The following is a 121,896-nucleotide window of genomic DNA, read 5'->3' as shown; positions in this document are numbered from 1 at the left end:
CCAGAGAAAGCAGGGTAGACATATTGGTTTGTTTTCTGGGGAACCAAATTGAGGCAGACTATGCACAGATGTGCCTGTGGCAACACTTTCTGCTCGCCCAAGTGAGCCGCGGAACCGTCGCCCTGAGCCGCCGGCCCCTTTAAGAAGAATCGGTCTTCAGGGTCTTCCGTCTCTCCACGGGCTCCAGCGGCGCCCGCAGCAAACAGCAAACTTGTCTGGCTCCTGGGAGGGTTGAGGGGGTTTGATTGGAGAAGGCTGCCTTGGGTGGGCGCTGAGCGAGCGCCAGAGCGCGCTGCGGGCTTCCTTCCCCTTCCCCTTTCCTTAACCCTTCCTGGGGCGGAGGGACAAGGTGGTGCTGCAGCGCCCAGCCGCCGGGGCGCTGACTGTTCTGGGCTCACGAAACTTTGCGCGGAGCGTGGGCTTGACTAGGCAGAGCCAAGCCAGCCGGCTGGCCTCGGAAGAGGCGAACAAAGGGTGCAGGAAAGACGGACCCTTGCAGGACCCCGGGTCTCTAGCCCCGGCGCTCCCAAGGCTGGGGTGCAGCCGCAGAAGGGAGCTGTCCCTTTAGCACCACTGTAGCAGGGGCAACAGGCGGGGAGCTGTCCGTTCAGCACCACGGAGGCCGGGCAACAGGCAGGGAGCTGTCCGTTCAGCACCACGGACCTCTGCCCTCTGAGGAAGGCGCTCGGCCCCCCGCCCCGGGACAGTCTTTTCTCCAGTTTGAGCGGGGGTGTCAGGAGCAGGCGGAGAGCTTTCCTGGGAGGCTGGGGAAGCAGTGAGCACTCTTCTCAGCGACTCGCCTCCCAGCAGTGCTATTTTTTGCCATCCGCCCTCACCCCCAGCACACGCGCTCTCACATACACGCACGCACGCACACACACACGCGCACAGACCTCTCTGGATGTCTTTGCCTTGAGTCTCCTGGGGCTGTGAGGAGCCAGGCGTATCTCAAACCAAGCTGACAGCCCCAGGCTCTGGAGCCATGCCCTGCACGGACCCTCGTCCTTACCAAGCTCCTGAGGAATGAAAGGAACCCGGGGACCCTCAGAAGGCAGCAGTGATGTGGACCAACCCCCTGGAGCCCGCACGCTTCAGAGGGCCATAGGCGACCCAGGGAACTGGAGAGAGCTCCAGACAGGAAATCCCAGCTTTCCCCAAAGTCCCTGTGGATACCAACAAAAGGAGACACGAATTTTTGGAAGAGCCTGCTCTAGGTGAACCAGCGGCAGAGTGATTTTCCCCTCTGGCACTGAGTCTCCCCTTCAACCCCCAGCCGTCCAGAGTACCATGAAGAATTATGAGGATGTGTGACAGAGGTATCCAGATGTTGATCACCACTGTGGGAGCCTTCGCAGCTTTTAGTTTAATGACCATTGCAGTGGGCACGGACTACTGGTTATATTCCAGAGGTGTGTGCAGGACTAAATCTACAAGTGATAATGAAACCAGCAGGAAGAATGAAGAAGTAATGACCCATTCGGGGCTGTGGAGGACCTGCTGCCTAGAAGGTATTTACAAATTCCTCAATGGCTCTGAATAATCTGGTTTCTGGTATTCTGCTGGGGGTTTTGGGAGATGGAGGCAGTGATGGGAGAAGAGGAATAGTTCAAATTCTTGCTGAGAATGTGCAGATATCCAGCCTCTATTCCCAGAAAGACTGGGGCTGTGTGGGATGAAGGGTTTGAGTCGTGTTGATTGTTTTTGGTATTAAGCTTCATGAGATGAGATCCGGTGACATTCTTGTTGGCTTCTGCAGTTGAGAAAAGTCTTCAGATTCAAAATCCCTAGGTGTGTTATGAACTGCTTGGATATCTGGCTTGAGGTGGGGCCTTTAGCTCTGTTTAAATGGCATTTCAGTGGTTGGGGGAGGGATAGTGGAGAACAGCAGGAGGGAGGAGGGGGCTCTGACCTGACCTGGCACATTCTAAGCTATTTCCTTATTTCTCAAATAGTCATATCAGTTTCTTTGGAGTTTGATCTAACTAGATATTGTCATGAACTTCTTTTGCCAACCAGTACCAGGGTAACATATGTCAACTCCCACCACTACCCCACAATATTTTAATAAAACTTCCATATTGATACATATTTCACTATTTTGGATTTTTGAAACATTAAATCTTGATGTTTTGTATCCTTCTGTCTTTATTCCTAAATTATCCCAGAATTGAACAAATATATTACTGTGACATTTACATAAGATCAGAATTATCTGATCAAGAATTATAGCTTGTCACTTGAATTATAAAAATCAGAGGATTTGTCGTAAATTATAATGAAGAGGGCAGATCAGTTTTGGCATGTAAAGCCCTTGTATAGCCTATGTCTATTAAACTTGTCTTCACCATACAAAGAGTTGCTCTCAGGCAATGTGTGGATGTCATTGGAAGTAAACAGGAAGATGAAGGGGGAAAAATCAAAGCTCCTTAGAGCCTATATGCTTGAGGGAAGTCATTGGAGTAGAGGGGCAGGAGGGAGTTTTCTGAGGCTCCTGGGGTGAAGCTTGTCACAACCATAAGCAAGGAGGTCTGGGTTTCCTATATGCTCCTCTCCCCTGCTTGCCATTGGTTCTCCACACCTGCATTCCCACTGGCTGGCATGTGTTAGAGATTCTTGAGAACTTGCATTTATGTAAATCACTTAGAAAATCATGCCATGACATCACTTGCTAGTGTAATACTGCATCATTCCTTGGCCTTCTTCCCATGTCCTGACACTCTGAACAACTGCTTGCCTGACTATAGCGCTACTACAATTGATTCTGTATCCAACACAAATTTGCAACTGGTGGTAAATCCAGATAGGAAAGGACTACTTTAAATGCAACAAGGCTTATGTGAAGTCTGAAGACATGGATAATGATGCAAACTCTCTGTGTGACCTTGGCTAAGACATTTACCCTCAGTCCTCAGTCCATCAACCTGGAAATGACTAGTTTGGAATAGCACTCTCCAGAGCTCAGACTGTATTCTGTGCGCTGACAGAGATTCTAGAATAATTCTTTCTTAAATGCTGACAAAAATCTAATATTTGTGATCATCTGTCATTGGGTATGGTGCATTTACCTTAAGGAAATTCTACAATTTTCTTTCATTTCTTGAAAACAAGGAATCAAATTATCTTTTGTAGAATCATGATATGGTAAATATTTTGATGTTCTAGAGGTGCCATAAAAAATCTGAGCCTTTTCTCAAGTCAAAAATGGCACATATGTATACCATGGCACATATGTATGCCATGTCATAGTCATTTCTAGTTCTTCCAAACCTAAGGCTTGCAATTTACAAATAAACATCAGTTTTAGTTACCTCATTATGGTCTATGAAAAAATAAATGTATCAGAGTAGAAGTAAAGATCTAATGTTCCAAATCCTTGCTTAGAATTTCTCAACTGATGGTTTCTCTATTTTCCAAAATCACCATGCCTGATACCTACAGTTTGTATAAGTAATGGGAACTCTACCCAGATATGTTATGGAATTAGTGATAGAGGTGAGAAATTAAGTCAGGAAGGAATTGGCTGAATAGAAGATATATGCTAGGGCAAGTGAATTCTCTCTAGAATATTTGTTGCAGTATTCATGCAATTTGACTTGATTTTTTAAAAATATTTTTTGAAATATTAAACACATGTAGATGCCCAAACATTAACAAATCACAGTAAATTTTTAGTCATGGTATACACCCAGACAACTAACACCTAGACAAGCCTGGCTAAAATTTGAAGCCAAGATTTTTTTTAATGTACTGAATACATCAAGTGTTCAAGAAATTTGCAGGAGTCTGCATGGGAAGACACATGCAGCAGCCAGCATCTATCTTAGGCATTTTCATCCTCTGCTCAAATGAAGATGCACAACCATCTCCCATTTGGCATCTCCTGTGCACCCCAGAGTCTCAACACTCTCATTTTCTGATCTTTTAGATGTCAAATGATAACTGGAGAGTCTTATAGTTCAACTTTCTTATAGATAAAATTAGAAGAGCCAATTCTTCCATAATTTTTAAGAGCCATGAGACAATGTTCTATTTTGTCTGAAAGAAGAGAATGCTCAGGAGGGACATGACAGCTGTCTACAAATATCTGATGGGCTGTCATATGGAAGGGAGATTTAAAATGTTGCATGTGGCCTCAAGGGAGTAGAAGTAGAAGTAGAACTTGAGGAAAAAGAGTTTTACCTCAGTATCACTATCCAATAAATGTGGAATGGGAACATTTAAGAGGCGATGAGTCTTCCAATATCATAGATATTTAAGTATAAGAATATTACACCAAATGTTCCCAAACTTCACTAGTCATCAACATCACACAAAGCATTTAAGAAAATAGATTATCAGCTCTTACAATCAGAGTTCCTGATTCCATGAGTCTATGATGGATCATTGAAACTGGCGTATTCTACAGGTCCTCCAAGCAGTTATGTTGGTAACACCAATGCATATTGAGTATGTACGATGGGCCCACGGAAAGCTAAGTGTGTAAAAGATGATCATATCACTCAGTAAGAGAAACATGTTTCCAGTTTTCATTTCAGTCACTCAACAGAATGCCATTTATGTTCAGCACTTACTGTGTGCCAACACTGTCCCAAGAATTTTGAAAAATTAACCCTTTCATCTTCAGAGGAGTTCAGTGTTGTAGGTGCCACTTTTACCCTCATTTTACAAGTGAGGAAACTGTGGCCTGGAGAAGTTGCATAACTTGCCCAAGGTCGTACACTTCAATTCAGGAGGCAGTGCTTAACCTGAGCCAAGCTACTTCTAAAAGCATTTGCTAGGGATGTTAATTCACGATCCTACGAATAGTTTGCAGCTGGTACAAACATTAGCTCATGAGAATGCCCAAACATAGGGATTTTTATTTCCATACAGGAGTCTCAGATCTCAGAACACCCAGCAAGTCTATGTAACAATCGCAGGGATGCAGGAGCCACCAGACAACTGCAAACTCAGAGGCAGCAAAGGACAGGCTTTGAATGAGGAGACAATCAACCTATGTAGAGACACCCACACTGAGAAACCGAACGAGTGCCTGACTCATTATCTGGAAAGCATGCTAAGCATTCAATGTCTTCAATGGCAGCATGTGACTCTGAATGAGAACATGTTCAATATGTGATTTTTCTCATTAAGAAAATCTTGAAGGTCTAGTGACAATCAAAATGTTGTATTTAGAGTGGAAGACCACTAGCCTAGTAGTAAAGAACACTAATCCCATTTCTGTCACTGAAAGTTATATGAACCGTACATACTATTTTCTCTTTTGGATCTCTTTTGGACCAGTGTATCAAATTCTAAGAATCAGAACTTCAAGGGAATAGGCATTTGGCATAGTGGTTAAGCTGCCACTCGAGGTCTTGTATCCCATATCCAAGTACCTGGGTCCAGGTCCTGGCTCCGGCTTCCTACTAATGCACACCCTGGGAGGCATGACTCAAGCGTGTGTGCCCCTACTACTTATGTGGGAGACCTGAATGGAGTTCCAGGCTTCTGGCTTCTGTCTGGCCTAGCCCTGGCTGTTGCAGAGATCTGTGGACTGATCCAGTAAAGGGAAGATATCTCTCTCTCTCTCTCTCTCTCTCTCTCTCTCCCTCTGTTTTTAAAGAAAAAATGTAAAAAATAAAATGAGAACTTCAGAAAAGATGAGGGAATAGCAAACCCAAATGTCCCAGTGGACGAGGCAAGTTACTTATCAAATGTGAAGCAAGCATTTTCACTGTCCTCTTAACCCGAGGCTATGGTGGGAAAAAACAATGGTACATTTGAAAAGACATGCTGCAGCTGAAATTCAGTTTCAGTTAGAGGGTAACAGAAAGTGGTGGGGACTATGGCAAACTGTGGTACACAAGGCCCACGTAGAAGACAGTAACAACTGCTATTCCTCCTTGGCTTGAATTCTACTTGGAGAAATGTGCACCAAATGTTGCACAATGTTCCAAGAAAATAAAAGCCAGATGTAAAAATCTCTTTATTTTTAAAATATTAGTAACTCATATAGTTTTTTTAAAACATAGAACCAGTCAAACCAAATTCACATTATAGCTGAATGTGGCCCACACACTGCCGGTGTTGAGCTCTGGAAATCACTCGAATGACTCTTTCAGTCCAAAATTTTTTTTTTACATATATGATTCTTGATTTTCTCTTTTTCCAATTGATTAAGAATTTTTCTACTAAGAAAAGAAATCTCACTTAGGATTTTTAAGGCGAGGGACATTCAATTACAGAAAAGAATTTCAAAACACTGCTACTTCTGCTACAGATGGGCCTAGATGACACCAAACATCTGGCTGAAAAATAGAAAAAAAATTAGCCAGTCATTAAAAGTTCCCCCATATTTCCAAATCTCCAGATGGTTGACTTTTTCCAGCCAGATGCAGTTCCAGCATTATTTATGTGTTCAAGAGCCTTCGGGGAAGCTGCAAAAATGGTTGAGGACGGGGGTGTGTGTTTCCTATTGCTCAGCCCTGTGCTCGGGGCTTCCATGTATATAACTCTTACTCTTCATATCTCCTACCTCACCCCTCCCAGTAGACTATAAACTCTATAGGGACATGGATTCTTACTTGTCTGGGGGCACTGCTATATACCTGGAGCTTAGTGACAGCACCAATCACCATTTCTGCTCCTCCAGGCCTCGATTACATAGATAGACATGGGTGCAGGATGTGCTAGAGCTCTGTGCCCTACACCTGACATTTCCCCAGTCTCTTTGCCTGTACTCATCACCCTCAGACTTAAAGCCCAAGATGTGTATGGAAAAACAAAATGAACTGGCATGTTAAGTGCTTGTGGGTCGTGTCAGAATTGAGCACGTGGTAGGAGCTGGAGTGTGAGCATAACTAAAATGCAGAAAGGATGTATCCATAAGGCCATATTGCTTATCAAATGTTGAAATCCTTCCCTCCATGTTGGTAAACATCAACTAGCTCAAGTCCCCTCCAACTTCCCACCACCACTGTGCCTGCCCTCGCCCTTCCTGGGACCCTCAGACCTCGGTAATATCTAGCAGGCAAAGGGTCAAGACCTGGCCCAGCATGCACCATCGTGACCCCACCCCAGCTCTAGGAAATCATTCATGCTGATTTGCTGCTCTCGTATCCTACTGATTGTTAAACATTTGGAACCTTACTCTTAGCTGTACCATCTTTGATAGGAAAAACCTACTCCTCTTCTTTCCACCTCAAACCTAACCCTCTACCTTCCGACTCAAAGGTTCCATGACTCTACCTTAAGGAGTGGAGGCTTTGAAAATGCTTTTGCTTATTTCATCACTCAGAAGTTTATCTCCTTCATTAGGTTAAAAGCCAGTGACCTGCATTCCAGGTGGCGTGACCATTGTGCATTATTTTGTATGGATAACTAGTATGTGCTAAGAAAGAAAAACAAACTCAGGAGAAAGACAACTGTGTTCTGGTGATGTTCTCATAGAGTACTTAGCAACAAGCTTACCTAAGGGGTCATCTGAATCTCTGCGGTAACTTTGTTCAACTCAGCTTTTATTACATATTCAGGTCTAGTAGCTGTACTGTTAGATGTTTACCGTAGAAAACTGGGGAAATGCACATAAATTTTTCTTCAGTAGAAGTGCACATGATTTCTGCTCACTACAGGAGATAATCCCAAATATTGTGGATTGATTGCCTGCCCGCTAGGATATTAATCAGTTTTATATCTAACTTAGCAATCTTATTGCAGAAGTTTTTTTCACTGAAAGAAAACTGTAGCATCCTCCTTTGAACCAGTTTAGTCATTCTGCTTGTTTCCTCGCTGTTGACTATAATACAATTTGACATGAGCTCATTATGTATTTTAGGAGAATTATACTTTTAACAATTTGAACATTACACTTTGACACATGGAAGTACCCCCAATGAAAACAATGTCTCTGAGGTTAAAGAGAAGCCTAAAAAATCCCAAGGTTTTTTTCTTGCCCCCATCCCATGACCCTGCCAGAACACACTTTTTCACTGTAGGTAGAAATAATTTATGAGAGGGGCTGGTGCTGTGGCGTAGTGGTTAAAGCCACTGCCTGCTGTGCCAGCATCCCATATGGGTGCTGGTTCGAGTCCCAGCAGCTCCACTTCCCTTCCAGCTCTCTGTTATGGCTGGGAAAGCAGTAGAAGGTGGCTCAAGTCCTTGGGCCCCTGACAGAGGAAGCTCCTGGCTCCTGGCTTCAGATTGGTGCAGCTCTGGCCATTGCAGCCATCTGGGGACTGAACCAACAGATGGAAGACATTTCTCTCTCTCTCTCTCTCTCTGTAACTCTACCTTTCAAATAAATAAATAAATCATTTGAAAATAATTCATGAGAGATCGCAGAGAATATTAGATGATATGGGACTTCAGGGCCAATGGACCTGGGGTCTTATCTGGATCCTGTCATTTATTAATTATGAGATCTTGGAAATGGCTTAACCTCTGAGCAAGAGGTTCTTTCTCCAACAAATGAGAAAACAGACTGACATTTGACCTACTGCTTCAGAGCCTAGTTGGGAGGCCTTCATCCCATATTGGAGTAGTGAGGCTTAATTTCTGCCTCTAGCTCCTGGCTCCAGCTTCCTGCTGATCCTGGGATGCAGCAGTGATGATAGGTTCCTGACACACACACAGCAGACCTAGATTGGGTCCCTGGCTCTCCGTTTCAGCCCAACTCAATCCTGACCAGTGCAGGTATTTAGGAGAATGAACCAGTGCATGGGACCCTCTCTCCATCTGTCTGTCTTCTGCTATCTGTCTTTCTCTGTGTGTCTCTTTGCCTCTCAAATAAATAAAAATATTGTAAATGAGTATTTTTAATGAGCAATTGCTTTCACCTCTTTTTAGTTTAGTTCCTGTGGTCCCTTCATGCCTCTAAGCAATACGTTGATTATTAAATCTTAATTTATTCATTTGAAATAATATCTATTTTCTAAGGCAAGTGTTAAGGTGGCTTCCCTACACCAGTACTCTCTTCCTCCCAACACTTTTAGATCCTCAATGATTTACTGAGACTCCAAGAAGAATCACTCACTGTGGGTGAGGGCACCTGGGAAAAAGAGAGATGACGTCTCATTCCCTGCTTGGACACTTGTTTAGGCAACACAACTGTGCATCTGCTCATGCGCCAACCTCAGCAAGGGAGTTGGAGGGACATTACTGAAAGAGGGCATGGCAAAGGGCAGCCTATTTGAAGGACTGAGGTTCTGTGAGTTTACTGGATCTCGTGGCAGATAGCTGAGCTTAAACCATTGGGTCAGTATCTCACCCAAGACAGCAGAACATAAGCCAAGACAGCTCTAGCCAAGACTACGTGATATCTGTGAAAATGTCACCCAGCTACAAGGCTATCCAGCCTAGTAGTCCAGTTGGGGCTGAAAGCCAGCCTCTGATCCTTTCACCAAACCTTATATCTTAGTCCAGAACTCAGTCTGTCCAAAAGGAGGAAGGGCTAAAGAAAATGTTCACAAGGCACTGCTTGGGCCAACAGCAGTCCCAGTAGCATGCACCTGAAATTGTTGATGGTTGGAGCCAAGGTAGGGTGGAAAAGATTGAACCAGAGTCAAGTATTCCACATCAGGAAAAAAAGTGGTCATGGGAAGGCAGCATAGGTCCCTCCAGTAACCAATGGGAGTGCCTCTACCAGAGGGTTAACATGTAGCTCCCCACTGAGCAGAGAGCCCTGCAGCCATTTATGTCAGCTGGAGAAGCAGCAGCAACAAGCAAAAGTTTGCTAGCTCACCCAGCTAAGTGAAGTGACACGTTGGCCTACTCCTTCTTCCTGCTCTGGGCTTGGACCTCTGAAGGAGATGGGCTTGCTGTCTTTGGGAGGCATAGAATACTACTGTTTCCCAAGAAGAGAACCAGTGAAAAATTAAGAAAAAGCAGAGGCCGGCGCCACCGCTCAATAGGCTAATCCTCTGCCTGTGGCGCCAGCACCCTGAGTTCTAGTCCTGGTCGGGGTGCCAGATTCTGTCCTGGTTGCTCCTCTTCCAGTCCAGTTCTCTGCTGTGGCCCGGGAGTGCAGTGGAGGATGGCCCAGGTCCTTGGGCCATGTACCTGCATGGGAGACCAGGAGAAGCACCTGGCTCCTGGCTTCAGATCAGCGCAGTGCACCGGCCACAGTGGCCATTGGGGGGTGAACCAATGGAAAAGGAAGACCTTTCTCTCTGTCTCTCTCTCTCACTGTCCACTTTGCCTGTCAAAAAAAAAAAAAAAGAAAAAAAGAAAAAAAGAAAAAAAAGAAAAGAAAAAGCAGAGATGAAGGAGAAGTAGAATTCAGGATTTGACTAGCATTTTGAGGGTCTTCTGAAACTTACTCCAAAATGGTGCAGATAAACAGTAAGGTGTAGTATTAGAAGCTATCCAGGCAAAGAGAGTTTTCTGCAAGGCAGAAGACCGAGTGCAGCCTATTTCCCGGGTTTGCACGAGCTGACTCACTTCCAGGGTAAGCCTGCCCTTCTTCTGGAATTGATAAGCAGGTGAGATGCTGCTGTGATCTTGGAGGACCATAGGGTGGGCCATGAGAGCCCCAGAAAGAGGTGCCAAGCAACTAGTAAAAATAACAAATAGCTAACTCTTAATGAATCTCTCTTACGTGACAGGCTATGATTATTGTGGCAGATTAAGCATTCATTTCTGGGCCAGCCCCTGAATCTTCATTCGTTTAACAGACACACAGTGTATGCTAGGTGCTGTCCTAAATAAGCACTTTACAAATATTATTTAATTTTCATGACTTTAAGTGATAGATGCCATCACTATCTCTATTCTTCAATGAGAGGTACAGAGCTGAGATTCAAAGCCTACCCTCTGCTGTCTTGCATTCACTATATGCTAGGCACTTGGATAAACACATAGCATAAAAAAGGTTCAATCAGTACTCAGAATAGCCCTTTCGACTATTCATTGTCCTTTTCCATGAACATGGAGACTGAGGTTCAGAGAGCTAGAGCAGTTTATACAGTATCACACTGTTTCATCATAGCAGGGCTGGGATGTGACCCATAACCTCATCCAAACCACCAGACCTGATGGGGTGGATCTCCCATATATTTCTTCCTGTGCCATGGACAGCAAAGCATCAGTCACTGTCCCTGAACCATTGAACACCTGGAAATATTTTTTTTAAATTTATTTGACAGATAGAGTTAGACAGTGAGAGAGAGACAGAGAGAAAAGTCTTCCTTCTGTTGATTCACCCCCCTAATGGCCACTACTGCCGGCGCTGCGCTGATCTGAAGCCAGGAGCCGGGTGCTTCCTCCTGGTCTCCCATGTGGGTGCTGGTGCCCAAGCACTTGGGCCATATTCCACTGCCTTCCCAGGCCACAGCAGTTAGCTGGACTGGAAGAGGAGCAACTGGGACTAGAACCTGGCACCCATATGGGATGCCGGTGCCACAGGCAGAGGATTAACCAAGTGAGTCACGGTGCCAGCCCGAACATCTGGAAATATTATTAAAAAAAAAAAAACAAACATTAGCCTTAGCCAATTTTTATTCCAAATCCAGAAAGCAAGGTCAAGGAGCAGAAATGGTAAAGCCAATAAGATTTAGACATTGTAGCATAAGTAAGAAGCAGCACCATCTCTGGAGGGCACATGGAAAGATTTCTTTTAACAAGTATTGCCAATCATTTGGAAATAAGAAAAACAAGGAGTGTGTCTGAATACAGGTCAGCATACTCTCCCACACTGGAACTGGGTGTTTGCAGATTTGGAGATACCATTAGGTTCCTGGCTATTCCACTTCCTGGGGAAGTAACCTTGGGCACATTATTTCCTTGACTTTTTGAGCTTTAAACCCTGAGTCAGGCAGGAGTCAAAGATTCTGCCCTACCCGCACCTCCTCATTTCTGGCTTGCATCATTCCATTACAAAGATTTGCTGATGGGTTGTCAAGCAGCACACGGAGGGCCAAAACCATCCTACAAGAACATACATAGAGACACAATAGACCACTGCACCAACAAACCTGGTTCTTACAGACCTTGGGCCAGAAATAGGCAGCTGGGATGAGATGGGGGCAGGCAAGACTTAACATCATCTATCCCACCTTCTAGCCTGCATGTTGTAAGAAAAATTTTAAATATCTGTTGCCATCCACAAACTCTATGCAGAACATTTTCCTGAACTACCAGCCTAGAACCAGGGGCCCGGGTATAGTAGACACTCAATAATTATACATTGAATTTCTTGCTGGAGGGAGAAAAATTCAATTATCTTGAGCTTCTCCTGGGAAACCCCTGTTAATCCCTACCATTTGCTGTTCTGCTCTTAAGTGCTTACAAACCACTCTTTTGATAATATGTCCTACAATCCCAGGCACGACGATTTGTAACTCAGCAGCCCATAGTTTGAGGGCATCTGGCTTTCCAGTCTTTGAAAAATCTTAGTGTTATTTGTACATCTGTTATTTTCCATTCTGTCCTTGAAGATTATCCAGAGTAGCTCAACAGTCTCATTTTAAAATTCCCTCAATACCCTGGGTGCAAACTTGGGGAAAGAAAAAAGCAAATACATGTTGTGTGGACATATTGTGCATAGATCTGGCAGACGCTGTTTCTATTCCTTGTGCCTGAGAGTCTATACATATTTGGTTACCTGCACGGTGAGGAGATGGCATTCCCCCACTCTGTATTCTGCAGCATATGCTGTTCACATCGTGCATAGCTGCCCTGGAATGCAATAATACTCACCTGTTAAATTAAAGTGATTCAAAAAAAAAATCACTGACAACTATTGGGGCATCTTCCATCATTGCATCCATTACAAAATTCTACTGTCACCTGTGGAAATTGGTTTGGGCATAGAGCAGTTAATATAGATGCATATTTACAACAAATCATTTTGACCCTTTGGAAATTACAGGACTGCAGAACCAATTAGCTGTTTATCAGCTTATAATGCCTTAAAATATGTATTACCAAGTAAATCCTGATTTTTTTTTCAAAATGAGACTTTTCACCAATGACACATCAGGCATGTGATCCAAAAGCTCTGGGTGTTTAGAGAAAAATAAAAAGAACACATCTAGAGGCAATGATGTTAATCTGAGCCAAAGGTCTACTGTACAGTGTAGTAATTACTCCTTTCTGCTTTTTCGCTCTGCAGTGAGTGATGGCTTTGCTCCCGAGCTGTGGGAAGATGACAGGAGTTGGGCTCCCAGAGATAATGAGGACTGAACCAAGGAAATCAGATCTGGGCTACCTTAAAAGATGATTTTCCACTCAAAGTCCCTGGGGGCCAACTGTAGGGATGCCTTTTTAACTTAAGAAATAGAGAATGCAGGGCCAGTGTTTGGTATTGTGGTTACAATGTTTCTTGGTTTGCCTCCATTCAGTAGGGGAGTGCCTGGGTTCAAGTCATGGCTCTGTTTATGATTCCAGCTTCCTACTAATGTGTACCCTGAGCGGCAGCAGGCTATGGCTTAAGTAGTTTGGTCCTTGTCACTCGTATTGGAGACCCGAGTGGAGTTCTAGGCTCCTGGCTGTTGCAGGCATTTGGGTTGTGAACTAGCAGGTCAGAGTGCTCACTCATTTTCTTAAATCAAATAATTAAATAAATAAGGAAATAAACAGGGACTCCTAGCCCAGCACTATAGATATCTTTCAAACTACTCTAAAGTTGGCAAGGTGTAAGAGGGTGGGATTGGGGGATGGAACTGCAAATAGTGCGGTTAAGGTAAGCTGCACTGAGGAGGTCATGCTCAATTTAAAATGTAAAGAAGGTGAAAGAAAGCCCAAGTCAAGCGGCTACCTGGAGAAAGGGGATCTGGGCAGAAGGAACAGCAGGTACAAATGCCTGCAGGTGGGGATTTGTCCCTGGTCTCAAAGGATGCCAGGGTGGCAGAGAGGGGAGAGCCAGGAGGAGCGAGGCAGATGTGTTGCAGGCCCTGGAGGCCAGGACCAGATCGTGCTGAGGGTCCTGGAAGCTGGATTGTGCAGGGCCTGGAAGGGAGCTGTGAGGACTTCATCTTTGACTTGGAGTGAAATGCAAGCCACGGAAGGGGTCTGAGCGCAGACGTGTTCCCGAGTTTGCCCAGTCTTCTCTACTGCACTTTCGGCTGCTTTACCGGGAAGGCACTCTGTCCTGTCACCTCTCCTGCCTCCTTTGGGCGAGAATGTTAGCTCTCATCTTTAAAACGTTTGCCTCGCCTTGCCCTACCCCTTTCTGCATTGAGCACAGTGGCACAGCATCTAGTCAGCATTGCCTGCCTTCTTCCCTTGCCAACAAGCCTGGGGTTATTTCTCATGGCGGGGACGTGGGAGTTTTTAAATGACACCAATGTAGAAGCTCCTAGTTCTTACAGAACCTTGCAAAGCTTTCAGAATCATCATTCCTAACTCACCAATTCTCACCCTTCTCCAGGCCAGGCAGGTCTTTCTTCTCCATCTGGGGATTCAATAACAGACGCAAAGTGAGTGTTTTGCATGTACTACAAGTAGTTATCGGGCAGGCCCTGGGTGCCAAATGTGCTGAGTCCTGGGGATTAGATAGACAACAAGGTAGACGCGGTTCTTGTCTTTTACAGGGAAGGTATGGACAAAGGGCTCACCACGGGTGGAAGTTTGGCCTAGCAGTTAAGATGCCCACGTCCCCCATACCACTGTACAGGGGTTTGATCCTTGGCTCAGGCTCCTGACTCCAGCTTCCTGCTAATGTGAACCCTGAGAGGTGGTGGAGATGGTTCAAGTCGTTGGGTTCCTGCCACCCACATGGAAGACCCAGGTTGAGTTACCTTCTGCCTCCGCATCCTCCCACCATCCCCCCTCACTCCTCCACCCTAGATATCACAGGCATTTGGGGAGTGAAGCCGTGAATGGGAGTTGTCTCTGTCTGCCTTTCTGTTTCACTCTCTCTGTGTCTCTCAAATAATTTTTTAATTAAAAAAAAAAAAAAAAAGCAAAAGGACCCAGGTGAGCAATGCACGGAGCTCCTGCAGCACAGAGCAGGGAACAGGTCCTGGATTAGTCAGGATGGCCGTTGTCATAGAAAGGTTCTCTTAGGACCTGTGAGTCCCCAAGGTGTCTGACCTACAGTAGGTGCCCAAAACACATTTGCAAGGGCTGGTGTTGTGGCACAGAAGGCTAAGCCACTACTCGCAATGCATTGCATGTCGGAGTGTCGGTTCCAATCCTGGCTCCTCTGTGTCCTGTCCGGTTCCCTGCTAATGCACCTGGCAAATCAGCAGATGATGGCCCAAGGACCATGGGAGACCTGCATGGAGTTCCAGGTTTCTGGCCTCGGCCTGGCCCAGTCCTGGCTGTTGCAGGCATTTGGGGAATGAACCAGTGGATGGAAGATTCTCTCTCTCTCCTTTCTCTCTCTCTCTGCTTTTCAAATACTTTCCTCCTCTCTCTGTCACTCTGCCTTTCTAATAAATAAATAAATCTTTAAAACCATAGTTGCTAAATGCACTAGGCGGCTTATGCAGGGCACACAGAGGAGATCTGGCCCCTCCTAATGCCAAAGACTCGAGAAGAAATGAATTCAGACATCCCAGCTTCTTACCATTAAGCAGAGGGAAAAGAAAACAGAAAATATTCCACACGTTCATAGAAATCCATGAAGACACAGTGAGTTAGACACATTTTTCTTTCATTTTTGAATTTTCTTTTTATTATAAAAAGAAATCCTAGATATTTGGTTGTTATCATGTTCTTTTGAAAATATTTCCTGGTGCATTTTCTTAATTAAAACACTTTCAAAATTATAAACTTAATGCAAAAACATTCTCAATACAAATTTTATTTTATTTGTAAAGATTTATTTATTTGAAAGTCAAAGTTACACAGAGAGAGGAGAGGCAGAGAGAGAGAGAGAGAGAGGTCTTCCATCCATTGGTTCACTCCCTAATTGGCCGCAACGGCTAGAGCTGCACCTGCCAAAGCCAGGAGCCAGGAGCTTCTTCCAGGTCTCCCATGTGAGTGCAGGGGCCCAAGCACTTGGGCCATCTTCTACTGCTTCCCCAGGCCATAGCAGAGAGCTGGATCAGAAGTAGAACAGCCAGGTCTTGAACTGGCACCCATATGGGATGCCGGCACTTCAGGCCAGGGCTTTAATCCACTGTGCCACAGCGCCAGCCCCCCTCAATAAAAATTTTAAAACAATCTACATGGGGCCAGCATTGTGGTGCAGTGGGTTAAGCCATCATTCATGATGCCAGCATCCCATATCTGAGCACCAGTTGGAGTCCTTGCTATTCAGCTCCTAATACAGCCTCCAGCTAATGTGCCTGGGAAAGCGGTGGAAGATGGCCCAAGTGCATGGGTCCCTGCACCCACATGGGAGACCTGGATGGGGTTCCATGTTTCTACCTTCAGCCTGGCTCAGCCCCAGCCATTGTGGTCATGTGGCCATTTGGGTAGTGAACCAGTAGATGGAAGATCTCTCTCTCTCTCTCTCTCTCTCTCTTCTCTCTCTGTCCTCTCTCTCTCCCTCTTTTTCTGTCACTCTGCCTTTCACATAAATAAAATAGATCTCTAAAAATAGAAGAAAATGGACAAACCAAAGTTCCCCCTGCACTCTCACTAAAATCTCATCCCATTTCCCAACCATGACTACTGATAAATATGATTTCCTTATTTTACTGCTCTTCCAAGTCCAGGAGATTAATGGGGGTATATTTTTCTCTTCAAATTAAAATTCTTCATAATTCACTCGACAGCTTCTTAAAAATTATCTTACAACTTAATTAATCGCTTAATTAATCATTCATGCTATCTTAAAAATTACATCATCCAGGAGGGCTTTTCAAGATAAATATCTTCCCCAGGGCTCCTCAGCCCTCAGCAGGCTATAGTCCTACTCCCAGAGCAAGGTTTCTGTAGCCACCTCTTCTGTGAGTCTTTTGGTGGTTGCATCCCTCCTTCTAATTCTTGATTTATAATCTATTGGCTTCCTGCTAGAAGAGGATTTAGCTAACTCACTCCTCCCTCTGTATTGATTGGCTTTCTAATTTTTAAAAATCACCTAAGTCTCCAGTGCTTTTCCCATGTGCCTTGAGGAGAACATCTCAGCTTCCCACTTTATCAAACGAGGAGCCCCACATTCCCCGCGTCCACCTACCCCTCTCTCTCAGGTGTATTTTTACTTTGTCACTAGTGAGAGCCATTGCATTTGCGTTCCCTCAGGAGCTAGACTGACGTCTTCCGATCCAGGGCCAGAGATCGATTCTGAAGTTTGAAACCCAATAAACATCATTATGTAGATAATGTTCAATGGAAAGCTGAATTGTTATCTGAGATTACATTTTTCTCCTTCTGGTTTCAATGACACAGTCTCTGAGTCAACAAAGGAAAATGTCCAAATGGAGCCTTTTAACACTTAACCGGTTGCTCAAAATCATGTTGTGTGTATTTGCTTGCATCACATTTGGGATTTTGGGTATGGCTTTTGTTTTTTCTAGGGTTTCTGATTGAATCAGAGTTGTGGGTTTATATATATATATATATATATATATATATATATATATATTATAAAGTCACTGCAGATAAAAGTATGGTTTTTAAGCACAAGCCCTGTGTTGAGGAAAGTATTTTTCTGGAAAAATCACCCTCTCTCATTTCTTCATCTGGGCATCACAGTAATTAGAACTCAGCTTCTGTTGTCAGACGGTTTGGACTCAAATCCTAGGTCAACCACATGTGGCTCTGTGACTTTAGGCATGTTACTTCACCTCTCTGTGTCTCTCTTCCCTGTCTATAACGTGGAGGTTATCATTGTACCTACTCTAGGGTTGCTAGGGCATCGAATATTGATGCAGCACTTAGAACAGTGCCTGGCGCACATGAGTACTAATTTGCTACTGATTATTACCATTTTCCTGGGATAAGTAGATGGGACTGGATCTACTAATCTGCATTGTTTTGGTAACAGCAGGGACTCATTGGTGCCACAGCTATCACTGCTCTGTTGGCTCCAAGGCGTGTTCACAAACCTCCTGGAAGACTGAGGAAGCCTGAGGCCAATACAGTGATGCAGATGGTGGAGACCTTAGCAGGAACAAGACTCGTGGTCTTTGGTGACAAGTTTTGAGCCTGATTCTTTGCACACTGGTTGAGGATGGTGGTCAGACCCTTGAGGAAATCCATGTTCTAGTTTTCCCCCTTTCCAGACAAGTGACACTGGGGAACTCTTTGTGCTTCATCAACAAGGACAACCCAAGCATATTGAGTCCTTGCGTCATGTTACTTCAAGAGCCGTCTGGAATATTAGACCCACTTTACTAATGAGCAACTAGACCTCAGAGAAGTATCTTTTTTTTTTTATTTTTGACAGGCAGAGTGGACAGTGAGAGAGAGAGAGAGACAGAGAGAAAGGTCTTCCTTTTTGCCGTTGGTTCACCCTCCAATGGCCGCTGCGGCCAGTGGGCTGCGGCCGGGGCACCGCGCTGATCCGAAGCCAGGAGCCAGGTACTTCTCCTGGTCTCCCATGGGGTGCAGGGCCCAAGCACTTGGGCCATCCTCCACTGCACTCCCTGGCCACAGCAGAGAGCTGGCCTGGAAGAGGGGCAACCGGGACAGAATCCGGCACCCCGACCGGGACTAGAACCTGGTGTGCTGGCGCTGCAAGGCAGAGGATTAGCCTATTGAGCCATGGCGCCGGCCAAGCCCTCAGAGAAGTAACTGTCCCAGATTCTCATGGCCAATAATTGGCAGCCATAGGATTCGAATTCAGGTCTTTTAAAACTTGACGTTCTTAGTCCAGTGTTCTCCAAGTGGGGAGAGGTCGCCCCATGGGGTAATGGGGGCTTTCCAAGATCCTTCCAAGGGGTCGGCAAGATCAAAGCTGTTTCAGAGTAATAATAAAATAGGGTTTGCCTTATGCCTGTGTTGGCTTGTGCACTGGTGATGCGAACAGCATGGATGGGAAAGCTGCAGTGGCTGAGTTCCACTGTTCTCATCACCATCATTCACTCAAAGCGAAAGGAGTCAGTTTCACATTTAAATGACCCTGACAAAGCAGTCAGCTGAGACTAATTTCATCAAATTCAGACCTCAAGTATCAGGTTTGACTGTTCTATGGAACAACACGGGCAGGATACAGAAATCATGCCAGCTACAAATCCAGGGGCCGCGGTGGTCCCCAGTGAGGACCCTGATGCCACTGAGTTGCGAGCTGAACTAGCTGCTTTTTGTTTCCCCTTCAAACACCGTATTTACTGGAAAGAGTGACTGACAGGCAAATTATGGTTATTCGGGCTTGGGTATTTGGCAGATATTTTCTCAAAAATGAGCTAAGTGAGCCTGTCACTTCAAAGAAAGCAACTGACAGTACTTGTTGCCAAAAAGAAAACTCCAGGTTTCAAGTGAAAATTGCAATTTTGGAAAACTTAGTCCTACCCCCATTAGCCAATGGGATTCTTTTTATATTGTGTAATAAAAGGTGCCAAATTTAGGAGATCTGTATAACTCACTGAACCAATGTTTTGCCAATGGCCAGTGCATAATGTTATGCAGTTATAGCTGAGTACAAGATCCATTCAGGGTGCCGAAATAGAATCAGGGGTTTTAATGCACTAGAGCATATGCAGGTAACATCATTGTTTCAGATGCCACATTGCCACCAACATTTAAAGAACTGACCATTTGTTGAGTTTTGGGATAGTATCAGAGAAGAATGCTCAGAGTCGTCTTCGAAACCTGTCCAAATGCTCCTCTCTTTGTCAACTATGTATTTGTATGAGATCTGATTTTCTTCATATACTTCAGCCCCAACAAAATTTGGCAGCAAATCAAATGCAGAAATAGACATGAGGTGGTTGGCGCTGTGGCATAGCAGGTAAAGCCACCACCTGCAGTGCCAGCATCTCTTATGGGTGTCAGTTCAAGTCCCAGCTGCTCCACTTCCAACCCGGCTCCCTGCTAATGGCCTAGGAAAAGTAGTGGAAGGTGGCCCAAGTGTTTGGGCCTTTGCCACACATATGGGAGATCCAGGTGAAGCTCCTGTCTCCTGGCTTCGGCCTGGCCCAGCCATTGTGGCCATCTGGGGAGTGAATCAATGGATGGAAGGAAAATTTCTGTTTCTCTCTCTCTCTCTAACTCTTTCAAATAAATAAATAAATCTTTTTAATTGCTAATTAATTCTTTTTTAGAATATTTATTTATTTGAAAGTCAGAGTTACACAGAGAGAGAAGGTGAAGCAGAGAGAGAGAGAGAGAGACAGAGACAGAGACAGAGACAGAGACAGAGAGAGAGGTCTTCCATCCGCTGGTTCACTCCCCAATTGGTCACGATGGCCAGAGCTGCACTGATCCTAAGCCAGGAGCCAGGAGCTTCTTCCGGGTCTCCCATGTGGGTGCAGGGGCCCAAGGACTTGGGCCATCTTCTACTGCTTTCCCAGGCCATATCAGAGAGTTGGATCAGAAGTGGAGCAGCCAGGACTTGAATCGGTGCCCAAATGGGATGCCCGCACTGCAGGTGGTGGCTTTACCCACTACACCACAGCACCGGCACCAAAACGAATCCTTTTTAAAAAAAAAAAAAAGTAGAAATGAGAATCTACCTATTGTCTATTAAGCCAGTCATAAGGATATTTGCAAAAATGTAAAAAGAATATGCCATTCTCTTCACTCTTTCCGTTTTTCTGGAAACTATAGTTATTTTTCATATAAATGTTGTTTATGTTGACATGCCACTTAGTTCCTCATTCTTTTTTTTTTAATTTGACAGATAGAGTTTGACAGTGAAAAGGCAGAGAGAAAGGTCTTCCATCTGCTGGTTCATTCCCCAAATGGCCGCCACGGCCGGTGCTGCTCCGATCCGAAGCCAGGAGCCAGGTGCCTTTCCTGGTCTCCCATGCAGTTGCAGGTGCCCAAGGACTTAGGCCAGCCTCCACTGCCTTCCCAGGCCACAGCAGAGAGATGGACTGGAAGAGGAGCAACTGGGACTAGAACCCGTTGCCCTAGTTCCTCATTCTTTTCAAGTGAATTAAGTAATAAATATTCTAACTTTTTGAACTTAAATTGTGATCTAGGAAATATCTATTTGTCTATTAGACAAAACCCACAGAAAGCAAAGCTCAAGAATTTGTACAAGTGCAAAGGAATCCTGCACCCAAAATTTGGAGACCCTCTGCTACAGCCGTATCTTAATTCTGCGGACAAACTTCAAATGGTTGAGGGGAGGAGAGATTTTGTCAGGTCTTCTGCTGGTTCTGCCTTTTCTTCTCCAAGAAGAGAGGAAACAAGTTCCCTTGGTGCATCCCAGCACCTCTGTGTAGAATTCCTTTTGGTTGCAGCTAAGCTAAGCGCTGCTCTACCATCACTGGGATGTGAGAGGCACCAGGAGATTTCAGCAGGCTGGGGAAGAGCTGTCTTTGATTAAAATGCAACCCTGCCGGTATAAAGTTTTACAGGGCCTGCAGGATGCATAGCACCTTGTACCTTTGTTCACGAACACCAACAAAGCTCAGCCGTGACATCACAAAGAGCCAGGGTACTGTTCCTTGCGTTTGAGCTGAAGCAAAGCACAGGAAAACTGAACTGTGATTCCGCAGGTGCTCGGTGGATTGTCCGCTTTCTAACTCACTATGCAAGGGGCTGTGCTTGGGGATTGAGAGTTGAGGGGGTCACTGTCGGACGGTCACTGAATAAACACTTCCCTTGGCTCATCCCAGTGCTTGGCTATGGCTATGAGAAGTGAGAGGGAGGCCAGGGCTGGTTGCCACAAATGGTTGCCGTTTGGGTAGTTCCATGTCAAGTCCCCGTTCTTCTGCTAACAGTGTTCTGATTTTCTTTCTGAGTTACCGTGCCACCCACTACTCTGTTCGTGTGGCTTTGGCGGAAGTGACTCCAGGTTGGCTCTCAAGATGCACGTATGATCTAGGAGTGGCCTTGAAGATTGTCATCACGTCTCTAGAGTCTCTACTAAGGCAGTAGTTCTCAACAGAGACATTCGGAAACATCAGGAGATCATTTTGGTTGTCACACTTGGTTTGGGGTGGGCAGGTGGCTCTAACAGGTGAATCCAATGTGCTGCTACACACTCTGCAATGCTCTGGACACACACACACACAACCCAGAATCTTCCATCCCCAAATGTCAAGCTGAACTTGACAACCCTGATGGAAAGTAATAGAAAGCCACAGAGGTTTTAAGCAGAAGAGCAATGTGATTGATTATTTTATTTTATTTTGAAAGAGAGGAAGAGAGGCAGAGGGAGATCTTCTATTCTGTGGTTCACTCCCAAATGCCCACAACATCCCGGGCTGGGCCAGACAGAAGCTAAGAGCCTAGAACTCCATCTGGGTCTCCCACATGGGTAGCAGGGACACAACTACTTGTGTGCTGTGTCCTACAGTGCACATGAACAGGAAGTTGAAATCAGAAGCTGAGCTGATGTTCAAACACCAAGTCTCCAATGTGGGATGCAGACATTTAGCAGCATTTTAATGGCTGCTCTAACACTCACCTCTGAACTGATGGTTTTAAAGTGGAGTTAGCAGCCGTGAAGAGAGAGATTTTAAAGATGTAAGAGTGGAATAGAGAGATAAGGCAGTTATTAACAATAGTCATAATAAGAAATCTAGATGGGTATGACCTGGAAATATTCATTTATAATCATCAATGGTAAAAGGTAAAGCTATAAGGCTTGGTAAGAACCTAGGATAAGGTTTGTAAATAATAAAAGAATAGAACAAGGGCTGACTCTGTGGTGTAGTAGGTTAAGCCTCTGTCTGCAGCACTGATATGGGAGCCAGTTTGAGTCCTGGCTGCTCCACTTCCTATCCAGTTCCCTGCTGATGGTCTGGGAAAGCAGTGGAGGATGGCCCAGGAACTTGAGTCCCTGTACCCATGTGGGAGATCCTGAAGAAACTCCTGGCTCCTGGCTTTAGATTGGTCCAGCTCTGGCTGGACCATTTGGGGAATGGCCATTTGGGGAATGAACCAGTGGACAAAAGACTCTCTCTCTCTCTCCCCCACCTCCCCGTTACTCTGTCTCAAATAAATAAATCTGAGAGAGAAAGAGAGAGAGAGAGGAGAGAGAAAGAGAGAGAGAGAGGAGAGAGAGAGAGAACAAAGCCAGAGCCTTTGGGAGTGTATCCATGTATATCAAGTAAAATTACAATAATATAGCTAACATTGTTTGAGAGCTTATGAGCCTGCTATTATGCTAGGTAATTTATACGACCATGTTTGAACTTTTTAACAACACTTACTGTCACCATTTTCCAGAAAAGAACATTTAAACTCAGAGAGGTTAAGTAACTGGTTCAAGGCCACACATGTAGCTATTATCTGAGACAGAATTTGAACTCTAATGGTATGACTCTATGACCTTTCCCCTTAACCACCAAGCTGCCTCGTGGGACTGAGGAGAATCTTCCAAACAGAAAATCACAACTCTCAACAAGAGCTGAAGAATGCATGGGAGTTAAAGAGATAAATGGATGGAACATTGTTCTGGGAAGAAGGAACGTTGTTCTGGGAAGAGAGAACATTGTTCTGGGAAGAGGGAAGGAAGAGGGAACAGTACATGCAAAGACTGGAGTTCAGCAGGAGGGTAGCATGAGAGAGAAATCAAGACACTGAGTGACGGGCTGTTCCTACACATGAGTTCATGGGTGGGAGGCATGAGGAGAATGGCAGGACTGGAGAAGCAGATGGTATTGGGCCATGCAGATCCCTGGAAGATACATTAAGTTAGATTTTATCCTGGAGGTTGCAGGAATCCTCTGGGAAGATTAAAATGGGAGTTTGAAAATTCTGTCATGATCACATTTTCATTTTTTGATGCTCATTCTGGCTAGGGAGTGGAGGGGGGAAAAGAACTTGGGAATGGAAGAGGAATAATTGAGGATGAGTTAAGAGGCCTTACTGCAAATAATCCAGTAACAACGCTGGATTCCCATACTGGGGAGGTGACAGATGACACCTTGGTCATCACTTTGGATGATGGATGTGATCAACAACATTTTCTGTAGAATGTAAAGGCTGGGTGGGGTAACAGGGCTCCTGAGTTTCTTCCTCTGATCTTTTTTTTATTGATTTATTTTTTAATTAATTTATTTATTTTTGACAGGCAGATTTAGACAGTGAGAGAGAGAGAGAGACAGAGAAAGGTCTTCCTTTTCCATTGGTTCACCCCCCAAGTGGCTGCTGCGGCCAGCACGCTGAGCTGATCCGAAGCCAGGAGCCAGGTGCTTCCTCCTAGTCTCCCGTGCAGGTGCAGGGCCCAAGCACTTAGGCCATCCTCCACTGCACTCCCAGGCCACAGCAGAGAGCTGGACTGGAAGAGGAGCACCCAGGACAGAACCGGCGCCCCAACTGGGACTAGAATGCAGAGTGCTGGCACTGCAGGTGGAGGATTAGCCAAGTGAGCCGCCGCGCCAGCCTCTTCTTCTGATCTTTGAGAATATAGCAGTACCTTCTGATGTTGGAAAGTTGGGTGGATGATGACATGCTGAGTTTCATTTTGAACATGTTGAGTTTGAAGTGTCTTGTCTAACATTCATGTGGGGGTATTGTTTGAGCTGCCAGATTCATGGCTGTGGAACTTATACGGAATGTCTCTTGTCTTTGATTTCCGCGTACACATAGCTAACTCTTTGCATCAGGAAACAGTCAAACATGCACATTTCAACCTCTGCTAATTCTAAGAGGTGACTGAAAGAGAGGCTGTTAGATGAGGTTCTGTGTGACAGATGAACTGATGTTAAAAGTCTGAACGCAACGTCGTAGGGTAATTGGGCACACCTAGTTTGCTGGGTCGAGGAAGGCGAGTTGTAAGCCACAATCATTTCAGCCCCTTCGACTTCTATTTCTGACTTATCATCTAGTTTGGAGTGAACATTAAAGAATCCTTTCATAAATGGTGACCTTTTGAAATTTGAAATGATGGTTTCTGGCTAATTTCCGTTCCAGCCCTGGGGCTGCTGCTTGAAGGTCATGGGCTTGAAGCTCTTGACTTGTCTCTCACCCCATGCTCTCAACCATAATTTGGAAAAGGGCAGGGTTGTTTTCATCCTTAAAATGCCCATCATTCGCATGAAGGGTCATCATTCATAATTGTGTGACCACATACTGTTTGAGAATGAAAAACGTACTAGGTGCTAGCTCAGCTTATGTTAATAACCAGACTGGACTCAATCTGTTCTGGAGAATTCAGGAACATTTTGTCCGAGGTCATAATAGTACAGTAATACAATTGTATTGCCTAGACTTCATTCAATTGCAAGTGACAGAAAATCAAATTCTAATTGACGTAAGGGTGGAGGGGGGAGAGAAAAAGAGACCTATTGGCTCATGCACCCAAGTAATGGAGTCATGGCTTGATGAGAGCCACCAGTTCACAAGTGCACTGTCTTTCTCACCACTGTCTCCTCTGCTTTCTCTTTGAACTCCATTTCAGAGTAATGGGTGACAGACTTGGAGACACCAGGTGGCCAACAGCTCCTCTCAGGGCTATATCCCTCTGTGCTTTTTAGAAAACATCTGCTTTTAAAAATTAATTTTAATTAACTTGAAAGGCAGAAGGGCATAGAGAGGAGGAAAGACAGAGAGAAAGAGATCTTTCATCTGCTGGTTCACTCCCCAAATAGCCACAACAGCCAGGGCTCCACCAGAATGAAACCAGGAGCCAGGACTTCCATCTGGGCCTCCCACTTGGATGGCAGTGGCCCAAATACTTGGGCCACATTCTTCTGCCTTCCCAGGCACATTATCAGGGAGCTGAATCAAACCCAGAACAGCCAGGACTCAAAACCACACACCAGTAAGGGATGTGGCTGTCACAAGCAGTGGTTTATCACGCTGCATCACAATACCAGCCCCCTTCCCCTTCTTTGCTTGAATCCAGCCTAAGCGTATAAGCATCTTTCCCAGCAGGCAAATATCCCATTCCATTTTATTGACTTTGATTGGGTCACAAGGCCAATCACTGTTGATGAAGGATCCCAACATGCTGAGTCATGTGCTCTAACCTTGGAGAAGGAGGACCACAGCTCCCAGAGATAATTACAGTACTAAGCAAGAACCGCGATGGATCGATTGCTGTATGGCAGGCACTGCCCTAAGCAGTGTACATTCTTCTTATATTTGCCCCTTGCAACAATCTTTTGAGGCAGGTACCATGGTTATTATCTTTTCAATGATGAGGTAAACCACAATATGGTCAGATTAAGTAATCTACCCAAGGATCTACAGCCGATAAATGACAAAACCAAAGAACTAGGAGATGTGAATTAATCTTGCTAAAGGACCCATGGATGGTAAATAAAGAGCCACAGTGAAGATTCAGGGAGCCTCTCACGAGAACCTGGGCTCTTAACCACCTCCCTGTGATGCCACCTGCCGTGGAGTGGGCATGGGTTGTCCCCAAAGGGCTCATGAAACAGGGGCTTGGTCCTCAGTGTGGTAGTGCAGAGGCAACAGCACTTTAAGCAGAGGGGTGGCCTCAGGAGAGGTGGTTGGATCATTGGGGACACTGCCTTTGGAAAAGATTAAGGTAGTTCTCATGGGATGCCAGTTAGGGCCTGCAAGAGTGGGTTTACAAAAGAGCGAGTCAGAGCCCTGTCTGCTCTCTGGCTTCCTGTCTTGCCACATGATCTCTCTTGCACACCCTTTCTCCATGATGCCATCTGCCAGGCTGTGATGCAGCCAGAAGAGCCTCATCAGAGTCTACACCCTGTTGTTTGGGCTTTAGGCCCCCAAACTGTTAACTACATAAACCTCTTTCTTTTACTATACCCAGCCTTCGGTATATCATCATAGCGATGCAAACCTGACTGGGATAGCAGGCTGTTAGGGTAAGGTTACCAGAGTCCACAGCAACCCAACACTTTACACCTATGATGGCTTTCCATGAGTTCTCCATTCTTCCTCAACACAACTTTATGAAATGAGGCAGGACCCAGGGGCATTATCCCTGTTTTCCAATGAGAAAATTGAGGTTCAGATGAATTGAATGATTTGCTCTTGGTCAAGCACCAAGTTAATAGTGGAACAAGGACTAAAATCCCAAGACCACTCTTTCCAAGCCTGCAGTATTGTAGCTTAAGAACTTTGTGTTTAAAAGCCACACAGTCTTAGAGACTCATATTGGGTTTCTTTCTTTTTTTAAGATTTATTTATTTATTTGAAAGTCAGAGTTACACATACATGAGAGAGAGAGAGAGGTCTTCCATCTGCTGGTCTACTCCCCAGTTGGCTGCGATGGCCAGAGCTGCACCAATCCGAAGCCAAGAGCCAAGAGCTTCTTCCCAGTCTCCCATGCAGGTGCAGGGGCCCAAGGACTTGGCTTTCCCAGGCCATATCAGAGAGCTGGATAGGAAGTGGAGCCAGGACTCGAACCCGGTGCCCATATGGGATGCCGGCACTACAGGCAGCGGCTTTACCCACTACACCAGAGTCGGGCCCTCTTTTTTTTATTTATAAGATTTAGTTATTTAATTTGAAAGGCAGCATTACAGAGAAACAGAGACACAGAGAGAGGGGGTCTTCCATCTGCTGGTTCACTCCCCAAATGGCCACAATGGCTGGAGCTGTGCCAATCTGAAGCCAGGGGCCAGGAGCTTCTTCCCGGTCTCTCATGTGCCGGTCTCTCAAGGACTTGGGTCATCTTCTGTTGCTTTCCCAGGCCATAGCAGAGAGCTGGATTGGGAATGGAGCAGCTGAGACTCGAACTGGCACCCATATGGGATACCGGCACTGCAGGTGGCAGCTTTACCCGCTAGGCCACAGCGCCGGCCCCCATACTGGGTTTCTTGAAGACTGAATCTGAGTGTTGAACTCTTTGTTTTCTCTCCCTATTATCTTTTTCTGTTCCCTATTATCTTTCTACTTCTTCAGATAGGAGAATCCCAAGATCTGGGACACAAAGCTGCCCTCAAAGATTTAAACTGCAAATTAAGCCATTTGTGAAATAATATATTCACACTGAATTTACCTTTTATTAATCTGTGTACATACATATATATTTTTTATTTATGTATGTAAAACAGATCTATTTCTGAATTTTCTATTTTCTTTTCATCTATATTTATATTTTCTTTAAAGATTATTTATTTATTTAAAAGTCAGAGTTACACAGAGAGGGAAGGAGAGGTGGGTGGGTGGGGTGTTTCCATCCGCTGGTTCACTCTGAAATTGCCTGCAACAGCCAGAGCTGTGCGGATCCGAAGCCAGGAGCCAGGAGCTTCTTCTGGGTCTCCTATGCGGGTGCAGGAGCCCAAGCACTTGGGCCATCTTCTACTGCTTTCCCAGGCCACACCGGAGAGTTGGATCAGAAGTAGAGGAGCTGGGACTCGAACCAGCGCCCCATGGGATATCAGCACTGCAGGTGGCAGCTTTACCCGCTACACCACAGCGCCAGCCCCTGTATTTACATTTCTGATATTCTACCATACTGTCGTTTGAATGAGTATAGCTTCACAGGACTCCTAACACCGGAAGGCTCATTCTTCTTTACTGCGCTACTCTGTCAGCATCTTAGTGTTGGGGGCTGGTATCAGGGCACAGCAGGTTAAGCTGCCGCCTGAGATGCGGGTATCCCATAGGAGCACTGGTCCAAGTCCCCATGCTAAGGCCACCTGGGAAAACAGCAGAAGACTGACAGAGTATCTAGGCCCCTGCAACTCATGTGGGAGTCCAGGATGGATTGCCAGGCTCCTGGCTTTGGCCCAGACTGGCCATTTGGGGAGTTAATCTGCAAAGAAAAGATTTTCTCTGTCTCTCTCTGTCTCTCTCTCTCTCTCTCTCTCCCCCCGAAACTCTGCCATTCAAATAAATAAAATTAATCTTTCATTTTTCCAATTTCATTTTCCTGGCAAAAATTCTGATCCTTCTGCCAAGTTACCAGAAAAACTGGGATATTCATAAAAATTCAATTAATGGACTAATTTGGTCATAATCAACATCTTTGATGAGAATATTGAGACTTCACATCTAAACATGTCATACATCTTTCTCTTTCATGTCCTCTAGAGAAATATTGACATCGTTGACATTTTCCTTATCCAAGTCTGTGCATTTATGGGGAGCGTTATTTCTAGGTGGTTTCGCATATTTTTGGTTACTCGTGTTCACGGGTGGTGTTTTCCAGGATATTTTCTAAGTGGATAGTGTTCCTGGTATAGGAGCAAGCTATTATTGATCTGTCATTATCTGTATGTGAGCTGCCTGAACTTTCTTATTGCCGCTGATTAGAAAGGTGATAACAACAGTACCTACCTCCAAAGGTTGCTACAAGGAGCAAATAAAGGAGACTGTTTACTGTTGAGAACAGCGCCTGGCATAGAGTGACTGATCAGTCACAGTTGCTGCTGATTATCATAATTATCTCATTTGGCTTTCCAGGTAAATAATCAACTCATCTGGAAGCAACAGGAGCTAGGACTCTTTCCCCACTCCGCTCTGTCTCTCGAATAGAGACTTAGAGAATAGTGTGAAATAGTGGCGGTGGTCCAGGGCCAGCTCTCCCTGCTATCAGCAGCAATGGATGCTTTATCTGGATATGCTCTGAGGACACTTCCCAGGATTTACACGAGCCTGGTGATCCACATTTTAGCAAACTCCTAGGATGATTACAGCACCAGAGTTTCTCCAACGCACATGCTATTTGCTATTGGTTTAGATAGGTTTTCTTTTGTGTGCTGTCAAGGCTAAGAATTTTAATCAGGTCTGAAAGTCTACATTTTGGGGATGAGATTACAAAGGGCTTTCTGCACCTTTGGCTTATTGATAGGACCAGTTGTGTTAATGCCTTTCATATTGGCAAACTAATTTTCATTCTTATAATATATTCTTTTGGGGCATGTTTTATTTTTGACTGTTGAATGCTAAAATAGATTTGCTAGCAAATATGGTAAGATTTTTTTCTATGTATTTGCCAATCAAATTTGCCAGTGGTTTGTCTTGTGTGTGTTATCTTTGTTTTATTTTGAGATCAGTCATAGTAACTTGATGAAATGATTTCTCTGTGCTCTGATAGAAAATAAATCATATGGAAATGTTCATAGGAAACTCTCTGGGCCCAGGACCTTTTAAAAAGTAGTCCTTTTGCAACTGCCTTTGGGTCTTATTTGCTTGTATCAGCCCTTTTTCTGGAGTCATCTTTGTTTCCTAGAAAATCATTCACTTCATGGAAATGTATAAATGTTTTCATATAGAGTTGAACAGAACGATTGCTTATCATTTATTTACTTCCAAGCTTGTCTTTTTCCTTCTCTATTTTCTCATGTTGTCTCCAACCACATTTATAATTGGTGTCATCTCTTCCAAGATTGTGCCATTAAGTTGTCTTTCAGGCTTCAATTTTTAGGCTTTGAGTTTTCATCTCTTTCTGGGGTTTTTCATGTATTTTTTAAGAAGCTGGGAAGAGCTGTTTGAAGGCAGCCAGCCAAATGCCATTTTGAGCAGTAAATTTTTGCTCTTTGGATTTTTTAACCCAGACTTAGAAATCCATCTTGTTGAGGTTGGCATGGTTGCATGTGAAGAGTTTGGGATCCCAACTGCCAGCCAGCACAGTCACAGGACCTCTCAGAGACACGTCACCTGCCACCGGGATTGACTAGCCTCACCAAAGCACCAACAAAAATCACCGGACAGGAAGAGGTCAAGGACACAGCTGGGTAGTAAAGAACAGGCTGAGCTCACCACCGTCACGGAAGACACACTTGCTAAGTTCGCTGCACTTGCTGGAAAGTCACATCTCACATTGGCTGAGTCTACATTGTCTTCTCCAGGTTTCATACTAACCAAGACCTTTGTGTGAGGCACTGGCACTGGTCTTAGAATGCAAAGCTCAAAAGAGATGGCTTCTACTTTCAGGGACTTAAAGTAGGAAGAAAAATCTTTCTGATGGTTCTCATATCACAAAGTTAAATCACATTATTTGTTAGTTTTTAAAAATTTATTTATTTTTATTTTATTCATATTTATTTTATTTTTGTTGAAAGGCAGAGAGGGAAAAGAGAGAGAGAGAGAAGCAGAGAGAGAGAGATCTCCCAACCACTGATTCACTCTCCAAAAGGCCAAAAGTCTGAGCCAGGCTTAAGTCAGGAGCCAGGAACTCCATCTGGGTCTCCTATGTGGGGACAGGGGCCCAAGCACAGGGCCCATCTTCTGCTGCCTTCCCATGTGCATTAACAGAGAGCTGAATCTGAAGTGGAGCGACCAGGACTCGAACAGGCTCAGATACAGGATGCCAATGTCCCAAGTGCTGTGCCATACAACACCAGCCCTACACCATGTATTTCTTTCATTTGCAAACACAAATCATTTAGATTTCCCCTTTAATAAAAATTTAATAAAATTTCCCCTTTAATAAAAAGTAGCTAATTTACTATCCAAAAATTGAAAAAGAAATAATAATATACTTTGCTCTATTCCTGCCCTGCCCCACTCTCACCCACTCCAAAGTAACCACTGGTAGCAGCTACGTATGTTTCCTCCAAACTCCTCTCCACCACCAAGACACACACTTATGAGAGCTACTGTTCGTTTTTAAAACCGAATCACACTGCAAATATAGGGGTACTTCCAAAAGCTCATGGAAGGGACTAACATTGAGCCTAGCAGTGAAAACATCTACACCCCATATCACAGTACCTGGGTTCGATGTCTGGCTTCAACTATTGACTACAGCTTCCTGCTAATGTGCACCCTGGAAGGTAGCAGGTAATGGCTTGAGTTCCTGTAGGAGGCTTGAACTGAGCTGCTGGCTCCTGGCTGTATTGCTGGTCTAGCCTTGGCTGTTGCAGATATTAAAGAAGTGGGAGATCAGATGGGGAAGCTTCCTTATACTCTGTCTCTCTGCCCCTCAAATAAACTAAATAATAAAAGTTTAACTTAAGAAGTTAATGGAAAATGAAGTAAAAGAGAAGTTTATTTTGGTATTTATAGCACTTTTAAACCCACGTGTGCAAGGGTTCTTCGGTAAGTTCATGGAACATGTGTGGATCTCAAAAGTTTTTTGCACCAAAATACTCCTCTTTGAATTCTATTTTTATTAATCAGCTTTTCATTACTTCAGAAACCCAAGAGAAGCTGCTTGGAAGGGAGAGGCTTGTTTTGGTTCACAGCCTTGGAGGTGCACAGTGCCATAATGGGCGGTCCCATTGGTCTGGTGTCTGATGAGGGCAGAGGAGAGGAGAAGGCAGGTAGAGGGAGGGTCACATGGCGAGTCTGGAAGCAGAACATCATGGACAATTCTGATGAGGGCTTAGACAAGCAGAACGCTGGTGAGTTTTCAGATAGAAATGCAGATCCGAGTGGGGTCTGGACCAAAGACCATACTCACCCTAGCTATACTGTGGCTCTATCCTGAGACTGGAGGAGGCTGAACTTGAGGATGATGGAAAGTTTGTTTGAGGGAGGAGATTTCTAGCTAGCAAAGTGTTCAGGCTATAACAAGGGCATTATTGACTGCTGTCAGTCAGTCTGACAGCGAGAATTGGGAGCAGATTGAAAAATTTTCACTGCTTGATCTTAGAAAAGAAAGAAGAAAAAGCTTCTTTGGGTCAGGAAAGTGAGATGGAGAAATCTCAGCCTAAAAAATTTAGCACAAGTGAAAGGGAATTGGACCCTTCCTGGCCCTCCATGCAATCTTCCCTCTGCATTCCACCATCCATTGCCCCATCTGACACCAGGCTAACGGGGCAGTCCAATCCTGGACTGTGAACTTCCAAAACTGTGACCCGAAATAAGCTTCCTTCCTTCCTAGCTTTCTCAGATACTTGAAAGTCATGAAAAGCTGACTAATGCACCCTTTTTACCATAAACTTTTAAATACCCTCATATTAATCTGACATTTGCTTTTCTCCCTTAAGACCTCATGGGTATCTTTCCAGGACAATAGATACAACAGATCTAACTTGATCATGGTAATAGCTACATAATGTCCCATAGAATGGAATCACTTGCTTGACTCATCCCTTCTTGATGATGGGCACTCATCACTCATCTTGTGTCCTGTTGTTGTCATGCTCATGTGTGTGTCCCTGCCTAGTGGTGCTTCTTTTTTTATTATTTTTTGACTAAAGCATCAAAAGTGAGACTGCTGATTCTATAAGGATGTAGAGCTATAATTGTAATAGATATTCACAGATTATTGTCCTAAAAGACTATAGCAAGGGGAAAGGGTGACTACCAGGCAATATCTCAATGATTACAATAAAGGACCCTTGTATTGGTCAGTTTTTCATTATTATAATGAAATGCCTGAAGCAGACGACTTTAGAAGGAAAAGTAATTTGTTTGAGGTCATAGATCTGTTTGAGTCAAGGTCCAAACATCACAATACAGGGTTTGACCGGGGTCCTCCTTGGCTGAACCACTCTATGGCGGGAGCACTGGTGTCTGTCCATGTGTGGGTTCCCTCTCTCTTAAGCAGTCACTCAATCATGGGAGCTCCACCCTAATGACCTAGTCCAATCTAATCCGTTCCCAAAGGCCCTGCTTCTAAACATCATAATTGGGTTACATTTATATCTTCCTAGTACCATTGCTATAAGGCTCTGGGGATTGAACTCCTACATAAGCTCAGAAGACAAATATCCCATCCACAGCAACCCCACAAGTGCAAGGTTAAATACTTTTACTTTGAAAGGAGAGCCCCCCAGATGGATTGAAAGTGCAAATATGAGCCCTGGAGGCCAGCGCCGCGGCTCACTAGGCTAATCCTCTGCCTAGCGGCACCGGCACACCGGGTTCTAGTCCCGGTTGGGGCGCCGGATTCTGTCCCGGTTGCCCCTCTTCCAGGCCAGCTCTCTGCTGTGGCCAGGGAGTGCAGTGGAGGATGGCCCAGGTGCTTGGGCCCTGCACCCCATGGGAGACCAGGAAAAGCACCTGGCTCCTGGCTCCTGCCATCGGATCAGCGCGGTGCGCCGGCTGCAGCGCGCCGGCCGCGGCGGCCATTGGAGGGTGAACCAACGGCAAAGGAAGACCTTTCTCTCTGTCTCTCTCTCTCTCACCATCCACTCTGCCTGTCAAAAAAAAAAAAAAAAATGAGCCCTGGGTTTCAGTTGCCCTTAGGGTCCTGCATTACTACCACCATGCTAGCCTCCAAGAGTGTAGTACTGAGGACATTCTGAGCAACAGCAAAGCCATTGTGCCTTAGCTCGGGTCTTCATGTTTTGCTCTCACTGCTGCAGAAGAGATTGTGGGTCTATTTGCTGTTGCTATTACTGTATACCTGAGACTGGGTCACTTATAAAGGAAAGAGCTCTACGTGGGCTCACAGTTTTTGTAAGCCGTGAAGTTCAAGGTTGGGTGGCGCATCTGGTGAAGGTCTCGTGCTGTTCCACAGATGGCAGAAAAATGGAGGGGAAGCAGGCGTTAGTGGAAGAAACCACATGGCAGGTAAAAGGAGGCCATGGAGAGCCACGGAGAGCCACCAAAGCAAGAGGAAGCTGGGGAAGCCAAATTTGCTTCCCAGCAGTCAGCTCCTGTGGTACTCAACCCAGTCCCACCAGAGTGAGTGCTCACTCAACTCGACAGCCCTAAGCCATTCACCAGGGCTCTGTGTTCATGACCCACACACATCTTCAAGGTTCCTCCACCTGTCAACATCATTACATTGGGAAGCAAGCATCAACAGGAGTTTGGGAGGGGACAACAAACAACCACAACAAACCACAGCAGAGACAGGTACCATCACAGAAGTGGGGAGCAAGACCCTGAGAGATTCAGTCATTTGTCCAAGGTCTCACAATAATAGGTGCTGTAGCTGGGGTTTGAATCCGGTTCTGCCTGGATAAATATCTATGCTTTTAACTGCTGTTTTCTTAGCATCTCAAGGTGACATGAGTTCTAATGCCACACCTTGCCACCTGCTCAGGAGGAAGGAAGAATTCTGCTATCAAAGGGCTTTGCAAGCCCCACCTGCGGTGGTGTTTGGCTATTCAGAGAGAAATTAGTGCTTGCCCCAGCACACAACTCAAAAGACAGTCTTCTCTCTCTCTCTCTCTCTCTCTCTCTCTCTCTCTCCCCCCCCCTCTCCCTTTGTTCCTCCCAAACACACACACACACACACACACACACACACACATGCACATTCATATATTTTTCTATTTCTTAAAATTAGGAGCAACCAGGCACCCTTGGTTTGATCTCTCCTCATTCTCTCATGGTAGGGAATAGACCGTTGTATGAGAAAGAACAGACTCTGGGGCAGGCGTTTGCCCTCATGGTTAAGAAAACCACATCCCACATCGAAGTGTGAAGATCAGTGCCCAGCTCCAGCTCCTGATCCCACCCTCCTGCTGATGCAGACCCTGGGAGTCAGTGGTGATGGCTGAAGTCATTGGATTTCTGCCACCTACATGGGAGACCTGGAGTGAGTTCTCAGCACCCAGCTTCAGCCTGATTCAGTCCAAGCCATTGCAGGCATTTGGGAGCTGTGTCTATGTCTATGTCTATGTCTATGTCTATGTCTATGTCTATGTCTCTGTCTCTGTCTCTATCTCTACCTCTATCTCTATCTCTATCCTTATCTATCTCTATCTCTATCTCCATCTACATCTCTATCTCCATCATCTCTATCTCCATACCCCTCAAAAAGAAAAACTACAGACTCTGCAGTCAGAATGGCCTGGTTGGAAACCCAATTTATTAACCTCAAGCAATCTTCCCAAGACTTTCTAAGCCTCATAACCATCTTGCTCAGTGTCTTATCCTACCTATAGGAGCATCACGTCCTTGGGGATGGTCCACCGTCTATGCCTATCGACCACAGGTCCTGAAGTTGCCTGCATAGTAGCCCTGGGCAAACTACTGATTTTCAGTAATTAAAGACCACAAGGTTTTCAAATAAGGTTGAGGACTGATAATGGGAGAAGGAAAAATGAATTCACATTTAATGAGAAGCTACTATATGTTTGGCACTATCCGAGAATTTAAGAATTATTCACAACTCTGTGAAGTAAGCATCATTGTTCCCATTGAATAAAGGAGAAGAACTAATCTTAGCAGAGTTAGGGTAACTTTGCTAGGATTGCAGAGTGAGAAATGGCAATCATGGTGATGATGATGAAGATGATGATGATGATGATATCTATTATTTTTGAACACTTGTGATAAATAAGCACTATGTTAGATCTTTCTTTGCACTACCTATTTAATCCTCACAACCACTCAACAAGTAGTTCCTATTGTCCCCTTTCAGAGATAAAGAAACTGAGCTCCCAAAATGACTTGCTAAGGGCACTCAATTAGGAAGTGCTGGAGCTGGGATTCGAACCAGGGCTTTTCTGATTCCTAGAAGCCTCTCTTCCCCTTGCTCTGAAAGTGAAGGCCTTGGTAGCCGTGATTCAGATGCGAACCTTCAGCTTCCTGAACCACTTCCAAATGTAGCTTCACACAGTTGAACAGAAGGCCAGGTCTAAGGGAAAAAAGAAACCAGCTTCCATCCCAACTCTCCTCGTCCTCTCATTTTCTGGGCTTCGTGGGCAACACTTTCACAGCAAAATTCTGCATCCTGTCTCATGGCCACACATACTGTCTGTGCTTGGCACAGCCTGCTGTCTCCATGGAACATCTGTGGCTCACTACTACTGTGAGTGATTCTATTTTCCACACATCCCCAGCTCGTTAGAAAGCAAGGCCCCTATTTGTTGGTGGATGTTTGCAATCTGAAGCTGAAACGCTGCAAAATGATGATTGAACTGATTCACACTGGAGGAGAGCCTGTGACACACACACACACGCACACACACACCAGACACTTAATGAGTGGGCGTTGATCCCTGGCACCTGATCCAATGGGAGCAGTGACTGTCCACCATGGGGCCATCTGGCTTCTGTGACAGTTGCCCAGCCAAGAGCTGTTCATGTGCAATGGTGGCCTTCCCTGGCCAGGAATGCAGCCCAAGTGTTCTCTGGGTCACCCAACTGGCTGATGTTCCTGTGTCCTAAGGAGACATTCTGCCAACACAAAGGCGGCAAGAAGCTGAAATAAACAGCATCCCCTCCAGCAGAGCCAGAGCTGTGCAGAAAGCAGCGTGTTCCCTCCTCTGTGAATGCACCTTAGAACTTCCTCATCGCTCTTCTCAGATTTTCCGCTTCTGATCTTTGGCCAAATGCAATCTTTAAAAATATACATTTGGCAAGAATCTGCAAAAAAAAAAAAAATTCCCTTCAGATTGTTATGTGATGGTGGAGAAAAGACACATTTTTTTAAACTCTAAAAAAAGCACCTTAGCATTTTATAGGCTTTTATAACTCTGAAGCAGCTGAAATGCTAAAACTTTCAAGTTGGCAGAATGGAACTGAAATCTGCAAAGCCGGTTCAATTTGACAGGAGTAGGAGCCTTGCATATCCGAGGGTTTTGATGAGCCTGTGGGCCTGAGCCTTCAACACAATGGGTGGCCACCCACTGGCAGGAAGCCCCTTAGGCCTGGGTTGCAGTCTCCCTTCTAGCTCCCTGCAGAACTCTCTCTGGGAGACACTCTGGGGTTCATCTGCCAAGGCTACTTCCACTGTCCTCCTGCCTGCTGGTGGCATAGCGCAGCGGCAAGGGCCTCCGGCTGGGGCAGCCAGACCACCTGTTTCCACCACCTACACACTGTAGGATCTAATTCAGCTACTTAATTCCTCGGTGCCTCAGTTTCCTTACTTGGAAATGAGGGTAATCCCTAGGTGATGGAATTTCTGTGGAGATTCCATAATGTGACTGCTATGTATTGGCAGAGAACTCAACTTTGAAGAGATCTGGGGTAGATGACTAAGGATGCTGGGGCAGAGGGCTGGTCCAATCCAGAGAGATAAGAGAGGCTTGGAACAGTGGCACGGCTGAGGTGAGGTTAGGACAAAGGCTGCCATAGACCTGCTGAAGATCTGCTATGCCAAAGCAGCTCTACTGAGATTCAAAATTAACATTTGACATATTTGTGGATTTAATGTACTTGTTCCAGAAAGTTTCGGAGGAGGTTTCTAGTTATACAAAATAAAACAAGATAGGTTGATTTTTAAATTGGACTCAGAAAGAACTGAGGACAGAACAGAGCCAAGTGTGAGTTCATATCATGATGAGCTACATGGCCACTGAAGGAGGGTCCTACGGTTGGCTGGAAACCAAGCTTCCCAAGCCGCTAGCCTAAGGGACACCTGGTCAACTGCACTTCTGCAGTGCTCAGAGCACAGGAGACGTTGGTGGCTTAGAGGCCATCCTGGAGCTGAGCTGAACCAGTAAGCAGGTTCCACAGCTTCTCCCTGGGTAAATTCCTTCCTCTCTTGGAGTTCTGTGTTTCCCCCACCTCTGATGGGGCTAATAAAAGTGGATATGGAGTTATTCTGAGGGTAACAGGAAATCATATTGTGAAGTGTTAGCAAGTGTTCAATGAGTAGCAGTGTTATGGCTTGGGCATGGTTTGACTGTGACCCCCGAAGACTCATGTGTTGGAAGCTTGGTCCCCCCAGTGTGGAGATGTTGAGAGGTGGTGGGACCTTTAAGAGGTGCAATTCAGTGCCAGGAACTTAGGTCAGTGAGGGTTGATACCCTGGGAAGAGATTAATGTAGTTCTCACAGGAGCTCGGTTAGTGCTCCCGGGAGTGGGTTGTTGTCTGGCATCCTAGTTTGCCATGCAGTCTCTCCTGCCATATTGTGATACAGCCAAGGGGCTGAATACACGGGGCTACCTGAGCTCAGACTCTCTGCCCCTTGGGTTAAATAAACCTCTTTTCTGTGTAAAGTACTCAGCTCCAGTATTTTGTTATTGAAAAAGAATACAGCTTTGTACAAACACCTAAAATAAACACAATTTAGAGAAAGAGAGATAGAGAGACAAAACGTTCTTTGATGCCAGGATCAGGTAGAAATGTCCCCTTTCTGAAGAGGACCATGGGTCCTACGATCAAATGTGGTGTTCTTGTGAGGGGGCGGATGGCGGGACCCCCGGAGCAAAGGTGCACTGTGTTGACGCGGAGTACCGAAGGCCGGACACTGGGCGTGGGTCCTGGCTCTGCCACTTACTCACTGCGTGATCTCGGATACATCCTGCCACCCACCCGAGACTCAAGGTTCATCTGTATGTGGACCGGATAACAGAACTTCTCCCTTTAGGGTCGTTATAGAAATCAGGTGAGGTTATGATCGATGAAATATTTCGCTTCGCCTTGGCATGCGGTTAGCACTCCAGGCTGTAGTTGTTGGTTGTAGGTGAGACACCGTTGCTGGTCTGTCTTGAGCCAGAGGGACACTCAGAATGCCTTGGAGAAGGTGGGGGGTAGGGGGATCGGCCAGCTCTGCAGCTCTCGTTCCTCCCAGCCACTGTTCTGGCTAGGACCTTGTGACACCACCCGTGAGGAGTGCACACCCCACACATGTTCAAGTGCAGCTGTTCCATCTTGTCACTTCAGTACCAACCACACAGTACAGGTGTCCCTTGCTGTCCTCCAGACACTGGTCTGGGACACTTGTCCCTCACCGAAGCTCAAATCCCTCATAGGAAATGGTGCAGTATGGGGCTGGCATTGTGGTGCAGCAGGATGGACTGCCTACAATGCCAGCGTCCCGTATCAGTGTGTTGGTTTGAGTCCTGGCTGCTCTACTTCTGATCCAGCTTCCTGTTAATGTGCCTGGGAAAACAGCAGAAAATGGACTAAGTGCTCGGGTCCTTGCTGCCCTTGTGGGAGACTCAGATGGAGTTCCAGGTTCCTGGCTTTGGCCTGGCCCAGCTTCAGCCATTGCAGCCATTTGGAGAGTGACCTGGTGGATGGAAGATCTCTCTCCCTTTCCCCCATAACTGCCTTTTAAATAAATGAACAAATCTTTTTTAAAAAATAAAATGGCATAACATTGATATCTCCTGTCTGCTTTAACTCATCTCTAGGTTACATCTAGTACCTGATACATTAGGGAATCATGACCAAAACAGAGAAGTCCGTGCATATTCAAAGCAGCTGCAATTTTGTTTCTGAGTAATTTTGATCCACGGTTGGTTGAATCCATGGTTGCGGAATCCATGGGCACAGCGGGGCGCCCATAGGTTCACAGTGAGGAGTGGAACCAGCGGAGTCATAGGGGAGGAGGACAAGGGACCTTTCAAAGAACTGAGCCTGGATAAAAGGCCATTTCAGGACCCTCCTTGGAAAAACTGAGCCTAAGGGAGAGGCGGATGCATGGGGTTGAGTTATCGTGGCTTAACGGTTAGGAGTGAGATGCTGGGAGTCAGGCTGTTCTGTTTCCTAACCTCTCTGTTTTCCATTTCCTCATCTGCTTAAAAAAAAGGGGAGGGAGGAGACCGCAACAGCATGACCTCACATGGTGTTGATGAGAATTAAGGGGAGGGGTGCAGGTGAGATGGGGCTGAGTGGAGCCCACCTCCGTGTGAGGGTCGGTCAGGGGGTGAACGGGAGGTAAGGTCACCAGCTAGGTTGAGTCCCAGGAGGGGTTAAGGAAGAGATCCTTAGGAAGACAGGCACAATGGAGTTAGGATGTGGGGAGAGAGTGCCTGAGGCCAATGAGGGGCGGTTACAGACAAAGTGAGGGGACAAGGAGTGACAGCTGTGGCCTTGGGCACAGGTGGAGTGGGTAACGGATAAGGGGGTACGTGGAGGAGCCAGGCATTCGGATGAGCAGGGTGGCAGCTAAGTTTAGAGCAGGGAGGGAGGGATTTGAATATGCATTCCTGTCCCACTGCGCCAAGCAGCTCTGGTTTTCAATCACTGGGATACGGAGGCAGCAGGTGTCGCTGTGCCCAGGGCAGTGTGGGCCTGCTCCCTCTAGACTTCCCCAGCTCTTCTTGGGGGGTGGGGGGGGGGTGAGAGGGGGAGCCCTCCCCTGCCCTCTGCCAAGTGAGGCTGTGTGTTTGGGGATCCTGGGTCAGTAGAGAGCTGAGCAATTATTCCTTTTTTGACATAAAGACAGCCTGGTCTTTGGCCACAGGCTGCAGATAGTCCAGAAATGGGTAGGAGCTTTGCTTAGCTTCCTGGCAGCACCCCTGGGAGCTGCGACTCCACACAGCCCTGCCCCCTCCCTCCTTTCTCCTGCTCTCTCTCCCATCCCCTCGCCCCTTCTTCCTTTCTACTCCTCTTCTCCGCTTCTCTCTTTATCTCTCTCCCACAAATCTATATTCAGTCTCTGTCTTCCAAAAAGAAGAAGTGAGTAGGAGGACAAATTGTTTAAAAGCAACGCAGCTATTTTAACAAAATGCTTTTTCCTTTGAGCCAGTCCTAAGGAATTTTGGGGAAATCTAAGCCAGAATGAACCAGAAGCAATAATAATAATAATAATAATAATTCTGATACACGACATGGATTACAACAAAGAGCCCCAGCTGCCCCAGATGGAATGGGCCACAGGGAAGGGCAGAGGGGATGTGTTGAAAGGAGGTGAAACCAAGGTTCCTGATGAGCCTGCGAGACAGGGAGACAGTGAGACATTCGTTCATCTGGGCATCGCTCCCATGCTGTGCCGAACACCCAGCCCCTGGGAACATCTGGATGACTGCCTGTGTAGACACAGCCATTAAGATCTTGGCCACTGAGGATGTAGGTCTCCTCCCCTGGCCCCTTGGATTGAAGGGTCTCGGTGCTATAAGAAAGGATTTGAAGTTTTCATTGGAAGAGTGAGAACTTGGGCTGGGGTCTCTGCTCGGCTGCCCTGACCTACTCACCCTGCTATGATCCTGCCTTGGGCGAGAGTGGGGGTGTGGGGAGAGCTCCCTTCTCTCTTTACAGAAAGCAAGGGCTGGACTTCTCGGCCTCAGGGGTCTTCCAGCTCCAACACTCGGCTCCTGCTTCTCTTCGGCTTTGTCTCCCTACCTGACAGCTGGGGGACTTCAGAGCCACACTGCTTGCCTTTGGATCTTGCCTCCACACCCAGTGGCTGTAAATCTTAGGACAGGTTGCTTTGAACTTCGAATGTCCTCAGTTGCTTCATCTGTCAAATGGGTAACGGTAGAGCTGTTCATTCTACTCTTTGCCTTCCCATAGAAGAAAGTGCATCAGAATGCAAATGAATAAGAATAGAACTTCGCTGACTGGCCGGCGCCGTGGCTCACTAGGCTAATCCTCCACCCGCAGCACCGGTACCCCGGGTTCTAGTCCCGGTCGGGGCGCCAGATTCTGCCCCGGTTGCTCCTCTTCCATTCCAGCTCTCTGCTGTGGTCTGGGAAGGCAGTGGAGGATGGCCCAGGTCCTTGGGCCCTGCACCTGCATGGGAGACCAGGAGGAAGCACCTGAATCCTGGCTTGGGACCCCCTTGTGCACCTGCTAATGAAAAATTCTGCCAGTGGGATTTGGTTGTTGCCCTGACCTGGCTCCAATTCAGTCCCAGCTTGGGAAACACAGATCAGAGACGCCAAGCCATTTTGCCCAGCATCCGTCAGCTCATGTGTGGAAAGCGCCAGGGAGATCTAGAAAGAGGGAGTCCGTCCACACTCCAAGATCCCACATCTGGTTCTGCAGTCTGTGCTGGAGAGGTTATGGATGGGGCAGAAAAAGAAACCCGTTGAATCTTCCAGGTGGATTTAAGAGCCAGTTCCGTTCCCATTTCCTGGCTTCTTGTCCCCATTCACCCTCTCCCTCCAGCCTCTTGCTCGGCTGTGAGAAAGTGTTATCATCGAAAACTGCTCTTGCCTTATCTCCCTTCGGAGAAAATTCGCTGCTTCTGAAAAATTTGTATGCTTCCCGCAAACCCGGTGTTGTGCACCTGATGGTCGGTAGGGGAGCAGGAAGAAAAATCTATGAAGTAGTAAAACGACTTCCTTTTGCTTATCTGCAAATTTTTATCTTAGAGAGGGCGTTGGAAGAAGGCACCAGCAGGCCTCCCCTCCAGGCAGTTGAGCCTGTGTATGATTTTGAAAACCCCTGTGTTGGCCAGCACGAAGGGACACAACACCATCCCTGCAGGTGGCAAAGCTGCCTGGGCCAAGCCTGGGGCTCCCAGCTGCTGTTCATTAATGCTGCCCACGGGCCGCAGGAGACGTCTGTCTCCTCCAACGGGCAGGAGGCCCGGGTTCCAGGGCACTGGAGGAGATAATTGTCTTTAGAGCCAGGGGGGATGCTTGGCGAGGGGGTCAAATGACTTCTGTTCTCCCAAAGGTCTAGGCGATGATGGTGGTGAAACCATATTGTTCTCAAGTCCTGACCAAACAAATCAACACGCGAGGTTTTAAAGGCAGTGTGCTGCTGCAGAAAGGACAATGAGGATCGGAGGGGAATGAGGCCTGGAATCTCGCCAGTTATGAGAGCCCTGTGGCAGGTGCATCTGCCCTGTTTCACAGCGCTAGGGTGAGGGTGAGCTACGAGGTATCAGAGGACTGCCTTTCATTCTAATGATAGAGGATGAATATTCATGAGGTGCCAGGCACTGGGGATAACGTGGTGCAAGGCAGGCGTGGTACCTGTTCTCACATGCAGGTGTGGGAGGACAGGTGAGCCACTGCAGGAGTCATGGCTTCTCAGGAGCGCCCCCTAGAGGCCACGTCCTAAATCTTCACCAGCCAGTAGACCCGGAAGTGCAACTTCTTTCTTCCGGTCTTTTCCTAAGTCTGTTAGTCTCTTCCTGGAGGCCAAGTGGTCAATCCAATCCAGCTTTCTCCAGACTTGCAGGATGAGCTGGAGCCTAGCCATGCCCCGTGGCGGCTGTTATTCACTGTCCCAATCAACAACAAGTTGCTAGCTTTGGAATTGGCCTCCACGTGCAATCTGGCTTCCTCTGGGACAAAGGAAACCCCAAATAAAGTCTCAACTTGCTACTTCTGGTGGTGAAGGTGGCTAGACCTCAGTTCCCAGAGTTAGCACAATTTCTACCTAGGCTGCTGCAATTCTGAGGTGGAAATAACAAAAACAGCTGCTGGTTTCTGAGTGATTTCATAATGCGTGGTCTTCTTCTGAGCGTGTTTAACTCTTTTAATCCTTAAAACAACTCTAAGAGGTGAGCATGAGGAATGTGTCCATTTTACAGATGAAGAAACTGAGGCTTGGTGAGGTCCAGGATGCCCCCAAGGTCCTAGTTAATAACAACAGAGTCAGAATTCGAACAAGAACCATCACCTGTAACCATCACACTGTCCTGTCTCTTCAATTCAGGATCATGTTACATCAGGTGCATCCAGCCACAAGAAGACATATAGATTTTTTTTAAAGAATCATTTTATTTATTTGAAAGACAGAGTTACAGAGAGAGGTAAAGACAGAGAGAGAGGTCTTCCATCCACTGGTTCACTCCCCAGAGGGCCGCAATGGCCAGAGCTGTGCCGATCTGAAGCCAGGAGCCAGGAGCTTCTTCCAGGTCTCCCACGTGGGTGCAGGGGCCCAAGGACTTGGGCCATCTTCTACTGCTATCCCAGGCCACAGCAGAGAGCTGGATCGGAAGAGGAGCAGCCGAGACTAGAACCCATATGGGATGCTGGCACTTCAGACCAGGGCGTTAACCCGCTGTGCCACAGTGCTGGCCCCGACATACAGATCTTTAGATTCAAGTTCAAGTCTGCCCCAGGGTGACAAGGTCAGGCCGCCCCTGGTATCCACCAGTCCACAATTGTTCTCTCTCAATGACCAGACTCTGGATCCTGATTCTCTCTCCTCCATCTAGAAGTTTCCATTGCTTCCCCCCACCCCACCCCCATTAGAGCCCGTCTGTCCCCGTGGGGCTTCCCCAACTTTACACCTTGGATTCTTTCTGTAAATGTGTGCTCTGCACTTGCAGCTCTTCCAGACCTGCATATCAACGGTCTCTCTTGCAGAAAACAAAATTAAACCTCTTCCTCACCAGACACCCAGCTGTGCACAAAAAATTAATCAATTACAGTTGAGATAAGAGCTGCAAGGCAGCAGCTCAGGGGACTGTGACGAGGCTGCTGTTATCTCGGAAGCCACTCCTGAACTGTTCTCCAGAAAGGAAGGGCTGGGCTTGCTGTGCTGTGTGCTCCTCCGATGGATATTTCAAGATCTGCAGGCTCCCCCACCATGCCTTCTCTCCTCTCCTCTTCAGTGAAGATGGGAAAGAATTAACCCTTGCCTTCCTAGGCCTGCATGACAACTGTGTCTGGATAGTGACATCCACTTTCTACCATAAAACTGGGAGTCTCAAAACGCCATCAAGGGGAGGTGGAAGGGGTTGCCTGATGGGAGCCATGGAAGTCCCCAGGGGCTGACGTCTTGGGCCACAGAGGGAGCCCTGGTCTGTTCAGGGGCTGCAGGTCTTTGTGGGTCTGCAGATGGTGGTCACTTCTGATTGCATCACTCAGGGCTGGGAGCTGAGATTCCAGCAAGGGGCAATGGGCTTCAGCCCTGGTCACCTGGGAAGCAGTTTCATTTTTTTCCCTCTAGTTTTTGTACTCATTTGCACTTATTTCTTTGAGAAGCAGCAAGACAGACAGACGACAGACAGAGATTCCATTTGCTGGTTCCCTCCTCCAGTGCCTGAAATGGCTGGGGCTGGGCCAGGCCAGAAGCGGGAAGCCAGGAATTCAACCCAGGTCTCCCACATGGGTGGCAGCAACTCAAGTCCTTGGAACATCGTCTGCTGATTCCGGGGGGGGGGGGGGGGGGCATAGGTAGTTAGCTGGAATGGGAGCAGAGCAGGAACTCAAGCCTAGGCATTCTGGTGTGGGATACGGCGTTGCCCCAGGCAACCGCTTCACAGTGCTGCCCTCCCCTCCAGACACTGCGAACCCAGACTTCCGGGCAACAGCCTGAGTGGAAGCTGCTCAGGGGGTGCAGACAGGCAACTGGGGTGAGAACTCTTGTGCTATCGGGAGCAGAGCCTCCAAAATCTGAAACCAAAACCCTCTTGACTTGGAACTGCAAGTGAGAGATGGCCTAGGGTGAGCTGAGCAGAGGGTGAGTCCACCCAGCCACCCACTCACGTGGTCACTCCGCCCCTTGGCAAGGGTTGTTTGAGAAGCTACGCCAAGCAGGCTCAGCAATCTGAGCAAACAGAAATCTCCATGGGGCTGGGCTTCAGGCAGCTTAGCTCTGACAGCTGCAGCGTCTGAGGGTCAGCCAAGAAAGGAAGCATAGAAAGAGGGCCATAGTGCTGGCGCCCTGGCTCACTAGGATAATCCTCCGCCTAGCGGCGCCGGCACACCAGGTTCTAGTCCCGGTCGGGGCGCCGGATTCTGTCCCGGTTGCCCCTCTTCCAGACCAGCTCTCTGCTGTGGCCCGGGAGTGCAGTGGAGGATGGCCCAAGTGCTTGGGCCCTGCACCCCGTGGGAGACCAGGAGAAGCACCTGGCTCCTGCCATTGGGTCAGCGCGGTGTGCCGGCCACAGCGCGCCGGCCGCGGCAGCCATTGGAGGGTGAACCAACGGCAAAAGGAAGACCTTTCTCTCTTTGTCTCTCTCTCTCACTGTCCACTCTGCCTGTAAAAAAAAAAAAAAAAAAAAAAAAAAAAAAAAAAAGAGGGCCATAGGCAGACCTCTGGAAGGTTCTAGAATCTCTCCACCCCAGGTGAGCCACTTTGTTTCCCAAAGTGATCAGCAGGATTCCTCGCTCTACCTGCACTTTTCTAGCGGTCTTGAGTGTGGGAAAAAGCCAGATCCTATCACAAAGCCTGGGCCTGCAGATTTGTGTTTCCTTCGCTTCTTCGTTAAAAAAATTATGTATAGTTCCTTCTCTTTTTCCATACAAAAACAATGTATTCTTCACTATAGAAACTTGGGCAATAAAAGTTATTTTGAAAGTAATACTTTAGGTTCTCTTAGCCCCCAAAATAATCCCAATCAGGTATATATATTTTCACTTTCTACTACATGTAGGTGTTCTTATTTTTCACCAAAATGGGATTGTGTTGTATACTTTTTTGTCATGTATTGTTTCATTTACTAATTTACTAACACAGTGTGATCATTTCTACATCAATAAATATTCTCCTGTACCCATTAATGAGTGGATTGTAGTTCACCAAACATTGCGCCACAAATGTACTTCGTTAACCAGTTACTGGGTTTTTAGCTCGCTTCTGAGAAAGCACCAGGTACACACATATACATACCCATCATGTAGCTAAACTCTTGAATACACTCAGGATAACTTTTTTTTTTTTTTGACAGGCAGAGTGGACAGTGAGAGAGAGAGACAGAGAGAAAGGTCTTCCTTTTTGCCGTTGATTCACCCTCCAATGGCCGCAGCGGCCGGTGCGCTGCGGCCAGCGCACCGCGCCTATCCGAAGCAAGGAACCAGGTGCTTCTCCTGGTCTCCCATGCGGGTGCAGGGCCCAAGGACTTGGGCCATCCTCCACTGCATTCCCGGGCCATAGCAGAGAGCTGGCCTAAGAGGGGCGACCGGGACTAGAACCCGGTGTGCCGGCGCCGCTAGATGGAGAATTAGCCTACTGAGCCACGGCGCCGGCCAGGATAACTTCTTCAAATGCAATGTCCAGGACTCAAATTACTGAGTCAAAAGATTTATCAATAAAATTTATATTCGAGAATAGTGTTAGATTTACAGAAAACCTGCAAAGACAGAATAGGGGGTTTCTGAGCACGTGATCCGCTGTTGTGAATATTTTATGTGAATATGATGCATCGCTCAAACTACTGAGGCGGTGTTGATAATAATTTAGTGATCAGCATCTGAGTTCCATGCTTTACCCTGGCGCCCCTAGTTTTTGCTGAACACCCTTTTCCAGGATGACACGATGTGTTTAGCATCATGTCTCCCAAGGCTCCTCCAGGCTGTGACAGTTTCTCCGCCTATCCTGGCTTTGGATGACCTTGACGAGTTGGGGAAGGAATCGCCAGGTATCCTATAGAATGTCACTTAATTTTTCTTCTTTTTTTTAAATGATTTATCTGTTTGAAAGGTAGAGTTACAAAGAGAGTGGGACAGACAGACAGACAGAGATATTCCATCGCTGGTTCACTCCCCAAAGGGCCGTAACAGCCAAGCCTGGGCCAGGCCAAAGCCAAGAGCCTGGAACTCCATCTGGGTCTCCCTTGTGGGTGGGATGTGTATTGCCATACTGCCTTTGATAAAGTTTTGGGGTGAGAGGCAAGTGGGGAGTAGGAAAAGTGTGCCCCGAACCTCTTCGCCTGCACACACACGCACACACACAAGGAGAGCATGGCGTATCCTCAGATAGCATTTTTCCTGCTATAAGAGGAACACGCAGTCCTTCCTGCTTGAAGAGATGAAACCCTAAAGTACTGTGTGTACAACTCACCCACTTTGAGAACCAGAGACCACGGACATCAAAGCAGAACTCCAGATGGAGAGCTGTGGTTATTTTTGTGTTTATTTCTCACTTTGTAGCGCCTTCTTGGGAGCTATGACTAAGGCCGTTTGATCTGAACGGCTTCCAAGCAGTCTTTCCATCCCAGATCAAGAGTGGGTCTTCTGTGTGGGGGCCGTGGACCTCAGCAGGCAAATAATGAACTCTTGAATCCGTGCACAGGGTCGTAATCTCTGATGCCTACGGAGGCCGGGCGGGTTACGCCAGAGAGAAGGGGCTGGCTGAGGGCTGTGGGAAGCTGGAGATCACCTGGCCGGAAAGTGGGCCCACTGTTGCCAAGTCTTCTGATTTCAGGGGAGAAACCAGGCTCTCGATCTTTGTGTGAACTCTTACGGTTTTTAAATGTTGGCTGTGATTGCCGATCTTTCCAAAACTTTAGAAGAGCCAACCAAAATATATCCTCTGGCAGGACGGTCTTGTAGGATGTTGGTATCGCTTCTTGGCCTTTTGGCTAAGATCAAGTGTAGGATCTTGGTATCTGCTCTCTTGTTAGTAGAAAAACACTTAAATTGTGTGGGAATCTACAGATATATCTCTTAATCTTTTTTAAAGATTTATTTATTTATTTGAAAGTCAGAGTTACACAGAGAGAGGAGAGGCAGAAAGAGAGAGAGAGAGAGAGAGAGAGAGAGAGAGTGTGTCTTCCATCTGCTGGTTCACTCCCCAGATGAACGCAACAGCCAGAGCTGTGCTAATCTGAAGCCAGGAGCCAGGAGCTTCTTCCAGGTCTCCCACGTGGGTGCAGGGGCCCAAGGACTTGGACCATCTTCTACTGCTTTCCCAGGCCATAGCAGAGAGCTGGATCAGAAGTGGAGCAGCCAGGTCTTGAATCAGCACCCATATGGGATGCCGACACTGCAGGTGGCAGCTTTACCCACTATGCCACAGCACTGGCCCCTCTCTTAATTTTAAGAAGGAATTCCACATACTAGGGAATTGGGTAATGTTGGGTTATGTTGTCTTGCAAAAACACTTTCCTTTCTTTCCTGGGTTGCTGCGTTTACAGATCAGCTGGAATCTAGATTCTCTGGAGACTGAAGAATCAACACCGGAACTTAGCAAACCTTCATAGGCAGAGCAACCCACATTAGCCAACTCTGTCTGCAGTGCTGGGAGAAGCAGGCATCTCATAGCCCAGACTACCTGTGGGGAGTGTGCAGAGAAGGGAAGACCCCCATGCCCTGAGACCTTCATTCTTTCCTTTGCTTTCGGATTCAATGATTCTTCCTCTCAGGGCTTTGAGGATTCATTTGATGGAATCCCCCAAGGCAGGAAGTGGGGCTGGGGGTATTATTTCCACCTGGATGCTTCGGGTCTCCTAGTGAAAACCGCACTCCCCCCGTTCCATGGGGGTCGGCCTACGGTCTGACTTCTCCCACCCAGGAGAGCGCCGGTGTTTGGCAACAAGAGTTGAGACATTCATGGCGCTCATTTTTTCATTTTAAACCAGCCCGTGTTCCTCTGGTTGTCTGTACTTGCCCCACGCCTGTGCCTCCTTCCTGCTCTCTGAGATCTCTGCCATGGGGCTTGATCTGGGTTTGGCAGTCATTACCCGGATGAGCTAGTTCTGAGCGCCTCAGGGGACGACACAGGTAAGGGATCAAGACCTGGGACACTGCAAATGTCTCACTTCTCTCCTGCTGGCCCAAGGCTCAGAACCCCCAGGCTCTCGAGCCCCTGGGAAAGCAGGGGTTACTCAGCCTACATTCCTCCTCCTTCATCTCCTGGCTCCTCCTCTTTTCTCCCTCCAATCCATTTTCCACGTCGAAGGCTGAGTCATCTTTTGAAAAGCTCCCTAAAGCTGTGCTTTCTTTCTGCTTAATATTGTCCAGTGGCTCCCGAGGCTTCTGTACAGAGAAGTCTCCTTATCACAGGCAAAACCCTCGCTACTCAGAGTGTGGTCCTCAGACGGGAGCATCAGCAGCCCCCGTGAGGCCAGCCTGCGTACCGCGCCAGCATCTGCACGGTCACCGAATCCTCCAGGGATGCGGCTGCACGCGCAGGCTGAAGAAGCGCTAGGCGCCCAGGCTCCACACCAGTATTCTCCTGGGTGGCAGCACATTGAATCCCCTGGGTGGCTTCAAAACACAACTATGCCTGGGCCCCATGCCCCGTGGTGGCTTCCGGTCACTGCTATTTTTTTAAAGAGCTCCCGCAAGTCATCACGTGCCACTTTGCCCAATCTGTCTCTTGTTGATCTCTCTAGTGTCATTCCTACCTCTTCCCTTTGCGGCTCTGCTCCAGTAACACCCATCCTTTCCCTGTACCCTGAGATGGCTAACCCTTGCATTTCTGCTCACTGGAAGGTTCTCCTGTTGGTGTTTTCTCATTGCTTGAAACTCTACTCAGATCTCAGCTTCTTGGGGCAGGTGCAGGGCTAGGGAATCTTTTTTCTGCCAAGGGCCATTTGGTTATTTATAACATCATTCGTGGGTTGTGCAAAACTATCAGCTTAAAAACGAGCCTGTTAGAGAATGTATTGTAGTTTGAGTTCCACCTGCGGTTGCCTTGGCTGGGTCAGACCAAATGATTTTTTTGGCTTAAAACAGCCTGTTGGCTGCAGGGTCCCCACCCCTGGTGGCTGTTGGGATGCCTGCATCCCACAGAGGTGGCTCTGGGTTCTAATCCTGGCTCCGTTTCCAATTCCAGCTCCTGCACGCTCTGGGAGATACTAGTGTGTCTGCCGCCTACGTGGGAGACCCAGAATGAGTTCCTGCTTCCTGGCTTGGGCATGAACCAGCCCCAGGGTGTTGTAGGCATTTAGGGAGTGAACCAGCGGATGGCCGATCTCTCTCCCTCTCCCCCCCACCCCCCCGCCCATTGTCTGCCTTTCAAATAGACTAAAAAGTGAAATAGCAATAATACAACTTCTCAGGGAACTGTCCCCTCCTGCTCCCACCCCCACCCCCACCAGCCCTCGCGGCCCCTGCCCTGGGCGGCCTCCTTCGTGGCACTCCTGCTGTCTGCACCTCACTTGGTTCTGCCCGTGTTTCCTTACAGAATGGCTAGTTTCCTTCATTAGAATCTCGCTTCCAAGAAGACAAGGACTTGTGGGTTTTATCTATTGGCAAGTCTGGATTAATAGCCAATTAACATGTGGCAGAGCAGGTCGGAAGGGAAAGGCTTTTTAAAAATGAGATTTGGCAGCCGGCGCCACGGCTCAATAGGCTAATCTTCCACCTTGCGGCACTGGCACACCAGGTTCTAGTCCCGGTCGGGGTGCCGGATTCTGTCCTGGTTGCCCCTCTTCCAGGCCAGCTCTCTGCTATGGCCTGGGAGTGCAGTGGAGGATGGCCCAAGTCCTTGGGCCCTGCACCCCTTGGGAGACCAGGAGGAAGCTCCTGGCTCCTGGCTTCGGATCAGCGCGATGCGCCGGCCGCGGCAGCCATTGGAAGGTGAACCAACGGCAAAAGGAAGACCTTTCTCTCTGTCTTTCTGTCTCTCTCACTGTCCACTCTGCCTGTCAAAAAAAATGAGATTTGATATGTCAAAAATGTATCATCCTGGAAAAAAATTCAAATTTGCTGGACTTCCTTATGTATACTTTAGGGACAGTGGGTCTTTTTAATCAGCAGTGGGAAGAGGTGTCATCAGTTTGCTGTTTAGAGTTTCCATTTGTTTTCAACTTTTAAAAAGTGGTAGCCACCCCACCCAGAGAACACACTCAGTCCTAACAGTACAGACTGGGTTTTTTTTTTTTTTTTAAGATTTATTTACTTATTCATTTATTTATTTGAAAGGCAGAGTAATAGAGAGAGAGGGAGAGACACAGAGAGAGAGAGATCTTCCGTCTGCTGGTTCACTCCCAAGATGGCTGTTGCAGCCGGGGTGCATCCAAGCATAAGCCAGAAGCCTGGAACTCCATGCAGGTCTCCCATGTGGGTGCAGGTGGCCAAGGACTTGGACCATCTTCCACTGCTTTCCCAGGCGCATTAGCAGGGAGCTAGATCAGAAGTTGGAGCAGCCGATACTTGAACCAGTGCCCATAGGGGATGCCGGTGCTGCAGATGGCGGGTTAACCTACTGAGCCACAGTGCCAGCCCCCTTTTTCTCCAACATGGTCACCTCTGTAGTGGAGTGACTCGGACAGTGCCTGGCAAATGCAAGACATTCAATCAGTGTTTGTTGGTTAATGAATGACTGTCTTGCCTCCAGTAGCCTCCATGCACATCTTTCTGGAGGAATCTAGGGAGTGTCTCCCACAGGCTCACCTGCCGAGTCTGAACTGCAGGAGGTCTAGTGCAAACCCAGGCCCCTGGGTGTCTGACACGCTGGTGTGGGGCCATCGGCCATGACCGTGACCAAGTCCCATGCTGGCGAGGCTGCTGTTCATGCGGGAGCCTGGGCATGTGTGAGGATGCGGCAGGGACGTGGGAAATCTTTGCACTTACGCTCAATTTCACTGTGAACCTAAAACTGCTCTGGAAAGTAAAATAAAGTCTCTTTAAAAAGAGGGGGGAAAGCAAAGATCCCAGAGCAGATCACACCCTGCTTTCACTGCCCAGTAATTGGCTGGCACATTTACCAGATTGTCTTGGCTTTATTATTATTATTGTTATTTAAGATTTGTTTATTTATTTGAAAGACAGAGTTAGAGAGAGAGAGAGAGAGAGAGAGAGGGAGGGAGTTATTCTATCTGCTGCTTCATTTCCCAAATGGCTCCAACAGCTGGGGCTGGGCCAGGCTGCAGCCAGGAGCCAGGAGCTTCTTCCAGGTTTCCCACGTGGGTGCAGGGGCTCAAGCACTTGGGCCATTTTCCACTGCTTCCCCAAGACATTAGCAGGGAGCTGGATTGGAAGTGGAACAGCTGGAACTTGGACCGGCGACCATATGGGATAAGCAGGTGGCAGCTTAACCTGCTGTGCGACAACATGAGCCCCTTGGCTTGGGTTTTGTTCCCAGGGCACAGCTCTGCATGTCACATGAGCCACGCTTCCCTCAATGCCACTCATCTGCCACTCCTCAGCGATTTGGGTGTTAGTGGGTCCCATCCCTGCAGGGGGCTTTTCTGGGAGCCACTGTGGTCACTGCTCCCCCTCCTTTGTGTTTGGCTGGGGCTTATGCTTAGCCCCATGGAGCTCAGGGATCCCAAGCAAGGCCTATAGGCTGGACGGTAGACCTAGAAACAGAAAGCCTCTAAGCTACAGGTTCCTGTGCAGAGGGAGCGTGGGGTGAAGGGAGGACTGTGTTCCAGCACTGACCCCCCCAAAACACGGGACCACCTGGGAGTCTCAGACTCTTTCCAGCCACTGGATTCATGGTAACTAGTCCTGGTATCCACCGTGCACCTGCCTGCTCCATGCCTCTGCCTCTGTGGCCAGGTAATACAGTGTCATCAAAGTTCAGCTGTCTATGAGAAAGCTTCCTGCACACTGCCATCTGCCCCCCTGACACACACACACGCACACGCACACGCATGCACACACATGCATGCACACACACATCCCACAGTTCACACAGCGTGGGACTCTGTGCCATCCCGGGCGCAGTGAGAGTTGTCGCTCCCCCTCTTCGTGGAGGAGCGACACTAAACCCTGCCTAGGCTTCATATCCGAGTCACGGCACCATTATGTCGCTCCCCCTCTTCGTGGAGGAACGACACAGGACCCTGCGTTGTTCTTTCGTCTGCTCGGCCCTCCCCGGGTTTGCTGCTGGTTCTTCCCGGGTTGGCTACCGTCCCTTCCACCTCCGTGGAAGGGCGGTTCCCCCTGCCACTTTCCCCACTTCCGCGGGGGAGCGGCACACCGCCAGCCGGCTCTCTCGGGGGCTGCTCAGGTGTTCCTCTTAGATGCTCCCGGTGCATGTTGTCTCTCTCCTCCTTTATAGTCCTCTTCCACCAGTCCCAACTCTGCTACCCACACGCCGAGTACGCTGCTCTCCTCCAATCAGGAGCAGGTCCTGCTGTTTATTGGTTGAACTGGAGGCAGCTGTGTAGAAGCTGTTTCCTCCTCTCCCAGCGCCATATTGTGGGAAAGCAGATGCATAGAATAAGTCTTAATTCCAGTAACAGTCTAGTCCGAGTTGCTCCCCACAAGCGTGACAAGTGTCCAGCCACACCTTCCCTGGCAATCCCTCATTCAGCACTAAGCTCACGCCCAGGAAGCCCCTCTTGACGATGGCCATTTGGTGCAGCGGGAAGCTATTGCTCAGGATACCTGGATCCCACATCAGAGTGCCTGGGTGAAGTCCAAGCTCCTCCAACTTCCAGCAGATGCACACCTGCTGGGAGGCAGCAGGTGATGACAAAAGCGCCTGGACCCTGGCCACCTACATGGGAGACCTGGACTGAATCCCTGGCTTTTGGTCTCAGCTTGGCTCAGCCCTGGCTGTTGCGGGCATCTGGGCTGTGAACCAGCTGGTAGGTCTCTCTCTCTGTTTCTGTCTATTCCTCCATCTCTATGCCTTTCAAATAAAATGGGAAAAAATGTTAATGTTACCTTTTTTAAAAAGATGTATTTATTTATTTGAGAGACAGAGTTACCAACAGAGAGGCAGAGGCAGAGAGAGAAAGAGAGACAGACAGACAGACAGACAGAAAAGAGGGGTCTTCCATCCTTTGGTTCACTCCCCAAGTGGACACAATGGCCGGAGCTGGGCTGATCCAAAGTCAGGAGCCAGGAGCTTCTTCCAGGTCTCCTATGCAAATGCAGAGGCCCAAGCACTTGGACCATCTTCTACTGCTTTCCCAGGCCGTAACAGAGAGCTGGATCGGAAGTGGAGCAGCCGGGATTTGAACAGTGGTCCATATGGGATGCCGGCACCCCCAGCAGAGGTTTAGCCTACCACACCACAGTGCTGGCCCCTTAAATATTACTTTTACAAAAAAAAAAAAAAAAAAAAAAAAAGTCCCTCTTGACCTTGTCCCCATTTCACAGCTGGGGTAAATGAGGCTCTGAGTGGCTGATTTACCCAAGGTCTCCCAGCTAATAGGAGGCAGAGGCAAACTGGTCCTGCCTGTGTCTGACACTGGTGCTGGGGTCATCACTGTTCTCTCCCTCCCAGGTGCTGTCAGCATGCTGCCAGTGCAGCAGAGTTCACGTCTAAGCCCCTCTCTGGGAGCTGCCTTTGGCTCAAGAGAAGTTCAAGGTCACATCCCCTTCCCAGAGGCATCCTACACACAGTGCCCGGGCGAAGCCAGGGCACAAAGGCACAAAGGCTTGGGACCCCTGTCTTCCGTCAGCGCATCTCAGTGTACGTGCCCTTGGGACTGGCAGAATTCACTACCACAGTGCACTGCAGACCTCTCCTCTGGCCTGTTCCTGGACGCGTCCCAGGAAACCTGGGCATGCCACTCTGTCTCAGAGCGCGGGTCCTGGAAGCACCACCCAAGACAGCCAGCGCCCAACCACACACCAAACCCCCACGCTCCACCCCAACCTGTACCCCCAGAGGTGCTCAGCCAGCAGGTGCCTGGCAGAGCAACCCCACCCCTCCACTGCTCTGAGCACAGGGAGAAGTCCTGTCCTGCGGGCGACCTCACTGCCTCTTCGCATTTCTGACCAGGGTTGGTGGCATCTCCCAAGATGGGACGGACGGAAGACGCTCCCTATCTTGGTCTAACAGCGCGAGGCCTGTGTTCAGCCACCTGCTTTTGAGAGAATGAGGGGCTTGCTGATAGATCTGACAGTGTGTTGGTCCACTGTCCGCTGCCCTAACAAAACAGACGTGGCTGCATACTTATAAATAAGCAAGATTTCTTTAGCTCGTAGTGCTGGCGGCTGAAAGCCCAAACAGGCAGTGGCTGCGGTGGATGGCACCGTGTGGGAGTGCCTGTGACAGGGAGACACCCCAGGGCGGGCGTGGGAAGCCACACGGATACTGTGGAGGGACCTTTCGTGAGACCCAGCCAGAGTCCCATGGGAACTGCATTAATTCCTTCTCGGGCTGCACCCCCAAAGTCCTCCCACCAAGCCCCACCTCTTAAAGGCTCCACCACCTCTTACCATCACCCCACTGGGGACCAAGCTTCCAATGCATGAACCGTTGGGGGACAAGCCACAGTGGCGTCACAGCCCTCCCCCATTCCACTCTGAATTCTAGGCATGCGGGAGTCACCACTCACCTGCCTATAGCGCCCCCCTCTGGGCGGGGATGGAGCCTGTGCCTTCGTGGACGCTAGAAAGACATGGCTCGGCTGAAGAGATGAGGCTGGAATCCGGGAAGACGGCCAGTGAAGGAGGGGTGTGGGCCACCCCAGCTCACTCCCAGACCATCGCTGGCAGCAGCGCCCACCCAGGGGGAAGGAACCCCTCTGCTGCTCACCGCTTCCCAGCCCAGGCGAGGTTCGTCTGGTGCCCACAGCAATCTGGGGGCGGGGCAGGCACCCCCATGTCTCTCCCTGTCCCTGTGAATCTGGGGAGCCTCTGAGACTTCGCTGGCTATGGGCCCTGAATTTTCAGTTCTATCCATCATCTCTACAAGCTGTCCTTGGCACTGGGCTGTGTCTTACTTGTCTCTGCACCCCAACCCCATCTCATCCAGGCCTGCATCCATTGTAGGGACTTCACTGCTTCATAGTGTCAGTGGCAAGAATGAACAGCTTTTAAGCATTTATTATGTGCCATTGGCCTAAAACAGGGTCCCCTGAGTCAGCTCATTGAACCCTGTAGAGGGCTATTCTTGGTGTGAAGATGTGGAAGTAAAGGCACAAACGTGTCAAGCAACCCGCCTGAGGTCACACAGCTAACAGAGCAGTGGAGGCGGGCTCCACATGCAAGCACTCGGCTGTCGCTCTGCATCCTCCCATGTGCACAAGTCGGGGCTCAAAGCAAAGCGAAGAGCACTCCTGAGTGGGTAGGGTAGAAAAAGCAGGCAGCAAACCAATGCGTGCAGGGGTTCTCCCATGCCTTGTGTCTTTTACTCCCAACAGCTGTGCTGTGAGCTGGGGGAAACTCGGGAAGGGGGCGTAACTCGCCCGAGGTCCTCATAGCCAGCGGCGGAGGCAGGGTTCCAACCCAGCACCTGTGAGAGCAACCTCCCTCTTTATGAAAAACCACCGAGACTACCAGATCAGCTTCCAGCCCCACTGTGACCCCCTGGGGGGCGCCCACATTACTCATTCGTCTTGCTTTGCACACGGCTCCTAGCACAATGCCTGTTGAGTGAGCAGATGAATTACAATTCGCGTCCGGTCACACGGGGGTGCCTGGTGTGTGGTGGGATGCAGCAGAAACAATGCAGGAGCAAGCTGTGTACGGAACGATTTCTCTACAAAGCACGGAGAATGATTTTCCTAAAGAACAAATCAGATCACATCCTGCCGAGAGGAGGTAATACTGGAGCTGACATCTATGTGAAAACTCATGGCACGGCCAGCCATGTGAAAATATGACAGAGACATGGTCCAGGCAGAGGGAATGGCACGTGCTAAGGCCCCGGGGCAGCAAAGAGCTCAGTGTGTTTGCTGTCAGTCTGGCGGGAGCAGAGTGAGCGAGGGTGTGGATGGTAGGAGGTGAGGCTTGGAAAGTAGACAGGGTCCACCTTGGGGGGGGTCCTCATGGTACCTGGTAGGGACTTCAGATGTTAACCAGCCATGAAAGCAGCTGTTATTTAAACTGTGTTTACCATGTGCCTGGCACCGTTCTAGCATTTAAGCCATTAATCCTCTGAAAGCCATATGAGATGGATGTGGTTGTCAGCCCCATTTTACAGATGGGGAAAGCTGAGGGGCAGAGAGGTTGAGTGACACAGCTAGAAGGTGGCGGTGCTGAGACTTGAACCTGGACAGTCTGGCTGTGAAGTCTGTGCACCAGAATTTCATGCCACACTCTCTTCCTCAAAGAGGGGTGTTGACAAAGCCAAGGACTTTCCATGACCCGCTCCCCACCCCAGCTGCCCCCACCACCTCCACCTGCCCTGACAGTGTCCTGGTCCCACACCCTGCCCTGAGGTTGCCAGCACGTTCATGGATCGGCTCAGTAGAGCTACTCTCCTGAGGTTGTTAGAGGTCAAACGGAGGCTGACACCCACCAGGGACACACTCACCACACTGTCCCAGGAGGCAGCGAATACCAGGAACTCCACAGGGTCCAGCTCCCTGACCAGAAAGTCCTCGGGCAATCTCCAAGTGGGAGCAGAAAGCAGCCCTGGGGCACTGGGCTGGGCTCTTTCAGCCACAGGAGGGGGCCAAGGCTAAGAGCACAAGCTCTATAGATAGACCCAAAGCCCGTGGCTTGACCTCTCTGCTTCTCAACGATGCCATCTGTGAGCTGGGAACAGTCCTGTGGGGTTCTTAGGAGTTCGTAGTGCCATCTAAAAGTGCCCAGCACATTCTGAGTGCTTTTACACTCGTAATAACAGGATAAACTGTTAGCATGTGGGTATGGGGGCCCAGTAGGTTAGGTTGCCACTTGGGGCACCCACATCCCACATCGTTCGTCACGTGCAGGCTGCTCCGCTTTGAACCCAGCTTCCTGCGGTTGCACCCAGGAGGCAGCGGACGATGGCTCTGGTACCTGGGCCCCTGCCACCCACATGGGAGACCCGGATGGAGCTCTTGGCTTCTGGCTTTAGCATGGCCCAGTCCTGGTTGTTGTTGGCATTTGGGGAGTGAATCAGTGGATAGAAGTTCTCTCTCTCTCTCTCTCTCTCTCTCTTTTCTCTCTCTCTCCCTTTCAAGTAGATGAAAATAAACAAATAGACATTTTAAAAGATTTTGAGAGACAGAGAGAAAGAAAGAAATCAGTGCTGGGTGGCACAGGGGCTAGGTGCTGCTTCTCCAAGCCGTGACTCCACTCCCCACCTGTGCTGCACCTGACCTATGTGGAGCCTGCGTGGGTAACACATGATAAAATCTTACCTCCACTAATTTGAAAGAAGGAGTGGCAGACCTAAACATGTGTGGCTGGGGCTGGGCTAGGCCACGCAGCGGAGAAACCAGCTTCTTATTGGGCACCATGTTCCCTCGGTAGGGAGGCTGCAGGTCTTCCATGTGAACCCAGCGTGCCAGTGTCTCCACTCGGATAATCCCCAGCCTTGCCCAAAGAAAAAGAAAACTTTAGGGCTGAGGCAATCAAGTTCAAAGCCAGACTACCTAGGTTCTAAGCTGAGCTGGCTGTGTGTCCTTGCACAAGTTACTTACCCTCTCTGTGCCTATTTCCTCATCTGTTTAAAAAAAAAATTGGGCGATAACAAGAAGCCCTTTAGGGGGCTGTGTGAAGATTGATCAAAGTCTGCTTCTGCGGTCCGACAAGCACCAATCAGGCAGTGATCACAGTGGACACCACGATTTACCTTTTTAAAAATAACAGTAGCTGGGGCCGGCGCTGTGATACAGCAGGTCAATCCTCTGCCTGCGGCACAGGCATCCCATATGGGCGCCGGTTCAGGTCTCAGCTGCCCCTCTTCCAATCCAGCTCTCTGCTATGTCCTGAGAAAGCAGTAAAAGGTGGCCTAAGTGCTTAGGCCCCTGCACCCACGTAGGAGACCCCAAAGAAGCACCTGGCTCCTGGCTTCGGACTGGCGCAGCTCTGGCCATTGTGGCCATTTGGGGAGTGAACCAGCGGATAGAAGACCTTTCTCTCTGTCTGTCCCTCTCACTGTAACGCTGCCTCTCAAATAAATAAATAAAAGCTTAAAAAAAAAAAAAGCAGTAGCTGAAACAGAGTCAGGGGAATGCTTGCTGTCCCGTAGGAACTCTGGTTTCTCACAACCACTTCTGAGACCAATCCCAACATAGTCTGCCATTTGCAGAAGAAGAGAACGAAACTCAGAAAGGTGAGGCGGCTTGCCCAAGGACACACAGCTTGAAGTGGACACGCGGGGTTTGAAGCCAGGACCAGGCTCCAGAGTGGAGGCTCAGAGCATCTTGTGGCATTTTTGCATCTTGAAAACCCTTCATTTTTCTACACCTGTCAAGATCAAGAAGAGATCCAGCCGTGGGACTGCTACATCCGCTGGCTGCTCAGGTCCCATGACCATGAACCTGGCCCTGAGGCCTCCAGGGACCACCCTGCGGCCTCGCCCGCCCGCAGCTCCAGGCCTTCCTTGGCCCTGAAGGGCTGTCACTGGCCTTGACCTTTAACCCCAGGGCACCAGGATGTGGAAAAGCTCAGGAAGCCTCGCGGATGAATCAAGAACGCAGGCTCTCGCTCGGCCTCCGGCACGTCTGAGCCGAAGCCGCTTTTCCTCCCTGGGACTTATTAGCCGGCAGAACGCGCTGCGTGTGTGGGCCGCCCCAGCCCTCGCGGTATAGATATATATATGTCCTGTGCTCCCACGGACTCCCCAGCAGACATGTGGCAGCGTCACTCTGGAACCCAGCACGCTCGCCAAACTCTCGCCTCCTCCACCCCCTCCTCCTCCGCCCCTCTCCCCCCCTCCCTCTTTGCCGTGTCTTCCAAGAGCCCGCACTGTCGGGACACCTGGGTAGGCGAGGAGATGCTGCCAGACCAAGGGTGGGCTCCAAGTCCCCCGGGATGCAAAGCTCTGAGCCCCTCGGGCTGCTCCTTGCGCCAGGCAGCCGCGGGTGCTGGCGGGACTTTTCTAGTCTCCACCTGGTATCCTGGGGGAGCTCCTGGAGCATGGGGGTGGCCTTGCCCACCTGACTCCCCCGCTTCCCCAGCCCCTCCTCAATGTCTCTCTGAACTATTCTGGGAAATCTATTCACTGGGCAAGCACTCATTGAGCGATCCCCGGGGCTGGGTCACGCGCTGTCACACAGCTGACTCCCTCTGTGTCTTCCACTGGGCTTCTCCCATCTGTGTCTCTGGAGAGCAAGACCTCCACCAACCTCAACGAGGGGACGTTGGGACCTCCTGGGGGACCTCTCGGGTGCACCTGCTCTGCTGTGGGAACGCCTCTTCCTGTTCTGCTCCCCACCCTCCCCATGGTCTTCACTGATGCCCGTAACACTTAGAGCCCACACCTCCTATCTATATCCTCCCCTTGACTACCTGGGTGTCCTGACTGTGGGAGACTCCTGTAGGCACTAAAATGAGGGCGAGGGAGAAGTGGGGGGGAGGCAGCGAATGGAGCAAGAGTCCTTGGTGGATTTGCCGGGCTTTCTGCCACATTCTGCTGGGGCGTCCGTGGGCACACAGGGACATATATATCTATACCACGAGGACCGGGCCAGCCCACACATGTGCTCCACACACTGGCCTCATTTAATCCTGGGAGATGCGCTGTTAGTATCCTGATTTTTCAGCGGGAGAAACAGGTTCAGAGGTCACACAGTCTGGGAGCCAGGCTACAGTCTCCCCCCTCACCCCAGGAGGGGACCTTAGGAATACTGGGACTTTATCGAGGGTGTATAGAGCAGACACAACCTTTCTTTCTCACCTTCCGCGGTGGCCTGTGCTCTGGAGCCCTCGAGACCTGCTCCGCTCAGCCTGCCCTTCAAGGCGCAGCTCCAACGCCCAGCATGCTGGGAGTGCTCATTGCCTGTTCTGAAACAGATCCCCCTCTCCGTGAGCCTGTGCTATGGCTCCCCAAGGAGACAAAGCTCCCGCGGGAAGGTCATGGCCCGCCACGGAACCAGTGTGGCGTGGGCGCCATGTTGCTCACTGGGGCATCTGCTGATTGATCATCTGTGGCTTCGCTGTGGTCTGGATGCTTTCCCAGACCTCCTCCCAGCAGCCCCAGCTGAGATGGCCCCGACTCCTCCCTCCCCAAAGTCCCCAAGCCATGCTCCCCTCCCCACCCGTCCAGATCCAGGCTGTGCCTGCCTCATCAGTCCGGTCTGCTGGGGTGAGGAGCGTCGCTCTGCCCAGTTTTGCCTGGCATCCCCCGAGGCCACGCGGAGTAGAAACAAACAGCCCTGCTAATGAGTCACCTGAGGCCGGGCACTTTATAAAGAAAGGCTTATGTGGCTCGCGGTTTTGGGGGCTGCCCCACCCGTTTGCCCGAACCACAACCTGGTGGAGAAGCAGGAATGGAAGCTGCCTGTGCAGAAGGGGTCAAGTGCATGCCGTGGCCCCGATTACAGCAGCCCACTCCGTCAAGGGCTATCCCCTCCTCAACACCAGCTTTAATCTCTTCCGAGGGCCACGCCCCCAACAGCCTAATCACCTGCCACCAGGCCCCGCCTCTCAAGGGCACCACCATCCCTCATAAGGCCACACCAGGGACCAAGCTTCCAGCACATGGGTCCCCTGGGAGGACAAACCACATCCAAACCACAGCAAGAAGGTGGGAGCCTCCCCACCTCCCGACTCCTGGGGCAGCTGACCTTGAGGTGGGGTGCAGTGTCGAATACAAAAGGAGAAGCCCCTGGGCCATCAGCACCTGCATTTCCCAGGGGGCCTGTTAGAAATGCAAACCCTTGGGCTCCCTCCCAGGTCTGCTGAGCCAGACCCCTGGAGGTGTTTCCCAGCCAGCCCTGCAGGGGAGGCTGCGTGCCCTAAAGATTGAGGAGCACTTTCCCTGCAGGAGGACGGATTCCAGCCTTTGCACCTGTTGGTCATCCTGTCCGATGCTCTTTGCCTGGTGCTCCCAGCATGGCTGCTCCAGCTCAGCCTCTGGCCTCAGCTCAGCCATCCCTATTCTGTGCCTGGAGATCTTAACAGGTTCTTTGTTTCCTTGTTAGCACCTCTTCCACCCAGGACTGCTCTTGTCCTTTCTGTCCACCAAGGCAGGCACTTTGCGCTTCTGTCTCCCAAGAGCCAGGTGTGCTGTGTAGTCACTCAGTAGCCCTTTCTAGAACGAATTAATGAATGAACAGCGTCTGCAGCCCTGCCTCCTGCCAGGACCCCCATGGGCTCACTGCCCCCCCCCATGGTGCCCTGAGGCTGAATCTCCCAGCAACACATGCGCCCATGTCACCCACACATCCCAGGGAAAAGTCTCCTCTAGGACGAGGACAGGACGTCTGGATGTCCCAGGTGCCCCTCTTCAGCGATCAGAACACAGCTGCTCCTTCATTTCTTCCTGTCCGTATCCCCACCACCTTCCTCCTCATCGTCGCCATCGTCCTTTGAATTGATGACGTTTCTTGTACACATACTGTGTGCCAGGCAGCATGCTGTGAACCTCACAGGCATCCTCTCATCCAAGCCTGGGTGGGGGTGGGGTGGGGGCGGGGCTATTATCATCCCTGAGGATCTTAGAACTCAGGACAAAAGTTCCTGTTACATGGTGGTGGTGGTGGGGATGATTTGGGGCGTATCCCGGCCACTCTATCATTCCAAGGGCAGCAGCTCTAGGCTGTCCCTAAGGTATGGAGAACTTGTGTGCTCCCAGCCCAGAATGAAAGGGTAAGGGGGTAACTAGCCCCTTCCTTCTCCCAGGCAGGCTTCCCCCCAGTCCCATTACAAAAGGGCTCTGTGTCTTCTGGATATGGCATTAAGTAACATCCCACCACATGGCGAGAAAGCGATTTCCTTTTCAATTCACGGCATCTAGCTGGAATCTAATAACATCATTTTGTTTTCATTGTGTTTATTCTTACAGTGGCCTTCTATTTATAGCCAGAGGTACTGGCTTTCCATTTACAGTTGGGTTATGAAGTTGTCTTTTAAAATAAATTTAAGTTAAAAAGGAAAGTGAGTTGATTTAAGGAGAACTACAAGGCAAACGTGGAAGCAGGTGCCGCCAGCAGGTGGAGAAAGACATGAAGACCGGGGGGGTGTGCGATGACCGCAGGTTAGCAGGGCCCAGGTCCGCAGTGCTATGCGCAGGGGCACTCCGGAATCCGAGTGGGCATTTGGTGCAGGGGTTAAGGTGCGTCTAGAATGCCCACCTCTCACGTCCGAGTGCCTGTGTTCCAGTCCTGCCTCTACTTCTGACTCCAGCTCCCCGCTAATGTGCCCCCTGGGGGGCAGCAGGGGATGGCTCAAGTGCTTGAGTCCCTGCCACCCACGTGGGAGACCCGGATGGAGCCCAGATGGAGTTCAGGCCCCTGGCTTCGGTCCAGTCCAGCCCTGGCTGTCGTGGGCATCTGCAGAGTGAACCAGAGGATGGGGGATCTCTGTCTGATGTCTCTGTTTCTCTCTCTCTCTCTCTCTGGCTTTCAAATAAATAACAAAAAATAAGTAAATTTAAAAAACCCTTTAAGGGTATATAGGACTTCTATATAGGGACTGAGGCTGTATTGCCAGCAATGACTCCACACCTGCAGGGTCGCACGCTGCCATCAAATGCGTCACCAGCTCTGTGGCCAAGCTGAGACGTGGTCAGACCAAGTGAGACAACCACCAGCCCCAGGACGACGTCAGAGCATCGCTAGCTCCACACCGTTTTATCTTTTCAGAAATTTTGGATAAGGGATTGTGGGCCTTAGAAATACTATTAGTACTAACACACTAGTGCCAACCCTGGCTGAGAGTTTACGAGTATTTCACAATGCTACCTGCTTTACCTGTTCAATTCAATACATTTCTCAGGACAACCCTAACAGCGCAAGGCGGGGATTATACCCATTTTCCAGATGAGGAAACTGAGGCCTCGTGTGGTTAAGTCACTGGCTGACATTCACACAGCTGGTGCCATGGTGGAGCCTGAACTGGAAGCCCGGAGACTTCAGCATAGCCCAAAGCCCTGTCCTCTGGGACATGACTCCACAGTTAGATGGGAAAGATCACAGCCCGGCCAGCACCTGGAAAGGGTGCTGGGGTGTCCCTGGCACCTTGGAGGAGCCCCACGCACCCGTAGGCACACAGCGCTGACTGCCAAGACAGACTGGGAACACAGCCATGGTTACTCTTGGTTCCTCACCTTGTCCCGTCCCCCAATACACTCCTGGTCACCCCCTATTTTCCCTCTGTCTCCATTTTTATTGAACACACAAACCTCATGCCAGTCAATTCCCAACTAAGCATATTCTCATGCATTACCTCCGCTTTTAGAAGATTTTTATTTTCATTTGAAAGCTGTAGGAAAACGGAGCTAAAAAAAAAAAGCTCAAAGATGTTGCTTGGGACACTGCATCCTGCGTCCCAGTGCCAGGTTCCCGTCCCAGTCCCACTCCCAATCCCAGCCTCCTGCCAGGGTGCCCTCTGGGAGGTGGCAGATGGTGGCTCAAAGAACTTGGGTCCCTGCCACCCACATGGGAGACCCACACTGAGTTCCAGGCTCTCAGGCATTCAACAAGTAAATCAATAGGTTCTCTCTCTCTCTCTCTCTCTCTCTCTCTCTCTCTCTCTCTCTTTCTTCCTCTCAAATAAAAGGAAAGACAGTAAATTAAATAGAGAGTAAGGAGCAACATTGTCTTCTCATTCCACCACTCAAACCTGTCACATCCCCAACCCACAGAGGAGCTACACCTGAAAGCGACTACCTCAATCTTTTCCTACCATAGTGAGATGGATCTATGCCCAGATCCACGTCCATAGCTAGTATGCCTGTATCTAAATCAATTTCTACCCACCTACCTTCCAGTCCACAAGGTGACCCTACCTGAGGGCACTTCAGAGAACTTCTGGAGAAATGGAGTCGAAAGATAAGCTTATTTGGAGATACAAAAAATTTTTTGAAGTCTATTATTGGCAGAGCTGGTCCTGTGGCACAGCAGATAAAGCCACCGTCTGCAGCACTGGCACCCAACATGGGCGCCGGTTCAAGTCCCAGCTGCTCCACTTCCAATCCAGCTCCCTGCCAATATACCTGGGAAAGCAGTGGAAGATGGGCCCCTGCACCTGCGTGGGAGACCCAGAAGAAGCTCCCGGCTCCTGGTTTCCAACTGCCCCCACCTGATAGCTACAAGGCCCTGTCTGCCTCTACCTCCCCGTTTGCTTCTTTTCCCTCCTTCGCGTCTCCCCAGACCACTCTCCACCCAGAATGTCTGAAGTCTGAAGGGACACTTAAAAATAGGGTTTTTTTAACTTGACTTAAAAAATATATTTTTTTAAACTTGGCTTGAAAGGCGAGAGAGAGAGAGAGAGAAAGAGAGAGAGAGAGAGAGCTATCTCCCATTCGCTGGTTCACTCCCCAAATGCTTGCAACAGCCAGGCTTGGGCCAAGCTGAAGCCAGGAGCCCAGAATTCAATACAGGTCTCCCAGGTAGGTGTCAGGGATTGAGCCTGGGAATCTGCAGCTTCCCAGCTTGCACACTGGCAGGAAGTTGGACAGGAAGCAGACGAGCTGAGATCTGAACCAGGAACTATGATTTGGGATGTGGGTGTCTCAAGCAACATTTTAACCACTGCACCAACTGCCTGCCTCCCATTAAAAAAAAAAGAACATTGGCTCATGGCTCATGTCACTCTCCCACTTAACCTCTGAACCACCCCCCAAGGCTCCATCATCCCCGGAATAAAACTGACCTCCCCTCGGGGCCCATCCCCCAAGTTCTCCCTCTGGGGCCTTAGCCTTGGTGTCGTCACTGCTTCTCCCTCCGCTCCCTGGTTTTCTGTGTGGAGCTTTCTGTCCATGATGCACCAGCTCATTCCCGCCACGGGGGCCAGCTCTTCCGGCTCCCTGACCGTGAGCACTTGTCCCTGATGGAATGGGTTGATTTTCCCTCCATTCAGCTCCTAGACCATGCATCCCCCTAGAAGGCCCCTCCCTCTAGAAGGCCGCCATGGCGACCAACAGCTACTGCTGGAAAGACAGGCTTGCAGGGAGTTCCTGTATGAGCAAGAACGTAATCTGAGTCAAGTCCTTCTCCAGAGAGGTAACTGAATTCTGAGAGGCAGGAGAGGTGGGGACTGGTCTGGGTCATCTCTGTCCACGCCAGCATGTACTCCAATACTCTAGTTCCCTGCAACAGGAAGAAGGTCGTGAGGTGTATAGGAATAAGGGTGGAAGGCCCAGCAGTTAGTACGTCTCCCACCACAGTTTTAGCTCACTTTATCCTCCCACACACCTGAGACCCAGCTCGCTCAGCGGCCTGGGCTCTCCCATCCCGAGCCCCAGGAACCAGCAGCCAGAAATGGGGCGGAGGCAGGCTGGGAGCGCGCGCCGCTGAAGGCAAGCCTGGCCGGCACCGCGAGCCCTGCAGCTCGTGTTCTGCGCCACGCACGGGCCAGTGCTCCCGCCTAGGAGCTGCCTCCCGCCCGCCCGCCCGTGGCCTGGCTGCATACCCACACAAGCCCAGGCCATGGCAAAGCTGCAACTGCTCGGCTCGCCTCAGCAGCTTGGAAACCGAGACCAGGCATGGCCATGTGAGTTGCCTGGGGCTGCGGAGCTGGGGACAGAGCAGGACTGGGAGACGGTTGTTTGGCGGGGGCTCAGTAGGTCCTAGGTGCTGCTGTTCCAAGAAGGTGGTTCTGTGTGGGTGAGGACTTTCCGATGCAAATAACAGGATTTCAAACAAGCAGAAGCGGCCACGAGCAGCTTGTGGATTGAGCAGCCCTTGGCGCCCCAAGCTCACGCGGATGTTTACGCCTTGAAGTCCTAGGTTATAGTTTGATGGATGAAGGGTGACGACTGGGTCTGAGAAGTAGGTCTGGTGGGCGGGCCTTAGGCCCCTGGGGGCGTGGCCTCAGGAAAGAGGTGGTTCGCCCCCCCCCCCACACCTCTCTCTCTCTTTCCTGGCTCTGCGTGTGACTGTTCCTGCACACCTGTTCTGCTGGTGCCTGCCTTCCCACAGACTCCAGGTTGCGGGGCCACCTGAGCCTGAACCGTGACCTCCAAACTGTGAGCCCAAATAAACCGTTCCTTCCCAAGAAGCTCCGCGCAGGTATCTGAGCTGAAATCCCGAAAGCTGACTGATATGTGACTGAAATACTTAAGGTTCAGAGGCCAGCACTGGGGTGCACCAGGTTAAGCTACCTCCGGCAGTGCCGGCGTCTCATATTGGAGTGCCAGTTAGAGTCCCGGCTGCTCGGCTTGCAATCCAGCTCCCTGCTAACGCCCCTAGGAAAGCAGCAGAGGATGGTCCAAGTGTGTGAGCCCAGACCTGGCTGTTACAGCCACTTGGGAAATAAACCAGTAGATGGAAGGTCTCTCTTTTTCTCTCCCCTCCCCCACCTCCTCCCATCACTTTGGGTTTCAAATAAATAAATAAATCTAAAAGTTTATTTTTCTAAACTTTTTTAAAGATTTATTTATTTATTTTAAAGTCAGAGTTACAGAGAGAGAGGGAGAGAGATCTTCCATCAGTTGATTCACTCCTCAAATGGCCACAATGGCCAGGGCTGGGCCAGGCTGAGACCAGGAGCCAGGAGCTTCATTTGGGTTTCCCATATGGGTGTAGGAGCCCAAATACTTGGATCATCTCCCGCTGCTTTCCCAGGCCATTAGCAAGGAGCTGGATTGGAAGTGGAGTAGCCAAGGCACTAACTGGCATCCATGTGGGATGCTGGCATTGTAGGCAGCAGCTTCACCCACTATAATGCAATGCTAGTCCTTAAAAAATTCTTAAGATTTACCTGATTGGAGCTGGCCTTGTGGTGTAGCGGGTAAAGCCACTGCCTACAATGCTGGCATCCCATATGGGCGCTGGCCCATGTCCTGCCTGCTCCAATTCTCATCCAGCTTCCTGCTAATGTGCCTGGGAAAGCAGCAGAAGATGGCTCAAGTGCTTGGGCCCCTGCTGCCAACATGGGAGACCTAGAAGAAGCTCCTGGCTCCTGGCTTTGGCCTGGCCCAGTCCCAGGTGTAGCAGCCATCCCAAGAGTGAACCAGTAGATGGAAGCATTCTCTCTCTCTCTCTCTCTCTCTCTCACTTTCAAACAAATAAATAAATCTTTACAAAAGAGACTTACCTGATCCAGGCCCGGCCAGCTCAGGGACTTGAATGCCGTCAGAATCTAGATCACCACCTCTCAGCGTGTTCTCTGCCTTGGTTTCACCCTCAAGCTTGCCCTAGGCAGCTGCAGCCCCAGCCGACTGGCTTAGTATCACAGTGGAAAAAGGACATTTTACTTCCTTAACCATCCAAGCCCAAGTCCCAGAACTGTGCTCTCAGGGCCACCTCGGTCATTCCCCCCACCCTGAATCTCTCACTCTGGTCAGGCAGTGGGATGTGCTGACTGGCCAGATCCAGGTCACGGAGCTGCCCACAGGAGCGGGTGAACTGGGGACTCTGATTGGCCGTGACCGAATCCCATGTGCACTCTGGAAGCTGACATTGGGGTCACTTCCCCACACATACACACAAAGACACACACATGTACATACAAAACACAGACACACATACACATACATTCATACACATACATACATGCAATATACATACACATACACACAAAGACACACATACACATACATAAATACAATACACATACACATCTATATACACACATTCATACACACATATGCATACACATGCACAGGGACACACATACACACAAAGACACATATACATACATGCATGCAATACACAGACACACCCATACACATACATTCATACACATACACATATATACATACAATGCACACACACATACAAAGACACACACATACACATGCATTCATACAATGCACAGACACACCCATACACATACATTCATACACAAACACACATACACATATATACATACAATACACATACACACATGCGGTGACTGTTCCTCGCCACCACCGGAGAATTAGGCAGGCTGCCCGCAGCTTGCGCCACCTGCCACTCAGCCTTCCCCAAACCCGGAGGACAATCAGGCGCGGTGTGGAGCCCAGTCGAAGCAGGGTCTCACTTTATTGTAAAAGGGAGGTGTATATATAGCTGAGGTACAGAGGTGGAGGTACAGAGCAGATGAGCCCATGCGGGCAAGAGGTGGGGTGTTGTGATGCAAAAGGGTCCTAGCCACTCCTATTATACCACCTTAATGATCCTTAGGCAGAAGCACCCTGGGGCTGGGGGGTTTGCTACCAGGGATCTGAAACTTAAAGACAGGTTTTCAAATTCGAGGCAGGCTCAGGAAGTTCCTCTAGGCCTCTCCGGATTCAGTGTCCCCCCCCCACACACACATACAAAGACACACATACATTCATACAATACACAGACATACCCATACACATGCATCCATACACATACACACATACACATATATACATACAATACACATACACACTTATACACATACACACATACAATACACATACATAGCCATATACACACATACACATACATTCATACACATACATACGATACACACATACAATACACACCCATATATACACAAACACATACATTCATATAGATACACACATATACATTCATACACATACACACAATACACATATATGCATACCATACACATGCACACACATGAACATACATACATGCAATGCACATACACACCTACACATACATACAATATACATGCACATGCATATACATGCGCGTACATACATGCACATACACACATGCGCATGCGTGCACATGCACGTATGCACATACAAAGACACACATACACATGTACAATACACATCCACACCCATACACACATATATATTCATACACATACACACATGCATTCATACAATACATACACATATACACACAATAGATACGCACACATGTACACATATACATACACACATGCACATTCATACACATTCACAGGCACACACATACATATATACATATACACATTCATACACACATATGCATGCACACATGCACACACATACACATGCACACACAGACATACACACATACATAGACATACACACACATGCACACACACACACAAATGCATCCACATCCACAGAGCAGCCATCCCCCACAGTGGAACCGGGTAGTGTGACCAGCAGAAAGGACAAAGGACGCTCTTCAAGTAGCAGGGACAGAAGCCCCCCTGGGACCTCAGTCCAGAGAAGCACCTTGATCTCTCTCCACTGCCACCTGATGCTGGGCCAACCCAGCTATTGACACCCGACCAGAGGTGCCAGGCTGGAGGCTTAGGGCAGACACGGAGGCCGGCCACCCGCAGGGCACTCGCAGCAGCCGGTGACTGCCTGCACACTGAAGGAGGTGGCAGGGAAGGCGGTGCAAGCCTGAGCATCCCTTCACTGGAGAGGTGCAGTCCGTACCGCTCTAAGGAGTGGACTGGGTTTGGGACCCCCAAACACAAGAGCTACAGCCCTGAGAGAGGGAAGAGGGACAAAAGGCAGTGGGGAGCCGGCGCCGTGGCTCAATAGGCTAATCCTCCACCTTGCGGCGCCGGCACACCGGGTTCTAGTCCCGGTTGGGGCGCCGGATTCTGTCCCGGTTGCCCCTCTTCCAGGCCAGCTCTCTGCTATGGCCAGGGAGTGCAGTGGAGGATGGCCCAGGTGCTTGGGCCCTGCACCCCATGGGAGACCAGGAAAAGCACCTGGCTCCTGGCTCCTGCCATTGGATCAGCGCGGTGCGCCGGCTGCAGCGGCGGCCATTGGAGGGTGAACCAGCGGCAAAGGAAGACCTTTCTCTCTCTGTCTCTCTCTCTCACTGTCCACTCTGCCTGTCAAAAAAAAAAAAAAAAAAAAAAAAAAAAAAAAAAGGCAGTGGGGGCCTGGGCTCAGAAGGCCCTGAAATAAAAGGAAAATCTCAGGCCGTTAGTGATGCCTACCATGGAAGCGTAAGGAAGAATCCCAAAGCTGGACAAAGTAAACGCTCAACTCATCTACCCAACAGCCTTCTAAGTGCCAGGTGTTTGGAAGAAAACCAAGAATTAATTAGATCTACTGTGTTCTTGAATGAAAGGCACAGGGTGTTGGGACAGCAAATAAGTGGATGGCATCAGCCTGGGGACAATTTATGGTAAGACCTTAAGCACAAGGAGGGATGGGAGATGGACAGGGAGGGATGTTTGAGGAAGAGGGTGCACGTGCAAAGGCCCTGAGGCAGGAAAGCAAAACCTGTGCAGGGGAAGCTTATTGAGAAAGATCTGGAGGTGGGCATAGGCCAGATCACACGGGACCTCAGGGCAGATTAAGGGTTTTTGTCTGTGTCCAACAGAAAGTCACCTTGTCTAAGATTCCCTCAGGTACACACACACACACACACACACACACACACACCACTGCTCTCTACCAAGTGTTGTGTAAGAGCTGGAGATCCAGTGGTACTTACAGTGTGGTGAAGGGGTTAGGAAATAAAAGCAATGGATATAAGCAAGATGATTAGTGTGCTCACATATACTCACAGGCTCTGGGATGGGCATTTGGTGCTGTCGCTGAAACACCAGTTGGGTCACGCACATTAGAGGACCTGGGTTCCATACCCAGCTCTGCTCCTGACTCCAGCTTCCTGCTAATGTGCACCCTGGGTAGCGGCAGCTGATGGCTTAAGTATTTGTGTCCCTGGCACCCACATGTGTCTTGATTGAGTTCCAGGTTCCCAGGTATTTGCGGATCTCTCTCTCTCTCTCTCTCTCTCTCTCTCTGTCTCTCTCTCTTTCATCTTAAATAAAATAACTTTATCCCACATTCCCATAAGGGAAGTAATGCAGTGTCCAAGGGAACAAGGGCCCTGATGCTCCCCCAAGGGTCTGGAGAAGGTTCCAGGCAGGAAGGACAGCACACACGGAGGCCTCGCAGCCATGAGCGCAGCCACACAGGGTCACTTCCACACCAGGGCACTGTGCTCATTGACATGCTGCACTCTTCCCAAACACGTTTGCATCCATCTTGGATAATCCCCGCCTGGAACACGCCCCCTTCAGAGACAGCCCTGCCACACCCCCATCAGAGAGCCACTTGCAAACACTCAGAGGGGGCCGACCAGGCTGGGGTGGGGGAGGCGACAGAATCTGGAGGAGGAGACTTTGCCTTCTTCTCCTGCCAGTCCTGCCGTGAGGCCCGTGGGGGGAGACACCAGGACATCCACGCAGGTGAGACAGAGGCAGCCGGGCTCTTTACCCTGCAGGACTAAAGCCCAGTGTGGCGTTTGCTCAGAGCGCCAGGACTATTCCTGGATGTCAGGTGCAGTTAATGGTTGCCGTGGCAACCGCCCATGCTTAATGAATAGAAGAGAGTGAAAGATTCCGGATAAATGTCAGGGCCCCGGGACGGATTTGCTTGGGAGCAAATCTGTTAGCGCTGGGCAGAGCTCCCTGGCGAGGGTTGAAATGAACAGTTAAGGGTAGCTGGAAACAGATCTAGGAGCCTGTGTCCCTGGTCTGAGTGTAGCAGTCAGAACAGCACCAAACGTCTCCAAGCGTGGTTCTTTATACAAACCACGGGCTCCACTGGTTCTGCACGGATTTCCCGAGTGTGCAGGAGGCAGAAATCCAAGTCCAGGTCTCTCAGGAGTTAAGAGACTCCACCTTTAAAAAGAAATTCTAATGAATTACTTTCTTACATGTAGAATATACCAAATTGCACTTAAAATAATCTTCACAAAGTGCAAAGCGCCACACATTGTGTTGTGTCATCTGCACGTTCCCTACTGGAGCTGGAGAGCAAGTGTTAGTGTGGTCGCGAGGCCTGGGCTGACCTTCCCAAGGCGGTCAGTCGGTCAGTGGGTCTCTGGGACCATGAGGAGCTGCGCTCCGGAGTGATGGCCTCGTCACCTGGCACCTGGACACCCATGACAGCCAAGGCCAGGTCCCGGGGAGAGACTTGTTCTGTACCCACTCCGGGGGGGTCAAGGTCTCAGCGCGAGCCCCTGTGATACTTGCTTGTCGCTGGAGGACCTCAAACAGGTGGCCTGAGTCTGGTTCTGGTGCGGCTTTCACAGAACACCTGACACTGGGTCACTCACAAAGAACAGAGATGGAGGACCAAGCTGGAGGGACCAGCACCAGCCAGGGCTCTCTCACTGTGTCATCCTACGGTGATGATGAGAAAAGGGTGGGTGGGGGTGGTAGCAAATCCATGCTTTTTATCAGAAACTCACTCCCACAAGGAAAACATCGTTCCATTGTCAAGGGTGGAGCCCTCATGGCCTACTCTCCTTTCTTCTGCACTGGGGATTGAGTGTCCAACACAGAGGCCGGCACTGTGGTGTAGAAGGTTAAGCCTCTACCTGCAGTGTCGACATTCCGTGGGGGCGCAGGTTTGTGTTCCAGCTGCTCCACTTGCAATCCAACTCCCTGCTGATGCACCTAGGAAAACAGCATAAGACGGCCCAAGTGCTTGGGCCCTTGCACCCACATGGGAGAACTGGAAGAAGCTCTTGGCTTTGGCCTGGCCCAGCTCTGGTCATTGTGGCCATCTGGGGAGTGAACCAGCAGATGGAAGACTTCTCTGTCTCTCCACTCCCCCTGTACTTCTGCCTTTCAAATAAATAAACACATATATTTTTTTAAAAAATCCAGTAACTCTTCCTTTTTCCAACACATGAACTCTAAGGGAGAACATTCAACCCATTTCATAACCCCAAATCTCATAGGAGAGAAGAACACCCCACGAATTGCAAGCGCGCCTTGCCTGGTCTCCAGCCAAGGGCTCAAATACTCCCGGAGGCCAAGCCCTCGTGGGTGCGGTGTTGCCGCTGTGTGTCCATCCACTGGGTCCGGAGCCCCTTCCTGTGGTCACAGCACAGCTTTCAGACTCTCGCATGTCAGGATCCCGGAGGTCCCTGTGGCCAGGACTCCCATGCTTGTACAGGGGAGGGGCTCAGGAACGTACTTGTGGTGTAGGTTTGGTTTGGTTTGTTTTTTATGAAGAGTTCAGGCTATCTTGCACAGGTGAATGCAACTTTTCCAGGCGCCTCTGGAGGAGGGGTACCCCCATATACAGCAGCCAAGATGAAGGGGCCACAGCCATTGGTCCTTGCTCTCTTCCAGGTCTTCTCCCCAGAGCCCCTGCGGTGGCCTTGGCAGCCTCTGTGACCTGTGATGGCATGAGTTCGTGCTTTTGTAAAAATTTCCTCTAAATTTTATTGCAAAGGCAGAGAAAGAGAGAGAGACAGAGAAAGAGATCTTGCAATTGCTGGTTCACTCCCCAGACAGCTGCAATAGCCAGGTTCGTCTGAGTCAGCCTGAAGGCAGGCACCCGGAGCGCCGTCTGGATCTCCCATTTGGGTTCCAAGTACTTGGGCCATTTTCTGTTGCTTTCCCAGGCACATGGACAGGTAGCTAGGTTGGAAGCAGAGCACCTGGGACTTCAACTAGCGTTCATATGGGATGCCAGCATTGCAGGTGACCCCTTAACCCACGGCGCCCCAATGCTGGCCCCGAGTTCTCTTTAATCCCTACCTGGGCAGAATTAAACAGACTTTGGCATTCCACAAAATAAATAGGGGAAAGAATTATAAATTAATTTGATTAAATAAATAAAGTGCCCACTCCACCCTCTGGATAAATCAACATTAAAATAATAATACTGAGCCATTTAATCAGAAAGATCAACACACTTTTGACTTTTTCTATGGTATGTAAATGCTTTTATGTAAAGGTCAAATATCAAATAATTTGCAGTTCCCATTCTCTGCCTACACCCTTGCTTTACTTCACCCAACCCAAGTCCATTATTCCGCCTCCTTGGTTAATCGTAACTCGGAACCTGTGAAGTTTCAGATGCTGGTGCCGGGCTGCAACGGTGAACTTGAACATGCTCTGCCATCTTGTCTAGAACGGGCTGGACACCCAGTGCCCTGGGACTCACTGCACTGGCTGTGGGCTAGACTGATGTATCAGTTTGGATCCTCAATTAGCCAAATAATTAAGGACTGGGGAAAACATGTTACATCATAGCTGCCCAGATCTAGGTGGTCCGCACCTGCTCCTTGCTGAGCCTGGCCCTCCTCCGCCTGCCCCTGCGCTCACTCCGCTCCACGGGCAGCATGCTTGCCGGGTGCTGTCCTTTCTCAAGCCTCAGAGTCTCTGTGCTGGAAGGCTCTTCTCTCAAATCTTCCTCTTGACTCCTGGGTTAGCTTCTGGGGAAGAATCCCACAGTGGCCCTCCCTGGCCCTACCCACACCGCAAGCCACCGCAATCTTGGTTATGTTCACGGCACTCCTGTCTGAGGTTACCTGTTCCTTCTTACTGATACATCGGCTTCCTTTATTGATCTGTTCACTCTGGGTCTCTCCCCTACTGGAATCTAATAGCTTTGAGACTCAGAGCCTAGTTGGTTTTGTTCCCTGACAAACTCCAAGTGCTTCACGCAACGTAGGCTACACAGCTGTGGAACAAAGGAATGGAGCGGGGTGTGCGCCAGCAGCCGTCCCGTGGCATCAGATGTTTATTTCTCATTAACTCATTCTCCGTTATGAGCCTCTTGTTGCCGAACCCCGCATCTCGTCTTGCTCAGAGGCCACGCTTAGTTCAGCAGGCTCATTATCCGCGAATTCATTATCCATCTCCCTGCGCAGGAGAGGCTCGGTGGACAGGCAGGGCAGCTCTGTCCTAACAGGAGCATGCATCCACCACCGGACTTCTTTCTCTCTCTCTCTCTCTCTCTCTCTACTCCATCACACACACACACACACACACACCGCACTGAGCACTCTGTCACCCCGCGCTTTGCCTGCTTCTGTGTGCTTGTCAGTTCTTGTCAGCGTGTGACCATACAATGCAAATAAGAGGCACAACGTGATGATGGGCCAACACGCACTAAAGAAACGAGAGCCTGCCGGAGGGACACCAGCTAACAATGGAAGAAGCGAAGATTGACAGGACCGATGGGATGATTGACACGCCCCATGATTTGGATATCAAAGGATTAGCAGAAGCCCTGGGGAGAACTGATGATGTATTCACTTTTTTTTTTTTTTTTTTCAAAAATGACCCACTTTGTCATTCTGCTGTGAAAGTCAAATCCTGTGATCCTGTTGGGAAAGTGAAGGATTCCAGGTTGACTGGGACAGGATCCTTTTTTTTTTTTTTTTAGAGAAGAGGGGAACTATGCTGTATTTTTTTTTTTAATTTATTTATTTGAAAGTCAGAGTTACACAGAGAAAGGAGAGGCAGAGAGAGAGAGAGAGAGAGAGGTCTTCCCTCCGCTGGTTCACTCCCCAATTGGCCGCAATGGGCGGAGCTGTGCCAATCCGAAGCCAGGAGCCAGGAGCTTCCTCCAGGTCTCTCACATGGGTGCAGGGGCCCAAGGGCTTGGACCACCTTCTACTGCTATCCTATGCCATGGCAGAGAGCTGGATCAGAAGTGGAGCAGCCAGGACTAGAACCGGCGCCCATATGGGATGCCAGCACTTATCAACAACATCAGCAGAGTGTGCAACCAGACCAAGTCAAGATGCTTCCATCAGTGGTCACTTCATAGGCAAGTTAAAGTTGGAAACACACCTTTGGACCTCATGGTTTCCTGGGAAATACTAGTCCCTTGTTAATACTGATTCATGCATTTATTTGAGAGACAGAGAGAGCCCCCCTGCATTGACTGGGGCTGGGCTAGGATCAATTCAGGAATTCAGTCCAGGGCTCCCACGTGGGTGGCAGAGACTCAATTCCTTGAGCCATCCATCAGCAGTACCTCCCAAGGTTCTGCACCACTAGGAGGCTGGTAGTTGAGAGCCAGAGGCTGAACCAGGCATTGCAATATGGGACACTAAACAGGTGTCCTGACCAGGGACTCTCAACTGTTGGCCAAATGCCAGCCCCTAGTTGTCCCTGTGTTTAAGAGAACTCGCCTGAGCGTTGGGGTCCTCAACTTTAACTGCACACTTAGAATCACTTGGCGGGGGGCGGGGAGTGCTCTGAAAAATCAAGTCTCCCAGACTAAGAGTGTCTGGGGGAAAGAAGCCCACCTAGGTATTTTTCAATCCTCTCCTCCTCCCTGAGATGACCCCAGTGTGAACCGACTTTGAATATCTCTGCTTGAAGGTATCAGATAACAAAGATGGGCGATGACACCAAGGACTCAAACACTCCTACAGTCTGGGGTTGCTTTTTCTCACCCCAAGTTCTCAGGGAATGGATTTTCTCTTCTTTCCCGGTATCTCACGGCAACGCCATCACAACAGGCTTCTAACAAAAGGATGACATTGCTGGACCAGAGCGCTGGTTTCTAGTCAGCCCTTGGCTGGGCTCTGGGGCTGTGGGATTTGGTTGCCCTGGCTGGGTTTGTGGCCGAGGTGGGTGCCAAGCTCTGGGTGTCTGGTTGTCCCTGTTTCTGGGATGGCCCAGGCTCTGGGTGCTGAAGCTGAGTGATGGCCCACCCCAACTCTGAGCACAAGGTTGCTGTCCAGGGCCTGCTCAGAAGTCATGTCCTGTGTTAGCTTGGGGAGACTCCCGCCACCATCAGGATGATGGACACAGGGACTTCTCTCTGCAGGGCCAAGGAGAGGCTCTGTCCCTACGCTGTTCTCCCCAGCCGATGGGACATCCTACAGAAATACACCCTCCCTTCCAATGGGGCTGCCCTTCTAAGACTAAAAACCTGGAAACCATGGGCCTTGAATGACAGTCTCACTTCTGTAGGCCTCTCTCTGCTCTGGGTTCAATATTTCTTGGCTTCAGGCCAAAAACACTAAATGCAAAACTATCTTCAAATGCCCCCCCCCCCCCCAGGAAAGCTCTGTCTGGCCCTGGACCAGAGGCAGTTGGATTTCCGGCTGCAAGTGCACTTGCTAAACATCTTTCCCTTCTCATCGCAGTCTTGAACGGACTCAGAAAAATCACGTCACTGAGGCTGCTTCTGGTGAAATGGCACTAAGGCCCGGTGCAGGAGACAGCCCATGTCCCCAGAGACAAACCTCGCTTTCCATTGTGAATGTCTTTATTTAGTAAAGCATTTGTTCAAAAAAAAAAAAAACCTCATTCTCATATCAGAACTTTCGCACTTGAACTTCCCTCTTCCTGGGAAGTCTTTTCTCTGGCTTTTCATGTAACGGCAGCTGCTCCTCTTCTTTCAAACATGAATTCAAATCTTACCCCCCACCACCCTATTGAGAGTTCCCCAGCAGTGTCCCCACCCAAGGCAGTCGGCCACCCCCGCCCCCAGCCTCTTTCTTTTCCTCACCTATTTATTTACCAGTCTGTAGTCTCTCTTCTCAGGGAGAAGTTACGTTCTGAAGACCAGAATCTTCTCTTTCTTGGCCCTAGGGTGGAGAGCTGATCTCCGCAGCCCTGTTCTCACGCCTACCGCAGCCCAGTCTCCATCCCAGTCTCCCATCTCCCACCTGCACCTGCTGGATCTGGGCTGCAGACAAACTACCATGGGCCCTTCTGATGCCCCAAACCACTTTGAATTCTCAAAGGAGTTTTGCCTGGCGCCTCTCCCCTCATCACACATGCTATTCCCTTGGCTTGGAGAAATACACCTCCCTCCCTCTGATTAACTTATTTCTAAAAGTATTTATTTATTTATTTATGAGAGAGAGAGAGAGAGAGAGAGGCAGGCCGATCTTCTATCTACTGGTTTACTTCTCAAATGCCCACAATAGCCAGGGCTGGGTCAGGTCAAAGCCAGGAGCCCAGACCTCAAAGCAGGTCTCCCACATAAGTGGCAGGGACCCAAGCACTTGGGCCATAACCTGCTGCCTCCAAGGTGTGCACTAAAAGGAAGGTGAAATCAGACATGGAGCTGGGACTGAAACCCAGGCTCTCCAACATGGGAAGCAGGTGTCCCAAGTGGGGGTCTTAAACTGCTACGCCAAACGCCTGCCCCTCTAATTAACCTCTGACTTAAACTCCAGCTTAGATAGGATTTCCCTCCATTTATGACTAACAAGAGTCATTCTAGTGAGTTACCAAAAAGGGGAGTATTTAGCGGTGAGGAAAGAACTTGTACTTTGTTGTTGTTGTGTGTGGTTTTTTTTTTTTTTTTTTTTTTTGACAGGCAGAGTGGACAGTGAGAGAGAGAGAGAGAGAGAAAGGTCTTCCTTTGCCGTTGGTTCACCCTCCAATGGCCGCCACGGCTGGCGCACTGCGGCCAGCGCACTGCGTTGATCCGAAGGCAGGAGCCAGGTGCCTCTCCTGGTCTCCCATGGGGTGCAGAGCCCAAGGACTTGGGCCATCCTCCACTGCACTCCCTGGCCACAGCCGAGAGCTGGCCTGGAAGAGGGGCAACCGGGACAGAATCCGGTGCCCCGACCGGGACTAGAACCCGGTGTGCCGGCGCCGCTAGGTGGAGGATTAGCCTAGTGAGCCACGGCACCAGCCAGAACTTGTACTTTGAATTCCTGGTGTTCTATTTGGAATCTCCAGCCAGGTATCCCCATTGTGTTAGTTGAACAAGGATGATCCGAGTCTGGGATAGCAGATTGCTTCTTATTGTCTGTGTGTTATTTGGCTGCACTGAACAATATACTAATAAGTGTTGTCTTTAAATGCCAGCACCACAATGGCTAACTATCGCAGCTTTGTAGTATGCTTTGTTATCTAGTGAGAAGCCACCTGACTGAGATCTTTCATCCATCCTAATATTTCTCTCCAGTAACTTGCCTTCAGCCTACTACACTAATTCTATCATCCTGGGGAAAAAATGATGATTTTCTCCTATTTTTTTTCCATTGTTTGTAACTCAATTTTATTTGATTCCTTCATGGGCTACAACTCATAGAACCATGGTAAGTAACAGAGGTAATGGTGGCCATTCTTCTGCATTTTTTTTTGACAGGCAGAGTGGACAGTGAGAGAGAGAGAGACAGAGAGAAAGGTCTTCCTTTTGCCTTGGTTCACCCTCCAATGGCCGCCGCGGCCGGCGCACCGCGCTGATCCGAAGCCAGGAGCCAGGTGCTTATCCTGGTCTCCCATGGGGTGCAGGACCCAAGCACTTGGGCCATCCTCCACTGCACTTCCGGGCCACAGCAGAGAGCTGGCCTGGAAGAGGGGCAACTGGGACAGAATCCGGCACCCCGACCGGGACTAGAACCCGGTGTGCCGGCGCCGCAAGGCGGAGGATTAGCCTATTGAGCCACGGTGCCAGTCCATTCTTCCACATTTTTAAAAAAATTTTTTTTTATTTATTTATTTGAGAGGTAGCATTACAGACAGTGAGAGGGGGAGAGAGAGAGAGAGAGAAAGGTCTTCCTTCCATTGGTTCACTCCCCAGATGGCCGCAACGACCAGAGCTGCGTTGATCAGAAGCCAGGAGCCAGGAGCTTCTTCCCAGTCTCCTACATGGGTGCCGGGCCCAAGGACTTGGGTGATCTTCCACTGCTTTCCCGGGCCATAGCAGAGAGCTGGATTGGAAGAAAGGCAGCTGGGACTAGGACCGGCGCCCATATGGGATGCTGGTACCACGGGTGGAGGATCAACCTACTGATCCACAGCGCTGGCCCCTCTTCTGCACTTTTGCTTTTCGTTGGAATATCCCAAAGGTTTGGCCTTTACGAAGGAGCATCAGCTGTTACCACTTCCTCCTGTTCAGGAAGTGCTCCATCATCATGGACAGAGACGAAACAGAGGGACCATCTCCTCCGCCCAGAATGAGGATGTAGTCTCCATGGTTCCGTGGGAGCACTCCAGAAAGTTCGTGGAAGATAGAATTACATGACAAGTATTTAGGAGTGGGTGTTTGGTGTAGTGGTTAAAGACACTGCTTGGGATTCTCACATCCCATATTGGGGTGCCTGGGCTCTAGTTCCGGCTCTGCCCTTGACTCCGGCTTCCTGGGAGGTAGCAGGTGATGGCCCAAGTACTTGCACACCTGCCACTCATGCGAAGACCCACATTGGGTTCCCGGTTCCCAGCTCGCAGTGTCCACCTGGCCCACCCCCTGCTGTGAGAGGCACTTAGGGGCTGATGGGAACTCCCTCTCTTTCCGTCTATCGCTTTGCCTTTCCAAATTAAATATTTTTTAAATATAAGTATGTTTTGGTGCAAAAACCTGTGAAAACGAGTGCATAGCGTTTTCAGAAGATGCATTTGCCATGAACTATTTGATGAAAAATCAACGCACAGATTTCAAGGATTTTTTTGCACGAATATAAACGTATCCTTTAAATCCATTTTCCACTAAGTTTTCAAAGCACTCTCACACTTCATCACCTCTAGATAGCTCTCCTAAGTTCTCTCTTCCGTTGCAAACCTCTTTGCCTTGTCCTGTCGTCTGTTAACTCTCACAGCCCAAGTCTCACACATACCCTGCTGGGTTCCCATCACCCCTCACCCCTAGACTCATATCAGCCACACTCGGGCCTCTTGCTGGCTGGCTTCATCCCTGGTCTCTGCTTGTCCTGGCCTCCTGACATCATCCTCACCATCGGTGTATTTGGTTCCATTCTCTGCTGCTCACAGGCAAATCCAACCCCATCTGATTTTTCTTAGATTTACTGATATGGGAAAATACTCTTAAGAAAATGTAAGTAAGAACAGCGTGATCCCAATTTTGCAAAATCATTTTTGTGTGAAAGCACGGGGTGGGGAAAAAAAAAAAAAAGCCTGGAAGGGAATATACAGAAATGCTACGCAGTGGTTATTTCTGGGAGCTAGCAATATGTTACTTATATGAATGGCCAAGTTCACTTTGGGATGGGTGTATGACTTGGGGTGCCAGAGTTTCATTTTCAGTGTGGTGTCTTCCTCAGGGGAATTCTTGATTCTTTTTCCTTTCCTATTGCTTTTTAAAACCTCACCATGTAGCCAATGTGTCTCTTCTGATCCTAAAATAGCTACCCATACCAGTGGTAGCAATGACTGTCATTTATTGAGTTCTTAACTAAACGCTGAGAACAGCGCTAAGCGCGTTACGTCACAGCCTGATTAAAAGATTTCTGTGCAGAGGGCTGAGTGTGGCGACTGGCATTGGAATACTCTCACTGCCTCGATTCATTCTCTTGACAAGTCCTTGGAGCTACTGTGCTTATCTGCATTCTGTAGAAGACACTGCGACTGGGAGAGGTGATGCACAGCGGATAACACCTCCAGGGAGTGATGGAGTCCAGACTCAGACCCAAGTGTGATGCAAAAGACCAGGCTCTTAGTAAACCCTATTTGCAAACCCTAATATCTACAGGGTCAGGCAGGTACCACAGGACCAGGTGGGGACGGTGGCCAACTGGGGAACACGTGCCCAAGTGGAAGAAGAGAGGGCTTCTTGGCGCAAACAAACGTGGGAGGCCAGAGCCCCCCATTTTTTAAGAGCCATTGCAAATTAAATTTAAATGCAATGACTGTGAATGCTAAACTTCAACAGCATATTTAACTTTTTTAACCAGCAATAACCAATTTATTATTATAATATATAATATTGTATCTTATAATATAATTAATAATATTATTTTATGATATTTTATAATATGTTATGGAATTATATTATTAATAAAATAAAATATTGACGGCTGGCGCCGTGGCTCACTAGACTAATCCTCCGCCTGCGGCGCTGGCACACCGGGTTCTAGTCCCGGTCGGGGCACTGGATTCTGTCCCGGTTGCCCCTCTTCCAGGCCAGCTCTCTGCTGTGGTCCAGGAGTGCAGTGGAGGATGGCCCAAGTGCTTGGGCCCTGCACCTGCATGGGAGACCAGGAGAAGCACCTGGCTCCTGGCTTCGGATTGGCGCAGTGCGCCGGCCGCAGCAGCCATTGGAGGGTGAACCAACGGTAAAGGAAGACCTTTCTCTCTGTCTCTCTCTCTCACTGTCCACTCTGCCTGTCAAAAAAATAAATAAATAAATAAAATATTGCCGATTAAAAACATTCAAGCCAGCAAACAAAACCATGGAACAAAACAAGTCCACTCAAGAAGCCCACCCTGATGATGGGACTTCAAAAGCTTCGTGCATTTGGAGTCAAAAGAGAAGTTTGTTTTGGTGCAAAACAAGTTGAAATCCACACCATGCATAGCTAATTTCACAACACGTGTTGCCCAAGGGCTTTGTGAACACCCCTCATATCTACTTCCGAAGCTGCGACCTAGGTTATGTCCTTTATCCCAGGAAGGCCCAGATACTGCTCAACCTTTCGCTCTTTTCCCTTCACAGGACAGAACTCATCAGACCAGGGCTCAGTGACATTTTTCTTAAAGGGCCAGAGACTAAATATCTTCAGCTTTGCTATCTCAGCCACAGATGCACAACCCTGTCTTAGTGTTAGGAAAGCCACCACTGAAACTAGGCGGGCGTGGTTGTGTGTCAATACAATTTTATTTACAGATACCAAAATTTGAATTCTGTATGTTTTTTACATGTCATGAAGTAGTGTGTATTTTTTTTTTCCATCTAAATATACAAGAATATTCTCAGCTGTTGGGCTGCTTTTGACTGTTAGAAACTGATGACTAAGAGCAGGTGTTTAGCTGAGTAATTAAGATACCAACACCCCACATAGGAGGTCCTGGATTCCATTCCAGGCTCTGGCTCCTGGTTCCAGCTCCCTGCTAATGCAGACCCTGGAAGGCAGCAGCAATGGCCCAGCTAATTGGGTTCCCACCACTCGGGTGGGAGAGCTGGACTAAGTTCCTGGCTCCCAGCATCAGCTGGCTCGGCACCAGCTATTTTGGGCATTTAGGGGTGAACCCAGTTGATAGGAGTTTCTTTCTCTCTCTCTCTTTCTGCCTCCTCCATCCCCACCTCCAAAAGTGAATTTCTCCAAGAGCTACGATGTGTGCTCATTCTAAGTTGTAGCTGGAAGCCGTCTTAAGCCAATTTCATGAGAAGATGCAGGTGGGCGGGCACTTCCTAATTCTGACCAGGCCATTTTAGGAGCTTCACACCCTGTCTTCACCACAGCCTCTTCTTCCCAGGAATCCTTTCGTGGAATATGGAAAACAGCTAGCAGGGAGCCTGTACCACTGCTGCTACCCGTGCCCTACCTGCTGACCCCCACAATACAGCATAGAAAACACAAAGTTGATAGGAAAATAACTGGTCTGTCTCATTGCCACCATCAACAGCAGGGCATAGGCCACAAAATTATCATAAAGCTATCTAGGAGAGAATTCTGCTTGCAACTCTAAAACTTGGTAAAGAGGATGCAATTCATGATAGTAGTTAGGAACTTTGGCTTTGGTGTCAGCCAGACCCACCGCTCTAAGCCTCTGTTACCAGCTAGGTCTTTAACTAACATCACTTACTTAGCTAAGCCTCAGTTTCCTTGTCTGTAAAATAGGCCTCCTAAGGCTGTTTGGAGAGCTGAAGAGGATAAAACACCTATAATACTCCGAATGGCACTGGGATATAGTAAGTGTTCAACAGATTAGTTCCTTATGGTTGTTTCTGGTTTATTATTATTATTATTATTATTATTATTATTATTATGTGGAAGGCAGAGAAATAGAGACAGAAAGAGAGAGATCTGCTGCTTCACTCCCCAGCTGTCCACAATAGCCTTGGCTGGGTCCGGCCAAAGCCAGGAGCCCAAACTCAATCCGGGTCTCCCACGCAGGTGGCCTTCACCCCCCAGGGTGTGCATTAGCCGGAAGTTGGCATCAGGAGCTGAGCCAGGGCTGGAAGCCAGGCATTCTGATATGAGACGTGGGCATCTTGGGCAGTGTCTTAATCGCTGCACCAAACGCCTGCCCTGTTGTGATTTATTATCCTGAGAGCAGCAACAGGACCGTGTGAATGAAACTCTGAAATTTGACCAAGAAAAATGAAGGCCTTTTTCCAACCTCAGGGATGGGATGATGGATCTTTCTTCCCAGAACTGGAGCCGTCACTCCTGGACCCCTTCATGGCCTGGCGAGCCAACAATCAGAACCAAGGCGATATTCCACACTTGTTCTGAAATATCTCTTGATTGGGACCTAGTAGAGATTAAAGTCACGGTACTCTTGTTATTATAAGATCCTAATAGCCATAACAATGGTGACTACAGGAATAACAGCTGGTACTCATAGCGCTACGGTGAAACCACAGTCTTTGGAAACCTGGACTCAAATATCAATCCCACCACTCCCCGGCTGTGGCACCTTCCTCTCCTCTGTGGTCCTCCTTTGTCTGATCATCAAATGTCAATATCAATAGCCTCTATTAAGAGTAAGTGGCAGCCCGCACCGCGGCTCAATAGGCTAATCCTCCACCTAGCGGCACTGGCACACCGGGTTCTAGTCCCGGTCGGGGCACCGGATTCTGTCCCGGTTGCCCCTCTTCCAGGCCAGCTCTCTGCTATGGCCCGGGAGTGCAGTGGAGGATGGCCCAAGTGCTTGGGCCCTGCACCCCATGGGAGACCAGGAGAAGCACCTGGCTCCTGCCTTCGGATCAGCGCGGTTCGCTGGCCGCAGCACGCCGGCCGCAGCGGCCATTGGAGGGTGAACCAATGGCAAAAGGAAGACCTTTCTCTCTGTCTCTCTCTCTCACTGTCCACTCTGCCTGTAAAAAAAAAAAAAAAAAAAAAAAAAAAAAAAAAAGGAGTAAGTGGCAAGCAAGAGTGAACGGGATAAGGAATACAGGTATCTGCTCTGTGCCTGGACCATCGTGTAGTTGAGTGGCAGCCGTTATGATGATGTACCCATAGCTTAACAAAAATTATCTCACACTCCTGTCTGTCCTTAGCTCATTCTTACAATCACCGTTCTGAAATGCAAGCCCAGCCTGTGTGATTTCTGAACCGCGTCCATTCTCTGCCACACCACGCCATCCCTCACCTACGTGCTGTCTTTGCACATGGGCATGGGGCCAGGGATGCCAACTGCATGCTGTGTGGTGGTGAGAAGCCGTGAAAGCCGTTTGTCATTTATAATAACTGACAGAGCCATGAGCTGCCCCAGAGACTGGTTAATTGGCTGGTTAACAAACACCTACCACGATGATCAAACATCCGCCAACAGTTAAGCGCCCTTCATCCTGAAAAATGGAAAAGCAGCAAATTGCTCCTAGTATCTCTAGGATACAGCATTGGGCAACTTCATGGCTCCCAAAGGGATGAGCCACCCAGCCAGGGCAGGTGGACCTGGGATCCTAGGTGAGGGGAGAGAAGGACAGATCCTGAGGTCAGAGTGCAGTTGGGGAGAGCGGACGATTCTGGCATGCCTGGCTTTGGATCCTGATTGGAATTCTGGCTCTACTACTCACCTGCTTGAGTGCAAACAGAACTCAGTTTCTTTATCTGTAAAGTGGGGGGATCGATTTATATGCTTAGACTCACCTCCTTTCCCCTGCATTAGTTAGGGAGACAAGACAGTCCTCATGCAACATCATGCAAAGACTCCAGTCTTTTGTCTTTTTGTGTGTGTGTGCCTAAAGAAAGATGCTGTTGGGCCAGCCTACGTGCGGTCCCTAGCAACCAGGGTGGGTGAGGACCCAGCTTTCTCCCAAGGGCTCCGTCTCCAGCCCTGGTTCAGGATCCTGTTTGTTTCCGCAGGGGCTTTCCGAGGCGTGTGCAAGAAAATCGATCACTTTCCTGAAGATGCTGACTACGAACAGGATACGGCTGAGTACCTCCTGCGTAAGTTCTCTGCTTCCCCAGTGTCCCCTGGGATGAAGGGAGGGCTCCCCGGCCACCACCTAGTTGCCTCTGAGCCTGAGGCTCCTCTGTCTCCAGCCCTAAGTGGAGCTGAGACAGAGACTTCCAGAGGGTTCTGATAGCCCAGTCACTTCGGTTTCAATGAAATAGAAAGGGGAGGCCGGCACCCTGGCTCACTAGGCTAATCCTCCACCTGCGGCACTGGTACCTGGGATTCTAGTCCCAGTTGGGGTGCTGGTTCTGTCCCGGTTGCTCCTCTTCCAGTCCAGCTCTCTGCTGTGGCCCAGGAAGGCAGTGGAGGATGGCCCAAGTGCTTGGGCCCTGCACCCGCATGGGAGACCAGGAGGAGGCACCTGGCTCCTGGCTTCAGATCGGCGCAGCGCGCTGGCCTTAACGACCATTTGAGGGGTGAACCAACGGAAGGAAGACCTTTCTCTCTGCCTCTCTCTCTCTCTCACTGTCTAACTCTGCCTGTCAACAAAAAAAAAGGGGGGGGGATGGGAAGGGGAGAGATAGGTGAGTCAACACTGAAGATTCTTTTTCATCCACTTAGGAAAAAACCTAAAGAATGTTCTTCAACCCAAATAAAAGCTTTCACCTTTCCCAGAGGGTTGATTCGAGGTGCTAATGGGCAAGTGCTAATGGGTGAGGTGCTAATGACCCAAGTTCACCTCTCCTTTGAGTTCGCTTCCCTCTCAGTCCTACTGGGACAGGGCTGGTGTCTCATAGCGTTTTTCCAAGGTCGATGTAGCCTGCATGTGACATGGGCTGTCCCAGCTGCACATGGGAGCCAGCTGAGTGTAGTGACTTTGAGCTAAGGACTCTTGTATCCGGTAGACCTTGGCTGTGACCCTGGTTTGACTCCCAGCTTGCTGAGTTGGAGCCACTGGGGCAAAGTTGCTTTAACCCTCCCTCCCCCCTTTCTTTTTTTATCTGCTCTGAAATGGAGATTGTAGTGTCATCCATCTGACAAGGTCATAAAAATTAAATAAGTTAAAGCACGTTACCCTTCGCCCCGAGCCCAGCACGTGGTCATGGGTTGGCTTCTGTGTGTTGCACCAGATTAACAGTAGCCAAGTTCAGCTGCAGACACAGGCCTTACATGAGTCCAGCCCCAGAGAGATCTTGATTTGGGTTTTAAAAATGTTTTTTCAACAAAAATATGTGTGCACTTAAAAGGAGCATTCTAAAGCATTCGCTAACTTACTGTTCAGGAGTGTTAAATTTAAGGTGGATTTTAAAATTGCAATTATAAATAATTGTCTTATTAGGATTAGGTTTGTAATGCATAGTTCATGAAGAATGTTTTTAAAATTAAAATGTTTTTAAAATTTAAAGAATTAATTTTAATTAAAATTAAAATGTTTTTAAAATTTAAAGAACACAAAGGCACTCTTTTTTTTTTTTTTTGAAGATTTATTTATTTATTTGAAAGGCAGAGTTACAGAGAGGCAGAGGCAGAGAGAGAGAGAAAGAGAGGTCTTCCATCTGCTGGTTCACTCCCCAAATGGCTGCAATGGCCATAGCTGGACCAATCTGAAACCAGGAGCCAGGAGCTTCTTCTGGGTCTCCCACGTGGGTGCAGGGGCCCAAGCACTTGAACCATCTTCTACTGCTTTCCCAGGCCGTAGCAGAGAGCTGGATCGGAAGTGGAGCATCTGGGACATGAATGGGCACCCATATGGGATGCCGGCGCTGCAGGTGGCAGCTTTACCAGCTACACCATAGCACTGGCCCCAAATTAAAATCATTTCTAGCTTTACATATGCCTGCTCCTCAGCAGATGGTTGTGGGTCTTTAAGGATCCTTTACTCACATAGCAATAGAAATGACACGGGTGTCACTGTGAAAGGCCACCTTTAGTTTTTTGTTTTTGTTTTTGTTTTTTTTTTTAAGATTTATTTGTTTATGTTGAAAGTCAGAGAGAGAGGGGTGGAGACAGAGAGAGAGAGAGAGCTTTCATCTGCTGATTCACTCTCCAAATGGCCACAACAGCCAGGACTGAGCCAAGCCAAAGCCAGGAGCCAGGAGCTTCTTCCAGGTCTCCCAGGTGGTTCAGGGGCTCAAGCACTTGGGCCCTCTTCTGCTGCTTTCCCAGGCTCATTAGCAAAGAGCTGGATCATAAGTGGAGCAGCCAGGACACAAACCAGCACCCATATCGGATGCTGGAGTCACAGAAAGCCGCTTTACCCATTACGACACAAAGCCAGTAGAAGGCCATTTTTAGAACAGTTTATACCATTTATCGCTTTTTGGTCCTTATTTAGCCAGTAGAATTGGTTCAAGCTCCTCCCACCAGTAGGACAAAGAAATTAGAAGCCAGCCCTAGAGATGTAGCTGGACCAAACCTTGCAGAAGGACACAGATAACTTGGAAGCCATGACCGGCAGGGCCTTACCAGGGTGCCCAGGGTTTATCTTCGCTTTTCTTTCCTACTTTGATGAAGCATTGTGATGTTTGCCCCATTGGAGACTGCACAGAACTGGGACTTCCAGTCCACAACCTGCAAAACTGGTTTTATATTCATTGGAAAGCTGAATTGCTTTTCCAGTAAACTACTTTTCTCTCCCCGCTCCCCAGAAAGGTGAGGCCTTCTGACCCATCCTCTCTCCTCACCCTCGCCCCATGACCCACCTACACTTTCCCCATAGCCACAGGATCAGGCTGGGTTGCAGAAAGGACCCTCATGTGCACAGAGATTTCTTGCAAGGGATTTTGGAATTCTTGACCCAGCCACATGGGGCCAAGGTCACGTTCTCACAAGGGTCTCCTGCCCCTAGCCGAGTGTAAGCTGCCAATTCCAGTCATGACCCAGAACCCTGGTGGGACTGGGATTCTGCATCTTTTTCTTCTGTCTCCTCTGCTTGCATGTGCTTTGCGTAGGCCGCCGCTTAAATCCACGTGTCTGAGTCTGGTTTCTGATGCTTTAACAGAAAACCGGACACTGGATAATTTAGAAAGAATAAAGTTTATTTGGCTTATGGGGTTCTAGACACTGGGAAATCCAACAGCATGGCGTGGCACCTGCCCAGCTTCTGGTGAGGGCCCTCTGGCTGCAACAGCACATGGTGGAGGGTGTCACGTGATGAGACAGAGCAAACCTGCTGGCCTGGGACCCGCTTCCTCTTCTTATAAGCCACCAATGTCACCACGGGGGCCCGAGTTCATAAAGTCTGCTCATCTCCTCCTTGTGGAGGAAACAGTGGAATCTAGCCACCATTGGGTTCCCCAAATGCTCACTAGAGTGCGTGGGAAGCAGCCACATTTACATATCTCGTGTTGCCACATTCAGATCCACACTTCCATGAGCAAAGCAGATCAGCAACTTCAAAGGTTCAGATTGTTTCCTTTGGGCATATTTCAGAGGGTAATCATCCTGTGAAATTTCTTAAAAGAAAACAAAAGAAAAAGGTGTGCTGTTGTAATCAATTAAACTCATTGCGCTGACGATTTGAGCACTTCTGTCGATACACAACGCAAATGATCACTTTCAAGGTGGGTTCAGAAGTTCCAGATGCATGCTTTAGACCACCAGGGACAAACTCACCCCTGATGTTTGTGGGGTCAAATGGAAACCCCCAGGCCATACGTGGAGATAAATCCCCTGAAAACATACTACACCCACACTCAGAACCCCAGTGCCCGCTCCCCTGGGATTATGCGTGGGCCCCAGGAAGTCTAGGTGGCCAGCGACCCCTCCCCAACACCTGAATAAACAAACGAGCAAGCAAACACAGCATTGCAGAGTTTTGCACTTGGAGCTGAGCACAGCCGTGCAGTGGCAAATAGGAACGGCTGGATTTCAATCAGCCAGAAAAACTCCCCGTGACTGTGCAGGCGGAAGCCTACACTGAGTACTGTGGCCTAAGCTGGGAGCCTCCCAGGACCGGAAGGAGCTCCTGCTCCACCCCTGCCTCCCCTGAAGGCACCATCAATCACTCACTCAGCGTCTAAGACCCAGCACGGCTGTCACTTCTGTCTCCTCTTCCTCACAGCCCACGGCTGGTCCATCAGCAAATGCTGACTTCGCCTTCAAAATGTACAGTGTGAGAGGTCTTCAAAGACTTCACACAAGATGTATATTATGAAAAAAAAAAAACTATGCATGGACTCAAAATAAGTGTCTTGCATCACAATAAACTCATCTTGTAAGCCCATTTTTGCACATTTTGAAGTGCATTCGTGCATCCTGAATCTGACTCCTCGCAGGTGGGCGCCTCAGGTCAGCCAGCACGGGGTTCTAGGCAATCTGGGGCCCCGGATCATTGCAGCCCTACTGCTCCCCCGCCCCCTGCCTTGGTGATAGTGCGGTCCCACAGGACTCTAGGCTCCAGGTCCCCATTGCTGCACCAGGCATCAATGAGCAACACACAAATTCAAAGGCAAGTGGTCAAGATTCTTAAGAGCGTGACTGCAGAGGGTCAAGGCCAGGCGGGCTTCTGAGAACAGGGCTCCAAACAACTACCATGGGCTCAGCATAGACGAGGCTCAGTTCTCCGACTTGGGCTCTGCCTGCCCCCGGGCAACACCCACGCCAGGGCGGGTGGCCTGAGGGCTGGCTGGGTGCAGGCGGAAGCTTCTCTCCTTCTCTCCACAGGGGCCGTGAGGGCCTCCAGCGTCTTCCCCATCCTCAGCGTCACGCTGCTGTTCTTCGGCGGGCTCTGCGTGGCGGCCAGCGAGTTCCACCGCAGCAGACACAACGTCATTCTGAGCGCCGGCATCTTTTTTGTCTCTGCAGGTGAGTGTCTGACTCCAGCCTGGAGCATTTCACAGACACCAAATGGAAGCCAAAGCCACGGCGTGGCCAGAGCAGAGCTATCCAGGGTTCCCTCCTGGTTGCAAAATTCAAGTTGTGCTGAAGATAAGAATTGTCAGAATCAAAAATGTTCAGGTCTAGCTAAGGGTTGGGTGAAGGTAAGACAAGGAGGAGAGAGGGCGGCAGGGTCCGGGGAGAGAGAAGTGGATTAATGAGAGAATACACACGAGAGGAGAGTGAGCACAGGTGGTTTGTATAACGGAGAGATGCATTTGGATTGTTCTGCTTTTTAATATTGATTTATTTAAGAAAGAGAGAGAGAGGCCAGCATTGTGGTGCAGGAGGTTAAGCCCCAACTCATGATGCTGGCATCCCATATGGTTCAATTCCTGGCTGTTCCACTTCTGATCCAGCTCCCTGCTAATGCGCCTGGGAAAGTAGCAGAAGATGGCCCAAGTGCTTGGGCCCCTGCCACCCATGTGGGAGACCCAGATGGAGTTTCTGGCTCCTGGTTTCAGCTTGACCCAGCTCCAGCCATTACGGCCATTTGGGGAGTGAACCAGCGAATGGAAGATCTCTCTCTGTCCTCTCTCTCTCCCCCTCTCTTATAACTCTGCCTTTCAAATAGATGAATAAACCTTCAAAATAATAATAAAATAAAAAGACACAAAGAAAGAAAGTCCCTCTCTGCCGGTCCATACCCCAAATGCCCACAATGAGCCTGGGCTAGGGGCCAAAGTCAGTTCCCAGAAACTCAGTCCAGGTCTCCCACATGGGTGGCAGGGATTCAACCACCTGACCCATCCCCTGCTGCCTCCCAGAGTGGGCATTAACTGGAAGCTGGGAACTGGGACTCGAACCCACGAACTCCAGCTGATATATACAATGCTGGCGTCCCAACAGGCAGTTTAACTACTAGGTCAGGCCCCGCCCCCTCATTGTTTGAAAGGACTCCTCTGGCCCCTGGAGATGCATGCTTGCCACTTGGCTATTATGCAGGGTTTTTCGCGTGCACAAAGAGGCCCAGCGCCCCGAGAGGACCAGCAGCCTCCCAAGCTCTCCGGGAGGACTTCATAGTTGACACGAGCAGACAAGAGGAGACAAGGTCTTCAGGAAAAAGGGCCCTGGGCTCTGCCTCCTCTCTCACCCTTTCATCTCCATCCCTCCTGCGGTCTCCGTCTTCCTCTCCCTCCTCTGGGTCTCTGAGCTTCCTTTCATCTCTTCCACATCTCTTTCCGCTCCGCCCCTCTCCAGGAAGATCAGTGCCCTGTGGATGGAATGCCACGGCGCAGCAATGAAGCAGGCAGGGTTGGGGGAGACTTGGCCTCGACTCGGGTGACAGTTTTCAGCTTTTGCACCAGACAGCTGTCGCCCCTCACCTGGGGATGAGCCCTTCCAAGACCCTGCTCTCTGTGGATGCCTGCAGTGCAGACAGTACGGAGCCCTATTGATGCTAGTTTTCTTCAGGAAGTTCGTGGAGGGGTGGGTGTTTGGCCTAGCAGTTAAGAGGCCCCTTGGGATGTCTGAGTCTCCAATCCTAGTGCCTGGGTTCCAGCTCCCTGCTAATGTGCGTCCCGGGAGCTGCAGGTGATGGCTTAAGTAGTTGAGTCCCCACCACCCACGTGGGAGACCTGGGTTGAGTTCCCTGCTGCTGGCTTCAAGCCTTGAATGGTGCTGTTGTGGGCATTTGCCAGGGTAGAGGGTGTTAACCTGTGGATGAGAGTCCTCTGCCTGTCTCTACCTTTTGAATGAATAAGTGAATAAATGAATGCATTTTAATTTTCTGGGAAAATGGAATTATAAGATGCTTGGGTACAAAAAAAAAAGACCTAAAATCCAAACAGTTTTTCTCATAATACACAATCTTTCGTGAACTTTTGGAAGACTCTTCATATGCATGGATTGCAAAACATTTTTGCACCAAAATGAATTTATCTTTCCATTCCATTTGCAACAGACATTTTGAAACATTTTCTTTGGGACAAACCTATGATAAAGTTTAATGTATAAATTAGGGGTAGCAAGAAATTAACAACAATCAGGAATAATCAAGCAGAGCAATGACAAGAATATCCTGTCACGAAAGTCATCTAAAACGTATGGATTGCTTCTTTCTGGAATTTTCCATGTAATGTTTTCAGACCAGGTTGCCCTCAGCAGCAAAACTGAGCAGGTGGGCAGGGGCCTGCTGTAATGACAGGCTAGTTCATGGGAGGGGGGGGGGACAATGGAGGAGAGGGTTTAGGGATCAGTAACAGGGCTTGCCTTTCTGGATTTGAGCCCTGACTCCGCCTCTGGGGCCTTGGGAAATGTTACCGACTCCCGACAAGTTGGTTTCATCAACCAACTATAACATGGAAGATAATAGCAATACCAACTTCACAGGGTTGTTGGAAGGAGACTGAATAGAGGAAAACACTATGTTATTTTTAAAGCAACCACAGCACAGACCCCAAGGCTGCAGCCCAAAGCCCTGGCCCCTCCGAGACTGTGGCTGAAGTTCCTTCCCCTTCTGTGAAACGAGGAAGTGACACTGCATCCGGGTCCCTGAGCAGGCAACAGAGCAGGGAGGAAGCCACCATGCAGCTCGGGAGGCAGGTGGTCAGCCTGAGGGCGGTGCCCCCTGCCCGTGCTCTGTGTGGCCAGATGTTAACAGCTGGCAACATCAGGGACCCGTGCGGCTTTGAAGCGTGAGCGCGTCTCCGTCACCAGTGGCCCCATCCTCGGCTCTGGCTGGCCCAGAGGATCTGTCCCACTGTTGTGCTGATGTGACAGATTTCTAGGAACAAAAGGAGATCATTATTTTGTCCCCCGAGGGGCTAGTTAGAGAAGAGCATGTCACCAGCAGCTTTGTTCTGGAGAGGGGTGCTGTGAGGGACGGGAGCGGGTGGATTAGACACACGGGAACTAGAAAGGAGGTGAGACAGAAGAGAAAACTCAGAGGTGAGGCAGAAGGCGGGGGTCTTATCCGGGACCCCTCCATTAACCTCCCTAACAAATCCTGACAGTCTCAGTTTTTCCTCCTGTAGAACGAGAAACTCATCACTCTCCAAGGCGCCTTTTGGCTCGGCTATAGTCAGCTTTGTGTTTTCAGGCACGCCACCACCAACTCCTTGTTGAGCACCTGCTGTGGGCCAGGCCCTGTACACAGTGCGCAAGAGCATGAAACCAAGAGCTATGAAACTCAAGAGCTATGAAACCAAGCTGCTTGTTATGAAATCTTGACTCCAACTGCCTTGGTCTTCCCATCTGTAAAATGGGGGAGATAACAGCCCTACCTCTTGAGTCTCTTAAGAGGATTCGACGAGTTGGTATAGTAAAGAACCTAAAGGGTGTGATAAATAGGCAATAGCTGCTTTCCTGTACATTGCACCATTGAATCCTCATGCCAACACCGTCATTCCCTCATTGAACAAACCATGCACTGTGCTCTTGCTATGACTCAGGCTCTGGGCTAGGAGCTGCAGCCATAGCAATAAACAAGACAAGTGTAGCCCCTGCCCTCGGGGAGCATAGTGCTGAGACGCCAGTGGATGAGACAAAGTAATTATTCACTCACATCTCGTAGCTACTGAAACCTAGATCCACCGCACCTAAGAGTCCTGGGTTCGAATTCGACTGACCATTTCCTAGTTGAGCCAACGTGGGAAGTTCCTCATGTGTCTCAGTTCGCCCAACTGAGAAAGGGGAGCCACGTTTTGAAAAGCCGGCCTGTTTGCTGCAGTTAACTGAGATGGCGCTTTCTATAAAGACGTTGCGCCGTGCCTGGCACAGAGCAGATAATAGGCACCTCATTTCACTCCCTGTATCCTTCAGCCTAGACTGGCGGCGGAGCCTCTCTTTGAACCTTTCCCACCTCCTCCCCCATCAAAACCTCCTTTTCAGGTTTCTCAAATTTTCCCAGCAAAATTTCCCTGCTGGCAGAGCAGGAGACAACATGGCTCCTGGGAGTTGAGGGGGGGGCGGCATCACCAGCAGCCTCCTTCCGTGAGCCGAAACATCTTGGAAGTCTGCCTCTCGTTTAACTTAAAAATTCATGTGAATTCTGATTTCTCCTTCTTATTATATCCATGTTCATTTTAATATAAAAGAATGTGTCTTCCCTACTAATCTTCAAGCCAAATTGACACTCCAGGAAGAGGAGCCGTTTTTCATCCTGTGGTTTCTTGCAGCCTGACACAGAGCGGGATGTGTCAGCCCCCATAGGAAGAAACAGCTCTGTGGCGAGAACCTGCTGCCTGCCTGCTGATTGCCTGGGCCGGGTACAGTCAAGAGGAGACAGATGCAGACCCTGGCCCTGCCCTGGGAGGGCCAAATCTCCCCTAAAGGATGACCAGCAGTCACATTAGAAATATCACGCTATGACATGCTTTTAAACCTTTAGTTGTTTGATTCTGGGGAGATCTGGGAGACACCCAGAAGGAATATAGAATGTTCAGGAACAGGAAGGAGGACTTGATTTTTAAAAAATGATTTATTTATTTATTTGAAAGAAAGAGTTACAGAGACACAGAGAGAGAGATCTTCCATCCACTGGTTTACCCTCCAAATGGCCTTAACAGCTGGGGCTGGGAGCTTCATCCAGGACTCCCATGTTTGGGTGCAGGAGTGGTCTTCCCGCTCTCTAGGGAATCAATTCTTCTCTACCGGGCTGAGTGGGTGGGGAACTGATTCTTTAGGCCTTGTCTAGTGGGGAGAACAGCATGGCGTTCCCAATTCCTGATGCCCACACAGCGGCTCATGCAGACCATTAACTGATTCTACACAGATAAAAAGCCTAGGTAAGCTACTGCCCCTTCCTCATGGGTTCACGAGTGCTCCGAAATGCAGCTCTAGACCCACGGATGAGGGTTCTTCAACAAGCTCCTAGAAAATCGAGGACAAGACAAGTATATGTTGGTGCGTGTGTTAGCCTCCCGTTTCTCTAAGACACCTGAGAGACGCTACTTAGGAGAGAAGGTGTATTTCAGCTTGCAGCTGGGATGGTCACAGTCCAAGATCAGGTGTACGCTCTTACCTGTGGATGCTGGGTGGCAGAACACACACAGAGGAAGGTTCCCATGGCAAAGCAGGAAGCAGAGGGCGACATAGGGAGCAGAGGGCGACACAGGGAGCAGAGGGTGACGGGGGAGCAAGCTTGTCACCAACCCTCTCTTGAGAATGATCCCCTATGACTTCCCACTAGACCCACCTCCCAGATGTGACTATTGGATCCAGTCTGCAGCCTTGACCCACTAACCTTAATCTGTTAACCACTGGTGTAAGACTCTGGGGTTTAAACATCTGCATGGGTTTGAGGAATTAAGTGTGGTTCAAACCAAGATGGCCAAAGACTTCGAAATCTATGCATAGCTTTTTCATGAACATTCCCAAGAGACCTCGTAGGCATGGTTTTCACATTTTTTTCTGCACCCAAATCAAAATATTTTAACTCCATTTTCCACTAGACAGCTCCACTTGGAGTCTCTGCGTACCAGCGCTTCCCTTGTCCTTAAACCTGGGCTCTCTGCTGTCTCTTGTCTTAGCTCAAGAAGCCACCAGCCTCCCAGTAGCCCAAGCTAGAACCCTAGGAAACTTCTCAGTTGCTTTTCTCACACTGAAGTCAACAGGCTCACTCTCAGCCAATTTCAGATCCAGCCTGAGTGTCAAGCCCGTCTTCAAAGCGAGGAGCTCAGCCTTTCTCTCTGCCTTTGCTCCTGGGCCATCTCACTGTGTCTCGGGTAGATCCCTTACTGTATGTTGCCGTAATTGCATTCCCGTGTCAATCTCTCCCACTAATGATAATGAATTCAAGCGCGAGGACCTGAATCTCATTCATTTTCACTTCCTCGTGCATTAATGCCAAAGATTAGGTGTTGATGGGACGGAGCGCTTCTAAGGGGAGATAAATGCTTGGGAGCTCCTCCACACTCGCTGTCAGGGCGCCGGCGTTAGCTGAATGCCAGGCACCTGGGTCCCGGCATCAGCATCTTCGCTTCCCCAGAGCGAGACCTCAGCCGTGGGGTTTCCCAGCCAGCGTCCCTTCTCCTCTCCCCATTTTCCTCTCAATACAAGGACAATGTCATTTTCCAAAAACTTTTGGAAGCCCCTCGTATTCGGTAACCTGCCAGTTACCTCCGGGATTGATAAAACAGGTGTCTTTTTTTTTTTTTTTAATTCCCTCCTCTTAGGGTTAAGCAACATCATCGGCATCATAGTGTATATATCGGCCAACGCCGGAGACCCCGGGCAGCGCGACTCCAAGAAAAGCTACTCCTACGGCTGGTCCTTTTACTTCGGAGCCTTCTCCTTCATCATCGCGGAGATCGTGGGCGTGGTCGCCGTGCACATCTACATAGAGAAACATCAGCAGCTCCGCGCCAAGTCCCACTCGGAGCTCCTGAAGAAATCCACCTTCGCCCGCCTCCCGCCTTACAGGTACAGATTCCGGCGGCGGTCAAGTTCCCGCTCCACGGAGCCCCGCTCGCGAGATCTGTCCCCCATTAGCAAAGGTTTCCACACCATCCCCTCCACCGACATATCCATGTTCACCCTCTCCCGGGACCCCTCCAAGATCACCATGGGGACCCTCCTCAACTCCGACCGGGACCATGCTTTTCTACAGTTCCACAACTCCACGCCCAAAGAGTTCAAAGAGTCGCTGCACAACAATCCCAACAGGCGCACCACGCCCGTCTGAACTGACCTCTGACCTCTGACCTCTGCCCCGTCCTGCCTCGGGAGGCGCGCACGCGCGTGCGTGCGTGCGTGCGCAGAGATGTCGCTGAGGTTGCATGGCATGGTCCTCGTGATGGTATTAATTTTTTTTTGCAAAGAATGAAACCAAATGGACTCAGCCCTCGCCCGCCTGGGCCCCTGGCCCTCCAGGTCCTGGCCCCTCCATGCCTCTCTCACTCCTCGGACCCAGCCCTTCGTGTCGACCCCCTCTCTCTGTGTATCTGTGCCACATGTCCCCCCCGCCCCCCACCTCTTCCTTCTGTGCCGGGAGGACCTCCGCATTCCCCCCTCCCTGGGAGAGGACCCTACTCCGAGGCATGGGTCGGCGGCCGGGTTGGGGGCGAGGGGGATTTCTGAATCCCCATCAGGTGCGTGCATAGCTGTCCTCATCGTCCACTCCCACAAATCCTCAGGAAACCAACCGCCCAGGAGGCCCTGAGGGAGGCGTTCACCTTTCCATGTTAGACAAACATGACCAGAAATCAAAGATGTCAGAGCCCCCGAAGCAGCTAATGTAATAAGCACTTATGTTATTAAAGGTTCTGCCTTGTTGTAACCAACCGACCTGGGGGTGCTTTGTGTCTTCTGGGTGCTTCCCCCTGCCCCGCCGACAGACCTGGCTCTTGTCTGTCTTGGAAGCCGAACTTGGCTCATCTGGGCTCTAGCCTCCAGGAGGGAGCCGCCCAGACCCCCAGGAATGTTAGGGTCCCTCTGGTCCTCCACTGGAGCCCCGGGAGGCTGCCAGGGTGGGTGTTCCACACCGAAGTTCTAGCACGCAGGAGCTGTGGGAGCTTGGGCGGGTCCCCCAGGCAAGCTCATATCCTCAGTCTCGGCTTCTAACCTCACCCGACCCTGGAACCATCCCCAAAAGCCCCACCTCCAACCACCCCCCCGACACACACACACACTGGGGGTTAGGGCTTCCCCTCAGGCAGCTGAGGGAGGAGGTGCAGAGTCCAGTCCGTGGCAAGCACTGGTGCAGGTAGAGGATCGCCCAGTGGGAGCAGTTCCACAGGGGCAGGGAGTAGATGCATTTTGCACCCCTCTGTGGGCCCTGCAAGGAGCGAGTGGAACAACTCACGGATATTTGTTAGTATGAGCGTGAGAAATATGCACCTGTGCCCGCAGTGCCTGCCCCGGGGTGTTTCTGGCATATCCCCAGCACTGCACAGTTCCAAAGAGCTTCCCTCCTGAGGACTCCAGCCGCTGCGGGAGGCAGGGGCAGGGTCTCAAGAGCTCATCTTTACCTAACTCTGTGCCACACATGGTACCTCCCTGACTCCTGAGCAACCATGAACTAGATCTTGCCACCATCTTCATTTCCCAGAGAGGCAACTGAAGCAAGAGACATCGTGTGACTCGCTCAGGTTTTATTTTATCTTTTTTTTTTTTAAGATTTATTTTATTTATTTGAAAGGCAGAGTTACAGAGAGATGTAGAGACAGAGAAAGAGAGGGAGAGGTCTTCCATCCACTGGTTCACTCCCCAAATGGCTAGGCCAATCCGAAGCCAGGAGCCAGGAGCTTCTTCCAGGTCTCCCACGCAGGTACAAGGGCCCAAGGACTTGGGCCATCTTCTACTGCTTTCCCAGGCCACAGCAGAGAGCTGGATTGGAAGTGGAGCAGCTGGGACTTGATCTGGCGCCCATATGGGATGCCGGCACTTCAGGCCAGGGCTTTAATCCGCTGTGCCACAGCACCAGCCCCTATTTTATCTTTTAAGATTCATTTATTTATTTGAAAAGCAGAGTTACACAGAGAGAGGGAGCGACAGAAAGAGGGAGAGAGAGAGCTTCTACCTGTCGGTTCACTGCCCAAATGGCCACAATAGCTGGGGTTGGGCCAAGCAGAAGCCAAGAGCCTGGAACTCCATCTGGGTGGAAGGGGTCCAAGCACTTGGGCCGTCTTCTGCTGCTTTCCCAGGTGCGTCAGCAGGGAGCTGGATGGAAAGTGGAGCCGCCTGGACTTGAACTGGTACCAGCTGTACCACAATGCCTGGCCCTGCTCAGATGTTATGAACAGATTTTATAAAACAGAAGTCCTGAGAAACTAGTGACTTACCACACTCACACTAATGGTGAATTTTATCACGAAGTGCGTATTATGATCAATTAGTTCCTTTCAACACAAAAGAGCCATTGCATGCAAATACGGCATATATCACAGGATCTCATTTAATCCTCAAAACAACCACAGGGTGCAGAAATTATCACCTCCCTTCTGGGAGTGAGGATGCAGTGTCCTGGATGCTGACAGGCAGAGGTGGGACTTGACAATCTCCGGGCCTCCGCTCCCGTTGCACCAGCATTTTTCAAACGGTCAGCTACTTGAGTATAACTCTTGGGAGGTCTTCCACGTCCACAGATGACAGCAACAATTATCTACCTAATGTTCTCCTTTGTACTGACTTGCCTTCTCCTTCTATAAATATATTTGGAAAGTGAACTTTACATCACAGGTGTAAAATGAAGCCTGGAGTTACTTACCATAAGCACACAGTAGCTGGGAAAATAAACATGATAGAAACAAAGCCATCGGGCTGGATTTGACCTGTTGCTTGTCCCCAGCGGAAAGCCAGCTGCTTCCGCTTTGCGTAAAAAATGTCTAAGCCAAGTGCTAGAGAAGTGTGAAAGATGCAATTCGAGCCCCAAAAGAGGTTGCTTCTCTTGGCTTACCCAGACCGAAGGAGAACCAGAAAGGGAATACCTTTCTCACCGTGCCAGCTGGTGCTCCGTGGGAGAATGGCCAAGCACCCTGAGGTTCACTTCCTCCGACTCTCAGGGAAAGGGAACTCCAGCCCGAGAGGGAAGCGTCTGAGAGCTGAGGATACTCCCAAAAGTTCCTGGAAAATGGAATTAAAACATAAATTTGTGGGGCCGACGTTGTGGCATAGCAGGTAAAAGCCACCGCCTGCAGTGCCGGCACTCCATATGGGCACTGGTTCTAGTCCCGGCTGCTTCACTTCCGATCCAGCTCTCTGCTATGGACTGGGAAAAACAATAGAAGATGGCACAGGTCCTCGGGCCCTTGCACCCAAGTGGGAGACCCCGAAGAAGCTCCTGGCTTCGGATCGGCACAGCTCCGCCCATTGCGGCCAATTGGGGAGTGAACCAGCGGATGGAAGACCTCTCTGTCTGTCTCTCTGTCTCTCTCTCTCTCTCTCTCTCTCTCTGCCTCTCCTTCTCTCTGTATAGCTATGACTTTCAAATAAATAAATAAATTTTAGGGGCACAGTGGGTTTACACCCTGGCTTGAAGCACCAGCATCCCATATGGGCGCCAGTTCTAGTCCTGGCTGCACCTCTTCTGATCCAGCTCTCTGCTATGGCCTGGAATAGCAGTAGAAGATGGGCCAAGTCCTTAGGCCCTTGTACCCACGTGGGAAACCTGGAAGAAACTCCTGGCTCCTGGCTTAAGATTGGTGCAACTCCGGTCATTGCAGCCATCTGGGGAGTGAACCAGTGGATGGAAGACCTCTCTATGTCTACCTCTCTGTGTAACTCTGTCTTTCAAATAAATAAAATAAATCTTTTTAAAAAATAAAATTTAAATAAAGATTTATTTTAAAAACATAAATTTGTTTTGACACAAAAATAATTTTAATCCATGCGTAATTTTTCTATAATATGAATTTCTTTAAATTTTCTTGTATTTATTTAAAAGGCAGAGAGAATAGAGAGAGGGAGAGATGCCGACAGAGAGAGATTTTCCATCCACCAGTTCACTCCCCTATCGTTGCAACAGCCAGGGCTGGACCAGACCGAAGCCAAGAGCCTGGAGCTCCACTCCAGTTCCCCACACAGGTGCAGGGGCCCCAGCATTTGGGCCATCTTTTGCTGCTTTCCCAAGCACATTAGCAGGGAGCCGGATGGGAAGTGGAGCAGCCAGGACTGGAACCAGCACTCTGATATGGGATGCTGGCATCACTGGTAGGCTTAGCCTGTGGTGCCACCATGCCAGCCCCCCATAATATGAATTTTTAATGAAGTTTTTGAAGACACCTCTCCACCTTTAGATGGTGGACATGGGATGGGAAGGACCAGTATCTAGCTGCCTTGGGAACAGGGAGATTTTCAAACAAAGTGTCTGGTGACAAGATCTGGGATGGAGAGAAAGCTACCAGGGCCTTGCCTAGCTAAGCTCTAGCCCCAGAAGCCACGTGTTAAGTCCCTTCTGCAAAGGTTAGAGAGCAGGAGGGGAGAAATGGACGCTGATCCCTGGGAAAATCCCCCTGCCCCCTCGAGACCAGCTCCACGCAAGGTTCTGGCACAGGGAGCCTCAGAGTATCTTTGAGAGCATCTTTTTTTGTGTGTTTGTTTTTTTGTTTTGACAGGCAGAGTTAGACAGTGAGAGAGAGACAGAGAGAAAGGTCTTCCTTCCGTTGGTTCACCCTCCAATGGCTGCTGCGGCTGGCGGGCTGCGCCGATCCGAAGCCAGGAGCCAGGTGCTTCTCCTGGTCTCCCATGCGGGTGCAGGGCTCAAGCACTTGGGCCATCCTCCACTGCACTCCCGGGCCACAGCAGAGAGCTGGCCTGGAAGAGGGGCAACCGGGACAGAATCCAGCGCCCCGACTGGGACTAGAACACGGGGTGCCGGCACCGCAGGCAGAGGATTAGCCTAGTGAGCCGCAGCACCGACCTCAGAGCATCTTTGCTTGCAGACTGCTCAGCCACACCCAGCTGGCGGGCGTTGGATGAATACTAATATGACCACTTTGGGGTTGCAGATTGTCACTGAAATCCCTGTAAAGAGAGTTCCCATGCACCAGGCCACCTCCCTATGTGTCACACTGGGCCATGAACTCCACTGACTTTATCTCATTGAATCCTAACGCTTGTTCTCAACTTTCTCAAGTATCTTTTACTTATTTACATTCACTTTATTTGAAAGGCAGAGAGACAGACAGGGAAAGAGAGAGGTCTTCCATCTGCTGGTTCACTCTCCAGATGGCTGCAACAGTCAGGGCTGGGCCAGGCTGCAGCCGGAGACTGGAACTCAATCTGAGACTCCCATGTCGGGGGGCAGTGGCCCAAGTAGCTGAGTCCACCTGCTGCTTTCCAGGGAAGCTGGAGCCAGAAGTGGAGGAGCCGAGACGCAAAGCCAGGCACTATGCAATATGGGACACAGGTGCTTCAAACAGTGTCTACCCACTGTGCCAAACACTCGCCCCGACCCTAATCTGCAAAGGAGATGTTGCTGTTGAACCCGCCCTGCAAGCAGACAGCGAGCAGGCACACGTACCCATGGCCGCAGCCTCCACAGCCTCTGTGGTCGCAACTTGCCAAGCTTGCTTCGTTGAGCTTCTCAGAACTCTGACTCCACCGCTGAGGTCTCCGTCTCCTTCTCCCTCGTTTAAATGCAGCTCACTTACTTCTGGACCGTCAGCATCCTTCTTCCAGCCTCAAGACCAGAACCCCTGGGTATCGCTCTCATGCTTATTTAATGTGCAGCCCCTGGCACTGATCTTTTGCCAAGTTATGTCTCTATCTTTCCAAATGAGAGAGGTAGCTTGGTAAAACATTTAAGCATACAAACTCCGCTCAGATTTGAATCCAAGCTCTGCGTTTATCAACCGTTAAGATCTTTGGTAAGTCTTCCTGGGCCTCAAACTCCCCATCTGTAAAATGGGCACGATAAATAGTACTAACTCCATAAGTTCGCAGTGAGGATTACATGGACTTGATTATTCTTAAACCCCTGGAGGGAGACTTGAAACATAGTAAGTACTATGTAAATGTTAACTCTTACTGCTTTTTAAAGATATTTATTTGTTTGAAAGAAAGAGTTATAGAGGGAGAGAGAGAGTAAAAAAGATCTTCCATCTACTGGGTCACTCCCCAAATGGCAGCAACGACAGGGCTGGGCCAGGCCTAAGCCAGGAGACAGGAACCAGGAGTCAGGAGCTTCATCTGGGTCTCCCACATGGGTGCAGGGGCCTAAGGACTTGGGCCATCCTCTGCTGCTTTCCCAGGAGCATTAGCAGGGAGCTGGATCGGGAAGTGGAGCAGCCAGGACTTGAACCGGCAGCAATATCAGTGTCACGGGCAGCAGTTTAACCCACTACACCCAGCACGCACCCTAGCTGTCATTATTTAATACAGTTCTCAGATTTATATTTTTCCTGGTTGCTCCCGACCCAGAGGATCTGATTTTCCAGATCTGGTCATTCTACGCCTCTACTCTAATTAGGCTAGTGCCTGCCAAATCACACTTACTCCCAATTCTCTGCCTTTGCAAATAAGCTTTAGCCCTGCTGTTTTCCCTTGTCCTCTCCAAACCCTACCAACCCTCTCTGGCCAAGCTCAAGTCTCATGCTTTCCACGAAGTCTTTAGTGCCTGCCCGGTCCACACAGTAGCTCATTTCCTGGCGTTCATTAATTCATTCATTCATCCAGTAGTTATCAAGTATCTATAATGTGATAGAAATTATTATAATCTCAACATATACCAGAGTACTTGAGAAATATGGAATTAGTAGAAAATGGAATTAAGAGATAAGTTTAGGGACGGGCGTTTGGCCTTGTGGCTAGGACACTGCTTGGGAGACCTGCATTCCATATCAGAGCGCCTGGGCTGGAGTCACAGCTCTGCTCCCTGTCTCAGCTTCCTGCTACTGTGCACCTCAGGAGGCAGCAGGGTGAAGGCTCAAGTAGTTGGGTTCCTGCCACCCATGTGAGAGACCCAGTAGGGTTCCAGGCTCCTGGCTTCTGCCTGATCCAGCCCTGGATGTTGTGGGCATTTGGGGAGTGAACCAATGGATAGAAGACTCTGTGTGTGTGTGTGTGTGTGTGTCTTTCTCTCTCTCTCTCTCTCTCTGTCTGTCTCTCTCTCTCTCTCTTTCTCTCTATTAAATTAGCTCTCTGAATTCCATCTGTGGAAATCTCTCCTTAAGGACTGGCATCACTGCCTGTTGCATCCACAGTCCCTGGTAGGTGGCTATGACCAAGTTCTGGCCATGACCCTGCCCCCAGCCACAGGGGGTGGATGACAAGTTTGAGCAGCCAATCCACTCTCAGGGTAGCCAGTGGCCTAGGATTTATGACTGCACTCAAATGATATGCTCAGCCAATCAGAGACTCTCTACCAGGAATTGTAACTGAGAGACACAGACGGCAATTGGTAGTTGGATATGGGGAGCAGAACGGAAAGGATACGGGGGGAGCAGGACCAGGGAAGTAGTGGACCAAATGCAAGTGAACGTGATAAAAAAAAAATGTGTAGTAAAGAGGGCAATGCTACACAGGCTTCCCGTCGTGTCACATAGGTATCCTAAGTTTTCAATGGGCTCCAAGGTCTTGCATTATTGAAAGCATGCCGGGCTTTCTTTCTTCTTCCAACCTGCAAACCAGTCCTGTGGTCTTCCCTTTTCAGTTCCTTGATCAGAACAAACACGTCTCTGCCTCAGGGCCTTTGCATTTGCAGTTCCTGCTGCTTGCATGTTCCTTCAGCTCTTTATATGGTTGGCCCTTCTCGTTCTTCAGGTCCTTCCCCAGTTCTCTAAAGTAGATGGCCTGTTACTCTTTGCTCTACTCTACTTTCTCCCTTGATAGCTCAGAATTGGGCGGTTTTCTATTTTGTATGTATTTGTTTACTTAGCTGTTATAGGGATCCCCATGCGAATAAGGTTCTTTAGCGTCATGGTCTCCATTGTATCCTTCCTGCCTAATACAGAGCGGAGCTATTCCCCTGGAAGATACTCAAATAGCATCCAGAAGGAAGGAGATTGCAGTAGAAGCTGTTTAGAGCAAAGCAAAAACATCACAATGGAGAAGAGAATGGCCCCTTGGTTTCTAACAGCTCCCCTGTCCCACTGCCCAGAGGCCCAGCTGTATTTCAGTTGTGGTTGGCCGATCCCACAGGTGTGTTTTCTGTTTCTCTAACAATTCTCTTTCCCGTCAGCCATCCTCCAGTGGGTCTCTGTTCTTTGTTACTGGGCGAACATGCCCTAGAATCTATGTCTCCCCGAAGTGGAGAATAGCCAGCCACAGGCTGGCAGCTGAGAGGGTCTCTTAGAGACAGCAGGATGACCAGGCCACAGTGGTATTTATTCAGGTAGTTTGGAGGAAATCAGAACCTCAAGCCAGATCTGCTTCAGAAAGAGCTAAGATGGGCTGGCGTTGGGTTCCGTGGGCTAAGTTGCACCTGCACTGCAAATCAGAATGCTGGTTCAAGTCTTGGCTGCTCCGCTTCTGATCCAGCTTCCTGCTAATGCACCTGGGAGAGCAGAGGAGGATGGTCCACGTGCTTGGGCCCCTGTCCCACAAGGGAGAGCCAGCTGGCGCTCCAGGTTCCTGGCTTTGGCCTGGGCTGCCCCAGCTATTGTAACCATTTAGGAAGCCAACTAGTGGATGGAAGGTATCTCCCTCTCTCTCTCTCTCTCCCCCTTCTCTTTCTCTCCTTCAAATAAATAAATAAATCTGGAAGGAAGGAAGGAAGGAAGGAAGGAAGGAAGGAAGGAAGGAAGGAAGGAAGGAAGGAAGGGAGGGAGGGAGGAAGAAAGAAAGAAAGAGAGAGAAAGAGAGAGAAAGAGAAAGAAAGAGAAAGAAAGAGAAAGGAAGAAAGGAAGAAAGGAAGAAAGAAAACAAAAAAAACAAATCAAGAGGCAGGGTGTGAGGGCTTCTGTATATGGTTGGTCTTAATCAAAGACTTAATCAAATCATACACAAATCGATCAGTGGGAGGGGAGGAGTGGGAAAAGAGAGTCAAAGTCAAAATCTTTGGAATTTGGCTGCATGTCATGGCTTTTGGTTCTGGTACACAGTGTGGTGACTATGGTTAATAACAGAATATTGCACATTTTGAAATTGCAAAGAAAGTAAATTTCAAACGTTTTCACTACACAAAAAGTATTTGAGGTGATGGTTATGTTAGGTAGCTGTATTTAGCACATTGTATTCATAAATGACACCATTGCTTTGTATCATGAATTTACACAATTCTAAATTTCAATTTACAAATTTAAAAAGTAAGTGGTGAAAATACTGATGAAGAGATGATGAAAATAAATTTTTTTAAAATTTATAAAACCAAAGGCAGTTTTGAGCTGATAATCTGGACTTCACGGACTCTTATCTGATGATTTAGGTAAAACGCTATTTGGTGCAAGTAACATTGAACTCTGAGTCAACTAGCTCATATTAGGCAGACAGGTTCTCTGTCACAGGAAATAACTCCAGATTCTCAGGTGCTTCAAACAATCAATCCTTTTTGTTCCCCTTTGCTCACATAAAGACCAATGCAGGAGATCCTGGCGGAGCGGCACTTCGGAGTGGCTCTGCTCCAACCAGTGACTCAGAGGCCCACGCTGCTCCTGCCCTGTCATTCTGCCATCGTGGGCTTCAAGGGTGTCCTGGTGTCACCCACCTGGCAGATGTGGAGGAGAAGGACGGGCGGTATTGAGATGGTGAAGGATCAGACACAGAAGCTGAATTCCTTTGTCCCAGAAGTAACCCACTTCATGTCGCACTCCATTTGGTAAAAATGAATCCACACGGTGCTGGAAATGTCACTCATGCCTGGGGAGGTGCTTCCAAGTAATAACTCCACGTTACATAAGAAGTTCCTTCTATATGATCTTCAGCAGGAGACTTCTCCTCTCCACCATACAACTTAAATAAGAAAAGTGTACCTCCTGGGGCCAGCGCTGTAGTGTAGCACATAAAGCCACTACCTGCAGTGCCAGCATCTCGTATGGATGCCAGTTTGAGTCCCAGCTGCTCCACTTCCAATCCAGCTCTCTGCTATGGCCTGGGAAATCAGTGGAGGATGGCCCACATCCTTGGGCCCCTGCACCTGCGTGGGAGACCCGGAGGAAGCTCCTGGCTCCTGGATCGATGCAGCTCCAGCTGTTGCGGCCAACTAGGGAGTGAACCAGCAGATGAAAGACCTCTCTCTCTCTGCCTCTCCTCTCTCTGTGTAACTCTGACTTTCAAATAAATAAATAAATCTTCAAAAGAAAAAAAGAAAAGTGTATCCTCCATAGAAAGAAATCTCAAAGTAAGGGAGCACCAGGGTTAGTTAATTCAGCAGCTTAGAAGTAAATTCAAGGACCCAAAGTGTTTCCATTTGTCCACACTTCCAACGTAGGCCACTACTCCATCATATCCAGACACCATGTCCAGCAGATAAAGAGCTCTCTCTTTTCTGTGTGTCTCCAAGAGGGAAGAAACCTTAGGTTTCTTCTAGGTTTTTTGCTTAATTCTCACTGGACAGAATTTGGTCACCTGTCCACCCTTAAGCCAACAAGGGAACTGGACTTAGCATGAGGAACCAAGACAAGTGGATCTCAGCTCTTGCTGCACATTAGAATCACCTAGGAGAAAATTTTTTAAATTTAAAAATGCAGATGTCCAGGTCCCCACCCCAGTATTACTTGATTGGTCTGAAGGATAGCCAGACTTTAGAAATCAGCAGTTGATAACTTAAGGACCGAATTCCATTGACATTCTTGTTTGACTGATAGAGTGTTTATAAAACTTGAGAACTTAAAGTGATAAAGCAAATAGAGGAAAATTAACAATTGGGGAATCTGGGTAAATAAAAGCTAGGAGATTTTATTCCATCCTTCCAGGTGTTTTTTTTTTTTTTAATGGATTGAAATTTCATCAAAATAGAAACTTACCAAAAATGGAGAGGGGAATGGAAACTTATACAGAAAAGCCAAGGTTTTGGGCATCTCTTGAAAAATCAGGAAACCTGAAGAAACTGGCTCTGTATTCCTGCAAAAAAATTCAAAGCAGCCCAGAGAAGCGGCTTCCAGACTTCTGATCAAGTACTTGTGGGTGAGGGCTTAGCTACCGTAGCGTTAGCGAGAGCTCAGGTGAGTCTGATAATCAAGTAGGTTTGGAATCACCCTCTGGCATACTTTAAATTTTTATTCATTTTCTTCCATCCTGTTCCATCCTCTTCCAAACTCTAAGTATAGCTTGGGTTATTTTTTGCCAAATGCAGCACCTTGCACTTGCCCACACTGAAGCTCCTCCTTGGCAACTCCTCTGCCCACTCACACAGCCTGGTGAGATCTTCCTGTGGCTTATCACCAGCGGCTTGGCATTTCACTACCTGGCACAGTGAAGTGTCATCAGCAAATGAGGAGCCATCGCTGCTTACACCTCCGGCTCAGGCAAATGTCAGATAAGACCTGTCCCAGCTCTGACACCCTGCTGTTGTCAATTAATTAATTAACTAACTCATAACAACCCACCAAGTGTCTGGTTGCAAGCAGAAGGAACCAACTGTGGCTCACGTGAGCAACAGAGGATTCAGTGCAAGTCGGGGCTTCTTAGCAGCAGCAGAACTGACATCTGGGACTCTGTTATTTTTTAAAAGATTTTATTTATTTATTTGAGAGGTAAAATTACAGGCAGTGAGAGAGAAAGACAGAGAGAAAGGTCTTCCTTCCGTTGGTTCGCTCCCCAGATGGCCGCTACGGCCGGAGCTGTGTCGAGCTGAAGCCAGGAGCCAGGTGCTTCTTCCCGGTCTCCCATGCAGGTGCAGGGGCTCAAGGACTTGGGCCATCTTCTACTGCTTTCCCAGGCCATAGCAGAGAGCTGGATTGGAAGAGGGCAGCTGGGACTAGAAGCAGTGCCCTTATGGGATGCTGGCGCCACAGGCAGAGGATTAACGCACTGCGCCACAGAGCCGACCCCTGGGGCTGAATTATGCCTTGTGAAGGTGACATTCTATGCACAGTAGGATGTGCAGTTTCCTTGGCTTCTGCCATCAAATACCAATACCGCAACTCCTCTCCCCTACTAAGACCTAAAACTAAATCTATCTCCAGACATTGTCAAAGGTTTCCTGAGTGGGAGAAGCAAAAGTCCCTCCCGGTTGTCCACCTCAAGCTGAGATAGTTGAGGAACTAAGCTGTAGGAAAGATGGCAATCGGAGTCATCCCAGGGTTCTAGAGAGCAGAACCAATAGATGATTGAGTTTGAATTCTGGCTCTGTTGTACAGATACAGGATCCAATCAGGGATGAGAAAATGAGGCAGAGGAGATATGTCACCACATCCTCCCCCAGGGCTTCCTCTAAAACTCCGCCCAGGGAGTTTCAGCCTGGAATCACTATTGTAGCAAAGTGGCCATCCAGACTCAGTGTCAGCTGAAATATCCAACATGGCTGCTGAATGGATCCCCAAGATGGCCTGTAGCCCATTACAATATCATTGTAGGGTTATCATGGCTGACACTCCTACTCCCATAATGCACCTGATGCCATGAAACTCCTGAGGCTTCCTTAAAAGGCCAGGAAGGGTATGTATGTATGTATTCCAAAGGCAGAGTGACCAGAGAGGAGACACATTGGTTGGTTCACTGTTGGTTCACTCCCTAGATGCTCACAACAGCCAGGGCTGGGCCAGCTCTCAGACAGGAGCTAGAAACTCCATCCAGCTATCCCACAAGGGTGGCAGGGCCCTAAGCATTTGGAACATCATCTGCTGCCTTCTCGTGTGCATTGGAAGTAGAGCAGCTGGAACTCGAACCCACACTCCAATATGGCATGCTGGCATCACAGGCAGTGAGTTAACCTGCTAGTCCAAAACACCAGCCCCTCTGCCAGCTTTTATCTACCTCTCATCCTTGAATGATTTTGTGCATTAGAGACAAGAACCTGGACCTCGCAGCTACCCAACAGCTGCAGCCTTTATTAGTTGTGTGACTTGACAAATGACTTCCTTTTTCTGTGCCTCAGTTTCCCTATCAATAAAAGGAAATAACATATAACCCTCTGAAATCATCAGCCTAAAACACAAGCTATGCCTCCCATATGGCCAGCGGGGGCTCCGTCCGTCTTGCTCACTACAGAAGACCAAAGCTGATAGAGGCTCCACCATCCAAGCATTGCTGGTCAGAATGACAGGGAGTGCTCCAGGGGCAATGCCTGCATTTCTAGCCCACCCTCACACTAGTTCTCCTTGACGACAGGGGGTTCTAACAACACGAGTTCCTCCCAAGCCAACTGATGGAGCTCGGAGAGATCCAAGATGGCTGCCAATGTGCCCTCGCACATCCTGAAGACTCATTCTAATCTCAGTCCCACACTAACACTCACAGTTGACAATCATCACAACAGAAGAGACCATGAAAGGACAAAAAAAAGGCGGCTCCCTTATTCCCAGAAAACCAATTTAGTATCATCCTCCTCCCCTTTATTCCTGTCATCCTACTTTCTCTATGACCCCTCAGTCCCTCAGTTTCACAAAACCAAATGAAGGACTTGATTTTTAGGGTCCCTTGTGCCCACAAGAAAACAGTTAACAGAAAGAAAAAAAGAAAAAACTAGTCATTAAATGTTGACATCTGCTCATAACTCATTGACCAAAACAAGTCATGGAGTTGGAGCCTGCCCTGTGGCACAGTGGGTTAAACTACAACGAGGGACACAAGCACTCCATCCGGGCGCCAGTTTGAGTCCCAGCTACTGGGCTTCTGATCCAGCTCCTTGACAATGCTCCTGGGAAAGCAGTGGAAGATGGCTCAAGTCCTTGGGCCCCTACCACCCATGTGGGAGACCTGGATGGAGTTCCAAGCTCCTGGCTTCTACTTGGCGCAGCCCCAGGCATTGCAGCCATTTGGGGAGTGAACCAGTGGATGGAAGATCTCTCTGTGTCTCTGTGTGTGTGTGTGTGTGTGTGTGTGTCACTCTGCCTTTCAAATAAATAAATACATCTTTAAAGGGGGGGGGGGCGAGGTCATGTGGCTGTACCAAGTGAGAAGGACACTACAAAATAAAAACCTGCACCTGTCTGGAAAAGGGAGAAGAGGAAACACGGACTAAGAAGCAGCCCTCACATCTAACACAGGTAAGAACACCACCTTCAGATGTTCGTTTGGGTCAGTAAATGAATGAACACATACAAAGTTCTTAGGACTGCATCTGGCATTTAGCTTAATGTTATTAAGTCAGCAAGCATTTACTGCATACTAAAATGGTCAGTTTTATTTGGCAACCTGGCCAACCCCAGTAACCAGCTATTCAGAAGGATTTAATCTAGGGACAGCGGTGAGGGACTCTTGCTGATGCCATCAACACCTCAAGTTGAGTCTAACAAAGGGGACTGTGCACAACAATCTGGGTGGGTGGGTGGGGGCTTTGTGCCATCAGTGAAAGGCCTTAAGAGCCAAACTGAGGCTTCCCTGTGGACAGCGGCGTCCATTCCTGCACCAAGAGCGTCTAGCCTGTCTTTCCTACCAGCCTCCCCTGCAGAGTTCAGATCTCAGACCGCCACATACACCGGTTCTTCATGGTAAATCTCTTTACCGCCTTAATCCTCGACATCCTTTTCCCCCACTCTGCCTGTTCTACTCTTCCCCCAGCACTTTGCTAAAAGCCGTGAATCCTGGATCTTATTCCTCACTTCCGGTGTTGGCGCCTCTCTGATTCCTGGTCCTCTGGTCTGGTCCTGACCACGCCCCCCGCACCCAGGTTCCCGGTTTGACTCCTTCCTTCGCCTCCTATTGCTCACCTCCTTACAGGTCAAATCGCTTCTTATCCCAGGCAGAGTGTCCCAAGGCTACGGGACTAGGAGAACAGAGAGGGAGCTCTGCGGCCACGCCCACCTGGCCACGGGAGGCTCTGCCCCTACCCCTCCAGCCCACCCTCCCTGTCCGCAGGACAGACCCAGCTGGAGCCCCGCCCTGGGATTTCAAGCAAGCTGTCTTTCAGGCTTCTGTTTACTCAGCTGCTGAAGGGGATCAGAGCATGGCACCCTGAAATCTGCTGCTTTGGCAGCAAAACTCCGCGGAGCTGAAGGCAATTAAGAAGTAGCAGATGCGAGAAAAGCTGCTACCTCCTCCTTTCAACCTCAAGGTAGGGTGTGCGTGTCCCTGTGTGACGGCGTCTTTCCCCAATCCCCGTACCAGGAAGAAGAGATGAACTGGAGAGGGTCCCACTTGGAGCAGCAGAAGCGGATCTTATTAAAATAGCCCTGGTCTTCCATTAGTATTCCCTGTATATCTATAGTCCTACCTTCCCGCCATTTGCCACCCCTACCCAGAAGCCCAGATCACTTTCCCTTGTCTTGTCACTCCTCCACGAATTTGTTGCTCTTTGTTAAAAATGGTGTCTAAAGTCTCTTGGCTGTAGATGTTAGAGACTCTCGGATCCTAACCGCCCCCGAGTCTCCTAGCCTCCTCCCTTAGCCTCAAGTTTCCATGTCCTTCCTTTATGACTGCAAATCAATCTCTTATTACAATTAATTTGCTGCATGGAGGGAGCAGAACAGCCGACCCTACAAGATCCCTAAACGCAAGACCCATGAGGTCATTTATCTCCCTTACAGACAACACCTTGATGTCTGGTCTGGTCTTGAAGGTTCCCAACACTCAGGAACCCCAGGCCCTGAGCAAGAAGAAGTAACTGCCCCCTGTTGACTGGAGACCACTTTGCCATCAGCAACATTTCCAAAGCAACCCCATATCATGGGCCAATCAAAGGGCAGAGCAACCCGGGACCTGCACAGGAGCTGAGCAGGCTACCTCTCAACCCCAACTTCCGTCTGTGGGAACCTCCACCCCCATCTCCTTGGGGAGCTTGGGAATTGAGCAACTCTGCCTGGCTCCTTGCTCTGCACTCCTAAGTAAATGCCTACTTCTCCCAGCACCCTGATGCCCGTGATTGCATGCTGTGTTTGAGGTGAGAAGACTTAGAGGTGGGGGAGTTCTACATCACTCTCAGGCCTCACTCCTCTGCATTTTCCACTTCTGTTGTGGGAAGCAGTCATCTGGGGTTGGCTTGTGGTGGAGGAATTCTCCAGAGCAGTCGGAGACAGTGAACAGAGTTGGATTTATTGAACACACTGCAAGGCAGCAGCGTGACAGGCAAAACAGTTAGCTACTGACAGCTGCTGCCATTCACTGCAAGCGAGCAGCAGGCAGGACAGCCAGAGGCTGTCTGCTGTACCACACGCTACAGGGCAGGAGGCATCCTGTAACCGCAGTCTCTTCTCAGTCAGAGTGAGCATTCCTCCCCATGATCCAGCTTTTCCTTGGTAGGTGATTTGCATTTTGGGGTGGAGCCGGGGAGTCTGCACCACCCTTAGTTTTGGGACTTGCCCAGTGCTCTTCTTGCCCCATGACTTCCCTTTCTGTGACATCCATATAGTACATGCCAAAAATTTAATTATTAATATCAGTGGGCCAGCATCGTGGTGTAACAGGTTAATGCCATTGCCTGCAATAATATGTTACTGGAGAAATGGCAGGGTTCTTGTCTTCGCACAAGAAAGAATTCAGGTGTGAGACAGAGTAGTGGAAAGTAAAAAGTAGCAAAGTTTATTAGGGTAGGGACATCCGCAAGAACGGATGGGCACCTCTCCAGACAGGACCTGAGAGAGAGTGCCCAGCTGCTTGGATGGGGGGGCGGGGGGAGAGCAAGGTTACATGGCTGAGTGGAGAGATTACACCTGGGCAGGCCAGGCGGGCGGCTCAGAAGAGAGGCAGAGGGCTGAGTGTGCCTTCCGGTTGAGGCCGGGGGTTTTTAAGGAGATGGGTCTTTGTCGTCACACATCTCCTGAAACAAAGGATTTTATGGATGTAAATATTAAGAAGCTCCTATCTGAGTTTTCCCCTGAAGGTATCAGACAGGGGGAAGCCTAGCTGGTGCCATCCTGGGTACAGAGGAAGGGTGAGCAAGACCCCCTAGAGAATCAGGATCCGGAGCAGGGTGTTTGACATGCAGATACTGGGCTGCATCTGGGAGATTGTGGAAGATTTGTCAGGCAGAAGGGACGGGGACCCCCATCTGGTAGGTTATCAGGTAGAAGGGGCAGGGCAGGATGCGGAACACTGGGCTGCCCTGAAACGGATGACTTTGAGATGCAGGTGCATATGCTGGACATAGATGTCTTTTCTTTAGGCCTTTATGTCACATCTGACTTCCTACCTACCAAATATAGGCACTGGTTTGAGACCAGGTTGCTCCACTTCCAATCCAGCTCCCTGCTGATGTGTCTGAGAAAGCAGTGGAGGTTGGCCCAGGCCGACTAGGAGGATGACCCCTGCCCCCACGTGAGAGACCTGAAGGAAGCTCCTGGCTCCTGGCATAGGCCTGACCCAGTCCTGGCCTTTGTAGCCATTTGGGGGGTGAACCAGAGAATGGAAGATCTCTCGCTGTCTCTCCCTCTCTGTAGCTCTGCCTTTCAAATAAATAAAAAAAATAGATCTTTAAAAAAATTAATATAAAATAAAATTTTTGTATGCCTTTTCTTTTGTTAATCTCTTTTGTTGGTTTAATTGCAGGACCTCAGGTATTAAACATAAATGCTTAAAGGGAATATTTTTACCTCCTCTATGCTGCAAAAACAGGTATGACAATAAGATCCACCTCACTAGATGCAGTGAGGATTAACCAAAAAATGCCTGGGTGGTACCTACCACATGACTGGCTCATAACCCTTAATAAATGAGAATTTGTGGGGCTGGCACCATGGTATAGTAGGTTAAGTATCTGCCTGTGACACCGGCATCCCAAATGGGCACTGGTTCAAGTCCCAGCTGCTCCATTTCTGATCCAGCTGCCTGCTGATGGCCTGGGAAAGCAGTAGAAAATGGCCCAAATACTTGGACCCCTGCCACCCATGTGGGAGATCTGGAAGAAACTCCTGGCTCCTGGCTTTAGCCTGACCCAGCCCCAGCCATTGTGGCCGTCTGGGAAGTGAACCAGTGGATGGAAGACTTCTCTCTCTGTCTGCAACTCTACCTCTAAAGTAAATAAATAAATTTTAAATAAAAGGATCAGGAGGCCTCTGGGGCTCCTCATTAAAAAATAAATAAATAAATAAAATGAGAATTTGTTAGCCAGTTACACATCCTACCCGCCCCCAGCCCCAGGGTCCTAGCTCTTAAGGTTCTAGATGAATTTAGAGAGTGAACTGGAAAGGGAGATAGCTAGGCCTCGTGAGCTGGAATTCTTGCCAGCCCTGCAATGTAAACTTATCCCTTTACTTGTGAGTCTAAAACACCAGTTGTCGCAAGATGCACCTGTGTCCCACCTGGGACCAGGGAGGAGGAGACATCATGGTGACCACACGGATGTTAAACTCCATGTGGAAGCTCCATAAAAATACCAGATGTCTTCCTGCATGCTGAGGCCCCACCGACTTGTTTATTCAATTAAGGCACCACCCTCTACCTCCTAAAAGAGGCTGAGAAGGGAGAGACCTCTCTTTTTGCCTCTAATCGCCATTGGGATTAATATTCAGCCTCTCTCTCTCTCTCTCTCTCTCTCTCTCTCTCTCTCTCTCTCAGCAATCCTCTGGCATAGTCATGATGGGTATCTCTCCATGTAAGCATGAATGTATGCTCACTCTCTCACCTTTTAAGTAAATCCAGTTCCCACCTGTTCATCTTACATACAGCTCCACTTAGCATTCTGATCTCTGTGGGGAGCAAGAACCCGGCTTGAAAATTAAGACACCAGGGCCCACATCAGTAGAACCACTTTGTCACAGGAACTTCCACTGACTTTATCAACCACAGAGAAGCAGGCAATCCCCACTCCAACCATATCCCAGGAAAAGGAACTTCCATGAGAACTGTTTAAAAAAAAAATCCTACAATATTTCCTTTGAACCCACCCTCCCATCAGGAAGCCGGGGAAGCCAGCTGTTGCTCCCCTATTCTGATCAGCTCTTTGGCACCCCAGGATCAATACCCACCCCCCCCCAGATGTGGGGGAGTCCCACGAAGTCTTGTGCCTTTGAAGTGTCTCAACTCTTCTCCACTTTACATATCAAGAGGGAAAAGGTCCGTAAATCACTATTGGCAAGAAAGAGAGAGGAAATAGCAGAGGTTGAGTATCCTAAAGCAATTAGTTGGGACAAGAGGAAGAATAAAAAGAAAGACATTATGCAAATGCAGGGGTCATTCCACCTTGAGAAGATAATGTCCTCTTTGAACACAAGGGAAGGAGTTTAAAGTAGCCCAGTTCATTCCAATTCTGTTTGAATCTTAAGCTTCCTCATGATTAATGTTAAGCCGGGATAGCATCAGGCCTCTAAAACATTAACACTTTCCTATTCCGGTATTAAGTGTGTTCACTTTTAAACATCTCACAGCAGTGGATGGGAGTAAGTACAGTCATAAACCGTACATTTCTCCAGAATAACTTACACCTGGCTGGGGTCGAAATCTATCTCCCGGGTGTGGTTTTGTTTTGTTTTGGTTTGTTTTTTTTTTTTTTTTTTTTGCAGGTTTCCCCTGTTTATCTGGTTTTTTTTTTTGGGTGGGGGGTGGTCTACTTAATGGCAGGTGGTCAGTTCTCAGAGAGGCAAGTAGCATCTGAGTCCAGCAACCCTGGGGGAAGGCAGGCCGCAGCTGGATGGGAGCCATACCCCTCTTCCCTTGGCTTCCCGTACAGCTGGAACTCAAGTCCTTGTGTCCCCATAGGAAAAAAAATGCTGGGGCCAACCCTGTGGCATAGGGGGCTAAGCCTCTGTCTGCAGCATCAGCATCCCAAATGGGCACTAGTTCTAGTCCTGGCTGCTCCACTTCCGATCCAGCTCTCTACTATGGCCTGGGAAAGCAGTACAGATGGCCCAAGTGCTTGGGCCTCTGCACCCACATGGGAGGCTAGGAAGAAGCTCCGGGCTCCTGGCTTTGGATCCACCCAGCTCTGGCCATTGTGGCCATTTGGAGAGTGAACCGGTGGATGGAAGATCTTTCTCTCTGTCTCTCCCTCTCACTGTCTGTAACTCTACCTCTCAAATAAATAAATAAAATCTTTAAAAAAAAAAAAAAGGAAGGAAGGAAGGAAGGAAGGGAGAGAGAGAGGAAGAAATGCCATCGAGTCACAGATTGGCAATGAGCAAGCTAGCGAGGTCCCTGGGCACCATGCCAGGAAGATGCCCCTGCGATGTCCCCAGCAAGGTGGGACTCCCCTCCTTTGGAGTGGTGTTGGACAGGAAGATTCCTGGGCTTCCAATCGCCCCGACAGTGTGGTCAGGTGGGACTTCTGATGTGCCAATGTCAGTTGGCTGCCTGGCTTGCTTCTAAGACGTCTAGATCCCTTCCCTCATTAAACAAACTTCCCACATTTCTCTTTTTCTCTACACACACACACACACACACACACAGACACGCCCACAATCTGTCTCTCTGCTTGATGCTTATACCCCTGATCCATGGGGCTGGGAATCTTCTTTCTCACCACCAGGAAAAAGAGATCCAAGCTCACCCTTCTCCCCTAGCAGGAGACAGCAGAGGATCATAGACCCGTGGGAAGTGAATTTTTAGCAGGCTGGGTGGCTGGAGCTTGTGGGAAAGTGTTATGGAACCCCCCTAAAACTTGAGCCCACTTAGCCAACATGCAGCCGCCAGTCACTGAAACGGGGTCATTGAAGAAAGGGAGATTTACTGCACAGCACAGAGCTGGCAGCTGGCACTTCACTTCTAGGCTCCCCACAGAGTTAGGAGCATCGGTTATTATAGATTGAAATTGGAGTTGAGATGTCTGTGCTTGGCCCATGTGCAAGTTCCAGATGGGTCTGCTGTACTTGTAGCCCTCCTTCGATCCATTGGCCAGGGATCCCATGTTCCCTTGGGAATCTTGATGGTGGCAGAGTGAGCGTCCATCAGCCACGTTGTCATTATGTCTTGTTCCGGGCCTGGAGTGCCTGTAAAATGCCTGAAAAAATTCCTCAAGACAAGACCGGACACCTTAGAATTGTATCTCTCGGGGCTGGCACTTTAGCGTAGCTGGTAATGCTACCACCTACCACAATGGCATCCCATATGGGCCAGTTCCTATCCCAGCTGCTCCACTTCTGATCCAGCTCCCTGCCAATGGTCTGAGAAAAGCAGCAGAAGATGGCCCAAGTGCTTGGGCCCCTCACCCACATGGGAGAACCCAGAAGAAGCTTCTGACTTCTGGCTTCGACCTGGCTCTGTCCTGGCCATTGTGGCCACTTGAGAAGTGGACCAGTGGGTGGAAGATTCTCTCTGTATCTCCCTTTCTCTGTAACTCTGATTTCCAAATAAATAAATCTTTAAAAAAAAATTGTGTCTATGAAATACATGAAATCTGTTCTCTCTCTCTCTCTCTCTCTTTTTTTTTTTTTTTTTTTGACAGGCAAAGTGGACAGTGAGAGAGAGAGACAGAGAGAAAGGTCTTCCTTCCATTGGTTCACTCCTCAAATGCCCGCAATGGCCGGAACTACGCTGATCCGAAGCCAGGAGCCAGGTGCTTCCTCCCAGTCTCCCATGTGGGTGCAGGAGCCAAGAACTTGGGCCATCCTCCACTGCCCTCCCTGGCCACAGCAGAGAGCTGGACTGGAAGAGGAGCAACCTGGACTAGAACCAGCATCCATATGGGATGCCAAGATGTTACCTATAGGGAATGACCACTCCCTCAAAGTAGTGAACGCATCGTAGTAAAAGGTTGACTGGCAAAGAAGATTTAAGCTAAGGGAAGGAGATCAAGAGACTAAGGAAAACTAGAAAGCACTAATATTTCGGGGCTTGGGTACAAAAGGGATAGTGGTTTTGAGAAAGGACATTTGGGGATGTTGGCAGCCTTCAGAGTTGGGAGGAAAGTACAGAGAGCTCTAGGCGTCAAATGGCTTTGGGCCTCTGCTGGTCCACCGGGCAGCAGTCAGCACTGCCCACCCCGATGCTGCACACTGCTTCTGTTTAGAGCAGCAGTGCTCAGAAGAGCCTTCCCCTTGAAACGGGCCCTCACCTCAAGCCTTTGATGTAGCCCTCATCCCGCCCCAGTTTCTCTCCCGCAGCTTGCAGTTCCTCCATCTTCCTTTTGATTTCTGTGAACCCGAGACCCCATACAGTGTCCTGCATGTAGATGCTGAATGCTATCAGGTCCCCCCGGGGTATCCCAGCCTCCCCTACCTTGGCTGAACTCACTGAATTGGGGGAGAGGCACAGTCAGCCCTACAAGGCTCTGGGCACCAGACTCATAAGGTCATTTGCTTCCCCAACAAGATAAACCACCTTGATGGCCAGTATTGTCTCTAGAGGTTTTGTTTAGGAGGAATCCCATGTCCAAAGCAGGAAGGAACTACCAGGCTGACTGAAGCCTGCTTGGCCATCACACCAACCAGGTGACGCTGGGCGGACTGTTCACGTACAGCATCTTGTTGATGCTTCAGGGATGGACGGCGGCTTCCTGCTTACCCGGGTCCTCAGAAACACAGTACATTGATCCTCATCTCAGCAGACAACCAGAGCAAGACAACCTGATGAGGCTAATCTAATCTCACCACCTATAAACCTCAAGGAAACAGAGAAGGAACGTACAAGCCTTGGGACTTGGTCCTCAGGGTCTTGGGGCTCCTTTGCAATTTTGCCAGACACTCCCACTTCCTAGAGGTCTATTTAAAAACACACTTACTCAACAGTGTGGTAGTTCTTGGGACTCACAGGTTTGCTACTCCCTAATCTGTTGACAGATTATTAAACATTCTCTTTCCTTTACCCTCAAACTAGGTCTTTGTTATTTTGATTTGGCACTGGGGACCAAGCTTTGGGAAATGGTTACAATTCAACTCATTACTGAAGATTAACTCACTAAATTGAGGGAGGAGTACAAGGGTCAGGCCAGCCCCAGCAAGACCCCAAATCACAAAGACTCACAACTCGATGATCCGCTCTCCAGCTAACATCCTGATGCTAGAGTTTCACAAGTACTCCAGGTCCTGGTCAACAACATCATTACCAATCTACCCACAGACCCTAGATGGACCAGAGCACAATTTGCCATTGCAGCATTTTCAGAAAAACACACGGGCCCCATCACTGATCAAAGAAAGGCTATGAACACTGTAGAGCAGTCAGAGACCTGCTCATGAGCGGATGTCACTCTGCTCCACCCAACTTCGACCTGTAAGATTCGCCCCCTTGAGTCCCTTGTAGAATCCAAGACAGCTGCTTGGCTCTGCTCTACACATGGCAAAAGGAACGCCTACTTTCTTTTTTTTTAAAGATTTATTTATTTAGTCACATAGTAGCTATCCTGGTTATTAGATCAGCCATGCTGGTATCTCAATATCTGTGTTCAAGTAATGCCTATTTCACTTAATAATGTCCCCAAATGACAAGACTAGTGATGACAGTGGTTTTATTATGGTATGGTGTTATAATTATTCAATTTATTGTTAGTTATTGGTGTTAACCTTTTATTTTACCTAACTTATAAACTAAACTTCATCATAGTTATGTATTCATATATATAGAAAAAACATAGCATATATATATAGGGCTGAGTATCCACATACTGGGGGGAGGAGGGTCTTGGACATACTGTATTTCTTCTTTTAAAATATTTATTTATTTATTTGAAAGGCAGAGTTACAGAAAGACAGAGAGAGCGAGAAAGGGAGAGAGAGA

The 121,896-nt window shown here is 49.1% G+C and overlaps 1 protein-coding gene and 1 pseudogene across 1 annotated transcript; both read left to right on the top strand.

Annotated features, from left to right (window-relative positions):
* The first annotated feature begins 250 nt into the window (after positions 1 to 250).
* On the top strand, positions 251 to 99,119 carry CACNG3 (calcium voltage-gated channel auxiliary subunit gamma 3). Its single transcript, XM_002711827.6, has 4 exons — positions 251 to 1,508; positions 86,985 to 87,068; positions 91,684 to 91,824; positions 98,013 to 99,119. Exons 1-4 carry the CDS (start codon positions 1,298 to 1,300, stop codon positions 98,519 to 98,521), a joined length of 945 nt encoding a protein of 314 aa, XP_002711873.1. The 5' UTR covers positions 251 to 1,297; the 3' UTR covers positions 98,522 to 99,119.
* LOC127491500 (U2 spliceosomal RNA) lies at positions 48,532 to 48,663 on the top strand (annotated as a pseudogene).
* Positions 99,120 to 121,896: the final 22,777 nt, after the last annotated feature.

Source organism: Oryctolagus cuniculus, chromosome 19, assembly GCF_051225735.1.
Source record: "Oryctolagus cuniculus isolate XC-2025 breed Fujian yellow rabbit chromosome 19, ASM5122573v1, whole genome shotgun sequence".
Lineage (NCBI taxonomy): Eukaryota > Metazoa > Chordata > Mammalia > Lagomorpha > Leporidae > Oryctolagus > Oryctolagus cuniculus.
This window is presented reverse-complemented; position numbering and strand designations above follow the sequence as displayed.

Excerpts from the sequence above, each read along its gene's own strand:
- CACNG3 (XM_002711827.6), top strand. The coding sequence starts at position 1,298 with ATGAGGATGTGTGACAGAGGTATCCAGATGTTGATCACCACTGTGGGA. Across the intron at positions 1,509-86,984 it reads GAGGACCTGCTGCCTAGAAG|GGGCTTTCCGAGGCGTGTGC; the intron begins GTATTTACAAAT and ends TTGTTTCCGCAG. Across the intron at positions 91,825-98,012 it reads CATCTTTTTTGTCTCTGCAG|GGTTAAGCAACATCATCGGC; the intron begins GTGAGTGTCTGA and ends CCCTCCTCTTAG.